At 50.1% G+C, this 121,896-nt stretch overlaps 5 protein-coding genes and 1 long non-coding RNA gene across 9 annotated transcripts; 2 read left to right on the top strand and 4 right to left on the bottom strand.

The window, feature by feature from the left end:
- Positions 1 to 18,026: 18,026 nt before the first annotated feature.
- On the bottom strand, positions 18,027 to 44,052 carry LOC147646834 (uncharacterized). 2 transcript variants are annotated; one of them, XR_015281794.1, is made up of 3 exons: positions 42,495 to 44,052; positions 30,949 to 31,017; positions 18,027 to 26,760 (listed from the first exon to the last, which is right to left on the bottom strand). It is a non-coding gene; the product is annotated as an uncharacterized LOC147646834 (long non-coding RNA). The 2 variants fall into 2 exon arrangements; XR_015281793.1 differs by having other exon boundaries at positions 18,027 to 31,017; positions 42,495 to 42,568.
- A 2,024-nt stretch (positions 44,053 to 46,076) lies between these two features.
- Positions 46,077 to 50,907, top strand: LOC147646833 (serine/threonine-protein kinase pim-1-like). Its single transcript, XM_086872956.1, has 6 exons — positions 46,077 to 46,080; positions 48,916 to 49,022; positions 49,127 to 49,177; positions 49,382 to 49,748; positions 50,362 to 50,538; positions 50,773 to 50,907. The coding sequence occupies exons 1-6, from the start codon at positions 46,077 to 46,079 to the stop codon at positions 50,877 to 50,879; spliced, it is 813 nt and encodes a 270-aa protein (XP_086729082.1). The 3' UTR covers positions 50,880 to 50,907.
- Positions 50,908 to 69,268: 18,361 nt separating this feature from the next.
- On the bottom strand, positions 69,269 to 74,182 carry LOC147646832 (maestro heat-like repeat-containing protein family member 7). The gene is made up of 13 exons (XM_086872955.1): positions 74,143 to 74,182; positions 73,835 to 73,899; positions 73,238 to 73,386; positions 72,744 to 72,891; positions 72,311 to 72,498; positions 72,084 to 72,221; positions 71,695 to 71,773; positions 71,385 to 71,522; positions 71,016 to 71,192; positions 70,730 to 70,882; positions 70,472 to 70,570; positions 69,877 to 70,313; positions 69,269 to 69,586 (listed from the first exon to the last, which is right to left on the bottom strand). The coding sequence occupies exons 1-13, from the start codon at positions 74,180 to 74,182 to the stop codon at positions 69,580 to 69,582; spliced, it is 1,818 nt and encodes a 605-aa protein (XP_086729081.1). The 3' UTR covers positions 69,269 to 69,579.
- Positions 74,183 to 82,321: 8,139 nt separating this feature from the next.
- On the bottom strand, positions 82,322 to 87,949 carry LOC147646831 (uncharacterized). 2 transcript variants are annotated; one of them, XR_015281777.1, is made up of 9 exons: positions 87,688 to 87,949; positions 87,260 to 87,331; positions 86,807 to 86,878; positions 86,533 to 86,604; positions 86,339 to 86,440; positions 85,779 to 85,886; positions 85,424 to 85,495; positions 83,382 to 84,826; positions 82,322 to 82,853 (listed from the first exon to the last, which is right to left on the bottom strand). XR_015281777.1 is itself a non-coding variant. In XM_086872909.1 (6 exons), the coding sequence occupies exons 1-6, from the start codon at positions 85,882 to 85,884 to the stop codon at positions 82,610 to 82,612; spliced, it is 804 nt and encodes a 267-aa protein (XP_086729035.1). In that variant the 5' UTR covers positions 85,885 to 85,958; the 3' UTR covers positions 82,322 to 82,609. The 2 variants fall into 2 exon arrangements, 1 of the variants encoding a protein (XP_086729035.1); XM_086872909.1 differs by lacking the exons at positions 86,339 to 86,440; positions 86,533 to 86,604; positions 86,807 to 86,878; positions 87,260 to 87,331; positions 87,688 to 87,949 and having other exon boundaries at positions 83,382 to 83,556; positions 84,178 to 84,285; positions 84,728 to 84,826; positions 85,779 to 85,958.
- Positions 87,950 to 96,706: 8,757 nt separating this feature from the next.
- On the top strand, positions 96,707 to 102,321 carry LOC147646830 (uncharacterized). The gene is made up of 11 exons (XM_086872886.1): positions 96,707 to 96,949; positions 97,306 to 97,377; positions 97,760 to 97,831; positions 98,034 to 98,105; positions 98,195 to 98,296; positions 98,749 to 98,856; positions 99,140 to 99,211; positions 99,810 to 99,908; positions 100,353 to 100,460; positions 101,081 to 101,255; positions 101,784 to 102,321. Exons 1-11 carry the CDS (start codon positions 96,853 to 96,855, stop codon positions 102,025 to 102,027), a joined length of 1,221 nt encoding a protein of 406 aa, XP_086729012.1. The 5' UTR covers positions 96,707 to 96,852; the 3' UTR covers positions 102,028 to 102,321.
- A 5,165-nt stretch (positions 102,322 to 107,486) lies between these two features.
- Positions 107,487 to 115,397, bottom strand: LOC111944640 (maestro heat-like repeat-containing protein family member 7). Of its 2 annotated transcripts, none has more exons than XM_086872853.1 (16): positions 113,872 to 115,397; positions 113,539 to 113,680; positions 113,226 to 113,290; positions 112,643 to 113,116; positions 112,310 to 112,458; positions 111,905 to 112,052; positions 111,508 to 111,698; positions 111,288 to 111,425; positions 110,902 to 111,016; positions 110,592 to 110,729; positions 110,199 to 110,375; positions 109,924 to 110,079; positions 109,663 to 109,764; positions 108,565 to 108,667; positions 108,226 to 108,282; positions 107,487 to 107,924 (listed from the first exon to the last, which is right to left on the bottom strand). In XM_086872853.1, the coding sequence occupies exons 2-15, from the start codon at positions 113,654 to 113,656 to the stop codon at positions 108,239 to 108,241; spliced, it is 2,118 nt and encodes a 705-aa protein (XP_086728979.1). In that variant the 5' UTR covers positions 113,657 to 113,680; positions 113,872 to 115,397; the 3' UTR covers positions 107,487 to 107,924; positions 108,226 to 108,238. The 2 variants fall into 2 exon arrangements, with proteins under 2 accessions (XP_086728979.1, XP_086728980.1); XM_086872854.1 differs by having other exon boundaries at positions 113,539 to 113,695; positions 113,872 to 114,140.
- Between the last annotated feature and the right edge of the window lie 6,499 nt (positions 115,398 to 121,896).

The raw sequence follows: 121,896 nt of genomic DNA, 5'->3' as shown, positions 1-121,896 counted from the left end.
AACTTCATATTAAGTGTTAGTGAGCTCTCTTCACAGAGTAGGTAGACAAAACAATTCCTTTTCTAGCTTGATAACAAGGGCAGTCATTACATGTTTCAGGCCCAAAAGCATAAATAAGGGTGGACTAAAGGAAGAAAACAAGAAGGATGGGACTTCACCATCTGAAGCTGTAATTGGACAATGAATCCAAATATGCAGATGGACCTAAGCTTACAAAAATGTGAGACCTTACAATCAGTTGTTCATCCATTTTTGTGGCCATTTTTGGTTGATCTTGGGTGTAGCCCTGGGCAGGCTCTTGTATACCCAAGGTATATCCTTTAAGGCCTTATAATAAACTTTATTCTTACCTCTGTGCAGCCTCTGTTCTAGGTCAGCCTTCTCAAGGCATCAGGTGGAATGGGGTTGGAAGGGGACTGGGCGAAGTGGGATGCAAATCAGGTGGGGTGAGATGGGCATTGGGTGGGGCAGGATGGGTGGGATAGGGATTGGGAGGTATGAAATGGGCAAAATAGGGCTTGGGAAGGAGGTCTTGATGTCCAGCAGAGATGAGATGGGTTGGCCTTGGGATTGGGGAGGTGGGGTGGGGTCTGGAATGAGACAGCCAAAGTTTGGGGATGATGAAGGGAGGGGGAGCCCATTACTGGGTGAGCTTTTGTGTGAGGTGCCCCTGCCCAGGGAGGCAAAGATTTGGTTTCAAATGAACATGATTAAAGTGAGAGGTGTGGGCAAGAGGGAATTCCATCCCTCTGCCTTGGAGTATGGGCCCTGCGAGCCCAGGAAGAAATTCCACCCTGGACCCCTCATGGGATGGCAACCCAGGGATTTCTGATTGTGTTTGGGCCCCTGGTGTTTCTCCCTTGCTGTGTTCCCGGTGGTCCCTGACCTTGAACTCCACCCTGATTCTCCAAACCCATCTCCCTGCCTCTGTTCGGGGCTGTCTCTGGATCTGAGTTTGTTCCTCTGCTGAATAAATGTTTTCCTGAGCAGAATCCCGTCTTGTTGGTGTCCCATACCAGTTCCTGGTAACTATAGCCTCCCTGGACATGAACCTGCGGCCCTGGAACGCAAAACCCCGCAAAATTAAGACCCTCCCCAGACCTCCAAAATCCCAAAATTCCCTAAAATTCACCCAAAACTCCCCAAATTCCCTTAATTTCCCTATAATGCTCTTTTTGTCCCCCTCTGCTGCCTCTGCAGATGGTGTCTTGGGGACAACTCCAGGAATTTGGAGGGGGTCTCTCCTCCTCTTCCATCCCCAAAAACCCACCATTTTTGTGTAAAAAATCCCAACAATCCCTTGGATTCAAGGGGATGTTCCCCCATTTTTTATGCATTTTGGGGGGGTTCCCCCCTAATTTCTCAGTGTTTTTTGCCATTTTTTGGTGGTTTTGGCATTTTTCAAAGTGAGCTTTTTTGGGGGGGGTTCCCCCAATTTTTTGGAGGTGGGTGCCTCAATTTTTTTCTGGGGGTTCACCCCCTCCCCCAATATTTCCTCCATTCCCCTCCCCACAAATTGGAGTAAAAGAGTCTTTTTTTTCCTTTTTTTTTTTTATTTTTACCTTTCCCCCCCACCTTTTTTTTTTTTCCCTCTTTTTATTTATTTGCACTTAATTTTGAGGGGCAGGAATTTTGGAGAGGGCTCACCTGGGGTGACACGAAAAGTTGGGGAGACCCTCTTCCCACAAAAAATAGGAAAAATCGCAGGAATTCTGGTGGTTTTGCCCAGACCCAAGGTGTGAAAAATGTGAAAAAAATTATGTTCTCAGATTTTTGGTGATTTTGGGGGAGAGGGTTGCAATTTTGGGGGGATTTTGGGGAAGGGTTGCTGTTTTTTGGGGGGTGTTCCCAGGTTTTGGAGTGGAATTGAGGAACTTGGTGGTTTGGGGGAAAACTTTGGAGCTCCTGGGAGGAATTTCGGGGTTTTAGGGCAGGAATTTAAGGATTTTTTTGTAACATTTGGGTGTTTGGGGGGAAATTTGGGGTTTTGGGGAGAACTTTGGGTTTTTTAGGGGGAGGATTTGGGGTTTGGGGTAAAAAAATTGGGGTTTTGGGGTGGAAAATTTGGTGGGATTGGGGGGAAAATTTTGGGGGGAGAATTTGAGTCTTGTGAGGATGTGGGACTTTTGGAAGATTATAGGGGTTTTGGGGGTATTTGGAAGGAATTTTTGGATTTTTGGGGAGGAATTTGGTGGTTTTGGGGGGAAAATTCAAGGGTGCTGGCAGAGTTCTGATTTTGGGAAGGGGATTTGGGGACGATTTTTTGGGTTTTGGGGGAATCTCCACTGATGGGGAGGAGTCCTGATCACAGTGAGGAGCTGCATTTTGGGGAGGCCTGAATTTGGGGAGGGGTCTCAGGGAGGATTCCTGATTTTGGGGTGGGATGTGGGGGGATTTTCCAGTGATGGGGAGGTTTCTTGGGGGTGGGATTTTGGGAGGAGTCTCATTGGGGGACCATCCTGAGCTGGAAGCAGGGGGGATATTGGGAGTGGAATTTGGGGAGTGTAAGAAATGGAAATAATTTGTGCTAACTAAATTGTAACTATTTGGAAAGTTATTACTAGAAGCAATCAGGGGAATTGGTGTTGCAAGGCAGATGGACCCCTTTACAGATATTACATGTTAAAATTAAGATACCGGATGTAGTTTTGAGATAAGTAATGTCCCAAGAGAAAATTGACCATGAGATGGACAAAATTGGAATGACTTCAGGCACAGGCCTGAAAATTATGAAGTGTAAGACTAATTAGTGGAACACAATGCTTACTTACATAACACAATGCTTAGTACGCACACAAAACCTGCAAGGTTATCTGGAGGACAACAAGGATGAATGTAAGCCTTTGTCCAAAGACCACCAAAAGAAGACTGAAGACCCCCTAACAAAAAGTGAAACATGCGCCGTGAAGAACAGTGATGTAAAATTAAAGAATCGGAAATAGGAAGAGACTTACAGGAAACATGAATGAATATGTATAAGCATACAGTATATAAGTTTAGTTTGAATTGCTTTGTTTTATATGTGAGGTAGGGTGAGAAGTCCTCCCCATAACCCGTTCAGTTTTGCTAGTGCTTTAATCATTCTTAATTATTGGCAAGCTATATTCATATCTATATATCTATATATCTATATATATATATCTGTATGATATATATATATCTGTATGTGTGGGTGTGTGTGCATATGCGTGTGTATATATATATATATATATGAATATATTCACTAAATTGTACTCTTTTGCTAAATTGTATTCCTTTACATCAAATTGCTATTCAAGCCACTAAATTGTACTCTTTTATTTAATTGTTTTCTTGTATTCAATTCACTAAATTGTATCATTTTTTTTTCTTATTATTAAACTGCTGTTAACCCAATAGACCTAGTCGTCCAAATTTCAATTTCATTTATGACACTGCCCTTGGGTGAGTTACATCCACAGCGAGAGGGAGGAGGAGATGATCCCACCCATGGCTGCTGCTGGGTCCAGACATTTGGTGATATAAAGCTGAGCCAGAGCTTCAGCATCTCTCCCAAAATCACAGAATCACAGAATGCCTTGTCTTGGAAGAGACCTTAAAGTTCATCTCATTCCACCACTTGCCATGGGCAGGGACACCTTCCACTATCCCAGGCTGCTCCAAGCCCTGTCCAACCTGGCCTTGGACACTTCCAGGGATCCAGGGGCAGCCATGGATTCTCTGGGCAAACTCTGATCTCTGCCCAGGTGAGCAGGGTCAGGACCCAAGGGAACAGCTGGAGCTGGGCCGGAGCAGGGCTGGGGATCAGCAAAAGCTTCTTCCCCCACAGGAGGCTGGGGCACTGCCCAGGCTCCCCAGGGAATGGGCACGGCCCCGAGGCTGCCACAGCTCCAGGAGCCTTTGGCCAGCGCTGCCAGGGATGCACAGGCTGCAATTGTTGGGGTGTCTGTGCAGGGCCGGGGGCTGGACTCCATGATCCCGATGGGTCCCAGATCCCAGCTCAGCCCCCTGTGCAACTCTCACCCTTTGGCTCAGCCTTTGTGTCCCCTCGAGGCACTGGCAGAGCTGATGGGGTGGGGCAGGAGCAGGGCAGCCCCGGTGTTCCCCTGGCAGTGACACCACAGCCAGGGCAGCCCCAGCGTTCCCTCCCTGGAGATGCTCCAAGGGAAGCGTCCAGAGCTGCATCCAGTCAGTGGAACTGAGAGGCCACTGAGCACCCCCAGCCTGGGCTGCTGTGGATTCCTCTGCAGACAGCTCAGGGAAGGTCCCCTTGGCCACCCACACAGTGCCCCAGACAAGTGTCACATACAGTTACAGAGCTCTGCCCAGAGCTGACAGCAGGAATCAATTAAAAAAAAAAATTAAAAAATTAAAACCACCAAAAAAAACAAGAAAAAGAGGACTCCTCCCAGCAGATCCTTTCCATCCTTCAGTTTTCACGTCTGCATGTGCACAAGACCTGGGGCTGCAAAAAATGAGGCTTCATTGGCACATTTGCAGGAAAAACAGGTTTAGGGCAGGTTATCAGCAGAACTGTTCTCAGCTGGGTGAAAAAGGCCCCTTTGGCAGCCGCAGGGCCATTGAAAATGCAGATCCTTAGGCCATGGGGGAGAAAAGGGCTCTGAATTCCCCTCCCTTGACACACAAACCCTGCTCCCAAGCTGCTCCCCACACAGGATTCTACTGGAAGACTGTGGAAAGCTGAGAGTTGACTTTGGCTTCTCCATGTTCCGTGTCCTAAAGCTGCCTGGGAGAAGAAATTTAGGGTCAACTCCACTGGCACAATCCCTCCTGGCCCAGGGCACAGCCCCAGGAAGGTCTTTGCTCCTCGCTCGGCCCTCCCTGAGGAGGCTGGCAGGGCTTGCAGTTTTATGGCATTTGTCCTTGCTGCCCCTCATGTCCCACTACCCCACAAAGAGCCCCGAGCCACCCGTGAGGGACAGGCCCTGCTGGGCCAGGCCTGGGCTCAGGGCTTGGCCTTTCTGCTTCCTCCAACCCAGCCAGGGCTGGCTCAGCATTGCAGTTCCCTGTGCTGTGCCCCAGGCTCGCTCGGCCCCTGCTGGAAAGGGACCTGAGGTACCTCGATCCTCTCGGGCAGTGCATGGGAGAAAACAACTAGCTTCCCAGGAGGGGGGAAACAAACATTTACTTGCAAAATTTAGAGAATTAAGTACTTGGGAAATCATAAAGTGACATGGAATTACAGTAAAGCACTTCACAGAGCACTGACCAAGCAAACTCTAATCCATCCAACTTCAAGTTATACAGATTTGGAGAAAAGGAATTCAAGAGAAGAGAGAAGGACAGAGATCCACAGTCAGCCTTGGATCCAGCGCCATCTCAGCTGCTGTGAGCTCCGGGGCTGTGGCACATGTCAGTGTCTGTAAGAGACGCTTTCGGGGTGTGGACGTTCCGGGACACGGCAGAGACCTCTATAATCGAGTTAGATGTCAGTAGTTTATTTCAGGGCGTGGGAGAGAGAGAGAACCTGCTAGGAGCCAGCAGATGAAGCTCAAAGCAGGCTCAGAGGGAACAATACAAAAGGGAGTAAAATATGAATACATGAGTTCAAGACTTAAGATAGCTAAGAAAGAGAGTAACAGAACAGAAGTGAGAGAGCTGGGAAAAGAGCATAAAGAAGAGAAGTAAAAAGAGCAGGAAAAAGAGCATAGAAAAAGTGAGGCAAGAGAGACAAGAGAGCGTAGCAAGAGAGCGAGCTCTCCTTTACAGTTGCTTATATAACCTTTACATTGAATATTTTATTCCTTCACTAACCAATCTTTCTAAGTATACTAATACAGTAACATTTGTGTGTGACCTATAGAAATCGCTGCTTTTGCATATTTTTAGTTATCTCAGGGTCCTTCAGACCTTTCCTTATAAGGCTGGGAAGAGGGGTCTTAGCTTAGTTTTACTGGGGGAAAGAATGTGTTCTGGCATACCAGACCGGCTTCTTTCAATTATTCAAACTGTTCTTTCATTTGTATTTCTTCCTTAGCCTTTCTGGCTAAGGAGTCATATTTATAATTTCTTTCTAATTCTACCTTCCCAACAAGTGTCACACCCATGTCACAGCCTCACCTGCTGTGGTTCCTCTCCCAGGTGGGGTTTTTGGGGTGCCAGGGGCTTGGCAGCCACTTTGGGGCTGGAGCAGAGGCTGCAGTGGCTGGGCTAGGGCAGAGACTGCACCACCCATTCAGAACTTGTTCTGCCCCCCAAACACACACTGGAGATGTCTGGGACCATTCATCATTTCTCTGCTCTCCAGCACCAAGGCAACGCACTCTGGCTGCAGCTCTGAGCTCATGCCCATGGCAACTACCCCTGACAATGGGGCTCCATGGAGCTGCTCTCAGGAACCCCCCAAGAGCTGGGGAGTGCCCCAGAACTGCCTCAGAAATGTGGGATACCCCAAAATCTCTTCAGGAATGTGGAATATCCAAAAACTCACTCAGTAACGGACACGCCTTCCCTTCATCATTCCCAAACTTTGGCTGTCTCATTGCAGGCCCCACCCCATATCCCCAATCCCAACCCCAACCCATCCCATCCCTGCTGGACATCAAGACCCCCTTCCCAAGCCTGATTTCCCCCATTTCACACCTCCCAAACTCCATCACACCTATCCTGCCCCACCCAATGCCCATGTCACACCCCCAATCTGCATCCCACTTTGCCCAATCCCCTTCCAACTCCATTCCACCTGATGCCTTCAGAAGGCTGACCTAGAACAGAGGCTAGACAGAGTTAAGGATAAAGTTTATTAAAAGGCCTTAAAGGATACACCTTAGGCAGTACAAGAGCCTTCCCAGGGCTACACCCCAAATGGACCAAAAATGGTCAAAAAAACCCAAAAACAAACAACTCATCACGAGGTCTCACATTTTTGTAAGTTGAGGTCCATCTGCATATTTGGGTTCATGGTCCAATTATAGCTTCAGATGATGAAGTCCTGTCCTTGTTTTCTCTCTTCAGTCCACCCTTGTTTATGCTTTTGAGCCTGCAACTTGTAATGATTGTCCTGGGTGTCAAGCTAGAAAAGGAATTGTTTTGTCTACCTACTCTGTGAAGAGAGCTCACTAACACTTAATATGAAGTTCAAAACTACAAACCTAGACAGTGCAAAATATGAAAAATTTAAAAGCTAAAACTTAAGGCATCACACCCGGAGGGGTTGTGGAATCCAATAGTTTTGAGTGGCACTATGCAGTTTTCAGTGGCATTGAGTGGTTCTGAGGTGACAGATAAAACTCTCGTTGCTTTGAGTGCCAAAAAATGGAGAAAACTCCACCAAATAGCTCCACAACCCCCAAGTATTTCCCTGAATACCAGATTACCTTGAAGCACTAGTAAAATGTGAGGCTCTAGATGCCTTTGATGAATTTATAGACTTTTACCCCAATTTTGTCTGTTTTAAAGGGATAAAGATGAATCAAAAGATAATCGGAACAAAACAAAAGGACCACCAGCCCAGTGTCTTCCTAACACAGATCACTGGGAACGTGGGTCATCAGGGCTTTGCCCAACGTGGGTCCTCCCATGGGGGATGGAGCTGGAGCAGCACATGAAGCTCTTCCTGCACTTGGGGCACTCGCAGGGCTTCCCTTAGTGGTGCCTCTGTTGGTGTCTGGTCAAGTTAGAGCTCTGGGTGAAGCTCTTCCCACACTGGGGACACTCATAGGGCCTCTCCCCGCTGTGGCTGTGCCGGTGGGAGATGAGGTGGGAGTTTCGCTTGAAGCCCTTCCCGCAGTCAGGGCAGCGGAAGGGCCTCTCCTCTGTGTGAATCCGCTGGTGCACGAGGAGAGTGGAGCTGCTGCGAAACCTCTTCCCACACTCAGGACACTCGTAGGGCCTCTCCCCAGTGTGGATGCGCTGGTGACGGATGAATTCGGAGTTGCAGCTGAAGCCCTTCCCACATTTCCCACACTCATAGGCCCATTCCCCAGTGTGGATCATCTGGTGGCGGATCAGTTTGCTGCTCGAGCTGAAGCTCTTCCCACACTCCAAGCACTTGTAGGGCTTCGCCCCATCCTGAAGCTGCTCATGGACCACCAGCTCAGAGCCCCGGCTGGATCTCCGACTGCCTTCCCGGCACAGGGTGGGTCTTTCCTCCTCAGAGCACCCTGGGATGGGTTTGGATCCCCTCCTCCTGCGGGATCTCCAGGGATTTTCCTCCCCATTGGATTCCTGGAATGTGGAGCCGCTCAAGTCAGCCTCTTCCATGAGGTTTTGCTGTGAGGATTTGTCCTCCCTGGTCTCCATCCTAAGTTCCTTGTCTGGGGGAGGAAGGACAAGGAGAGAATAAAATTTGCCTCCGTGCCAGAGGGAAGGGGAAGGAGATCCCCCCAGTGCGTCCCCGGCAGGACGGCGTCGGCAGCGGGGTTGTCCTGCAGCTGGGGGCCATGCTGGGCTGGGAGATGGAGCAGGAGAGAGGGGGAAAGGGGCACTGACTTCCTCCTCACCTGCCTGGGTGTCCTGGGGCATCTTCCTCTTCCTCACAGCCTCCTTCTCTATCCAGACAAGATTTGGGATTGGAAAATCCTGGTTTGGGAGAAAACAAGGAATGTGCTAAATGAGTTTGAATGCCCCTTGGCCCAAATCCCTCTCTAGAAGCCACTGGATATCTGAGGTGTCTTGGTTTGAAAGGAAAGGTGTTTGCTAGGGAAGGCAGAAACCTCCACGGAAATTGATAAAAATGTAAGCAACAACCCCCTCCGAATTATTATAATCTTGATATCAAAGTGCTCTCAAATATTAATATAGGAATATAAATAACAGTTATTTACTAAAGAAAGGAAAATGAAAATGCAGCAGTACAAAAAAAAAAAACAACAAACAAACCAAAAAAAAAACAACTCACTGAGAGAATCAGAATACAACCTGACACCCTGTTGGTCAGGGTGTTGGAAGCAGTCTTATCCAAATTTAAGATTAAATGGTGGCTGCAGTTCACATGGAGTGACATATGTGGTTCTGTTGAAGCAATGATCCCATAGAAGGGTGTAGCTTACCTCTGAAATTCTGGTGCTGTAGATGTGTCTTCTCTCTCCTCTGGGATACAAGTGGAGAAAGACTGCCTGTGGTGTTCTGATGCTCAGATTATATCTAGGCAGGAATGGCCCAGGATGCTCCTGGGTGGAGCATCTCACAATGGAATGTTGTCATTTTATCAGTATTGCAGTGAGACTCAATGGCCCATTACCAGAAGCTATCCCCCTGGGGGGAGGATGGGTGGTGGGAGAGATAAAGAAAACTGCCTCACCAGGTTTTAACAGCTGGCCCATTAACAGAAGATATCACCCAGTTATGAGGGTTGGGTCATGGAGGAGATAATGAAAACTGCCCCACCAGGTTTTAAAAGATGGTGATAGAATACATACTTTTGGTTACATCTTGCATTGCAACCCAAGACATGGGGTCCATAAAAACCTCCCAAACACCAAGATTCAGCCCTGAAAATGCCTTCCACGAGTTCCCCATCTTTGGTCTCCCTCTTTTGGTGTTCACGGTTTCCTCCTGTCCCAGCTGCTGGGGATCACCCTTGTACTGGGGGTCCTCTGTCTACTCAGTCCCTGACCTCTTCAGGCTGCTGGGAGTGCCAGGAATTTGAAATGTTCCCCCATTTCTATCTCCTCACTTAGGGATGCTGGTATCCCCCAGTATCCCCCCAAGGGGCATTTTCCACTCAGCTCTGGAGTTCTTCATTCTCCAAACATCCTCCCCAAAAAACCCAACCCCTGAGGGACCCTGGGCCGAGCTCCCCCTCCCCAGGCACCTGTCGGATTGAGGGGTGGGGGATGATGATCCCACAAGTAGGGGGCTATGAATTCAGGGAGTGCTCAACCTCGTGGTTCCTTCTATTTTTCCTGATCCACTTTTGTCCCTCCTTCAGGCTGAAGAAGCTGCTCAAGGAATCAGAAGCAAAACTCCAAGTCCCTTGGAGCTTCAATCGGCCCCACTGAGGGCAGGGACTGCCAAAGGCTCCCCAGGCACTGGTGAGAGCAGATTCTGGAGGCCAGGATTGCCGGGAGCCAAAGGCTCTGAGCAGGGAACTGCAATGCTGAGCCAGGCCTGGCTGGGTTGGAGGAAGCAGAAAGGCCAAGCCCTGAGCCCAGGCCTGGCCCAGCAGGGCCTGTCCCTCACGGGTGGCTCAGGGCTCTCTGTGGGGCAGTGGGATGTGAGGGGCAGCAAGGACAAATGCCATAAACCTGTGTGACATTCTAGATCCTTATGGTATCAAGGGGCCAGTGGGACACTGTGGGAAGTTGTGGAACCAAGGGGATCATTTTGGCACTCTTGGGCCCATAGAACCAAGGAACCAGTGGGACACTCTGGGGCCTTATGGAAACAAGATGCCACTGTGAGCCTGCAGGGCTGTAACAGCCCAGAACACTTCAATGCTGGTGGTAACCAAAGGTTCCTGTGCTTGAGTTTAGTGCACAGGAGGAACACCAACCAGATATTCTCAGAATGGACAGATGCAAAGAATATTCTTGGTAGGAAGGGACCCACAAGGACCATCAAGTCCAATTCCTAAGTGAATAGCCCCACAAGGATTGAACCCACAACCTCGGTGATGCTGGCACCATTCTCTGACCAACTGAGCAAAAAGGTCAAAATGATACAAAATTTAACTGGCAGAATATAGAAAATCATGGAACTATGCAAAGGGTTTAATACAACATTAAACTGAACATACAACTCTTACCATAGCATTAAGTTTACTAACTTAGCCCATTTAACCTAAAAAGTGTAAACCCTTAAGATTTTGGGTAACATTAAGATATCCAAAAACGTTCCAGGTACGTAGGATAAGAAGGAGAAGAAAAAGAGACCAGAAAGACAGAAGATCTACAGAAAAACATTTCCAGGATGATCCCGGCCACTCCCAGAACAATTGCAGTCACTCTCAGGTATGAGCTGTTGCACTCAGTCACTCCCAGTATGGTTCCAGTCAACCCCAGATCCTCCCAGCATGATTCCAGTCATGGCCAGAGTGACTCCCTGTCACTCTCAGGATGGGCCCAGTTGCTCCCAGTCACCTCCAGCATGCTTCCAGTCACAGCCAGCACCTTTCCATTCCATTTGCTCCCAGTAGGATCCCAGTTAGTTCCACTGGGATCCCAGTATGACCCCAGCATGGGCACAGCTGCTCCCATGATTATCCAGTGTGGTTCCAGTTGCTCCCATTTACCTGCACTGTGGTTTCAGTCTCTCCCAGTCTATCCCAGTCACTCTCAGTCACTCCTCAGGTGCTTCCAGCCTGATCCCAGTTGCTCCCAGCCACTCCCAGTCATCCTCAGTGCAGTTACAGTTGCTGCCAGTATGGTCCCAGTCTTGCCCATCATGGCCCAGCTGCTCCCACTGTGTTCCTGGCAGGATGCCAGTTGCCCTCAGCATGGTTCCAGTTGTTCCCTGTTCCTCCCAGTGTGATCCCAGTTGCACCCAGTTGCCCCCAGTATAGTCCCAGTCCCTCCCCAGATGATCCCAGCCGCTCCCAGCATGGTCCCAGTCACACTCAGTTGCACCCAGTGCAGACCCAGTCACTCCTACTTGTTCCCAGTTGTCTGCAGCACAGGGTCCCAGTTGTCCCCAGCACAGTTCCCATTGTTCCCAGTGTGTTCCCAGTCATCCCCAGTATGGTCACAGACACCCCCAGTATATCCCATTTGCCCTCAGCATGTCCATAGCCATTCCCAGACACTCCTAGTAATCCCAGTCAAGTGCTTCTTATCCCAGTATGATATCAGGCCCAGTATATCCCAGCTGAGCATTCCCTGAATTCACAGCCTCCCATCCGTGGGATCGTCACCCCGCCATCCCACAGGTGACTGGGGAGGGCAAGCTCGGCCCAGATATCCTGGGGGGTTCCTGGGTTGCGTTTTGGTGGGGGGGGATGTTTGGAAAATGAAGAACTCCAGAGCTGAGTGGAAAATGCCCCTTGGGGGGACATTGGGGGTTCCCAGTGGCTGCTGCTGGCAGAGGCAGTCTTGAGGAGCAGAGCTCTGTGACCCCCAGGACCCCAAAGTGGGGAGCCCAGAGAGGGGGACAGCCGCGATTCGCGGGACCCTCAACAGCCTGGAGAGGGGCGGGGGGGGGGTGTCTCCACGGACCCCCTGCAACCCCAAGAAGAGAATAAGGGGAGCAGGGACCCTGGGACCCCAAAAACTTCCAGCATCCCTAAGTGTTGAGATGGAAACAGGGGAAATTTTTAGATTCCTGGCACTCCCAGCAGCCTGAAGAGGTCAGGGACTGAGTAGACAGAGGACCCCCAGTACACACATGACCCCAAGGAGCTGGGACAAGGAGGAAACCCTGAACAGCAAAAGGGAGAAAACAGAGGTGGGGAATTCCTGGAAGGCATTTTCAGGGCTGAATTTTGGTGGTGTAAAATTTTTATGGACCCCATGTCTTGGGTTACAATGCAAGATGTAACCAAAAGTATGTATTCTATCACCATCTGTTAAAACCTGGTGGGGCAGTTTTCTTTATCTCTTTCATCACCCATCCCTCATAATGGGGGGGATGTCTTCTGTTAATGGGCCAGCTGTTAAAACCTGGTGAGGCAGTTTTCTTTATCTCTCCCACCACCCATCCTTCCCCCAGGGGGATAGCTTCTGGTAATGGGCCATTGAGTCTCACTGCAATACTGATAAAATGACATCAGCCCATTGTGAGATGCTCCACCAAGGGAGAGGAGCCAAATTTGTGGGAAGTTTGTGGAATTTCCTGGGATATTTGTGGAATTTTGAGGGATTTTTACGAGATTTGAAGAATTTTGAAAGATTTTTCTTCGATTGTGTGCAAATTGGAGGAGACTTTGTGGGATGTTTCTGGAATTTGGTAGGGTTTTGAGAGGATTTAGGAAATTTGGTAGGGTTTTGAGAAGACTTTTCTGGAATTTTGAGGGATGTTTCCAGAATTTTGTGGAAATTTGTGGAGATTTTGTGAGAAGTTTCTGGAATTTGGTAGGGTTTTGAGAAGAGCTAGGGAATTTGGTAGGGTTTTTCTGGAATTTTATGGAATTTTTTTGAATGTTGTGGAATTTTCGGGAATTTGGTGAGATTTTGAAAAGACATGAGGAATTTTGAGAAGATTTTCTTAGATTGTGTGGAAATTTGTGGAGATTTTGTAGGATGTTTGTGGAATTTGGTGGGATTTTTCTGGATCTTTGTGGGATACAGATGACACTTGGAAAATTTTGAGGGATTTTTCTTAGATTGTGTGGAAATTTAGAAAGATTTTGTGGGATATTTCTGGAATTTGGTAGGTTTTTGAGAAGATTAAGGGAATTTTGTGGGATGTTTGTGGAATTTTGTGGGGATTTTTGAGATGTAGAATTTTCTAGAATTTTGTGGGATTTTGAGGAGACTTGAAGAATTTTGAGGAGATTTTCTTAGATTGTGTGGAAATTTGTAAAGGTTTTGTGGGATTTTTCTTGAATTTTGAGGGATTTTGAGGAGACTTGAAGAATTTTGAGGGATTTTTTTAAGATTGTGTGCAAACCAGAGGAGATTTTGTGGGATGTTTCTGCAATTTGGTAGGGTTTTGAGAAGATTTTGAGAATTTGATGGGTTGTTTGTGGAATTTTGTGGGCTGTTTGTGGAATTTCATGGAATTTTTGTGGAATTTTGAGGGATTTTTACGAGACTTGAAGAATTTTGAAAGATTTTCTTCGATTGTGTGCAAATTGGAGGAGATTTTGTGGGATGTTTATGGAATTTTGAAGGGGTTGTTGCTTACATTTTTATCAATTTCAGTGGAGGTTTCTGCCTTCCCTAGCAAACACCTTTCCTTTCAAACCAAGACACCTCAGATATCCAGTGGCTTCTAGAGAGGGACTTGGGCCAAGAGACATTCAAACTCATTGTGCTCATTCCTTGTTTTCTTCCAAACCAGGATTTCTCATTCCCAGACCTTGTCCAGATGGAAGAGGAGGCTGTGAGGAAGAGGAAGATGCCCCGGGACACCCAGGCAGGTGAGGAGGAAGTCTGTGCCCCTTTCCCCCTCTCTCCTGCTCCATCTCCCAGCCCAGCCTGGCCCCCAGCTGCAGGAAAACCCTGCTGCTGACGCCGTCCTGCTGGGGACGCACTGGGGGGATCTCCTTCCCCTTCCCTCTGGCACAGAGGCAAATCCCATCCTCTCCTTGAACTTCCTCCCCCAGACAAGGAGCTGAGGGTGGAGACCAGGGAGGACAAATCCCCAGGGCAGAACCTCATGGAACAGGCTGACTTGAGCGGCTCCACATTCCAGGAATCCAATGGGGAGGAAAATCCCTGGAGATCCCGCAGGAGGAGGGAATCCAAACCCATCCCAGGGTGCTCTGAGGAGGAAAGACCCACCCTGTGCCGGGAAGGCGGCCGGAGATCCAGCCAGAGCTCTGAGCTGGTGGTCCATGAGCAGCTTCAGGATGGGGAGAAGCCCTACAAGTGCTTGGAATGTGGGAAGAGCTTCAGCTGGAGCACCAAACTGATCCAGCATCAGATGATCCACACTGGGGAATGGCCCTATGAGTGTGAGAAATGTGGGAAGGGCTTCAGCTTCAACTCCAAACTCATCATCCACCAGCGCATCCACACTGGGGAGAGGCCCTATGAGTGTCCTGAGTGTGGGAAGAGGTTTCAGACCAGCTCCAATCTCCTCGTGCACCAGCGTATTCACACAGATGAGAAGCCCTTCTGCTGCCCTGACTGTGGGGAGGGCTTCAAGCACAATTCCACCCTCGTCAGGCACCGGCGGATCCACACTGGGGAGAGGCCTTATGAATGTGGGGAATGTGGGAAGAGCTTCAGCCCAAGCTCCAGCCTCAGTACCCACAAACTCATGCAGACTGGGGAGAGGCCCTACGAATGTCCCCAGTGTGGGAAGAGCTTCTCCAGGCACTCTCACTTGATCAAACACCAACGGAGGCACCAGTAAGTGCCCCCACCAAGCCCTGCTAAAGCCCCAAATGCAGCAAGAGCTCTGTCCATGGCTCCAGCTCCAGAGGATCCATGTCGGGAAGTGACCTGGTGACTCTGTGATCCATGTTCCATGTGATCCATGCTGAGAACACCCCTGTACCTTTTCCTGCCTGTGGCAATGACATGATTTGGGATCAAAGAATGTGAGGGTATGGCCATGGCCCTGTCATTATATTCAATCCCATCTCAGGTCATTGCCAGGGGCAGGAAAAGGACTCACCAGAGGAGAAGGGTGTCATTTCCTGGCAGGAGGAAATACATGTCCAGGAAGAGCCAGTAGGTGGTGTTTACTTTTCCCTGTAAATAGTTTGTCTTATCCCTTCTGTAATCCAAATTGTTTCTCTTCCTGTTAGTTCCTTATCTTGTTTCTATTCTCAATAAATTGTTCTTATCCGAGCCTGGGATCTTTGCCTTTTGTGTTTTCCATGGGAGGCGGGAGGGAAGTGAGCGGCAGCACGAATTTAGTGGGAGCAGGAAATTGGGGAATCCCATTCATGAAGCCCAGCCCATGGAATCCGAGCATCCCAGCTGGTGCCAGGCCTGGTTGCCGTGGCAGCAGCCTTGAGAGCGGGTCCCTGGCTGGGGGCTGCAGGAACCTCTTCCCTCTGGTGCCCAGGGACAGGAGTGGAGGGAGCAGCTGGAGTTGAGCCAGGCAGGTTTAGGCTGGATGTGAGGAAAAGGTTTTTCCCCCGAGGCTGCTGGGGCACTGAACAGGCTCCTCAGGGAAGGCTCCCATCTCCAGGGCTGTCTGAGCTCCAGCAGCGTTTGGCCAGTTCTGCCAGAATCAGAGCCTGGGCCAGGGCTCCTTCACCCTGTCACAAACGAGGGCTTGACAGCGTTTAAAAAATCCCTGGCAAGGAAGGAACAAAAACAAGATTTAATATTAAGCACCAGCAGCACAAAGTTCCTTTGCAAGAGTCACTGTAGTCGTGACTGGACACTTCAGGCACAGCAAGGAAACAAAGCAACAACAAAACCAAACAAATTCCAGGCAACTAAACCAAAAATGAACCCAGAAGTGTCCGTGTGTGTATATGTGTGTGTGTGTGTGTGTGTGTGTGTGTGTGTGTGTGTGTGTGTGACAAAAGGACAGTGAGGGCAAGGATAAAAGGAATACAGCCTAAAAGATTAACAGAGCTCAAACTTAACAGGACTTAACTGATACCTTAACCTTAACTGATATCCCAAACATCACAATTTAGCAAAAGAACAGTATTTACTGTATTTAACCTAACTTATATGACTTAGCAGTTTAGCAGATGAATAATATTTAACAGTATTTAACTTAGCTTATAATATATATATAAAACATTACAAGTTAGGAAAAGAACAAAACTTAGCAGCATTTAACTTAGCTTAGACCTCGTGACTGAATCTCACTTACAGGCCTGACTGACTCAAATCTCCAAGGCACTCCAACCTCTCCGACAGCAGCATTTCTGCCACATTTGCCAGGGCACAGCACTGGTGTGTGCACACAGACACAAAGAGACAGTGCAAGGCAGCTGTGAGAAATTCCCCCGCAGGGCAGCGAAATGGTCCCTGGCATCTCCCCAGCAGGCCAAGGGCTGAGCCTGGAGGAGTGGGGGGATCGGCCCAGGCTCCATCCTTGTTTGGGGATGCCCCGAGTGCAGCAAATGGGAGAGTTCCTGGCTCAGAGAGGCCCCACTCCGAGGGAGGTGGCTGGCCCAGGAGAGCTGCAAGGGGCTCCTTTTGGAGCGCTGTTTGTAGGGCCTCAAGAGAGGGGCTTCAGGCACAGCAATGTTTCATCCTGGCCACACCTGGCATCAACAGCTTTCTTTGCAAGGCTGAGAACAGGGATGTTGTGCCATGGAGGGAACAGAAACAGTTCCCAGGGCTGCTCCTGAAGCAAGCAGGAGCTGCTTGCTCAGCAGCAGTGCCTGGGAGCAGACAGTGTTTCTGATGAGCTGCAGAGGAGCTGAGCCCAGGGGCTGTTGGCCAAGGCCCAGGCCCAAGGAGCATTTCTCAGCTGGCAGGGCGGCCTGAGAAGGGCAGGGGGGAATGCACCAGCACAGGGCCCCATGGAACCAAGGGACCATTGTGACACTACAGGGCCCAATGGAACCAAGCAGAACATTCTGACACTGTGGGGCTCCATGGAACCAAGGATCCATTGTGATACCACGGGGCCTCATGGAGCCAAGGGAACCAGAGTGACCCTGGGGGGCTCCATGGGACCAAGGGCCCATTGTGACATTTTGGGACCTGTGGAACCACAGAGACCATTGTGACACTGCAGGGCCCAATGGAACCAAGGGAACACAGAACAGGTCTGGCTTGGCCTGACTTGTGTGGCTGACCTGGGCCTCTTGAGGATCACTTCTCATCTGCTACTAGAACACTGGGGCTCCATGCTTTCCTTGCTATGAAAAAGAACTGTCCTTCTTCTCTAGGCACCAAAAACCAGAATGGGGATTGCATCTCCAAATTTCCTGATATTCAGCAGTTTTCCCATAGGAATATTGCCAGGAAAATTCTGCTCCCAGATGAAGTCTGCCATTATTGGCAAGTCTGGCTGGCCTTGGCCTCCTGATGTCCATGTCTCACTTGCCTTCCAAACCCTGGGGCTCTGTACTTCCCTCCAATGAAAAAGAACTGACCTTCTCAGCCAGGTATCCATGGCCAGAACTGGGATTCCACCTCCAACGTTGCCTGTTGTGAGAGACTGGAGGAGGCTTTTGGCTGGAAACATCTTGTCTGTGGGGAAGGAAGGGGCAAGTCCAGCCTTGTCCTGCCCTGTAACCCCAGCACTGCACTGCCCTGTAGCCCAAATCCCCTCAGAGCCTCTCTCCCAGCCCAGCAGTGTCTGCCAGTCCCTGGCACACCAAAGGCAATGCTCCACACCCACCTCTGGAGCACCCAGCCCAGCTCCTGAGTGACCAAATGATGGGAAATCCCACCTGGGGAAAGGGCCCAGGAAGACCAAGGGGAATTTAAGGCTGACCACAAGGCAAGAACAAGTCTTGACCCTACATCCTCTTGGAATTTCAATCTGAACGCTGCTGGAATCCAGGAGTTGGTATCTCTGTGTGTGTTTCTCTAAGGTTTTGTTGTCTTTCTGTCTTTCAGTGTCTTCTTCTTCTATTTCTATCCTCTTGCAAATTTTGAGAAACTTAAAAACTTAGAGTTTTTAAAGTTGAATGAGCCAAGTTATTGCTTTGAGAAATATTTTTTGTTGGTTGAATGTCATATTAAACCTTTTGACAAAGTTTCTCTGAGTTTCTAAAGTTGCCAGTAAAGTATATTTTGTTCTTTTGAGCTCTAAAAAATTTCTTGTAGGTATTTCTCCAGTGCATCCAACTCAGAGGACACAAACAATTGTAATTCCTTCTAAATGTGTCCTTGAGAGAGTTGTCTGGGGGATGGGGGTCAGGGTTTGTCTGTCCTGATTGGCACAGCCCAGACAGGGCTTTCACAGCCCCATTCCACGCTCCATTTCCCACCTGGAGCTGCTGGTGCCTCTGAGTTCTGCTTCCCCAGCCCCAGGGATGCTCTCCTTGTCTGCCCATTCCCCCACAGTCTCTGGGCAGGGATGGCCTCAGTGGGGGCTGCTGACTTCCTCAGAAACTTGGAGGCTGCTGGTGCTGAGTTTTACTTCTCCAGAGGCTTGTTCAGCCTTCAGCTCTTCAAGTCAGGAATTCAGTGCCCCAGGGCTCACGAGCATTCAGAAGACCTAAACAAGCCAAACCTCTGGGAATAATTTGATTCAAGTTTTCAAATCTGATGAGGCCAGCTGTGGCACCCAAACCCAACAGTGGGGTCAGTGCAGTGTCCATGGCAACAGCCCCTTGCAATGGCCCAGTGCAGGTTGGGATGATAATCCACTCTCACAGCTGGCCCAGGGCAGCTCTGCAGTGCCCTTTCCCACAGCCTGTCTGCACAGAAGCACTTCCAGGGCTCTCTGCATTTCCCTTCCCTCACTCTTGCCTCACTCACACACCTCCCAACAACCCACTTGGTGCTTTCAGCTGCAAGGAGTTCAAAGCTTGTCTGTCCCTCTGCAGCTGCTCTAATTCTGCCTTCAGCCAACTCTAGGTTTGTGTTTCTTGTAGAACTCCCTGCGTGTCTGAAACATTCCTTGTGTGGTTCTGCCTTGGAGAAGGGGAACCTCCTTGGTGGCACCTTGGCTTGGCACACACTTGTGGAGGGTATCTGATTTCCATGGGGAAACTCAGAAGTTTTAGATTGCTACAATAAAAGAAGAAAAACCCCTCTTTGCCTGAGTGCAGCCAGTTCTCTGAGCAAAGCAGGTCCCAGGTGAGGGAGGAGAGACAGGATGGGGCTGGGGAATGTGGAACAAGGTTGTCCACACTGGGTCAGACCTCAAGGCACAGCTTCTCTGACCTGGCCAGACCTCCTTAGGAGAGACCCTGGATCAATATCCATCACTGAATGCTGCAATCACATCTGCTCTAAAGAGAACAGGAATAAAAGACACCCTTTAAAATAGGAACACATACTTCCTAGAAGCTCTTTGAACTATTTCTCCATAACTATTGTAGGAAACTTTCCTCAGAACTGCACCAGACCAGAGGGAAATCAAGGCACAGCCATGGTTTGTTAGGATTTGCTTGATCCTAATGAGCCCCGTGGTGCATTTGGAGCTGAGCCCTTGAACCTCAGGGCCTGAGAGGAGATTGCACAAACCTTTCCAGGAGTCCAAGTCAGAGGAAAAACCCAAAGTATTTCCAAACATTAATGGGTGCCACTGAGGTTCATCCCCAACACAGGCTCCTGATGGACTCCTTAGAGGAGAGAACTGGAGGCCAGAATTGCACAGAAACCTCTCAGAGACTCAGTGTTGGAAGGAAAATCCAAAGTAGCTGAAAAACCCCAGAGTATCTCAAAGTATTGATGAGCCCCACCGAGTGTCAATGCAAAGCTCCCAAGGGACTCGTTAAAGCAGATAATTGGGGCCTTGATTGCACAAACTTCTCAGACACTCAGTGTGGGAAGGAAAAAAGAAAGTACCTTAAAAACTGAAGTACCTTGAAGCATTAATGAGCCCCACGGAGTGTTGTTACTGACAAAGCCTCTCAAGGGACTAATTACAGCAGATAATTGGAGACCAGGATTGCACAAAGCTCTCAGAGACTCCAAGGCAAAAGCCAAAGTCCTTTGAAAAAGCTGCAGTCCCTGGGAGCATGAAGGAGCCCCCAGGGCCATTCCTGAGCAAGGCTCCCCAGGGACTCCTTCCAGCAGATCCCTGAGGCCACTGGCATGTGGGCTAGGGGGGATGCTGAGGGCAGGCCAAGGGGGTGACAGTGGCCAGCCTTGCTGGGGCTGTGCCAGGAGGCCCCAGGGCCTCAGGACAAGGTGTCTCCTCACAGCCCTTGCTGGCACAGAGGCTGCTGTGGCCCAGGGCACCAGGACTTGGCTTCTCTTTGTCCCCATCTGTCATCAGAGCCTCCAGTTCTCTGCTCTGCCTGGGGCCTGGGGACACTTTCTCAGTCACGTCCCTCAGTGGGACCCATTAAAAGGAAAAGAAACTTTGGAGTTGGATTCTGACTTGGAAGTTCTTGAGAGGTTTCTTCCCCTCCCTCTCAGGGACTGATGTTCAGGGCCTCAGCACAAAGCCCCAAGAGGCTCATTCAAGTCCTGCTGCTGTGTCTGTGCTGCTGAGCTGGGCCAGGCTCCTGGCACAGAGGCAGCTCCTGGAAACCAACAAGAGCTTCAAAAGCACATTTCTCTTGCTGAGCAGCTCTTCTGCCAGCCCAGCAGGGCTGGGGCACTGCCTGCAGCCACCCTGGGCACAGCCCAGAGGCACAGAGAGCTTCAATCAGTCAGGGCTGGGAAGGTGCTGAGAAGTGCCTGGGGCACAATCACTGCCAGCCCTTGGCACAGGAAGCCTCTGGCTGCAGGACAATGCAGCTGCAGCTCCTGGAGGCATCTCCTAAAGCTGGAACATGCCAGTGCCTACAGACTCTGTGAGTACAACTCTGAGTATTTCTGGTGGAGGGGAGGTGAATGCTCATGAAGCTCTGACATGCTGAGGGTTTCTGATCAGTCATAAAATATTTCCAAGACAAGCATTTTGATAAAAATGAGGACATTTCTTAAGACTTTGTACTCAGTTTCCTATTATTGCAGAACTGCAGTGACGATGGGGATAAATATTAAAGGTATTATGAATTTTTGAGAAGTGCCTGAGACATCCAAACTGTTACTTTTAGTGATCAATAGGTTCACAGGAGATTCCTGATGTTCTTTCAGCTGCTCTTCCCATGGACAGCACCAGCATTACCTTTGCTGAACCCATCAGGCTTAGTCTGAGCTGTCCTTTCTCCAAGCTGCAAACAGAACCTGCCCCCAGACAGAGCCCTGCAAACAGGCAGCGTTCTGTCAGGCCAAGGGGAGTGCACAGAGATTTGGGGTGTGTGGGTGCTGGCAGAGAGAGATCAGGCACAGGGAAGCACCTGCAGGAGGAAAATCTCCAGGAAGCAGAGAGAAGCTCAGGGAATGAGAGAAAACAAAAGCCCAGAAATCCTGTGGCAGAGAGAGTTTAGAGATGTCCACAGGAGCCCCTGCAGTGCAGCCCCTCCCTCTGAACAAGCCCCTTCCCTCCTGTCCCCCCAGCCTCTGCCCTCAGGGCCAGGCTCACAGGTGTGAAGCCCCTCCTGTGCAGGCAGAGCTGCAGCAGAGCTGTGGGGCAGCTCTGCAGCCCCGGGCCCAGTTCCCTCTGCAGAGCACAGGGCTGGGAACAGCTGCCCAGCACTGGGGGCTCTGGCAGGGGGCACAGCTGGCTCAGGGTGACGCTGTCCCCAGTGCCCGGCTGTGGGCAAGGCTGGCGGTGCAGCCAGGGAAGGAGCTGGATCTCCCTTCATCCAATGCCATCATAAGGACACTTGGAAGTCTCCCTGAGATTTCAGTCACAGCTGGGAGCTCCAATCCAGGATGCAAACCTGTCCTAGAGCATCTTTGTGTTATCTGAAAGACTCGTGGGGAAAGGCAGAGGTGTTCTGACAGTGAAAATGCTGCTGGGTTGGTGAAATGAGCGACATGAGTCCTCAGATACAAATGTGGAGCTGGGCTATGCTGGGTCCATCTGCTTTCTGCAATATCTAGCTGTCTTAATAGGAAAACATGGGAAGGTGATCATACTCCACTGGAGGAAGGTTAAAGCCCCGAAAAACTCTGAACAGGTCAAACCATAGATCATCTCCCTTCACTCTGCACTCATTACTTTGCCTCACAGAACTTGCTCGGTTCTTCGTGGCAGATGCAGAAATGCAGAGGGTTTGGTATCCAAGAATACCAGGAGAGATATACAGGAGCTTATAAAGAAAACCTCAGGACTCCTAAACACAAAAGTATGTCCATGTATGTTACAGAAGAGGGAGAATGGGAAATGGCTTTGATTTTTATTACAGATCAACCCTAACTCTTCACTGTCCTTTTCTCTAGGCAGTACCCAATGTCCAGCCACAGCAAATGTCCAACAGCAGCTCCATCAGCCACTTCCTCCTGCTGGCATTGGCAGACACGCGGCAGCTGCAGCTCCTGCACTTCTGACTCTTCCTGGGCATCTCCCTGGCTGCCCTCCTGAGCAACGGCCTCATCATCAGCGCCGTAGCCTGCAGCCACCCCCTGCACAGCCCCATGTTCTTCTTCCTGCTCAACCTGTCCCTCAGCGACCTGGGCTGCATCTGCACCACTGTGCCCAAAGCCATGCACAATTCCCTCTGGGACACCAGAGACATCTCCTATGCAGGATGTGAGGCACAAGTATTTTTTTTTTGTTTTCTGCACTGCAACAGAGTATATCCTCCTGACCATCATGTCCTATGACCGCTACATGTCCATCTGCAAACCCCTGCACTACAAGACCCTCCTGGGCAGCAGAGCTTGTGCCCACATGGCAGCAGCTGCCTGGGCCAGTGGCTTTCTCTATTCACTGCTGCATACGGCCAATACATTTTCCCTGCCCCTGTGCCAGGGCAATGCCCTGGGCCAATTCTTCTGTGAGGTGCCCCAGATCCCCAAGCTCTCCTGCTCCAAATCCTATCTCAGAGAAATTTTCCTTCTTGCTGTTGGTGTGTGTTTAACTTTAGGTTGTTTTGTGTTCATTTTCTCCTACGTGCAGATCTTCAGGGCTGTGCTGAGGATCTCCTCTGAGCAGGGACGGCACAAAGCCTTTTCCACCTGCCTCCCTCACCTGGCCGTGCTCTCCCTGTTCCTCAGCACTGCAGCATTTGCCTACCTGAAGCCCCCCTCTATCTTCTCCCCATCCCTGGATCTGGCAGTGCCAGTTCTGTACTTGATGGTGCCTCCAGGCCTGAACCCCCTCATCTACAGTCTGAGGAACCAGGAGCTCAAGGCTGCAGTGCGGATGATAGTAAAAGGTTCTAAAATATTAGAAAATTCAGAGACTTAGAAAGAAAGTTAGGTTTGGAAAGCCCTGGGAAAAGTAGGCCCTGAGAAATGTTAGGCCTTGTGCTTGCTAAAGATCAGGTCAAACTGTACCTGTGTAGTCAGTAGATGATAAATGATACAATTGTTAGATGTGATTAGATATAGTTTAAAGAACATAAGGAACAATGTTAGGGGGCTGGGGGGATCACGAGAAGTTTATGCTTGGGTAAAAACAATGCTTACAATAGAACAATGTAAGTTTAATAGTTAATATGAAAGTTATATAACGATACAGTATAAAACGCATTCAACTCAAAACCAAATCTGGTCAGATTTGGGTATGTGTACCCCTGACACCCAGAGCTCTTCAATAAAGCAGCTTCATTTAATCATTCTGTGATGATGTGTGTTCCTGAACACTAACATTTTGGCGACCCAGATGGGACCTTGTGAGTGCTGCTGAGCGAACTCGTGACCAATCACGCTCCAGCCGGCACCGAGGGATTCTCAGGGAACCCATCAGCTGTGACCATCTCTGCTGCTCACAATTTCCCCAGGAGAGAAAGGTAAGGTGCTTTATTTTGGTTTGGGTGCCTACCAGTAAGACACAGTGAAATCTGCGCTCGGTTGGGCTAAAGGAATTCCCGTTGGTATTGCCTAGGCGCCATCCATAAGACGACTGCGAAAGCGTCGCAGGTTCAGCATTTGGTGCATTGTAGTTGCAACATGGAGAAGGGTTTTGGGCTGCTATGCTCCCATACCAGGTACTTCTCCTTTGGGGTGCTTATTAGCACATTGGAAACAAGGTGACTTTGGGGAAGAATTACTTAAGACTAAGATAATTTCGGCCAGATCTCCCACAGAAAAAGACCACAGCAACCCCATCTCATCTGTTGGTAGCTATAACCTCTTCTCTCTTTCTTTACTTTGTTTTCCTCATCTCTCTCTTCTATTGCATAACCCTTGTTGTTGTCACTAAAATAAAGGTGCATTATTGTTGTTGTGATTTAAACTGAAATCCCTTGTGTCCGTCTTGCACTCTGAGATCAAACGAACCTCTCACGAGTCCCACTCGCGTTAGCGAATCGTGGCATTTAAACTGGAGTCACGGACAGGATTTCTGACAGACAGAAGGGGTTGCAGGTTTGTTGTGCAGTCTGTATTAGGGGAAGGACGTTTTGCTCCAGTTGCACCCAGCCCGACACTCCCAAAGAGTCAGTGGTGTCTGGAAAGCAAGGGGGGCAACTTGAATTTCCCGCAAACTGCACATGCCGAGGTGAAAAGCACCCCACACTCACTTGAGGGCTCTGTCTGCAGAATTTCTCAAAAGATCTCTTAGTGCAAAAGGGCGGGACTGTTTTTGTTGTTGTTGTATGTATGAATTTTGACTCCTTGGTGTAGCAAAGAGACAACCAGAATTTTAAACTGAAGGAGTGCCTCCCAAGCAGATTTGTTCTTTTTACCCATACAGGGAAGCAAAAAGTTGTGTGTGTGTGTGTGTGTGTGTGTATAATTTAAGTTGATACCTCCCTGTAGTGGTTTTTCCTTTGCAAAAATGACTGAAAACAGCAGTGCAGAAGTTAAAGCTGCATTTTATGCATGTTATGCTCTGTTAGCAAAACACAATGCCAGACCTTCTCCAGGAGGGAAAAGTTGGTGCTCAATAATTGGTTTAATTTGGCAAATGTGATTGATAGAGTATGTTCTTTACAACATGAAACAAAATTTAAACTGGGCAAAAATAAAACTATACTCTGCTCAGTTTTGGGAACTTGTCTTACAGCAGCTATAGAAACTCACTGTAAGTAAAGAAGTAAGGAAAAAAACTACAATAGACTCCCTCCAAAACCTAGTTAAAATTTTGCAAAAACAATTGGATGAAGAAAGAAGTAAGATCAATCTGTTGTGAGTAGCCCTCCATGATAAAAATTCAAAAAATGCTGACTTGCTAAAGGAAACAAGAGAGGGAAACCCCTCTCATTAATCAAATTTACCCTCAAAAAGATCTAACTGGGATAAAATTGTGGGGAACACTGCTGTCCTAGTTTGAAACCTTTAATTAAAACAGAATATAACTATATCAATGATAAGGATCTTGATCTGCACATAACCACTAAAAATAGAAAAAAGGGAAAAAAATAAAAGGAAAAAAAAGAAAAAAGTGGAAAAAAAATAGAAAAAAAAAGAAAAAAGAGGGAGTATGGGCGTCTCCCTCACGAGTCAGAGACAGAATACGTATTCTGAGTGTCTCTAACTGGAGGTGATCAAATTCGATTGAGAGAACGGGAATCTAGTGGGCACTGGGACATGAGGTCTTCTTAACAACAGGAGACAGACGTAACCCATGGTCCCTAACTCAGCACACAGATTATTGGGCAGAGGGGCTTAACTCCTTGGAAAGGGGGAGACTTTATTGTTATAGTTTGTACCCCCAACCATCTACTGAAAAATATTCAGAAAGCTGCCTGCTTGCAAATGATACACAAAAGAAAATTAATTGTTGGTTATGAATCACCAATGTTGTTACCTGTGAAAACTGAAATTATGGACCTGTAAAAAATCCCAGAAGGAAAAAAATCAGAGAAAGCAAAGGGTGTTAGATACATTGGTTCTCTTAATGAAAGCCCAAAAAAAGAGAAAACAAATCTCTAATCGCCAGTATTGGTGGTCACTAGAGATAAAGAAAGGGGTCTCCAAAAACATAATGGGTGGCTTATCACTTAATCGTTGAGTAAAGTAGTCTCTAATTGGCACTGTCCCAAGTTCATTGTATCGAATGCCCCATTGTATAACCCAGCACACCTCCACAGGCTCTGGGCTGCGAGCCAAAGCAGTCTCCTTCTCAGCTTCTGGGAGTGGAGCCCAAACAGCCTCAGAATCAGGGAAACTGGTAACTCTGCCTCTCATGGGTGAGCAGAGAGGTGGAAGTTAGTTGTATTTAAAATGCTCACTAGAAATAACAAAACTGGAGACATACTGATTACAGCAATAGTGGGTCCTAAACATGCATCTATTACTTCTGTAGTTAACATTAGAGCCCAAATTTCTGTGTTGACTGATACAGACTAGTACAGGATTTGAGAGCAATAAATAGAATAACTAAAGATATTTACCCAGTGGAAGCTAATCCTTACACATTGTTCTCGATAAAAGAGAAATATAAATGGTTTACTGTAATTGATTTAAAAGATGCCTTTTTCTGCATACCCCTTGACAAAGAAAGTAGGAAACTGTTTCCCTTTGAATGGGAAAATCCAGCAAAAGGAAGGAAAACTCAGCTCACCTGAACACGACTCCCACAAGGATACAAGAACAGTCCAACCCTATTTGGAAGCCAGCTATTTAAGGAGCTGGAGATTTGGACCAAGAATGGGCAAGTACTGAGAGAACAATACCTGCTGCTACAGTATGTCAATACACTGACAGCTACAGAAGAGAAAACAACCTGCATAAAGGTAACAATTGAAATTTTAAATCAGCTGGGAATGGGAGGATATAAGGTGTCTAAGGAAAAGGCACAAATTGCCCGGCAAACTGTGATTTACCTGGGATGTGAAATCTCACAAAGGCAACGTAAGCTGGGTACTGATCATATTCAAGCTATTTGTGCTATTTCAGAACCCCAGAACCTGCATGAGCTGCGAGTTTTCCTTGGGATGACAGGGTGGTGCCACCTGTGGATCATGGACTATGGACTAATTGCAAAAGCCCTGTATGAAGCCCAGAAGACACAACCGCTTACCTGGGGCAAACCACAGAAGGAGACCTTCCTCAAACTGAAGGAGGCATTGACAACGGCTCTGGCATTAGGATTGCCTGATTTAGCCAAAGATATTCACCTGTTTGTGCATGAAAGATCACACCTAGCACTGGGAGTGCTGACCCAACCTTTGGGAGGCTGGAAAAGGCCGGTAGGCTACTTCTCCAAACAACTTGACAATGAGTGCCAGATGGCCTTCGTGCCTGTGGGCAGTCGCAGCCACTGTGATGCTGATACAAGAGGTTAGGAAACTCACAATGGGTAGAGACATAGATGTCTACGTGCCACACATGGTGACCACTGTTTCAGAACAAAAGGGGGGTCATTTGCTATATCCAAGCAGGATGATGAAATTCCAGGTAATCCTGAGTGAGCAGGATGATGTCACACGAAAGACAACTAACCTCTTGAATCCAGCTTTGTTCCCACGTACCACAACTGAAGAAGGCCCATTGGAACATGATTGTGTGGAAGTGATAGAACACACCTGTTCAGCTAGAGCAGATTTGAAAGATGTCCCACTGGAACAGGCAGACTGGGAGCTGTTTACAGATGGAAGCAGTTTTGTGGAGAATGGGACCAGATACGCTGGATATGCGGTAACAACAACAGGTGCAGTGGTGGAGGCAAAGGCCTTGCCAGCAAACACATCTGCCCAACGAGCAGAACTGGTTGCCTTGACCAGGGCATTAGAGCTGAGTGAAGGGAAGAAAGTAAATATATGGAGAGATTCAAAATACGCTTTTGGAGTGGCGCACGTACACGGGGCACTGTGGAAAGAAAGAGGACTGCTGTCTTCTAAAGACACACACATTAAACATCAAGATGCAGTCCTGCAATTAATAAAAGCAGTATAAAAACCTGAGCAAGTAGCAGTCATACACTGCAAAGCTCACCAATCAGGAAGCTCCAAAATTCATGAGGGAAATCAGAAAGCAGACTGGACAGCCCGACAAGTTGCTCGAGAAGTGCAAACTGCAATGGCATTGATACCTTTAAAAACTCCTGTATCTCAATTCAATTTACCTCCAGAACCAAAATATTCAATAGAAGATGAGAAATTGGGACGCTCACTGAATGCACAGAAGAATTCAGAAGAGTGGTATGTGACTACACAGGGATAAGTAGTGGTACCTCCCTTGATAATGAGAGAAGTTCTACAAATTAAACATAACGAACGTCATGGGGTGCAGAGGCATTGGTGAAATTGTTAAAACCAAATTTAATTTCAGTACGGATGTTAACAATGGCAAAATCAGTAATGTCAAAATGTGAAATTTGGTTAAAAAACAATCCAGTGGCTAAACAACAGGCACAAATAGGAAGAATTTGGGTAGGAGCAGAACCAGGAGATTATTGGCAAGTAGATTTTGTAGAATTACCAAGAACTCGAGGATACAAATATCTATTGGTAGGGGTTGAACACATTTTCAGGATGGCCAGAAGCTCTTCCCTGTCACACAAATCAAGCAAAGGAGACAGTCAAGTGGGTACTGCAAGAAATCATTCCAGGATTTGGGGTGCCTCTAGGAATATCATCAGATAGGGGCCTACATTTCATAGCCACAGTAGTGAGGGAGGTGAGTCAGTTGCTGGGAATAGCTTGGGATCTCCACACACCACGGAGACCCCAATCCAGTGGACAGGTAGAGAGGATGAATCAGACCTTGAAGAAGCAAATCAGCAAAATATGCCAAGAGGCTAAACTGCAGTGGCCACAAGCTCTACCAATAGCACTGCTGAGGATTCGGATAAAGCCTAGAAGCAGGATGTCAGTCAGTCCTTTTCAGATATTGTATGGGAAACCATAGGAATCCCCTGAACCTAATGCAAATGTACATGTTACAGGGAAGCAAGAGGTGTAGAATTATGTTGTCTCTTGGAAAAGCTCTAGCTCAACTTCAGAGCACCCTTGTGTGGAATAGGCCGCTGACTCTTGAGAATCCAGTTCATGACATCCCCCCGGGAGATGAAGTGTACGTTAAAAGCTGGAACGAAGAACCATTAAAAGAAAGGTGGAATGGACCCTATCAGGTACTGTTAACTACCTTTACAGCAGTCAAAGGAGCTGGACTGGATCCCTGGATAACTTACACCAGAGTGAAGAAGGTTTCCCCTGCACTGTGGACTGCACAAACTGTAGGGCCAACAAAGCTGCAGATAAAGCGGGTTTGATTGTTTCAAATGTCTAGGTTGCTAGTGACTGTAATGGTGATTATTTTATGGCCTTTAGTGCCATCAGTTGGAATCAATGTTACCTTGAGATGTGAAATGCAAAAGGATCAGCTGACAACTCTTCATTTTAGAATGAAGAGGGATGTGGGGGTGCAGCCTGATACACAAGTGATAAAAGTCTCTAATACCATTTAGGCAGAAAATGTGATGATTGGATTAATTAAAGATTTTGCCAACATGCAAAACACCAGCAAAATAACTGTCTGTCTGCCAATACCAAAGGCAGCAGGAGACCCAATAAGTTGGGGAATTATACCATCAAAATTACCTGAAATACAAAAGAATAAAAATGAAAACATGAGCTGTGTATTGCAAATAGATTACCAGTACCCAAATAAGACAGTGTTTGAAAATGCTGTGAAGCCAAAGTATTCATCTATATGGGATTGTCATGAAAATGGAGGAAAGGATGAACCAAAACTAGGCTGGTATGGGGGATTAGGAAATTATGGATGGTGTTATGAAAAGATAGTAAAGGTTATTAAAGAAAAGATTCCAGTGTCACAATGGAAGTATGAAAGGAAAGAAAAGATCGGGCTGAAGCTTGGGACAGTGCATGGTGAGTGAGTGTGCTTCAGAAATTCCAATACATGTCAGATAGCCCTTGGTGCATTAAGTGGGAAGGCTCTGAAAATGAAACAGGTCCATAAGTACGGAACACTGCAAGCAGTAGTAGAATGGAAGCAGACAAAGTGAATTGGTGGGTATGTAACAAAACTTAGGACTGTACTTCTGATGATGAGGAAATAAAACAAATGCCACTGCCAGTGGTAGCTCTGCGAATTGGATGTGCCTGCAGAGGAATCAAACATAAACAAGGTGAAATAAATGACAAGATAGGACAAGTGATCCAAAAGGTAGTATGGAGCAGAAGTACAGTTCAGAGTCCAGGCCAATTTGTGTGGGCAGCAAGCGATGGCACCTGGACAACACATTTGCCTGTAAGTGGAAAAGTAAAAGAGATTACTTTAGGCCTCCCCACCTTATGCCCAATTTGGAAAAGGTCCCCATTTAAAGGAGAACATGAACTTCTGCAAGTAAGGACGAGACAAGAAGTTCAGGAAAACAAAATTGAAGATGAAGAAAGATGGCAAGAACCCTCCAGTAGTATAAAATTTGAGTGAGCTCTGGAATCCTTGTTTAGTCCAATAACAAATTACAATAACAGAAAGATGTACAAACTTACAGGTCAGGTAGAAAGATTGGCAGGAGTTACCAGAGGGATTTAGAGAGGTAAATGTACAATTACAAGCCACGACTAAAATGACCCTGCAAAACAGATTGGCTTTAGATATGTTATTGTTGAAAGAACACGGAGTATGGGGGTACATAAAAGGACAAATTGATCACTGCTGCATCCACATCCCAAATGGAACTGCAGATGTAGAACACGACATTAATCAATTAAAACCAATAGAACATGAAGCACAGAAAGAGCAGCAAGATCTGACCACAAGTTAGTTAGATAAAATTTTTTGAAGGATTGGGATGGAATGTGAGCTCATGGATCAAATCTATTCTTAAGAGTCTGATAATCCTAGTGATTGTGTTCTTAGCAATCTGATTAATCTACGCAGTTCTGAAAGGAGAGATAAAGAAAAGAGTATCTTGGAACCAGAAAATAATAAAGGCACTGACCCGGGACAGAGATCCACATCCGCATTTGTCATCTCCAAGTCCTCCTGAGTGTAACAACGCTTACAACAACTGTAGATTCGAAAATGAACATCAAGTATAAACTCAGAGGAAAAAGACTATATAGTGAAAGCATTACATTAATTTTAGTAAAGTGAAATACTTTCAAAGAGGAGAAATATGTTACTATGGGGTTTAATGTTTCTGAAAAGGTTTCTTAAAACCATGAAGAAGTAGGCCGCAAGAAGGTCTGGTATTGGGGATGGTCTAGCAAGCTGAAATGTTTATGGTAAAGGGAACTGGTACTTGGGGATTCCAAGATACCCACCCAGAGATCAGATTTGTACATGTTTGTACAAGGATGAGCTAACTGTCATGAAGCAATATTGATAAAGCTAATCAAGCAATATTAATGAAGCAATATTGATAAGGTTGTTACAGTGATTACTGCTCCAGCTGAAATTGTGGAAATATGTGCACTTTGGACAAAGATGATGGAGCTAGATTTGGGTTGCTGATACCCCTAGATCCCGCACGCTTCAATAAAGCACCTGCATACAATCAATCTATGATTATGTGTGTTCCTGAACGCTAACATCAGCGTCTCCCTGCACCCAGGGCAGCTCCCACCAGAGACCCTTCCCTGATTTAATTCCCAATCCAGGAGCTACAACAAGCATGGGTGAAGTTCTGGGGGCTGGCAGGGAAATGTCACTGTAAGATCTTGCTGCACTTGGCTCTCGGCCCCTTCTCAAGAGCTTTGCCTTCAAGGGCAGGAACATCTTTTCCTTGCTGGCAACTGCAATTCCAGACTCTTGGAGTGTATGCCATGCAGGACCACACAGACTGGGATCCATGGGCTGGGATCGCACAGACTGGGATTGCACAGACTGGGATCGCACAGACTGGGATTACACAGACCGGGACCATATGGATCAGCACCAGAGATTGGGATCACATGGATCGGGACCACATGGACCGGGATGGCTGCACCGGAACGATGCAAACCGAGGTGGTCCCGCCCCACTGAAAGCTCTCTCCCAGTTCCCTCCCAGTTCCCTCCCAGTTCTCTCCCAGTTCTCTCCCAGTCCCTCCCAGCCCTTCCCAGTCTTGCCCGGGGGCACGGCCAAAACTGCCCAGAGTGAACGCGGTGGTCCCGGAGCGATCCCAGAGCTGATTCCGGTCCCGGTGTCGATCTCTGTCCCGGAGCTGTGGTGGTCCCAGTGTCGGTCCCAGCGCGCTCCCAGTCCCAGTCTTTGTCTCAATCTCACTCTCAGTCCCGGTCTCGGTCTCGGTCCCAGAGCGGTGCCAGTCTCAGTGCTGGTGCCAGTGCTGGCTTCAGTCCTGGTCTCAGTCTTGGCCTCGGAGCAGTTCCTGTCCCAGTGTCAGTGATGGTCCTGGAGCAATCCCGATGCTGATCCCAGTGCTGCTCCAAGAGCTGTCCTGGTGCTGATCCCAGTGCTGGTCCTGGAGTGATCCCAGTGCTGATCCCAGTGCTGGTTCTGGAGTGATCCCGGTGCTGATCCCGGTGCTGATCCCAGTGCTGCTCCAGGAGTGATCCCAGTGCTGATCCCGGTCCTGGTCTCAGTCTCGGTCCCGGAGCGGTGCCAGTCTCGGTGCTGGTGCTGGATTCAGTCCCAGTCTCAGGCCCGCTCTAGGTCTCAGTCTCGGTCTCAGTCTCAATCTCAGTCTCACTCCCAGTCCCGATGCTGGTCAAACCGAGCCCTTTTCAGGTGATTTTAGATCACTTTTGGGCATTTCAGGCCAGTTTGGGTGATGTTGGGGCCCTTTGGGTGATTTGAGGCAAAACCAGCTACTCTCAGGATGGATCTTGCACCCATTTGGGAGATTCAAGGGTGATTTTAGGCCATTTGGAGTGGGTTTAACAACAGTTTGGGCAATTTTATGCCCTTTTGGTTGCACTTTGGACACCTTGGGATGACTTTACCCCATTTGGCTGATGCTAGGCCAAACCATGCAGATTTAGCACGGAGTTAAGGTCCCTTTGGATGGTTTTGCGTTTCACCTTTGTTTAGTGAAATATAATCACTTCTAACCTTTTTTTTCCCTGTTTTATTCATGAAAATCTTCATAAAAATTCCCCCAAATGTTCTCAAAATCCTGCAAAACTCCAGAAAAAAAACCCAAATACACCAAAACTCCTCAAAATCCGGAAAATTCCAGAAACATACGACAAAATTCAAGAAAAATTCCACAAAATTCCACAAAATTCTTCACAAAACCCTACCAAATTCCAGAAACATCCCACAAAATCTCCTCCAATTTCCACAAAATCTAAGAAAAATTCCCCAAAATTATCAAGTCTCCTAAAAATCCCCAAAAATTTCTCAAAAATCCCACAAAATACCAGAAAAATCCCTCAAAAACGTCTAAAATTCCCATAAAAATACAGAAAAATAAAAAAAAAATTCAAGAAAAATCACATAAAATTCCAGAAACTACCCACAAAATCTCCACAAAATTCCTCAAAATCTAAGAAATATACCTCAAAATTCTTCATGCCTCCTCAAAAATGTAAAAATTCCACAAAAATCGCACAAAATTCCAGAAATATCCCACAAAATCTCCTCAATATTACAAAAAAATCAAGAAAAATGCCAGGAAATTTCAGAAAAATGCCACAAAAGTACCTGAATCTTCTCAAAACCCTACCAAATTCCAGAAACACCTCAAAAAAACCTTTACAAATTTCCACGAAATCTAAGAAAATCTTCTCAAAATTCTTCAAGTCTCTTCAAAATCTCACCAAATTCCACAAAATTCCACAACATTCCAAAAAAATCTATAAAATTCCAGAGAAACACCACCAAATTCACTAACTCTTCTCAAAACCCTACCAAATTCCAGAAACATCCCACAAAACCTTTACAAATTTCCACGCAATCTAAGAAAAATCTCTGCAAATATTTCAAGTCACTTCAAAATCCCTCAAAATACAAGAAACATCCCACAAAACCTTTACATTATTTCACACAATCTAGGAAAATCTCCTGAAAATTATTCAAGTCTCCTCCAAATCCCACAAAATTCTAGAAAATTCTACAACATTCCAAAAAAATCGCACAAAATTCCAGAAACCTCCCACAAAATTCTTTATATTTTGGCAAAACCCCAACAAATTCCAGAAACATCCCACAAAATCTCCAGAAATTTCCACACAATTTAAGAAAAATCCCTCAAAATTCTTCAAGTTTCATCCATATCCCACAAAGATCCAGAAAAATCCCCTAAAATTCAAAAAAACCCCCCACAAAATTCCCTAAATCTTCTCAAAACCCTACCAAATTCCAGAAACATCCCACAAAGTCTCCACAAATTTCCACACAATCTAAGAAAATCTTCTCAAAATTCTTCAAGTCTCTTCAAAATCTCACCAAATTCCACCAAATTCCACAACATTCCCAAAAAATCCATAAAATTCCAGAGAAACCTTACCAAATACCCTAAATCTTCTCAAAACCCTACGAAATTCCAGAAACATCCCACAAAATCTCTTCCAATTTACAAAAAATTCCACAAACATCCTACAAAATTCCATAAAAGTCTTCTTAAAATCCTACCGAAATATAGAAACGTCCCACAAAACCTTTACAAATTTCCACACAATCTAAGAAAAATCCCTCAAAAATCTTCAAGTCACTTCAAAATCCCTCAAAATACAAGAAACATCCCACAAATCTTTACATTATTTCACACAATCTAGGAAAATCTCCCGAAAATTATTCAAGTCCCCTCCAAATCCCACAGAATTCTAGAAAATTCTACAACATTCCAAAAAACTTTCACAAAATTCCAGAAACAGTTCACAAAATTCCCAAAATCTTCTCAAAACTTTACCAAATTCCAGAAACATCCCAAAAAACCTTTGCAAATTTCCACACAATCTAAGAAAATCTCCTCAAAATTCTTCAAGACTCCTCAAAATCTCACCAAATTCCAGAAATTTCCAAAACATTCCACAAAAATCCCACCAAATTCCCAAAATCTTCTCAAAACCCTACCAAATTCCAGAAACATCCCACCAAACCTTTAAAAATTTCCACGTAATCTAAGAAAAATCCCTCAGAATTCTTCAAGTCTCCTCAAAAATCTCAGCAAATTACAGAAAATTCCAAAACATTCCCAAAATATCCATAAAATTCCAGAGAAACCTTACCAAATTCCCTAACTCATCTCAAAACCCTACCAAATTCCAGAAACATCCCACAAAACCTTTACAAATTTCCACATAATCTAAGAAAAATCCCTCAAAATTCTTCAAGTCACTTCAAAATCCCTCAAAATACAAGAAACATCCCACAAAACCTTTACATTATTTCACACAATCTAGGAAAATCTCCTGAAAATTATTCAAATCTCCTCCAAATCCCAGAAAATTCCAGAAAATTTGACAACATTCCAAAAAACTTTGACAAAATTCCAGAAAGAGATCACAAAATTCCCAGAATTTTCTCAAAACCATACCAAATTCCAGAAACATCCCACAAAACCTTTACAAATTTCCATACAATCTGAGAAAATCTTCTCAAAAGTCTTCAAGTCACTTCAAAATCTCACCAAATTCCAGAAAATTTCACAAACATTCGCAAAAAATCCATAAAATTGCAGAGAAACCCAAACAAATTCCCAAAATCTTCTCAAAACCCTACCAAATTCCAGAAACATCCCAAAAAACCTTTGCAAATTTCCACACAATCTAAGAAAATCTTCTCAAAATTCTTCAAGTCTCTTCAAAATCTCACCAAATTACAGAAAATTTAACAAACATTCCCAAAAAATCCATAAAATTGCAGAGAAACCCAAACAAATTCCCAAAATCTTCTCAAAACCCTACCAACTTCCAGAAACATCCCAAAAAACCTTTGCAAATTTCCACACAATCTAAGAAAATCTCCTCAAAATTCTTCAAGTCTCCTCCAAATCTCACCAAATTCCAGAAATTTCCAAAACATTCCACAAAAATCCCACCAAATTCCCTAACTCTTCTCAAAACCCTACCAAATTCCAGAAACATCCCCCAAAACCTTTACAAATTTCCACGTAATCTAAGAAAAATCCCTCAAAATTCTTAAAGTCACTTCAAAATCCCTCAAAATACAAGAAACATCCCACAAAACCTTTACATTATTTCACACAATCTAGGAAAATCTCCTGAAAATTATTCAAGTCTCCTCCAAATCCCACAAAATTCTAGAAAATTCTACAACATTCCAAAAAAATCGCACAAAATTCCAGAAACCTCCCACAAAATTCTTTACATTTTGGCAAAACCCCAACAAATTCCAGAAACATCCCACAAAATCTCCACAAATTTCCACACAATTTAAGAAAAATCCCACAAAATCCCGCAATAATCCCACAAAATTCCACAAACATCCCACCAAATTCCCTAAATCTTCTCAAAACCCTACCAAATTCCAGAAACATCCCACAAAACCTTTAAAAATTTCCACACAATCTAAGAAAAATCCCTCAAAATTCTTCAAGTCTCCTCAAAATCTCAGCAAATTCCAAAAAATTCCAAAACATTCCCAAACTATGCATAAAATTCCAGAGAAACCTTACCAAGTTCCCTAACTCATCTCAAAACCCTACCAAATTCCAGAAACATCCCACAAGACCTTTACAAATTTCCATGTAATTTAAGAAAAATCCCTCAAAATTCTTCAAGTCACTTCAAAATCCCTCAAAATACAAGAATCATCCCACAAAACCTTTACATTATTTCACACAATCTAGGAAAATCTCCTGAAAATTATTCAAGTCTCCTCCAAATCCCACAAAATTCTAGAAAATTCTACAACATTCCCAAAACCTTTCACAAAATTCCACAAAAATCCCACAAAATTCCCGAAACCTTCTCAAAACCCTACGAAATTCCAGAAACATCCCACAAAACCTTTACAAATATCAACGTAATCTTAGAAAAATCACCTCAAAATTCTTCAAGTATCTCCAAAATCTCACAAAATTCCACAAAATTTCAGAGCATTCAAAAAAAAAAAAAAAATTCCAGAGAAACCCTACCAAATTCCCTAAATCTTCTCAAAACCTAACCAAATTCCAGAAACATTCTACAAAACCTTTAGAAATTTCCACTCAATCTATGAAAAAGCCCTTAAAATTCTTCAAGTCTCCTCAAAATCCCACAAAATACAAGAAAAATCCAACAAAATCTCCACAAATTTCCCCATAATTTAAGAAAATCTCCTCAAAGTTCTTTGTCTCCTCAAAATCCCACAAAATTCTAGAAAATTACACAATGTCTGAAAAAAACCCCACAAAATTCCAAAAACACCCCACAAAATTCTACAAACATCCCACAAAATTCCCTAACTCTTCTCAAAACCCTACCAAATTCCAGAAATATCCCACAAAATCCCCACAAACTTCCACACAATCTAAGAAAATCTTCTCATAATTCTTCAAGTCTCCTCAAAATCTCATCAAATATCAGAAAATTCCACAACATTCAAAAAAAATCCATAAAATTCAACAGAAACCCTACCAAATTCCCTAAATCTTCTCAAAACCCTACCAAATTACAGAAACATACCACAAAATCTCCACAAATTACCACACAATCGAAGAAAATTTTCTCGAAATTCTTCAAGTCTCTCCAAAAGCTCAACAAATTCCAGAAAATTACAGACATTCAAAAAAAATCCATAAAATTCCAGAAAAACCCTAGCAAATCCCCTAAATCTTCCCAAAACTCTACCAAATTCCAGAAACATCCCAAAAAACCTTTACAAATTTCCACACAATCTAAGAAAATCTCCTCAAAATTCTTCAGGTCTACTCAAAAATCCTACAAAATTCTAGAAAATTCCACAATGTCTCAAAAAAACCCCATAAAATTCCACAAACATCCCACAAAATTCCACAAACATCCAAAAAAATTCCCTAACTCTTCTCAAAACCCTACCAAATTCCAGAAACGTCCCACAAAATCCCCACAAACTTCCACACAATCTAAGAAAATCTTCTCATAATTCTTCAAGTCTCCTCAAAATCTCACCAAATACCAGAAAATTCCACAACATTCAAAAAAATCCATAAAATTCCAGAAAAATCCTACCAAATTCCCTAACTCTTCTCAAAACCGTACCAAATTCCTGAAACTTCCCACAAAAAAATCTCCTCCAATTTGCACATAATAGAAGAAAAATTTTTCAAAATTCTTCAAGTCTCGTAAAAATCCCTCGAAATTCTACAAAAATCCCACGAAATTCCACAAACAGCCCACAAAATAACACAAACAACCAACCAAATTCCCTAAATCTTCTCAAAACACTACCAATTTCCAAAAACATCCCACAAAACCTTTAAAAATTTCCACGCAATCTAGGAAAAATCCCTCAAAATTCCAAAAAAGTCTCTTCCAAATCCCGCAAAATCCCACAAAAATCCCACAAAATTCCACAAACATCACAAAAAACTCCACAAATATCCCACTGAATTCCCTAACTCTTCTCAAAACCCTACCAAATTCCAGAAACATCCCACAAAACCTTTACAAATTTCCACTCAGTCTAAGAAAAATCCCTCAAAATTCTTCAGGTTTCATCCATATCCCACAAAGATCCAGATAAATCCCATAAAAATCCATAAAGTTCCACAAAATTCCCTAAATCTTCACAAAACCCTACCAAATTCCAGAAACATACCACAAAGTCTCCACAAATTTCCACACAATCTAAGAAAATTTTCTCAAAATTCTTCAAGTCTCCTCCAAATCCCACAAAATTCTAGGAAATTCCACAAAATTCCAGAAAAAAACCTCACAAAATTCTAGAAACAGCCCACAAAATTCCACAAATATCCCACCAAATTCACTAAATATTCTCAAAACCCTACCAAATTTCAGAAACACCCCAAAGAACCTTTGCAAATTTCCACACAATCTAAGAAAATCTCCTCAAATTTTCTTCAAGTCTCCTCCAAATCCCACGAAATTCTAGAAAATTCTACAACATTCCCAAAAACTTTCACAAAATTCCAGAAACATCTCACAAAATTCCCGAAATCTTCTCAAAACCCTACCAAATTCCAGTACCACCCACAAAATCTACATGAACTTCCACACAATCTAAAAAAATTCCTCAAAATTCTTCGTCTTTTCAAAATCTCACCAAATTCCAGAAAATTCCACATTCCAAAAAAAATCCATAAAATTCCAGAAAAACCCAACCAAATTCCCAAAATCTTCTCAAAACCATACCAAATTCCAGAAATATCCCAAAAACCCTTTACAAATTTCAACACAATCGAAGAAAATCTTCTCAAAATTCTTCAAGTCTCTTCAAAATCTCACCAAATTCCCACAAAAATCCCACAAAATTCCAGAAACAACTCACAAAATTCTACGAATGTCCCACCAAACTCCCTAAATTTTCCCAAAACCCTAACAAATTCCAGAAACATCCCTCAAAACCTTTACAAATTACCATGCAATCAAGGAAAAATCCCTCCCAATTCTACAAGTCTCCTCCATATCCCACAAAAACTCCACAAAATTCTTTACAAAAATCAAGAAAAAATCTGGCAAAACTCCCAAAATCTTTTCAAAACCCTACCAAATTCCAGAAATATCCCACAAGTCTTTACAAATTACCACACAGTCTAAGAAAAAATATCTCAAAGTGCTTCGTGTCTCCTCAAGGTCCTGCCAAATTCAGGAAACATCCCACAAAACTCCACAGAAAATCCACAAAATTCCACACACCACCCAAAAAATTATGCACAAACCACCCACAAAATTCCACAAACATCCCAACCAACTCCCTAAATCTTCTCAAAACCCTACCAAATTGCAGAAACATCCCACAAAATCTTTACAAATTTCCACACAATCTAAGAAAAATACCTCAAAGTGCTTTGTGTCTCCTCAAAGTCCTTCAAAATTCCAAAAACATTCCACAAAATCCCACAAAAAATCCACAAAATTCCAGAAAAAAACCCACAAAATTCCAGAAACTTCCCACAAAATTCGAGATAAATTCCACAAATATCCACAAACCACCCACAAAATTCCACAAACATCCCAACAAACACCCTAAATCTACTCAAAACCCTTCTAAATTCCAGAAACATCCATCAAAATCTTTACAAATTTCCACACAATCTAAGAAAAATACCTCAAGTGCTTTGTGTCTCCTCAAAGTCCTTCAAAATTCAGGAAACGTCCCACAAAATTCCACAAACATCTCACAAAATTCCAAAAACCACCCACAAAATTCCACAATCCACCCACAAAATTCTTGAAAACTTCTCAAAACCCCACCAAATTCCAGAAACATCCCACAAAATCTTTACAAATTACCACACAATCTAAGAAAAATACCTCAAAGTTCTTCATGTCTCCTCAATAACCTTCAAAATTCCACAAAAATTCCACAAAATTCCACAAACATCCCACAAAGTTCTACAAACATCCGAACAAACTCAAGAAATCTTCTCAAAACCCCTACCAAATTCCAGAAACGTCCCTCAAAATCTTTACAAATTTCCACACAATCTAGAAAAAATCTCTCAAATTCTTCAAGTCTTCTCAATATCCCACAAAATGTCCACAGAAATCTTTACAAAAATCGAGAAAAAATCCGGAAAAATTCCCTACATCTTCTCAAAACCCTAGCAAATTCTAGAAACATCCCACAAAATCTTCTTCAATTTCCACACAATCTAAGAAAAATCTTTCAAAATTACTCAAGTCTTCTCATTATCCCACGAAATCCCAGAAAATTCCAAAACATTCAAAAGAAATCCTATAAAATTCCACCAAAATCCCACAAAATTATTTAAATTTTCACAAAATTTTCAAATTTACAGAAACATCCCACAAAACCTCCACAAACTTCAACACAATCTAGGTAAAATCCCTTAAAATTCTTCAAGTCTCCTCAATACCTTACCAAATCTCACAAAACAATCCCTCAAAACCCCTGAAAAAATCTCTCAAAATTCCCAAAATTATCTCAAAACCCGACAAAATTCCAGAAACATCCCACAAAATCTTTTCCAATTTCCATACAATCTAGGAAAAAATCCCTCCAGATTCTTCAAGTTGCCTCAATATCCCAATAAAATCAACATGCCACAAAATTCTTTAAATTTTCTGAAAATCCCAGAAAATTCTTGAAAAGCATCACAAAAGTGTGAAAGAATCCGGAAAAATTTCCTAAACTTTCTCAAAACCCTACAAACTTCCGGAAACATCCCAGAAAATACCACAAAAATCCATAAAATTCCAGAAAAAATACTCAAAATTCCCTAAATCTTCTCAAAACCTCAACCAAGTTCCAGAAACATCCCAAAAAATCTCCAGAAATTTCCACAAAATCTAATTAAAATCCCTCAAAATTTTTCAAGTCTCCTCAATATCCCACAAAATTCCACAAAATCCACAAAATTCCACAAACATCTAACAAAATCTTCAAAACTTTCCACACAGTTTAGAAAAATACCTCTGAATTCTTCATGTCTCCTCAGAATCTAAAATTTACATCCCACAAAATCTCAATATCTCACTAAATTCCTGAAAAATCCCACAAAATTCCAAAAACATCTCACCAAATCCCCAGAAATTTCTGAAAAATCCCAGATAAATCCCTCAAAATTTTTAAAGTCTATTCAAAATACCACAAAATACCACAATTTTTCCAAAAAATTCAGAAAATTCCAGAAACATCCCACAAAATAACTTAAATTTCCTCAATATCCCACAAAATTCAATAAAAATCCCTCAAAATTCAAGATAATCCTGCAAAATTCAAGAAAAATCCCACAAAATTATTTAAATTTTCTCAAAATCCCATTAAATTCCAGAAAAATCTCACGAAATTGCTGAAAAATTAAAAAAAGCTCTATATCTTCTCAAAACCCTAAAAAATTCCAGAAGCATCCCATAAAATGTCCACAGATTCCCACTAAATATAAGAAAAATCCCTCAAAATTCTTCAAGTTACCTCAAAATCACACAAAATTCCAGAAACATCCCGCAATATTCCACAAATATTCCACAAAATTCCACAAATATCTCAGAAAATTCCAGTAAAATCTGATGAAATTGTTAACATTCAGGAACACACATAATCACAAATGATTCTATGCAGATACTTTATTAAGAGATCTGGGTGTCAGGGTTACACATACCCAAATCTGACCCATCTTGGTTTTGAACTGAACATGTTTTATACTCTAGCATTATTTAACTTATATATTAATTATTAAACTTACATTGTTCTATCGTATGCATTGTTTTTACCCAAGCATGGATTTCTCCTGATCCCCCCAGCCCCCTAACATTGTTCTTCATGTTCTTTAAACAATAATTATAGCTAATCATATCTAACAATTGTATCATGACAATCGACTGATTACACAGGTGCAGTTTTGACCTGATTTTTAGCAAGTACAAGGCCTAACATTTCCCAGGGCCAACTTTTCCAAGGCCTTTCCAAACCTAACTTCCTTTCTAAGTCCCCGTATTTTCTAACATTTTGAGACCTTTTACTATCACTTACAGGACTTGTGTTCCAGACTCCTCACCAGCCTTGTTGCCCTTCTCTGGACACGCTCCAGCCCATCCATGGCATTCCTAAATAAATTGGGGGCCCAGAACTGGACACAGCACTCGAGGTGCTGCCCAACCAGTGCAGAGTAGAGGGGAGGAATCCCTGCCCTGCTCCTGCTGGCCACACTGTTCCTGATCCAGGCCAGGAGCCATTGGCCTTCTTGGCCACCTGGGCACACTGCTGGCTCATGCCCAGCCTGCTGTCCATCAGTGCCTCAGGTCCCTTTCTGCCTGGCTGCTGTCCAGCTACTCTGTCCCCAGTCTGTAGCACTGCAGGGGTTGTTGGGGCCAAAGTGCACGACCCAACACTTGGACTTGTTAAACCTCACCTTGCTGGGTTTGGGCCCTGGATCCAGCCTGTCCAGCTGCCTGTGCAGAGCCCTCCTACCCTGCAGCACATCAACACTCCCAGCCAAGCTGGTGTCACCACGGTTCCATGGGGCCCTAGAGTGTCACAATGGTCTCCAGGATTCCATGAAGCCTCCCAGCAATCCAGTTTTGGATCATACTGGGAGTGACTGGACTCATACTGGGAGTATCTGAGAATGACTGGGAACATACCATGCACATCATCCCCCATACTGGGGGTGACTGGGAGCAACTGGGAGCATGCTGGGAGCCAATGGCATCATCCTGGGACTGACTGGGTTGATCTAGTCAGAGGCAAATGGGATCATCCTGGGAGTGCTGCCATGTGACAAGGATCATACTGGAGCTTACTGGACTCATACTGGTGTTGAAAGGGAACAGCTGGGATCTCTGAACACCAAAGGTTCCTTTCCTGCTCACTGAAGAAGGAGCTTCCCAGTGTCCATGTGTGAAGGGACCTTCACCTGAACCAGATGCTGTTAGGAGAAAAAGCTGCCTCTGCTGGCAAATCCCACACAACAAGTCAATGCCAAGAGAGAGCATTTTACTTTCACAACTTCCCTCCTGGAGCCACAGTCCTTTTGGATCACACAGCAAGCAAGAGAACAGCACAAAATATAAGGCTGTGTCCAGTTTTTGGCTGGGTGAGCAAACAGAGGGAGTGCCAGGGTCGGCTGCCACAGACTCTCCTCTTGGGGAACAGAACCCCCCAAGGCTCCATTCCAAATGCTCTGCACACCCTGCTGGCTACAAACAACCCCTTGTTTAAGAAGTTGTTGGCAGGAGCTTTCCCAAATAAATGGCATCTTAATGGCAATTTTCATTCAAAATCACCTCCGTTCCAAAGGAAGAACAGAAAGCCCACAGCAGTCCCAAAGGCACACATGGTGCACCTGGGGAAATCCTCAATTTAGGGGCCCAGTGGGTTAAAAAATACCCATAAGAAGCCACAGAGTCCAGTGTGCAAACTGCAACAACCACTTGCTGGATTATTTTGGCTGTGCTGCACATGTCTGCAGACTGTCTGTCCCCCTGCAAGGACAGAAGGACACCCATCAGGGGCTGGGCTGGCTGCTGAGAATGCCTCGGGCAGGACGATCCTCAGGCAATGAGCAGGTGCCCAGAGCCGCTCTGACACTGAGGCCTCTGTGCCCCACAGCAACGGGAACACCACAAGGACACAACAACGTTCCTGTGACATCACAGCAGCAGCTCCCCCAAAAATTGCCTGCAAGGTTCTCCTGGGTCACCAAGGAGCACAAAGGATCCTCAGAGGGCACAACCTATTGCTCAAAGGATCCAAGAGGAGCTCAGAAAATGCAGCAAATGAGGACACCCCACAGCCCAGTCTGAACACTGAGAAGGAACAAAGATGTGACCAAACCAAAGGAAATACAACTTTTGGTCACTGATGCTTCTGACTAAAACCAGCAAGGCTTGTTCCATCTGGGATCTTTGTTCTAGAAACAAGCAACATTCTCTGCTGTAACTGTACATAAAGCTGGAACTTGGGGAAAAGAAGTCTTGTGTGACTTCTTGGACATCTTGTGGTTGATGGTGTCCAAGGCAATGGACTCTCAAGCGGGGTCCTTGCCCTCCCGACTGACAGCTGCCATCTCTCCTTCAGCCCCATGCGTGTCTCCAACAACCTCCATCCACACACTCCATCCACACATTCCATCACCAGCCAAAGATCCTCATTGACGAGGTCACCCAGCATCCCTGAGGCCACAGCAGGGAGTGCTCCTGACATCTGGTACAGCACTGTGGCTTTCCTGGGATCCTTCTGGTGCCTGTGGCTGAGAGGAGTGGGGTGGATGGAACCAGGATGGGTCACAGATCAGCAGCCCCACTGCAAGCAGTGCTTTCTCCTGCTGTGTTGGGACCGTGTGGTGACTGATATTGGGACTCCTCTGGCTTTGGCTCCTGCAGACCACACAGTGGCTCAGACACTGGCCTGATGGAAGGAGTCTCATGGAAACCCGGCACAGGCATTTCTCTTTGGAGAGGGGGTTCTGCGGGGAGAAGGGAGAACAAGAGACTTTCCTGCCTGCTGAGATTCCCCCTCCTCCTTCAGCAGCCATACCACAATCCATCAATACCAGAGTTCATAGGATCGCTTCCATGCCAGGGAGCACAAGGCACTCAAAACTGAACCCTGCCAGAGTCCAGCCCTGCCTGCCCATTTGGAGGGTGTGGGGGAATGCAATTTCAGCAGGAGCTGACCCACAATGATACTTTGCCACTTGTGGGTTTCTCACAGCCTTAGAAGGAGTTTGAGATCTCTGTCCCCAACACCCGCTCACCCTTCAAGTGCACACACGTGCCTGGGGGCAATTCAGGGTCCCTGGAGTGGTGGCTGCTAATCTTGGAAACAGGAGCTGTTGTCTTTTCCAATGGCCTTAACTCCCTTCTAGCTATTAGAAAGTGGGTGAGTAAAGGAAATGACCCTGGAGGAAGGGGACCAGAACCTTGGAAAAAGATGAAACATCTTTTGTCTGAATTACAAATTAAATTGCTTTCATTTATTTCTTTAGTACTACTCTATTACTACAAAAAAAACATGTTTCTGAGCTGATTGTTGGGATTTGGGGCTTTATTTCTTGTTCTTGTTGTTGTTATTATTATTTATTAGTATTACTTTTCATTGTCAAGACTTTTAAATCTTAGACATAAATAACAATGGCTGGATGTCACACACTGGGAAAATTCCCTTGTTTTTCCCACCAGAATTAAACTGGACACTCAACTCCAAGTTGCCAGTGGATTCTAAAGACGGAAAATCCTGTTAATGCCGGGTTTGGTGTGGTTTGGAGCTGGGGAAGGGTCTCATCCCCTCCCAGAGGCGCCCCAAGCCCGCTCTGCTGCCACGTCTGCGCTCGCGGCCCCTCACGGCGGCCCTGCCCTGGGGACATGGTGGGACCCCCTCCTGCCAGGGCTGAGGCTCCTCATGGCCCCTCACAGCCCCTCATGGCCCCATAGAACTTCTCATGGGCCCATAAAACCTCTCATGGCCTCTCATGGTCCCTCATGGCCTCTCAAAGCCCTTCATGGCCCCTCATTTTTCCTCACGGCCCCTCTCAGCTCCAGGCGCGGGGCTCCTCCCAAAGAAGAAGGGGTCGGGCCCTGCTCTTTCTCCTTTTATTTCGGTCCCTTCATAGCGATGAGTAAACAAAGGCTGAATGGAGCCTTTCCCCAGCGTTTCCCTCGGGGTTCATTGCGGGCTGAAGCTCTGTGCTGGCGCTGGCCCGAGCACCAACATCCCTGCAGCCCCCAAGGCCTTTGCTGTCCCCCCGTGTCCATTCCCTGTCCCCGAGTCCCGCCCGGCTCTGGCAGCAGCAGCAGCCGCAGCGCAGCGGGCGCCGGCCCGGCCCGGCCGGGGCTCCCGGCCACGAGCAGCAGCAGCGCCGGCCCTTCCCACCTGCTCCTGCCTCGGCTTGCCAGGCCTTTTGCCAGGGCAATTCTGGACTACAGCAACAATCCCCCACAAACAGCCCTGATTCCTCAGGCCCGCCTCTGCTGCCCTCAGCCAGCCCTCAGAGGAAGAAAGGATCGGGTTCCAGCGCTGTTTTCAGCACTGTTTTACTCACCCTGAGGTGACAGCAGGAGGCTGTTGGTGCCTTGGCCTTGGCAATTGTGGATCCCAGCTGATCTTGCCCCTCTTCTGCTTGCCACTTGAATTTTAGCAGTACAGCTGCAATTGCCTCTTTCAATCAGTGCGACCCACTGTGCTTTTCTGACAGGGAACTCGGACTGCTTGTTAAAAAGGCCTCATGAGTAGTAGATCTCCAAATGCTCCCAAGGCCCTGAGCACAAAATCAAAGAGAATTAAAGCCACACAGGTCACATTTGCAGTGCTCAAACACAGCCCTGTTGCTGCTGCTGCTGAAATAGAATCAACTGACAGAGGCCATCACAGAAATTGCCTTTACAGTGGCAAATAAAATGAAAAAATCGACTAGGAGAAAAAAAACCCAGAACTCCCCAACTCACTTCACTGTTTCTACCGAGCAGCAGAAGAAAAAGGAACAGGGCACCTTTCAGGCAGTTCCACAAGCTCAGGGTTCTCATTTCATGGGGAATCTGAGATGCAATTGGCCTTTTTAAAAGGCTAAAACAAAGGGAATGAATTGGAAATTATTAGGAAAAAATGTACCTTCTTATATACAAAGTTCACCAAGTCATTCCCTGCATTTCTCCTTTTCACATTCTTTCTGTCATCCAGAGAGGTCCAGCTTATCATGTTCTGATGCTTATCATCAACTGATTGTGCTCTTGATTTCTCCCAGTGCAAGAGATGTAGAATCATCTAAACTGAACACAGAAACAAAGTCTCTCTGTCAGCCCATCTTCATGTTCCAGATCACTTTCAAGGTGTCCATGGGGGATTTGGAATGATCAGCTCTCCACTTCTGGCTGCACACCCTGGAGATTCTTTCTCCACATTCAGCCAGGCTTGTATTCCCTAACAATTCCTGGTACCTCATCATGTTTTCTTTGGCTAGAAGAGTAACAGTGGAAACCTTACCAATGGCACAACTCCCCAGTGCACAAGGAAAAGAAAGAACAAGTTTCAAGTGCTTCAAATATTTGTTCTGCTTTGCTGCAAGAGTTGTGCTGCAGTCACTTACAGTGTGGGAAGCCAAGAGAAGCTGCAGCTGGGGGCACATCTTGTGATAGGAGCTGCGCCTTGTTCTCCAGGACAGGTTTTTGGAAAGAACAGACGGGACTGTGGAGAAGATTCTGGGAAAATTGAAACAACTTTCTTATGAAATGAAAATCAAATCAAAAGAAACAACCAATATGTTTTTCTCTATTTTTCTCTATTTATTTTTATGTTCCCCTTTTCCATCTTGCACTTTCTCCATCCCATTCATTCCAAATGGATCTCACCTCTAAGATCTGAGACTTGGCAAGTTTTAGACACTGTAAAATACCATGAGCTATACCCAGTTTGCCTTGCCCTGTTTTCCTTGGAAAGCAATGCTGGAGACACAAGTGCAGCGCTTGGGTCGGGTACAAATTCTGCATTCAGGGAATGTGCTCAGATGGTGTCTGACCCTCAGCAGGGACAAGGCACAGCAGCAGCCAAGGGCATTCCTGTGCCCCTGTGCAGGATTCAAGACTCTGGCTCTTGGCTCAACACGGCAAAGTTCCCGTGTTTGGCAAGGCTCAGGGGCTGCCCGGGGAGTGCGGGGCTCGGGCCGGGGCCGAGCGGGCAACGGACAAACGGACACGGGGACAAACGGTCCCGGTGCTTCAGTTGCAGCGGCGGCAGCGGCAGCAGCAGCAGCAGCGGCGGCAGCAGCAGCAGTGGAAGCAGCGAAAGCAGCCAATTTATCACTTTTCTGTCTCTCCTCTCCCTTTCCCACGGACCCACATTCCCTCCGGGTCTCCCTTTTCCTGCGTCCCCCCCTCTTCCAGGTTCCCTCTCCCCGTACCCGCCCGGGCCATGCCCCCGGCCCGCCCCCGGGCCCAGGCGGGGTTGCCCCGGCCCCGGTCCCGGTCCCGTCCCCGGCCGTCCCGCCGTGGTCTCGCCTCCGCCGGGCTCTGGCTGTGCTGGCGCTGGCGCTGCTGGGCGGGCATCATTGCCTGGGGCTGGGGCGGAATCGCTGCCCTTTGGCTCCGCCTTGCCCGATCCCGGCCCCGGCCCCGACGCAGGCTCCGGTCCCGACCCCAGCTCCGGTCCCGACCCCAGCCCTGCCCCCGGCCCCGGCCCCGGCCCCGGCCCCGGCCCCGGCCCCGGCCCCGGCCCCGGCCCCGGCCCCGGCTCCTCCCGGGGCCCGCGGAGGACACAGGCGGCGCGGCCGCTGCCGCCGCCTCCGCTGCGGCTCCCCCGGCCCGAGCTCCGCCGCTCAGCAGCGCGGCCGCTGGCCCCGAGCCGCCGCTGCCGCGTTCCAATGAGGGAACGCCTGCGGATGCCCGGCCCGGGGAGCTCGGGGAGCGCTCGGGGGCCGTTCCTGTCCCCGGGCCCAGCGCTGATGGCCGCGACTCGCCCCCAGGGAAGGCGCAGGAGGCCCTGCAGCAGCGCTACGAGCTGGGCCCGCTGCTGGGGCGCGGCGGCTTCGGCAGCGTCTTCGCGGCCACGCGACTCTCGGACGGCGCCCCGGTGAGCGGTGGGCAGAGGAGGAGGAGGAGGAGGGGGCGGAGGAGATGGCGGGGGCGCGGCGGGGCGGGCAGCGAGCTCAAGCCTCTGCTGCTCCTTGCTCGCAGGTGGCCATCAAATGTGTGCCGCGGGATCGCGTCCGGCTCTGGGGCGAGCTGGTGAGTGTGCGGGGCCAGCAGCAGAAGCCGGGGCGTGCCGGGCAGGGATGAGCCGGGGCCCGGCGGGGTGGGAGCCGCCGAGAGCCCTGCGGGGAGAGCGGGCGTGGGGTGAGCGAGGTGTGCAGAGCATCCCGGGCTGGCTGAGGGGTCCCAGAGCCCTGGCCCGGCCTCAGCCCCACTGACAGCACCGTGCTCCTCCCGCAGCCCGACGGCACCCGTGCTCCCATGGAGATTGTGCTGCTGGACAGGGTGTCCTCTGGCTGTGCTGCAGTCATTCAGCTGCTGGAGTGGCTTGAGCTCCCCGACAGCTTCGTGTTAGTGTTGGAGCGTCCACAGCGGTGCCAGGACCTCTCGCATTTGCTGGCGGAGCGGAGGTTCCTGCCAGAGGAGGAGGCGCGGGGGCTCTTTCGCCAGGTGCTGGAGGCCGTGCAGCACTGCAGCAGCTGCGGGGTCCTGCACAGGGACATAAAACCGGAGAACATCCTGCTCGACCTGGCCACTGGGCAGCTGAAATTGATCGACTTTGGCTGTGGCGCCTTCCTGCAAGACACAGCCTACACCCAGTTTGCAGGTGAGCCCTCGCAGGGGATGCTCCTGGCCATCTCATGGCCCAGCCTGGCTGTGGCACCGGGGATTCCCCGTGGTGCTGCCAGGATGGGATCAATGCTTGAGGCAAATTGATTTGGATGGGGGTGTGAGGGGGACCAGCTCCCAGCCCTGCCAAGAGCCTTCAGCACCCACTGTGCCCTGGGCTGGGGCTGGGACAGCCAGCCTGACAAAAACCCCCATGGGGGTAGCAGAGGGCGGGGGTCTGACCCCATGCCCCAGAGAGTTTAGTGAGTCAGCGAGGAAGGGCTTGAACTCCTCTGCTCCCCACGTTTGCCTTGGCCTATTAACAATGTTTTGGAGGCCATGCAGGCAGGGAGGAGAGTGTGTTTTCTCTACCATGGGGTGTGTTTTTATTTGGTTGCCATGGTTGGGCCTCCCCAGTGCTTCTGCTGCCCTCTTGCAGCAGCAGTGGCTTCTTTTCCAACCCTGGGTTTGTAGCCAAGTGCCAGGTGCTGGCAAGAGGGCAGTGGGTCACCCCGTGTGTCTCTGGGGCAGCCCCCACATGCCCAGGGATGCTGGGGCCAGGCTCTGGGAGCAGCAGCATCCCCCTGATGAGCTCCATCTGTGTTCCACAGGAACCCTGTCCTACAGCCCACCAGAGTGGATCCGCCAGCAACGCTACCATGGCCAGGCAGCAACAATCTGGTCCCTGGGCCTCCTGCTCTACCAGCTGGTCATAGGGAAGCACCCATTCATGAGGGGCCAGCAGATCATCTGGGGGCGGATCTTGTTCCCACGACGGCTCTCCCAAGGTGAATCCTCATCTCTGGGCACAGGGGGAACACCAGGCTTGGGAGACAGCTGTGGGCTTATGAGCATCCTGCTCTGGCAGCTGCTGAGGAGGTGGCACATGTCCTGCTCTCCTGCAAACAGGGAATCCATGGGGAAGTTTAGGCCCAGCTCTGGGCACACCCAGCATGGCCTGGGCACTGGAAGGGGGCGGCAACTTCTCCAACTGACTGGTGATTCCTGGTTTCTCTCTTCAGAATGCCAAGATATTATTAAGAGGTGTTTGTCCATGCAACCCTCGGACAGGCCATCCTTAGAAGACCTTTTCCGCGATCCTTGGATGCAGGCTGTTCATCTGCCCTAGGAGATGGGAGAGATCCACATGCACAGTTGGATCCAGGGGCCTGGCAGGTAACAGCTCCACACATTTCTTGGCAATCGGTGGCAAAGCAAACCAGGCTGTTTTTGTCGTGCCTGTAGCTCTGAGCAGGGGTCATCAGAAGGGAACACACAGCTCTTGGGCTGGAGCTGAGCTGGACACCTGGTGTGGCAAGCACTGGTGGCCACCATTCCCCCTGCTTTTGCTTGTCTGCTTCACTGATGGCTGGGACCCTGGGCAGAGCACTGACAGCCTGGTCTGGCCCCTAGGCAAGGAGAAGGAGCCCCTGGAGAAGCTGTTACCAGCTGGGGCTGCTGCTGGAGACACCAAGGGCAACCTCGAGGATGGCAATCTCTTCCTCCAGCTGGCCAGCTGAAGATGATGGATTTCAATTCTGGCATGTCTTCTTCAAAGACTCGCTCCACGCCCAATCTGCAGGTGAGTCCACAGCCAGGGGATGCTCCCAGATCTGGGCATGGCACAGCCTGGCCAGGCACCAAAGGTTCCCCCCTTGGCTGGGGTGGATGCAAGCAATTCTTCAGTTGGCTGCCAAGCTGCTTTTTGTCTCTGGACAGCTGCTGAGGGGCTGGGTCTGCCGTGGCTGGCTGCAGGCTGGGCACATGGCCTGCCCTCCTGCTCTGCTCCCAAAGGCAGCAGTGATGGGCAGCTTTGGGCCCAGCTCTGAGCACGGCCAGCATGGCCTGGGCACCGCAGGTGGCTGGGACAAGGGGACAGGAGCCTTCAGCTGACGGGCGGTTTCTGGTTTCTCTCCTTGCAGCCGGGCTCTGCGGATGCTGAGGCTGCTCTGGGCTCTGCCAGGGCTCTGCTGGGCTCAGCCCCAGGCACAGCTGGGCTCACCCTGCCCTCCCATTGCTCTGACAGCTTTGCATCACACGAGCCCGTTCCCAGCACAGCGCCTGAGCTTTCTGCTTTTGCAGGTGAGTGAGACTCTCCTGCAGGCCAAGAGATTGCAGTTAGGGACACACATCCAATTGGCAAGGACCCAAACTCTCCACAGTCCCAGCTGAATGCCTGCATCTGCACAGGATGTTTTCTGTGTCCCACTTTTCCTTTCTTTTTGGCTGGAATTGTGCAATTGCACTTTCTTCCTCCTCTAGAAGTGCCACTGCTGTGTTCCTGAGGCAGTGCAGTCTGGAGCTGATGGATGAAGAATCGCCCTTCTGCACTTCCAAACCAGAGCAAAAAGCTGTAAGTGGGACTTTGCATCTTTAAGAAACCCCTGAATGTTTGAAAAGGAATGTGTAGCTCATTCACAGGGTGAGAAGGAAGGGCATCTTCTAAAGGATTTGGGGTTTGAAAGAGTTTAGATTCCCAGTGCTGCTTGGAGCTGGCAAGGCGCAAAGCACTTTCTTCTTGCTTCACTCCAATTTCACCACAATTTAAAATAACAATATTGGAATCCAACCCCACAAACTTTTTCAAAAAGGTTCCTGAGGCCGGTAAGATGCATCATGCCATCAGCACATTTACAAAGTAAATAACTGAGTTTTATGTTTCAAAAGACCAATTACACCTTAATTCAAAGTTATAGAAGATTTTTCACTGCACACTTGGGTTCTGTTTTTATCTTTCACATTTTATAGAAGTTTTTTTCTTTTATTTTTCCGCATTTTTCCCCTTAAAACAGAAATCATGCTATGAAAAAGAAGTGTCCTTTGCTCCTGGTTCCTGTGTGGAGCAGCTCCCTTCCTGCTGGCTGAGCTGCTCAGGCAGAGCCCAGCAGCTCCTGGCCCTGCAGGGCTGAGGCTTTTCCCCGTTGCTGGGCACAGACTGATGGAGCAGCACTGCTGAACACGGGCACACGCAGAGGGAGCAGAGCAGCTGCCTTTGCCCACCTGAAGCTCCAAGGCCAAACTCTGAGCAGACACGGCTGGAAGAGACTCGCAGGCTCCCTGTTGGCTCTGCTGCCCCACTTGTGCCTGGCCCAGCTCTGCGTGAGGCAGAGGGAGAACAAGGGGCAGCTCCCTCCCAGCCCCAGCCCAGGGACCCCTCCAGCCCCGGGCCTTGGGGCACTGTCAGCACCCGCTGCTCCAGTCATGGCTTATGCTGGCACTGACAGCAAAAACCAAAGTGGGGCTGGTCCCGAGGGAGCAGCAGCAGTGCCTGGATCTGATCCCTCAGTGTGGGGCAGTGCTGGAAATATGATCGCAGCAGCAGCACCACCACCAGCAGCACCAGCAGCACGAGCAGCAGCACCAGCAGCAGCACCAGCAGCACCAGCAGCACCACCAGTAGCATCAGCAGCAGCACCAGCTTCACCAGCAGCGCCAGCAGCAGCACCACCAGCAGCACGATCAGCAGCAGCACGAGCAGCAGCACCAGGGGCAGGATCAGCACCAGCAGCAGCACCAGCAGCACCAGCAGTACCAGCAGAACCAGCTCCAGCAGAACCAGCTCCAGCAGAACCAGCTCCAGCAGCACCAGCAGCAGCAGCACCAGGGGCAGGATCAGCACCAGCAGCAGCAGCAGCAGCACCAGCAGTACCAGCAGAACCAGCTCCAGCAGCACCAGCAGCAGCAGCACCAGCACCAGCACCAAAAGCAGCACCAGCAGCAGCACGACCAGCAGCCGAAGCAGCAGAAGCAGGACCAGCAGCACCAGCACCAACAGCACCAGCAGTGCCAGCAGTACCAGCACCAGCAGCACCAGCATCACCAGCAGCAGCAGCACCAGCAGCAGTAGCATCAGCAGCAGCAGCACTACCAGCAGCAGCAGCAACAGCCGCAGCAGCAGCAGCAGCAGCAGCACCAGCAGAACCAGCAGCGGCAGCAGCACCAGGGACAGGACCAGCACTAGCTTCACCAGCAGTGCCAGCAGCAGCACCACCACCAGCACGAGCAGCAGCAGCAGCAGCACCAGCAGCACCAGCACCAGTACCAGCAGCAGCACCACGACCACCAGCAGCAGCATCAGCAGCAGTGCCAGCAGCACCAGCACCAGCACCACCACCAGTGCCAGCAGCACCAGAACCAGCACCACCAGCAGCACCACCAGCAGCAGCAGTAGCACCAGGGGCAAGATCAGCACCAGCAGCACCAGCATCACCAGCAGCAGCGCCAGCAGCACCAGCAGCACCAGCACCAGCACCAGCACCAGCACCACCACCAGCACCACCAGCAGCAGCAACAGCAGCAGCACCAGCAGCAGTACCAGTAGTGCCAGCAGCACCAGCAGCAGTGCCAGCAGCAGCACCAGCAGCACCTGCACCAGTACCAGCAGCAGCAGCAGCACCACCAGCACCAGCAGCAACACCAGCAGAAGCACCAGCAGCACCAGCATCACCAGCAGCAGCAGCAGCAGCAGCAGCATCACCTGCAGCACCAGGACCAGCAGCACCAGCAGTACCAGCAGAACCAGCAGCAGCACTATAACCAGTGCCAGCAGCAGCACCAGCAGCACCAGGGGCAGGATCAGCACCAGCAGCAGCACCAGCCATAGCATCAGCAGCAGCACCAGGGGCTGGACCAGCACCAGCAGCAGCAGCACCAGAAGAAGCAGCATCAGCAGCACCAGCAGCAGCATCAGTGGCTGCAGCAACAACAGCAGCACCAGCAGCAGCACCACCAACAGCACCACCACCACCAAGAGCAGCACCAGCAGCAGCACCAGAAGCAGGACCAGCAGCACCAGCAGCACCAGTACCAGCAGCACCAGCAGCAGCACCACCAGCACCAGCAGTGCTAGCAGCAGCACCAGCAGCAGCAACAGCAGCAGCAGCACCAGTACCACCAGCGCCAGCAGTAGCACCAGGGGCAGGATCAGCACCAGCAGCACCAGCAGCAGCACCAGCCATAGCATCAGCAGCAGCACCAGCCATAGCATCAGCAGCAGCACCAGGGGCTGGACAAGCACCAGCAGCAGCAGCACCAGAAGAAGCAGCACCAGCAGCACCACCAGCAGCATCAGTGGCAGCACCAGCAGTACTAGCACCAGCAGAAGCAGCAGCAGCACCACCACCACCAACAGCAGCACCAGCAGAAGCACCAGCAGCACCAGTGGCAGCACCAGCAGTACCAGCAGCAGCAGAGGCAGCAGCACCAGTAGCACCATCGTCACCAGCACCAACACCAACACAAGCAGCACCAGTAGTGCCAGCAGCAGCATCAGCAGCACCAGCAGCAGGACCAGCAGTGCCAGCAGCACCACCACCAGCACCAGCATCACCACCAGCACCACCACCAGCACAAGCAGCAGCAGCACCAGCACCAGAAGCAGGACCAGCACCAGCAGCAGCACCAGCACCAGCACCAGCAGCAGCAGCACCAGCAGTGCCAGCAGCACCAGCAGCAGGACCAGCAGCACCACCAGCAGCAGCAGCTGCAGCAGCAGTGCCAGCAGCAGCATCACCAGCACCTGCACCAGTACCAGCAGCAGCAACAGCAGTAGCACCAGGGGCAGGATCAGCACCAGCAGCACCAGCCATAGCATCAGCAGCACCACCACCAGCACCACCTGCAGCACAAGTGGCAGCACCAGCAGGACCAGCAGCACCACCACCAGCACCTGCACCACCAGCAGCAGCAGCACCACCACCACCAGCACCAGCACCAACAGCACCAGCAGTGCCAGCACCCGCAGCAGTACCAACACCAGCACATGGAGCTGACTTTCAGTGCAGCCTCTGCCATGCTTCCCTCCCTGTGCAGCGGTGTCACAGCAGCCTGAGGCACCTGGGAGCCCTCAGTGCCAGCAGGTACTTGAGATGGCAGCCCTGGGCTCCTGCATGTTACGCCAGGAACAGAGCTGGGGACTTCCTCTCCATGTGGAGCTTCCAGATGGAAAAGGCTGCTGTGACCAGGCAGCTCCAAGGGCACGGAAAGGAGGGGCTCGACCCCTTGATCTGTGCCAGTCCCACAGTCCTGGGCAGCAGCCACCGAGCCCTGGGGGAGCAGAGGGCACAGCAAGAGGGACAAAAGCAGTCAAGGTCAGAGACTGGGAAGAGCCAGACCTGGGAGCAGGAACAGCTGCTTCATTGAACTCCTGGAGAAAGCTCTTGGCTGGTTCAAAGCCCTGAAAGGTGTGAAGGGCAGAGAAGAGGCCACACCAAACAACGCTCCTGTTTTCACACCTCCCCTCTCTGTGTCCCAGAAGGAATTGGATGAACTGTATTCTTCTCTCTGAGTCGTCTCGTTCAGCGTGAGCAGCTCAGCACCAGGAGCTGAAGGAGCTGAAGCCTCAGGCCACAAGAGCTGAGCAAGAGGGGGCTTTTGGGCCAAAGTAATGCTGCTAAGTAATGGACCTAGCTGAATGCAGCAGATAGAATCCTGCAATTATAGAATCCATTTTGCTGGAAAAGGCCTCTGAGCTCATCCAGTCCAGCCAGTCACCCAGCAGTGTCAAGCCCAGCACTAAACCTCGTCCCTGAAGTGTCAGGGTCTGAACAACAGGCCCTGAGTGAGGCCTGAACAACAGGCCCTGAGCCAAAGGTGACCTCTGGATGAACCTTCCAACCAGAGGTTATCTGTCTGTCTGCTCATTACTGAAATATGCATGGTCATTAGCACTGTGATAGATGGATCCACTCATCAATGAAACATGGATTGACCTTTCTGTGTTTAGAAGCCAGACAAGGCCATTCAATCCGACATCTGGCCTTGTTTGGGGTGTATGGACAGGCTTTGGTAGGGACCCAAGAGGAGGATGAAACCAGATGTTCCCACAGCAGAAGTGCTGTCAGTTTGTTTATTCAGCACTATCAAAGCTGGGCCCTCTCTCACAGCGGAGGTTGAGCCTCACCTGTGGCTGGAGGCACCTGCAGGATTTCCCAGTGTCCAGGAGTGGCTCTCGAGTCCTTGGCTGTGACAGCTTCCCCAGCTGATGGGTGGATCTGGGGATGGCAAAGTCTGAGGGGAACTGGATCTTTGTTAATGCCTGCAGGCAATCTTTGGCAGTGATGATTGGGTGCATTGCTGAGCTGCTCCTTTTGTGATCCTTTGCTGCTTGGAGCTGCAGTAAGTGACACTGATTCCTTCAGGTGGTGTTTGTGCCTTTGGTGCTGACCCTGCCCACTGGTGAAACAAAACTGGCAAAGTCTGGCCAGATCACAACAAAATATCACTTTTTAAATGTAAATGTAAGGAATCTGTCCCATCTGAAATTCCCAGAAGGGAAGCCCTCCCCAGAGTTCACTGGCTCTGGAGTGGGGCTGAGGTGGGAGCACCGTGCGAGCAGTGGGGCAGTCGGTTAAAAGAGGCTGAACCGCAGGATGTCTTAAGATGCATCCAAACATTGCATATGGAAAAAGGAAAAGAACTTGTGGGTTTGGGAAGACAAGGATGGATTTTCTTAACAGCACCAACGGAAGGAACAGTTGTTTTTTGGAATGCTCCCACATGAAGGTACAGAAAAATGTTTTAGTCTTGAGTTCAGGTTTGTTTGTGCAAGTAACATAATAACAATAACAATAACAACACAATAATATATATTTATATATATAACCAAAACTCAATAATGTGAAATAATGCTGAAAATACCAATTTGTGAGTTTTAGCTGCTCATTGTAACACTAAACACCCTACAAAAAAGAACTGGCAAAGACCCAAATGTCACTGGTAAACTTTTGTCAATTGTATACATGGAATAAAGGAAGAAGGGGTGAAATTGGCTGTTTTTATAGGGTTTGGTGATACTATGATGCTTTGTCTGTTCCTGTGAAAAACACAGTGATTAAGACTGCTGGATTTTTCATGTACCAGACTCTCTACAAGCTGCAGGACTGGTTGAACACGTGAAGGAGTTGTTAAAAGAGCAGTTGATAAAATGAGGAGATGGGAACCTGTCCTGGTGGAGAACCCATCTCCCAGATGTGTTCCATGCCCTTAACAATGGGCCCACTGGGGAAATGGAAACCCCTGGGTGTGCAGGGCTGCACCCAATTTGCAAAAACAGCCATGGACAGTGAGACTTGGACTGCCTGGGAAATTGTTCTGGGTGTGATGGCCCCTGACAGGGCCACCCCAGAGGCTGCAGGGCTGGACCTTCATGCACTGGAATTAATTAGGAAAAAGCCAAAGCAAATGAAAGTTAACAATGCAAGAATAGGAATTCAGATTCCTCCAGGACGCTTTGGTTTGGTAACTGCTCACTTGAGCTTGGCCTTGCAAAGTGTTGATGTCATGGGAGGAGGTATTGATGCAGATTAGCAAGGAGAAATTAAAGAAATTCTGTTAAAAATGAATGAAGAAGATTGGATGATTCAACCCCATGACAGGTTATCATAAAATATTGATATTGCAGTTTAAAAACGATTGTGAAAGGAGATCCACCTCCAATCAGCACTGTTTGTGGAGATAAAAGGTTTGGATGCAGCAGTCCTAATAATTGGTCCAGAGTGTGGGACCAGAGGCCAAATGGGCCTCCAGAGGCAGCTGAAGGAACAGCTCTGGGGAAAGACAACACTGCTTGAATCCTGAAACCTGGGCAGGAACAATGGAAATATGTCCCTGCAGCCAAGTGTTCTCTGCCACAACAAGCTGATGTTATGGGATATTGTTTTACAGAGGCTGCCAGACCAGATCTCCCTGTTTGCCCCAACGACCCCTTTGGAAAATGCTCTGATCCACGGGGCTCCATGTGAAGGCTGATGTGACACTGAGGGACTTCCACACCAATTCCAGCCAGGAGCCTGGGTGCCCATCAGAGACTGGGACCTGGCACTTCTCCAGCCGAAGGGGAGAGGATCCCAATTTCCAGCTCCTGGCTGGAATTGGTGTGCAAGTCCCTCAGTGTCACATCAACCTTTACATGGACCCCTGTGGATCAGAGCATTTTCCAAAGGGGTCGTTGGGCCAAACAGGGAGATCTGGTCTGGCAACATCTGTAAAACAATACTGACTTTTTCTGGCAGAGAACACTTGGCTGCAGGGATATATTCCCATTCTTCATGCTCAGGTTTCAGGATTCAAACAGTGCTGTCTTTCCCCAGAGCTGTTCCTTCAGCTGCCTCTGGAGGGCCATTTGGCCTCTGGACCCACACTCTGGCTCCATTATTAGGACTGCTGGATCCAAACTCTTTATCTCCATGAACAGAGGTGATTTGAGGTAGATGTCCTTCTTCCACAATGGTTTTTAAAGCTGCAATATTAATAACTGTACTGCCCTGCCATGGGGTTGAAAAACAAAATCTTGTTCATTATTGTTTAACAGACTTAATTTAATTTCTCCTTGCTAATCTGCATCAATTCCTCCTCCCATGACATCAACACTTTGCAAGGCCAAGCTCAAGTGAGCAGTTACCAAACCAAAGCGTCCTGGAGGAATCTGAATTCCTGTTCTTGTATTGTTAACTTTCATTTGCTTTGGCTTTTTCCTAATTAATTCCAGTGCATGAAGGTCCAGCCCTGCAGCCTCTGGGGTGGCCCTGTCAGGGGCCATCACACCCAGAACAATTTCCCAGGCAGTCCAAGTCTCACTGTCCATGGCTGTTTTTGCAAATTGGGTGCAGCCCTGCACACCCAGGGGTTTCCATTTCCCCAGTGGGCCCATTGTTAAGGGCATGGAACACATCTGGGAGATGGGTTCTCCACCAGGACAGGTTCCCATCTCCTCATTTTATCAACTGCTCTTTTAACAACTCCTTCACGTGTTCAACCAATCCTGCAGCTTATAGATAGTCTGGTACATGAAAAACCCAGCAGTCTTAATCAGTGTGTTTTTCACAGGAACAGACAAAGCATTCTGTATCACAGCATCACCAAACCCTATAAAAACAGCCAATTTCACCCCTTCCTCCTTTATTCTTTGTATAAAATTTGCAGTTTACCACTGACATTTGGGTCTTAGCCAGTCCTTTTTTGTAGGGTGTTTAGTGTTACAGTGAGCAGCCAAAACTCACAAATCAGTACTGTCAACATTATTTCACATTATCAATTTTTAATGATGTATATAAATATATATTATTGTGTTATATTATTATCATCATTATCATCATTATCATTATCATCATTATTATCATTATTATAATAATTATCATTATTGTTCTTGTTGTTGTTGTTTCACTTGCACAAACAAATCTGAGCTCAAGACTATAACCTTCTTCTGTCACTCCACATGGGCGTGTTCCAGAAACAATTGTTCCTTCTGTTGGTGCTTTTTCCTATCTGCTGTTAAGAAAATCCATCCTACTCTTCCCAAACCCACAAGTTCTTTTCCTTTTTCCACATGCAATTTTTGGATTCATTTTAAGGCTGATTTACTAAAATATGGATATGATCTGGTATCAATATCCAACTGAGACAGACAAAGACTCTTTAACTGTTTTATGGTTAAAAAGTGTATGTTTATTCACAGTGCTGGGCCGATGTGTCAGGTCACCCCTTAATACATACAGCCCGGAGCACAGGTGAATACAGGCTTTTTATTTACAGAAGTATTGAATACAAATACATATTCATGACCCAGTTCCCACCAACTTTTCACTTCCTATGCTACTTAGGAAAAAAGCAATTAAGCATGATCCTTGAAATGGGTCGGTGGTCTTTTTCTGAGGAGGGGTCACAGAAGGGAGGAAGGGATATGGCTCTTCCTCATTCTGACCTTTCTACCTTTTCAATGCAAAGTGACAAATGGACCCTTGGCTGGGCTCCTTGTTTCATATCTTCAATGAGTTTCTGATTTGCAACTGTCTTATGTTCTTGAAGTTCTTTACCAGATACTTTATTTCTCACTCTAAGCCCAACTGAACAAGCATAAAGTTGACAATTAGTTATTAGCCAATCCTTTACCTCTATTTTAGCAAGGCCTCTCTATCTACCTTTAATTTTAGCAAGGCCCATCTATTTATTTGAATTCGAGTTTGTCACTCTGAAAACTCAGCTTCTGAGTTTGCTAACATAGTTTTCTAAGTGCTTTCCCAGGACAGTAACTGTAAACATAGATATGTGTACATTCTTTCTGTTACACGTCTTGTGATGGGCATCTCTCATGGCCAGTGCAGTGAGAAAGTGTTATCCTGACCATCCAATCCCTGGCCATGGTCAGAAGCCTATAAATCCTGGGAGGAAAAATAAACTCTCTCTTCTTTTCACCACACCTCAACCTGTGTCCGTGTGATCTATTCATCTTCAGCAGCAACAGACAGATGGTATTCCATTTTTAATCCTGTGGGACAAATTGCATTACGGTTCAATTCCACCTGTCCAATCTGTACACATAAACCTTTTGAGAAAGTCTGGGGCTGCAATTGGATCCAGCCGCTTCCAGTCTCTTTGCTTAGAAGGACTTTGATAGTCTAGGCATTCTGGAGGGGTTTGAGGATCCACGGTGGCTGTTGAGTGTCATTTCTCCACTTCATGACTCAGCAGGAGTTTCTCCAATAAAGAAATAAAGCTTTTGCCAGAAGCTCCCACTCTGCCCATGACAGGAAGCCCTGGGACTGTCTGTGACATCCCGGCTCTTTGGCAGCCTGGGGACTCCTGGGATGTCACCGTGGAGCCTGCATGAGTGCCTGTGACAGAGCGGTGCCTTTGCAGCCCATGGTCCCCTGGGATGTCACCATGGAATTACTGTGACTGTGTCTGACCACACGGCTCTTCAGCATCCCCAGAAACCCCTGGGAGGTCTCTCTGTAGCCCCTGTCTGTGCCTGTGACATTGCAGCTCTTGAACAGCCTGGAGACTCTGGGAATGGCCCCATGGATCCCCTCTGAGGGTCTGTAACAAATCTGATCCTTGGTAGGCAGCCATCACCAGGACCTGTTGCTCTGGTCTCTTTCCATGGCTACCATTACAGCCCCCTGTTACTATGATTTATTTCTATGGCAACCATCACTGTCGCCTGTAACTATGGTCTGTTTCCATGGAAATGACCACTGCCTCCTGTTGCTATGGTCTGTTTCCATGGCAACCATTGCAGCCCCCTGTAGCTATGGTCTGTTTCCATGGCAACCATCACAGTCCCCTGTTGCTATGGTCTCTCCCATGGCAGCTCCATGAAGACCCCATGCCTCAGTTGTTGCCGTGGACAACAGCTCAGGCCTGGAGCCAGAGCCCATTGCCATGGCAACCATTTGCAGTCCCATCCCCAGGCTCATGGGATCACAGAGCCACAGAATTGGCTGAGTTGGGAGGGACCCATGGGGATCCTCCAGTCCAACTGCTGGCCCTGCACAGGACACCCCGACAATCCCAGCCTGGGCCTGGCAGCACTGGCCAAGTGCTGCTGGAGCTCAGACAGCCCTGGAGCTGGGAGCCCTCCCTGAGGAGCCTGTTCAGTGCCCCAGCAGCCTCGGGGGAAAAACCTTTTCCTCACATCCAGCCTAAATCTGCCCAGCTCAGCTCCAGCTGCTCCCTCCACTCCTGTCCTTGGCCACCAGAGGGAAGAGGTTCCTGCAGCCCCCAGCCAGGGACCCACTCCCAAGGCTGCTGCCACGGCAACCAGGCCTGGCACCAGCTGGGATGCTCGGTTTCCACTGGCTGGGCTTCAGGAATGGGATTCCCCAATTTCCTGCTCCAGCTAAAACTGCACTGCCACTCGCTTCCATCCCAACTCCTTTGGAAAACACAAAAGGCAAAGATCCCGGGTTGGGATAAGAACAATTTGCTGGGAACAGCAACGAGATAAGGAACAAACAGGAACAGAAACAATTTTGGTAACAGGAGGGATAAGACAAACTATTTATGAAGAAAACTACAACACCAGCAACTGGCTCTTCCTGGCCACGTATTTTCTCATGCCTGGAAGAGAGAGAGCGAGTCCTTTTCCTGCCCCTGGCAATGATCTGAGATGGGATTGAATCTAATGACAGGGCCATGGCCAGACCCTCACATTCCACAATGCAAAATCATGATATTGCCATGGGCAGGAAGAGGTACAGGTGTGGATCACAGGGAACATGGATCACCAGGTGTCTTCCCAGTGTGGTTCCTCCAAGGGGGGATGAAGCTGGAGCAGTGCACAAAGCTGTTCCTGCACTTGGGGCATTTGCAGGGCTTCCCTTAGTGGTGCCTCCATTGGGGTTTGGTCAAGTGAGAGCTGTCTGAGAAGCTCTTCCCACACTCAGGACACACGCAGGGCCTCTCCCCTGTGTGGATCATCTGGTGGATGCTCATTTGGGACCTTCAGCTGAAGCTCTTCCCACATTCCCCACACTTGTAGGGCCTCTCCCCAGTGTGGATGTGCCGGTGGGTGATGAGGGTGGATTTGTCCTTGAAGCCCTTCCCTCAGTCGGGGCAGCGGAAGGGCCCCTCCTCTGTGTGAATCCATTGGTGCTGGAGGAGATCTGAGCCACTTTGGAACCTCTTCCCACACTGGGGACACTCGTAGGGCCTCTCCCCAGTGTGGATGCGCTGGTGGATGATGAGATTGGATTTGCAGCTGAAGCCCTTCCCATATTCCCTACACTCATAGGGCCATTCCCCAGTGTGGATCATCTGGTGGCAAATCAGGCTCTTGCGCTGGCTGAAGCTCTTCCCACATTCCAAGCACTCATAGGGCTTCTCCCCATCCTGAAGCTGCTCATGGACCACCAGCTCAGAGCCCCGGCTGGATCTCTGGCTGCCATCCTGTCAGAGGGTGGATCTTTCCTCCTCAGAGGAAAAGGGGTTTGGAGCCCCTCTTCTTGCAGGATCTCCAGGGCTTTTTCTTGCACTCTGGAGTCACTCAAAACAGCCTCATCTATGAGGTTCTGCTGTGGGGATTTGTCCTCTCTGGTCTCCATCCTCAGCTCCTTGACTGGGGGAGGAAGGACAAGGAGAGGATGGGATTTGCTTCCATGCCAGAGGGAAGGGGAAGGAGATCCCCCCAGCGCATCCCCGGCAGGACGGCGTCAGCAGCGGGGTTTTCCTGCAGCCGGGGGCCATGCTGGGCTGGGAGATGGAGCAGGAGAGAGGGGGAAAGGGCACTGACTTCCTCCTCACCTGCCCGGGTGTCCTGGGGCATCTTCCTCGCAGCCTCCTCCTCCATCTGGACAAGGTTTGGGAATGAGAAATTCTGGTTTGTGAGAAAACAAGGAATGAACACATTGAATGAGCCCAACAGGATATTTAGGAATGCCTCAAACCATCAGCAAATGCTGCCCTGCTCTGCGGGCTCAGGGCAGCAGAAGGAGCCCCAGGGCTGCCGACACAGCCGCAGCAGGAAGGGCACGGGGCCTTGCACAGAAGCTGGCACGGCCTCCTTGGGACACGTCCTGTCTGGTGACCATCCTAAACCCACACAGGCTGTGACACAGACATGGAACGTGTGGGCCAGGGCACAAATGCTGCTCTGAGCCCTGGGGCCCAGCCAGCACTGAAATCAGCAGGTGTGGCAGAGTCCCCACTGAAGCAGACCTGCCACCCCCCGAGCCCTGGCACTGCTGGTGCCCTTCTTCTGCCCCAGAGACCTGTGCCCCTGGGGGGCTTCTGTGCCAGAGGGCAGCCAAAGCCCAAGTGCATTGGGGGCTGGGCTCCTTCCTGCAGGGGCTGATGGCAGGAGCTCCTGGAGCAACTGCTGGCAACTCTGGGCATCTGTCAGATGATGTTGCTCCTTCCTGGAATGAATTTTTTCCATGGAAGGGATTGGCAGTAGCACCAGAACACCATCAATTTCTGAGTTTCCCAGGACAATTCAGTTGTACAGAGATACTGTTATGTTTCCTTCTGCTTTTCTGACTGTCTTTCTTGCATTCTGGGAAAAAAAAAAAGCAGCTTCATCCTATTAATCCCATCCCATCCCATCCCATCCCATCCCATCCCATCCCATCCCAACCCATCCCATCCCATCCCATCCCATCCCATCCCATCCCATCCCATCCCATCCCATCCCATCCCATCCCAGGTGTTTTAAGGTTAAATTTGATAGTCGAGGTTGGACTTGAATTTCAAGATGGTTTATGTGGTCAAATGTTTGATTTGAAAGTCAAAAGTTGGATTTGAAGCTCGGGGGTTGGATTTGCTGGGCAGCACATGGAAACCATGGAATAACGGCATTCCAGGCATTGAGAATTTGGAATCCTCCAGCTCCCCTCACAGATTCCTGTGGAATAATGGCATTCTGGGTATCAAGAATTTAAAAAATTTCCAGCTCTCCTTCCCAATTTCCACCAAAAAGATAGAATTACAGAATTCTGGAAATTGAGAATTTGGAATCCTTTATATGCACTGTTAGATTCCCACCAAATTCCCATGGAATAACAGCATTCCAGGCATCATGAATTAGAAATCTTCCTGTTCCCTTCCCATATTCCTATGAAATAATGGCATTCCAGGCATCAGGATTTTTGACTCCTCCACCTCCCCTCTCAAATTCCCATGGAATAATGGCATTCTGGGTGTCAGGAATTAAGAATTCTCCTGCTTCCCTCCTGAAATTCCCATGGAATAACAGCATTACACACATTGGGAATTTGGAATCCTCCATTTCCACTCCCAAATTCCTATGGATTAACAGCATGCCAAGCTTCAGGAATTTCAAATCTTTTATCCCCGCTCCCAAATTCCCATAGAATAACAGCAATCCGAGCATCAGGAAATTTGAATCTTCCCGTTCCATTTCCAAATTCCCACCCAATTCCTATGGAATAACAGCATTCCAAGTACTGGCCATTTGCAATCCTCCAGTTCTGCACCTACATTCTCTTGGAATGATGGCATTCTAGACATCAGGAATTTCAAATCCTTTATTTCCCCTCCCAAATTCCCACAAAATTCTCATGGAATAGCACCATTCCAAGAATTGGCAATTTGGGGTCCTCCAGCTCTCCTCCCAAATTCCTGTGTGTAACTTTTCTATAAAAACCCCTTTTTCTGTTTCTGTTTCTGCTGCATCTCTTCTGTATTTTTCTTTTTATTCTTGGATTTCTCAGCCTCCTTTGGACTGAATTCTTTTGGGATCCTCCCTCGTGGGGAGCCCTGCTTATCTCAGTTCTTATGATTTGAAGAAAACTCCCAAGCTCGTTAGAATCTTGTTTCTTGTGTTTATTAAAAGGTCATCAGAAAACTTAACAGGTCTCTCCAGGCTGGCTACACAAGGTTAATCTTTGCAATCTGGTACATTTCTTTCTTCTGATGGTACAAACAAGGCCTTGTGGCACACTTCATGTCTGATGCACAAAATGACCCCGAAATACGCAGTTCTTTTATCTTTATACCTATTTTTACCCAATTAACAGTAGACACATATATTTTTTTTCTTAATGACCCAATGACCCATCACCTCTGTGATGCACTGCGGCATTCTCTGTCCAATCACTTACTACTACCCAAAAACCTCTAGGAGAAGAAGATGAAGAAGAAAGAAGAAGGGACAAGAGACAACACCCTAAATCCTCCAACTTGTCTCTTGTTCTCTAAACTTACTTTTTCACCCAGTGATTTAAAAGAACGTTCTAATCTACACACTTACACTTTCAGCTTTTTCCATCTAAATTTAACATTTGTTTTCATGTATCACTATGAAAACATGCTCATGAATTTAATGTTATATGAAATTCAGTGTTTTTCTGGATCTTATAACTAAGTATCAGAAACAAGGGCACACACTCTGTATTCCAGACTTCAACACTGTGGAATAACAGCATTCCAGGCGTTGGGAATTTCAGATCCTCCAGCTCCCCTTCCTAATTTCTATGGAATAACACATTCTGGGCGTTGGGAATTTCAAATCTTCCAGCTGCTGAAACAAATTTCAATGGAATAAAAGCATTCCGGGCATCAGGAATATGAAAAATGGCACAACTACTGTGAAAAAATGGTCATGTACATGACGGTATCGAAAACTACAGGTGGGAAGAAAAAGGGAATGGCTCCAGCAGCTGTGGAATCTCTGCCAAGCTCAACATCGTGTCCAGACAACTCTACAAGTCTGGAAAGCACCAAGCACCATGGAAAAATCAAGGCACTCTGTCACACACTAGAAACAGTTTACATTCAGTGTAAGTGAATTTTTTGTTTAGTTTTTATATTTTCAAGAGATTTTTCCTTTATTTTCATATTTTTTATTTCTTTTTTCCCCTTATCTCTTTATCCCTCTATTTTTTTCATTTTCAATGAGGAAAACTGCTGACAACTCAAAGGAATAAAAATTAAAAATCAAAAAAAGCAAAGCAGTTTTCTTCTCCAGAATAATACATGAGAAAATAAGGTCTTTTAAATAGCAAAATAAAGTTGCAAACTTTTAGTCCCCAAAAAACTACAAAGAAGAAATATTCAGAATACTGACAATGTTTTACTAACACTATTATGATTATGATTATTTCTTCTATAAGTCTTTTTGTGGAAATTTTTTTTCATGGTCTAAAAGGATTGTTCCTGTAAAAAAGAAGCCAAATTTAAAATTTTCATTTACTTTTTTTCTCTCCTTTTTTAAACTACTCAGGGCTTCATATAATTCTATTTTATAGCAAAAATACCACTAGCCAAACAAAGCTTTAAAAGAAATAGCCAGACATTGATACATGGTAAAATTCTGATCTTTTTATCTTTTTTTTACCATTTCTTATCAGTGTTTTTTCTTCTTCTTTTCACTGCAATTGCATCACAAGTAAGGAGAAAGAAAAAAGGCATCATTTTCATCATTTTACAGAAGTTTCGAAAAACTTTTGGGAATGAGGATGGGCAAAATCAGAACTACAAGAACAGGAGGCGACTGCAAGTCCCATCAGAAAGGAAAAGTGGGGTTTTCTTGGGGAAAAAAATGCAATAACATTGATAAAGACCAAAAAATTTCCCAACTAAAATGAAAAATTTGGGCTCTCCCAGGCCTTGGTAACCTGTTGTGTTGGAATTTCTCCTATTCCACCTCCAAGTTATTCTTTTCTCTCGCACTGTATTAGGAACAGCAAGGAATACGACACTGACTCCCTTGGCTGCGTTGTCCAAGAGAGCAAAGTTTATTATTCTTAATCTTCTTTTATACACATGGTCGAGAAGGTCTGAGAGGTAAAACTCCCATTGCTCATTAAAGGTACACATCACCTTCATTGCTGAAGTGGAACACCAGCCCTCGACTAAACAACACCTGCCAATTGGTGTCCTTTAACAAGAACTGTTGGGATTCCTTCTTATGCTTTCCCAGGCCAGAGAGAGAAGCCTGTGTGACTTAGTTTCACACAGGCTCTGTGCTCCCTGCCTGCTTTCAGCATCCATACGCATCCAGTGCATTTGGTTGGAATGTTATCCTTTTTATCCCTTCTTAAAAATTCTTCTTTTCCCAGTTCCTTTGTGCTTGTTTCCACGACAATTTCCCCATTCCCAGCATTATCAGGTATTTTTCCAGATCCAGATTGTGTACTGCCCCCCCCGCCCCTTCCAGACCCCTGAAATCACAAAAAAAAAATCCCCAAAAATCTCAGAAGACTGAATCAGCACAACTTGTATCAGCACTGTCATGGGAGTGTTCCTAGACAAATGGGCAGAATATTTGGGATGAGCATCCACTATCCAGCAGATCCATGAATTCCTGCAATGTGGAGCTGGAAAAAGCTGCTAAAATCAGGATTTTGCCATTCTGGGACTGTTTTGGAGCCCAGGTTTATTCCCATGGAGAATAAATTTCTTCCTGGATTGAACCAATCCATTTGGAAGGCTGCACATGGCTCACCTGGACTGGGAACAACTGGGGAAAAAAATGGGAAAATCATGGATTACAAACATGATAGCTCCATCCCTCTGGAATGCTGCACATGGCTCACCTGGGCTGGGAAAAAGCAGAAAAATCCTGGATCACACACCTGAGGGAGGGGTCTGTTAATCCTGGCTCATCCCACAAACTTCCATTCCTCAATCAGGGAAGGATGGATTAGGGAAATCCCCTGTCCAGGAGCACCTATGGCACCTCCCAAAAAAAACATTTCCTTCTTTTTCCAATTCCAGGAACTGAATTCCTGAATTATTTCCCATCAGGAAATGGAGTTCATTAAAGACCAGATTTTATTCCCAGCATTCCAGTCTTAAGTACTCCAACCATTCCGCTGATCTCTATCCCAGGTGTGATTTAGAGGGTTGGAATCTCCTGGAAAAGGGGATTGATGGTTTCTTCCTTGGAAACCAGAGGCCTCTGGTCCTGGCACATCCTGGCATTCTCACCCCCCTCAGATAAACCTGCTCCAATTTGGAGCTCCAGGGAAGCACCAAAGCAGCTGGCTGTCAGGAACAAGGCAAATCAAGCCTGGGGGCTGCTCATGGAGCTGGATCAAGACGTACCTGGGAGCCCTCAGCAATCCAGCCAGCACCACACGGGCAGGAGGACACAGACGGCGCTGCCAGGCTGGGACAGGACTTGTGCCTTCAGCAGAACCACCAAAGGCCAAGGGGCTTCTGGCCATTTTCCCTGCACCACTGCACACCTGGGCAGCTTGCTGAGCACAAGCACCCTCTTCCCCCTCTTCCCCTATGCCCTGCAGACCCTGGGCAGCAAAAGAACAGTCTTGCAGTCTGTTTCTTAGAACACATCCTATATTTAAACACTACAGAAAACTGAAAACACGAAAAGGACTGGAAATAAATGGAAAATGCCTGCTGGATCAGGCGGCCACAGTAGACAGAGGCTCCCAGATCACGTCTCAGTGGAGCTCCAGCAGCACAGCCAGGCACAGCCCCATGGACGAGGCCGTGACCTCCACGCCCTGTGGAGCTGATCTCTCAGCCTCAGGAACACAGACATTGGAGCACGGTCTCCTGCCCTGAGAAGGTCCAGGGTTTCACTGGCCAGGCTTCCCTCCTCAAGGCTGATGTCACCTGCCATGGCTTCAAGGACTGGAAGAGAGAGCAACAGAGCCACGGTTAGATCCCAGACCTGCGGTGACCCAACGAGAGCCCCCTGCCAGGGCCATCCCAGCCGGCTCTTGCCATGGCCAGCAGGGAGCAGGGACCAAGGGGATCAGCCCGAATCTGCTGGCCACGAATGCCCCACGTACCCCTGAAATCTCGGTGAGCTCTGCCCACGCTGCCCCTCATCCGCACAGGGAGCAGAGCCCCCCGCAGCCGGGCCAGGGCTTGCAGCTTCCCCCGCCAGCCGCCACTGTCAGCCCGCTGCCCTCACTCACCTTCGGAGATGAGCTGCAGCTCTGCCTGCTGCCCCCTCAGGTGCCGCCCGGCCATCCCTGGGAACACAGAGCCTGTCAGGGCCCCAGCGGCACAGCTCCCGGCCAGCGGCACTGCCAGCCCTGGGGCCACACGCCCTCCTGGCCCGGCAGGGCTCAGCCCGGGCCCGTGCCGCATCCTGACTCAGCCCAAGGGCACGGCTGCCAGAGGCCGGCAGCAGCCCCGAGGGCAGCCGGGGCTCCAGGGCGCCGGGCCCGGATGCCGCTGCCGGGGCAGCAGCCGCGGCTGGGCCCGAGCTGCGGCGGGGCGGGGAGGGAGCCCGGGTTCCTGGCTCACCCATGAACCTGATGGCCGCCGCTCGCAGGGACACCTGTGGGCTCTGCAGGTACGGCAGGGCCCGGCGCAGGTGCTCGGCCGCTCGGCTCCTGTCCTGTGCCAGCTGCAGAGAGCGGCAGGAGGGAAGGGTTGGCGCCGGCTGTGCCCCAGCCCCGGCCTCCCGTGCCCGCCCAGCCCTGAGGCCCGACCAGCCCCACACACTGGGCACCGGGGGCAGGGGGCTTCTCCAGCCTGAGGCTGGGGCTTGCAGGCCACCCTTACCAGGATGTTGCCCAACATCCACAGGTTCTCCTGTTCCAGCTTCTGGAGATCCCTCCTCTTCAGGAACTTGGCTGCACAATGCAGCGTTTCCAGGGAGGCCTGGAGAGCAGCAGAGACCCAAAGTTGGCCCCACAGCCCAGGGCACAGGAGCCACGTCCCTGTGCCAAGGCCTGGAGGAGGCTGCGGCCGGCAAGGCACCAGGGCAGGAGGCAGCCCAGTTCCCTCCCAGAGCAACACCAGCAGCCCACGAATCCTCACCTCTGCCACACGCTGGTTCTCATCATGGCAATGGAAGAACAGGGGCAGGAGGCTCTGGCGCACAGGCATCTCCAAAGGATTTCTTCCCCTTCCCAAAAAATCCACTGTAACTTGGAAGAGCCCTATAGAGAGCAGCTGCACGTGGCTATTCTCCTGTAAGAAAGGAAAGAAAAATGATGTTAGCATTGTGTGCTCCAGGCTCAGGTTGGCACAGTCCTGAAAATCTACAGAGTACAAAGTGTCTGGGCAGCACTCAGTGCCCGTGGCTGAGGGCACAGAGCCTTACGTGGTCAAAGAGCGGCAGGAGCGCCTCAGCCAGCTGCAGGGCAATAGGGCTGGGTACCACAATGTATTTGTAGGTGAATATGAAGCTGAGTATGATGAGTGACATCCCAATTATGTCTGCATCCTTGTCCTGAAGTAGCTCCATGAGTGTTTCAGTCAGGCTCCACATTTTTTTCGCCTGTGTGGAACACAAGTGTGTGAAATCGCAGCTTGCTGCTGTGGCAGAACCCAGAGTGCAAAGGCCAATCCCGAAGCACTGGGGCAGCTGAAGCAGGAGTCAGGAGAGCTGGGAGCAGCTGCCTCAGAGCTCCAAGCCCAGCCAAGCCCAAGTGACTGCATTCCCCAGCTTCAGCCACTGTCCCCTTCTCACCATGGAGGGATGGTCAATGAACTGGAGAAGGGCCCTGAGCGCCAGGTGACGCCTCTCCCTGCACTCGCTCTGCAGGCACCTTGAGGAGACCTGCACAACACTGTCACTGCATTCACTGGAGTCCAGGTACTCTGGGATCTGAAAGGCACAGGGCAGTGACAGGGAAGCCAGCCAGCAGAAGCCTGGAACCGCACAGGGCCGGGCCCAGGCAGCAGCACAGGGCACGGGCAGCGTCCCAGGCAGCTGGGGCTATGAGAGGGCAGAGAGCTGGCAGGCAGCTCAGGGAGGTAGTGCTGGCCATCAGGCTCACCTCCACAAGGAAAGCCAGGGCGGGCAGATCCCAGCGTGGCTCTTGTGTGCTGAGCAGCCAGAGGAAGTGCAATACAGTTCTGGAATACAACCCTAGAGAAGCGTGGCGCATCTCCATGGCAGGGTAAAAATGGGACCAGGACCCTGAGCAAATCTCTGCCAGGGGACTCACTCCCATGGGCCTGGTCTTTCCCCCCAAAGCTGTGAATGGACATGGGCTCCTTGGGAGGCAGCTCCTTGTGGGCTCTTTCCTCTCCCAGCCTTTTCCCAGTCTGCTTGGCCATCCCTTGCTAACAAGGCCCTCTGGCCCACAAGCACGGGGACGGTATTGGGCCAGGCCCTGGGCCCAGGGCAGAAATGCCAGATGCAGTGGGGAGAAGGGGGTCTCACCTGGCCAGCAGACCCACAGCATAGTGGTGGGTGTCAGCACACAGCAGCGTGTCCCAGCCACACTTGCGTTCCATTGACAGCACGGCTTCCTCATGGTGCATTTGGCAGAGGAGAAACTTGAGGGTCTGCACTGCAAACCTGTGTGCACAGCAAAGTCCAGGTCATGCTGGGAGCACTGGCTTCTGCCCTTGGGACGTGGCAGGGGCAGGAGGACTGGGATGGAGCACCTGTTGGGGCTGGTGGCAAAGCCGTGTTCTTCCTGGCATCTCTTCCAGAAGTTCCAGCCCTCCTCTGGCATCTGTTCTGTGCTGAAGAACACTTGGAGGAGCAGATGCACAAAGAGCTGGGGGAAATACACTGTTAAAGCTTCTGGCCAGCAGGGCACCTGGAGGATCTTCCACATCACCACAGTTGCCTGCAGGGGACAAAGCAGCCTGAGACAGGGCTCAGTGTCCAGGTGTCCGTGTAGCAGGGCCTGAATGTGGCAGGGAGAGGCCGGGGAAGACGCAGGGAGAGAACCTGGCCTGGTGGCCCTGAAGCTGCCCCTAGGCCTGGTTTCAGCCCAGTGCCTGCGGCAGGGAGATGCAGTGGGGGAAGGAGGGTGCAGAGCTGCTGGAGAGGCAGCCTTGGGGTGAGTGCAGGCCAGTTCCAGAAACTCACAGCCAGGGCAAAGACACCCGTGGTCTCCCAATCTGAGGTGCAGCTGCTGTGCTCTGGCCAGTCCCCCAGCACACCCAGGAGTATCAGGAGTGCCCTCTGTGCAGTCCTGGGCGAGCACAAGATCCTCTTCCATATGGTCATTGCAGCTCTGCGGGGTCAGAGCTCCATGTCAGGCACAGGGTCTCAGACACATCCCCATGGCCTGGGTAGCAGCAGGGAGCTGAGCTGGCTGCCAGCTCTGCCTCTGCCCACTGCCCCTCAGCAGCAGCAGCAGCAGCAGCAGCAGCAGCAGCCAGGCAGCCCAGGCTTGTGGGGACAGGCTGCTGAGGGGCAGGGTGGCAGCATGGCAGCAGGCTCAGGGGCTGACATGCCAGGGCTGGGAAAGGGAGCAGCCAGAGGGCCCTGGAAGTCTCTGTTGGTGACACACCTGGGCCAGGCTGTACAGGGCAATGGGCTGGGGAGCCGTGAGCCCTCTGGACAGGTGGGCCCCATACCTGTCACACGTTGGGGCCACACGCAGGAGAGTAATGACCACATCGTCGGGCTGTGCCTCGGTGAGATCCAGCAGCGTCCTCTCCAGCCTGTGCTCAGCAGATTCATTGGTCATGAGCACCTGGTGGATGCACCTCACAATGGTGGGCGCCTGGAGAAGGCGTGGGGAGAGTTGGAAAGCTGTCAGAAGGAGTCAGGAATGTCCCCAGCTTCCCCAGAGAAGTGCTTTCCTTCTCATCACACTGCAATGGCCTCCAAGGCTTAGAGTGAGCAGCAGGCATGGCTTGGGAGGCCAAGCAATTCCTGGAGGATCAAACCCTGGCCACAGGCTGCTTACTTGCTTTGGACTGGAAAGAGCCTTCTCCAAAATCCATTTCAGCATGGTAGCACTGGTGTCAGTGGTGTAGGCATCACAGTTTTCCATGGACACAGTGCCCATGATGCTGGTCTCTTCTTACCAAATGCACTTGATGAATTTGCAAGTCAGGCAGGAGAAAGAAGGAGCAGGAAGAGAGGGATATTGCATGGAGTGCTCCAAGCGCGGTGCTGGGCTGGGCAGTGCCAGCAGGCCCAGCCCAGGTGGGCATGGCTGCAGGTACCTGCACTGTTCTGGAGATGAGGCCACAGGCGGGGTCCTGCTCTTGAGTCTGGTCCATGGCTGCATCTGGCAAAGAGCAGCCAGAGCTGAGGGGCTACAGGTGAGGCCAGAGAACACAGCCCAGCCGTGCACTCCCCAGGCAGGGACAGCCCCGGGATGCCCCAGGGAATGCAGCACAGCCTCTGCCAAGGCACAGCCTTGGCCCTTCTCTGGTCCTGTCCATGGGTGTGTCCCCAGAGGATGGGATGGGATGGGACAGGACCCAGGTGGATGCAGGCCCCAGCCTTGTGGCCCACCTCTGCCACTCACCCTCCTGCAGTGGCTGGAACTGCTGCACCTCTTTAGTCATCTGTTCTGGGGAAGCTCCAGGGCCTCCTTCTTCCTCCTCCTCCACCCAGGCCAGTTTGGGTGCTCTCAGGGCTCTCTGCTCCATGCCAGTGATTGGATTTATGGCTACTTGCAGGAGCGATGCCTTGCAACAGCTTCACGTCGGCAGGTGCTGCAGTTGTGGCTGGAAGGCACCTGCAAGACTGAAGTCCTGGCAAGACCACAGGACAAGTCCTGCTCTTGGGTCTCGAGGCCTCCTGCCACAAGGACGGGAGGCTCCTCGTCAAGGACAGAGGTCTGGCCTCGAGGTCACGTGTAGGAATAACACTTCAGAAAAGCTCCGGGTCAGACAGAAGCGAGTGTGCTGTGCAGGGGCTCCTCACAGCACCGCTCTGGTGTGTCCTGTCCCATCGCATGCACCAAGCACTGTGGTGTGGCTGTGTCACCACCAGCTCCTATGTCACCACATGTCACATGGGCCCTTTGACACCCTGTCCTGTGCCATCCCATGGTGACCATGCTGCACCATGTCACAAAGGGCCCTTGCACACACGGCCACCTGCCCTCAGGCCACCCCCAGCCCCCCCAAATTGGCCCAGTTGGAAGGAATCCCTCACTCCAAATGTCTAAGGCCACCTGACAGGATCTTTAAGAACAGCTCAAACCATCAGCAAACGCTGCCCTGCTCACAGGGCTCAGGGCAGCAGAAGGAGCCCCAGGGCTGCCGACACAGCCGCAGCAGGAAGGGCACGGGGCCTTGCACAGAAGCTGGCACAGCCTCCTTTGGACACGTCCTGGCTGGTGACCATCCTAAACCCGCACAGGCTGTGACACAGGCAGATGTGGGGAATGCAGGCATAGAAAGCTTTCAAGGCCTTGAGCATACAGGCTCCGAGATAGAGATGGATGCAAAGTTTGACCTGAGAACTTGGAGAAGGCTTGAAGCTTTAGAACTATAAAGTTGCATAGACTTGAAGTAAGAATAGAAGTTTGTAGTTTCAGCAGAAATACGCCTCATGTAAGTGAATAAATATGTTAAGCAAGCATGTGAAAAATGTTCAAGTTTAGCTTTTGAACCTGCCAGGGAGGTCCCCAGTGAACATCAAGGCAGACATGTGGGGAAGTGCAGATGATAGGGCTAACTCTGGCAGGAGAAGCTGTTCTGTGTCTCTGCTGATGGTGCCAGCAGCCTGAAGGAGCAGCCAGGAGAAGCACTGAAAGCAGAGAGGTGCAGTTTTGGGCAGCACAATATCAAAAGCTATCAAGCCATTAGACAGAATGCAAAGGAGGGCAGCAAGGATGGGACAGGGTATGGAGGGGAAGGCCTTGGTGCAGCTGAGGTCACTTAGTTGAGCCCAGAGAAGAGGAGACTAAAGAGAGTCTTTGGGGTCTTCAGCATCCTCCTGAGAGGAATCACAGGGGCAGGTGCAGATCTCTTCACGCTTGTGACCAGTGACAGGAGTCAAGAAAAGGGCAGGCAGCTGGCTCAGGGCAGGTTGTATTTGAATATTAGGAAAAGGTTTTTCACCCAGAGCATGGTCAGCCACTGGGACAGCTTCTCCCAGGAAATGGTGACAGCATCAAGCACCTCTGAGTTTGACAAGTGTTTGAACAACACTGAGCAGTCACATGAGGTTTTAGAAACCATGTAAACAGACAAGGCTTGTGAACTCCAGGCTTACATCAGCATATACTTCTGATGATTACTTTAGGCAGTGTTTTCAGAAACTCGTTTTACGTCGTATCATACTGCAATTCCTTGGAGATTGTGCAGAACATGTCATCCTTTTGTATACATTGCTTGTTAGTAATATAAAAAAGAATAGTGGTGTTGGGTGACTCAGAGATACCCAGTGTGTGTAAGGTGTAGTATACAGGGAATAAAGATAAGGAAAAGAGAAGAACTACTAATAGATACTGCTAAGTTTGGAAATGTAGATAGCATTAAGAATGAATAACACAAGAAGCAAAGTTGTTATTGAAATGAGTCCACTAGAATGCATTTCAGCACATTAGAAAGAATCCTAGAGGATCATTTTTTGAAGCAAGGTCATGTGATTCAAAAGTGTAGCCAGTGGTAGCTTTTGTATAAATTAGAGAGTGATGAAAAGTGAGCACCTAAAGGATCTGTGTTGGAGTCTGAGGCACAGAGTGTGCCCTTGTCTCTGGTTCCTAGCTCTGACATCCAAGAAAACATTGAATTTCATTGAACAGCATGAAAACAACTTTTAAAATTAAGTAGAAAAACTAAAAGTGTAAGTGTGTAGATTAGAGAGTTTTCTTAAGTCACTGGGTGAAAAAAGTTAAAGTTTAGTGTATAAGCTAGTTTAGAAAACAGAAAACAAGAAGACAAAATGACTACTTTAGGGTGTTGTCTCTTTTCCTTCTTCTTTCTTCTTCATCTTCTTCTTTTAGGGGTTTTTGGGTAGTAGCAGGTGTTTGGATAGAGAATGCCGCAGTGCAGCACACAACGTCTTGGGTCATAGGGTCACTAAGAAAAATAATTTACGTGTCTATACTTAATTGGGAAAGATTAAGAATAAAGATAAAAAGGCTATGCAGTTCAAGGCTATTTTGTGCTATTCAAGCAAACTAGAGCCAAAGCTGTGGTGGACTGAACTTGTGCAGAAAGTCTGGGGAAGACCTGCCAAGTCTTTTGATAATAAATATTAATAAACGCAAGAAACAAGAAGCAAACAAGCCTTTGGAGAATCTTTCCTGAAACAGAACTGAGATAAGGGAAACTCCCCTTTGAGGAGGTATCCCAGAAGGGCTTAGCCCTGAGGAGACCAAGATTCCACAGCAGCAAGTGGTGTCCCATGTCTGTCGGTCAGTAAGAGCTCAAAGGATTCGATCAAAGCCTGCCTGGATCAGAGCAGCCAGTTCCTGAAAGAAATCCATCTGGATGAAAATATCTGCTATCAAATTCCAGAGTTTCAAGGGCCCAGGACTCAGAAACATCAGATTCTGCTGGTCAGTAATCTGAAGAGATAGCCAGCAGGTCTGGTAAGCTCTGTCCAACCTAAGAGATGAGATGGAATATTTCTAAGGAGGAACAGGCAATTTTACAAAAATTAGAAAAAATAATAGAGCAGTCCTTATATGAAATTCCAACGAAAGAGTTGGAATTTTTACTGGTCTGGGTGAGAGAGAATTACCCCACCATTAGCAAGGAGCAATTGCTTGAACCCTATATATGGGCAAATGCAAATATGAGGTTAAAAGAGTTAGAAACCCCGGGAATGTGTGTCCATGGAAATATGACAGAAACAAGTCATACTCTCTTTAATGTAATGTATCACAGTCATTTTCCAAAACTGCCTTGCCAAGGGGGTGGAACAGGGGGAGAGAAAACCCAGCCACCCAGATCCGAACTGCCCTTTCCAAAAGCAAGGGAAACCCCCAAATCCCTCAACAGCGTGGGAGCCCCTGATCCCAACCCCTCAGAGGATTTGGGAAAAGAGGGAGAGGTGTGGGGGAAAGCTGAAAAAGCAGAGGGTGTTGCGATTACTATGGAAAGCAAAGTGAGCAGTTTGGAAAAGTACTAAAAAGTACTAAAATCCATAAATTTCTAAAAGGGATTTATCTCCTAAAAAGGAATTCCTCCCTAAATACGGGATTTTAGAATTTTTTAGAATTTTAGAATTTTTTTCGAATGGTACAAAACCCGTTGGAGGCTCAGCCGTTTATAAAACTGAAGCCAGAGCGAATTCATGGAGCAGCAGCGCTACCTTGTGGGCAAAAAGCATCACAGCAGCTTCTAATTTTTTCTACAAATACAATCGAGAATATTTTAGACAAAAACGACGCAATATCAACAACAGCAGGCGAAGGAATTCCTCTGTCATCGATTCAAATGCCACATTCTCTGCTTCAAGCCGATATTTCAGCTTTTCAAAAGACTGCTCCAAAGGACTGGTTCTCAGGACAGGACATCTCTTCTTCGACAAGATTACAATTTTCTCCTGTTTTTCAAGATTTAAAGGAAGCTGTGTGCATTCACAATCCACAACCACTGTATTTTTCTACTATACCTACAGCTCCTCAACAACCAAAGCTACAATCTATATCAAATCTCCCTCAAAGAGGAGGGGGAGGACCTGATATGCAGGTACTTCTCAAGGAAGGTGCTGATGCTTTCAGAGAAACTGAGGACATTACAGTATTACCAGTGAGGCTTGGAAGAAGAGATGATGTTCCTAGATGGGAGCCTGTGGATCGCTCTCTTTTAAAAGATTTATTAGATGCTGTGGAAGGAAAAGGACTTGGTTTTCCATATTTTCAGCAATTATTAAGAGGTCTTTTCCTCAGCCATGAAATGACACCATATGACTGCAAGTATATAGCCTCAACAATTTTCACAGATTCACAATATATACTGTGGAATTCAAGATGGAGAAAAGCTCTCCTTGAACTGAGGAACAAATATGCAAGAGGACCGTATGCAGACATCACAGCAACTCAGATGGCAGGAGTAAATGTGCCGTATCACAAGCCAGAAATTCAAATAGCAGATCTGCCTCCAGAAGTGCTTTGAGATGTTGTAAAAGCATCTGAAAAGACACTGCTGCAAATTCAACCTACTGGAACCTCAGAAGGCATCTACACAGAAGTGAAGCAAGACCCTTCAGAGCCTTTCACTACCTTCATTGATCACCTCACACAGGTGATTGACCAGCAGGTGATGGATGAAAAGGTGAAGCCACACATGCTTCAAGGCCGTGCCTTCGCAAATGCTAATGCAGAGTGCAGACGTACTGAGAGTGCGTTGCCTGGATATCCAACCATGGAAGAAATGATAGAGGCATGTAGCAAGATAGGCACTCCGCATGTTGCGAGTGTTTTGACAGAAGAATTCGAGAGAATGCTCGAAGAACAACTCGAAGGATTTATGAAAATAGTAAAGAGTATGAAGTCAGGTTTTCAGTGACTCAGCTGTGCAGATATGATGGAAACATCGCTTCATGAGGGAGCACGCTTTCCATGTGGGAAACTGGGAAACATGAAAAAGAGCTGCCCATTGCAGAAAAAAGTACAAAGCCTTTGTCCCAGGTGCCGAAGAGGAAAACATCATCCCAGCCAATGCTATTCAAAAAACAGATGTAGAGGGAAAACCTCTAGCTCTGCTGGGAAACTCCAAAAACAGTGCAAAGAGTCACCACATGATGACACAAATGGAGATGGAGCGACAGCCTCAAAGTCAATTCCATTAAAGGCCTCTGGTCAGAGAGTGATCATCAGGGAACGCCAATCAGATTCCCTCAGCAAGACCATTTGTCAATTTCCCAGTGATCCAGGCTTATTGCCACCAGGTGCACAATGTGAATTGGCAACGTCCGACTTGGTTTGTTTTTTGAATGAAGATCATGCGGTACTCCATACAGGAGTCTCTGGAACATTGAAAAAAGAGGCAAGACTTCCTGATTATAGGCAAGGACAGATGCAGTATTCTGGGGCTTGTTATTTATCCATGAGTTGTTTCTGCAGACTAGAATGAAGAATTGACAGTTTTAGCTCAAGCTTTACGTCCTCCATGGATCTTTTCGGCAAAACCTTTAGTAGCTAAAGCCATTGCTTTGCCTCTGCATGCAAATTATCCAATCAGACCATTGATCAGCAGGCAAGTTTTATCTATTAATGAGTCTACTGAAGTTCATGCCACCTGGGTAAAGCAGATAAGTCGCGATAGACCTGTAATCACCTGCAACTTGACATAAAATGGCAAGACAGTGTCAATTCAAGGGACAATGGACACAGGTGCCGATGTCACAGTCACCTCACATCTCTTCTGGCCCCAGGAATGGAGCTTAAAAACTCCTTTGAGTACCCTTTCAGGCAAAAAAGGAAAAGGATATGCTTGTGTCTCCACAGGTGCAGGACCAAAGTGGGTTCCTGCAAAGTGCGTGAAACCGTATCAAGCTGAGAAACAAGCAGACGAAGACTCCAGAAATCAAGAAGCCAGTACGCAAACGTGATTTAGCATGAAAACAGCATTCAACATCTTAGACATTGAACAAACAGCGTGCAAAATTTATGGACTGAGGACTTTGTGAGGGAGGGGTGTTTAATACAGAAATTTAAGAACTTTTGCGAGAGATAAGGTTGTTGAATAAGATCAATTAGCCATTGTATTTGTGCCTTATCTTTTGTTGGTTGCCTTATGCAACACAGTTTTGCCATGAATCAGTCGAGAGAAAATGTCTGGAGAGCTTTGACCAATGTGTCAAATCTAGACATCATCTGCTTGACTCATTCAGGGTCAGGGAAGCCATTCTAAAACAAGTAATCAAAGAAAAAAGTTGGTTTTTTTGGCAAAGAGAAGAGGGAGATACAGGAATCCAGAAATGGAGAGACATTTCTCTGTCCTATTCTCCAAAACAGTATCAATCCTATTTGCCATTGACAGAAAGGCTTCCAAATATCCCTGGGTAAACCAGGATTTATAAAAAATTAAGTAGAAAGTAGTAGAATGTTTAGTATGCCACTGAGGTGAAAAATACAGATTTTATAGGGGTTTAATACACGGAGTAAAGATGGAGGAAGAAAGGTGTGGTCTTTTTTAGCTCTTCTTCTTCCTTCTTCTCCATGATTCTGCAGTTTTTGGGAGCACAAAGAATGTTTGGTTGAAAGTTAGTTGCAGTTTTAGTTATGTAAGTAGATACTGAAAACTTAGTTGTTAAAATAGAAAAACAATACATGTGTCTGTAGTTAACAAGGTTAGAAATAGATATAAAGATGAGGCAGCCGCGTGGTTCTGGGCCATTTTGTACCATCAGAGCAAAATGAGCCAGGTTGTGGTGAATGGAACTTGTGCAGATAGTCTGGAGAGACCTGCCAAGTTTTGTAATAACCTTCTAATAGACATGAGAAAAAAAGATTCAAATGAACTTGGGAGTTTTTCTTCAAACCCAGAGAACTGAGATAAGCGGGACTGCCCATGAGGGAGGATCCCAAAGGAGCTCAGCCCAAAGGGGACTGAGAAATCTGTGAGGAAAGAAAAACACAGAAGAAGTATAGAAGAAGCAAGAGAAAAAAAAGAACAAGAGAAGTTACAGGTTTTAGGAGATCTGTGATAGAGATGAGGAAGTGTTAAACTCGTTCCAACCAGCTGCCCAAAGCAGTGCCTTTAGTCTCTTTTCAGCTGGGGAGTAGCACCGGCCTTGTTGAACGCAGGCAGCAGCACGAGCAGGGCTCCTCCAGCAGCAGGGACACACCACGAGCCAGGAGGGGACCGTGGCACCAGAGGGGACTGTGGCACCAGTGGGGACTGTGGCACCAGAGGGGACTGTGGCACCAGTGGGGACTGTGGCACCAGAGGGGACTGTGGCACCAGAGGGGATTGTGGCACCAGAGGGGATTGTGGCACCAGAGGGGACTGTGGCACCAGAGGGGACTGTGGCACCAGAGGGGACCGTGGTACCAGAGGGGACTGTGGCACCAGAGGGGACCGTGGCACCAGCCGTGCCCAAGGCCTGAAAAGGGTGGCAAAGTCAGGTGGTGCTGCCTGGCTGCATGAACAGCTCAGGCAGGGCGTGGTGAGGAGCCAGGTCTGGGGGCCATCCAAGGAGTCCTGTCAAGAGTAAATGGTTCTAATATACTCTCTGGGAAAAAAAAAGGGGCAATCATTTGAGTGAACTGAAGTGCTAATAAATATTTGCTCACGTATGGTGGGGTTTCTCTGCAAATGGGCTTTGATGGAAAACTTGTGACCACATTTGGTTTTGCAGCTTTATTGAGGAATGGAGAATTGTTTGTAGCTCAGTATTTTCTCAGGAGGAGTCTTACATTTTAGCACAGGAGGAAGGTAAGGCAAAGGTTTAAAAGCTTTCCCCTCCTGAAGTGACACACTTTCTGAGGAGTCTGAGGAGAATTCCCCTCAGCCTCTGCCAGGGCTGTTTGCCTCCTCTGCAGGCTCAGGATTCTGGGAGTTCCAGGAGCCTCAGGTGACACGGTATTTTCCTCTGAATATTTCTTGTTGTGCAGTATACAGGGAGAATATTTTGTGTGAGATTCTCCTCTGGGCTTTGAGGTGAATCTCAGTAATTCTGATGATTTTCATGTCCAGATGAACTTTTTGTAGATAGGAAGGAAAAGGGAAGAGGCACCATGGAAAATTAATTGCTCAAAATTTGAGTGGCCCAACCACACTAAAAATGAAGTCTAAACTGAAAAAAAACTTTTATTTTTTTTTTCCTTGATAGGTGGGTTAAAATATGAAGTGTAAATAAATAAAGTTCTTTGAAAAGGTTCAGCCAGCACCCAGCTGTATGAAAATCAAAAGGGATAAGACAGGGCATGGGAAGAATCTTCAGCCCTTCCCGTTGAAGGTAAAAGAGTAGGACAAGTGCCTCTGGCTGTTACCCACAGGTAATGTGTTATTTGTAGCCAAGAGCAGATGCCCCAAGCTGCTGATGGCCCAAGCCCTGCCATGGCTGTCCCACTTTCAGTCCTAGCTGGACCAGGGTGGCCGGCTCGGGAGGGGAGGAGGTGGGGGGATCTCAGGGGGCTTCCTCTTCACAGCCGGGCTGGGGGGCCGTGGGGGAGGCACGGAGTGCTGGTGCTCTGCTTTCCAGGTCGACTCCTGCTTCTGAGGCCACATCTGAGAGCTGATGAACGAGGCAGTCTCTGGGCTCCCTGGGGGCAAGGGAGAATCACACCTTCTTGGCTGGTATGCTGGAGCTGCAGCAGGGTGACTGTGGAGAGAGGAGGTGGCTGAGGCCCCCAGCTGCCGTGGGCACTCAGGGACCCTCCTGCACAGCAGGGCCCAGAGCGGCCAAGGCTCCCCAGCACGGCTGGAGCTGCTGGCACAGCTTGGCCCAGCTGGACAGCTGCCCCTCAAGGCCCCAAGCAAGCAGGGGATGGCTCTGGGCAGGGTCCCTGGCCAGGAGCGGGCGCCAGAGCACCTCTGCCTTTCAAGGGCAATCTCGTCCCCGCTCTTTCTCCTGCCCACCTTGCTTTGCCTCTGCCTGCTGCTCCGGGGGCTGCTCTTGGCCAGGCAGCCTCAGTGGGAGCCAGCACTGGCTGCAGCCCCAGCGGGCTCCCCAGGACAAGGCCCAGCAATTAAGAGGCCAATGAAAGGCCTGGCCAGCAGCAGAACTCTCAGCAGAGTTATTTGGGCAATCAAGGCCTACCCACAAGTGCACAGCAGCCTCACTGGGAATGTTTCCTGACTATGAGCAGCCTTTCAAGAAGCTGGAGGGTGGAGATGAACAACAACTTACCGTTTCTTGTCCTTCCACCACCAGAATCCAACATAGCACAGGACCATGGAAAGTGGCACTGTGAACAGTGTCACTGCTGTGCCTATCATGCAGGACTTGCGCACATCCTGCGGGCAGAACACTCTTGGGGTGCTCGGTGGATTCTCAGCATTTATACTGGACTTGCCAAGCGCATCTGTGGGAGCAATGGGCAGCGTGAGCCTGTGCTGTGCTCCATTGCTGAGCTGGCAGCACGCTGGATACGGCCAGGACATTCTCTGTTTCCCCCAGAGCTGGGGCCTGCAGGCACCTTGCCACCCCTTGGCACAGGCTGTGCCACCCAACAAAGCCCAGAAGGCCGAGAGCAGAGCCCGGGACAGCACAGCTGCTTGGGCAGTGGCTCCTTCCAGGGACACGGGCCAAACCCATCCCTGAGCAGCCACTGCCACCCCTGACTCTCCCTGCTCTGTGACAGCTCCCCCAGCCCAAGGGGACAGAGCCAGGCCCTGTAAGGGGCCAGTGCATCCCCTGCCCAGTTGGGAGCCAGGGCTGGCTGTTGCCCTGGGCTCACGGCAGGGCTCCCACTCTGGGCTGCTCCTGTGTCTTGGGCCTCTGGATGCTTAGGGCCAGCTCCAGGAGCAGCTGCTGGGGGAGAGATGTTGGTGCACAAGTCCCGATTCCCAGGGGCTGGGAATGAGCTCCAGAGGCCTGGAAGCCGCGGCACCTCCAGCTTTTGCTGCTGCCGGGCCATGCAGGCCCTGAGGGAAGAGCTGCTGGCACACAGCCCTGCCGAGGGAGAACCCAGCACAGCAATTACCTCCTGTGCCTGGGCCTGGCATCTCCTCCTTTCCTGCATCAGGAGATGGCACAGGGCCATTCCTTCCTCTAGCATATGCCATCATCTGCACAAACATCTGCTCCAGCACTTGAGAAAGGAAAAAGGACAGCTGGATAAAATAGAACTGTTCACCATTAGGGGAGGTGGTATCTTCAGGAGGCAATACTTGTCAAAGTCATGGATAAAGGTCAGGAAAATATCCAGGTTATTGGGGCTGGGCCTGGGCCCTCACTCCTCCAAGCAGTCCCTACACCTGATCTAGCCCAAGACAGAAATTTCAGGGGATCTCAGGATGTGCGTGGCCCATGCTGCAGTTTGGGCTCCCTGTCAGCTGATGCCAAATGCCTTCCTGCAGAGGCTGGGGAGAAGCTGCAGCCAGGCCAGGCTGGGAAACAGCCCTGCAGGCCATGAAAGCAGCAGTGGGGCAGCAAGGCTGCCATGGATCCCTTCCTGCTGTGCCAGGCATGGCGTGTCCTGATGTGCCCCTGGCCACTGAGTGTCAGGAGGAGGCTGAGGGACATGAACCCACCACGGCGTCTCTCCAGATCACTCAGCATCTTGTCCAGAAGTTGGGATGCCTCCAGGGATTTCTTGTCTTCTATCTCTTTGTTCTTCCATCTTGGAGGACCTTAATGGAAAGTAGTTCCATTTCTCCATCAGTCCAGAGTGGCAATGAGTGCACCTGGGTGACTGGTGCCCTCCAAGGCACTCCCTCCTCTCTGCCTTCCACTCAGGAGCAGGAGCAGGGGGACCACGTGCCTGCAGTGTCCCCACAGTGGGATGGAAGGAGCCCCTTGCATGGCAGTCAGGGGAGAAAGGACTCCCTGGAGCTGCCAGCAGCTCTGAACTGAGCCCCAGGCAGGGCCAGGGCTTGGCAGCAGCAACGGGAACAGCTCAGGCTCCCTGGGGCTGGCAAAGGAGCCACGCAAGGCACAGCCCTGGGGCACAGCCCTGGGCCCAGCCCCTTCCTCTCTGCTCTTCCTTGTAGCTGCACAGAGCACATGGAAGGTGACACTTGCATTGCACATGGCAAGAGATTGACAGCTAAATGCTCCTTCCTACCACTGACAGCAATGCTGTGGGATCACTCAGGGCTCCAGAAGGGAGCAGAGCGATGTTTCCAGAATCCATCAACCTTCAGACTCTTAAGGGAAATGGCATGAGAGTGAGCTCTTCCCACACTCACACTGATAATTCTGTGCAGAAATGGACATAGAGAACTTGCCTCCAGTATTCTCCATGGGTCTCAAACCATTATGTGCCAGGGCTTTCAGATGCTCCATGTCACGATCCCAGTCTAGAAGGGAGCACAGATCAGAACCATTCCATGGTGAGCTGGGACCCCCTTCTGCCTTAGGGAACTGGGCACTGCAAGGGGGTCAGGTAAGGCCATGGGAGCCAGATGTCAATGGACATGGCCAAAGCTGCAGAGGGGCCTGGGGAGCTCCAGGCTGGCCCTGGACACTCTCAACACCTTTTCCATGCTCTGTGCAAAATCCCTGAAAGGCAGGCACTGCCAAGGTGCAGAGATTTACAGCTCAAGCCTCAGCAGGGCTCAGGCCCAGAGGCACAGCAATTACCTCCTGGGGCTGTGCCTGGCATGGCCTCCCTTCCTGCAGCAGAGGCTGCCCATGAGCCACTGCTTCCTCCGGGAAATGGCACTTTCAGCACAGCCTTTGGGTTCATCTCTGGAGGAAGGAAAAGCCACAGCTGGATCAGATGGAACCATTCCCTTTTCAGGGAAGTGGTGTCATCATGATGCGATACTAGTCGAGGTCATGGATAAGGATTAGGAAATCATATAAACTTATGGGATTGGCCAGAGCCCTCCCTCCTCCAAACAGCCCCTGAACCTGATCTACCCCAAGACCAGGAACTTGCAGGGGATCTCAGGGTGTGCATGGCCCATGCTGCAGTTTGGGCTCCCTGTCACCTGATGCCAAATGCCTTCCTGCAGAGGCTGGGGAGAAGCTGCAGCCAGGCCAGGCTGGGAAACAGCCCTGCAGGCCATGAAAGCAGCAGCGAGGCAGCAAGGCTGCCATGGATCCCTTCCTGCTGTGCCGGGCACAGCGTGTCCTGATGTGCAGAGAAAGCCCCCAGCTGCTGAGTGTCAGGAGGAGGCTGAGGGACATGGACCCACCTTGTCCTCCCTGCAGCATTTCCTTCAGCATTTGCTGCATGGTATTGGATGGCTCATGGAGTTTCCAGTGTCCTGTAGCTTTGTTCTTTCCTCTTGGAGGACCTAATTAAAAAAATATATATATCCATTTCCCAGGAATGGATCCTACAAAATCAGGGTTGAGCTTGTGGGATCAGCAAGGACACAATACTCACCCCTGCTACGGGAGCTGGGCTTGCGTGCAGCATCCAGCCCCGGAGCCTGGAAAGTCCTCCCTGCAGACACACCTGTAACTCAACAGCCACAGAAGCTTCTGTCATGTCTGCTGATCTGCACAGGCAGCACTGAGCCGCAGATGCAGTGAGGGGATCACGCAGAGCGAGGGCACACACGTGCACGGCTCTGTCCTGGCACCTGCAGCGATGCTGCCCTGGCTGCGATTTGGGCTCTGAGCTGGCAGCTCTCCCAGGGGGAAAGGCCTTGACCTACCCTCACCATCTCCCGGAACCTCAGTCTTGGATGTGGGTTGGGAAGCCAGATCACCTTCACCAAGAGGCTTGGCTGCAAAGAAAGGCAGGACAGAAGAGTTCCCCTGGGACCGTAGGAGATCCTCAGGCTCCCTGGGGCTGGTAAAGGAGCCACACGAGGCACAGCCCCGGGGCACAGCCCTGGGCCCGGCCCCTTCCTCTCTGCTCTTCTCTGTGGCTGCACAGAGCACACGGAAGGAGACACTGGACTTGCACATGGCAAGAGATTAACAGCTAAATGCTCCTTCCTCCCACTGACAGCAATGCTGTGGGATCACTCAGGGCTCCAGAAGGGAGCAGAGCGATGTTTCCAGAATCCATCAACCTTCAGATCCTTAAGTGAAGTGGCACGTGAGTGAGCTCTTGCCACATTGACACTGATTTTACTGTGCGGAAAGGGACATTGAGAACTTGCCTCCAGCATTCTCCATGGGTCTCAAACCATTATGTACCAGGGCTTCCAGATGCTCCATGTCACGATCCCAGTCTAGAAGGGAGCACAGATCAGAACCATTCCATGGTGTGCTGGGACCCCCTTCTGCCTTAGGGAACTGGGCACTGCAAGGGGGTCAGGTAAGGCCATGGGAGCCAGATGTCAATGGACATGGCCAAAGCTGCAGAGGGGCCTGGGGAGCTCTAGGCTGGCTCTGGTCACTCTCCACCTTCTTTACAGGCCCTGTGCAAAATCCCTGGTGGGGTAGCAGGACCAGCCCAGGGGCTCTGGGGACTCTCTCCCTCCCACAGAAGAAACCCTCCCTCAAGCCCTGCGGAAAACCATCCCCAATGCTTCCCAGGGAGAAGGAAGTGCTGTCCCAGGAAAGGGAAGCCAGGCCGTGGGCTCACCTGCTCGCCGTGCTTGCCACGGAGCAGCCTGGGCAGCCCTGTCAGGCAGGGCCACTGCCAGGAGGAGCAGGAGGCAGAGGCGCAGAGCAAAGGCCATGGTGCCTTGCCCACTGCCAGTCCTGCAGCTCTTGCTGCCACCACTGTCCTGACACCGCTGTCCCAATGTCAGCACCGCTGCTGCCGCCGCCGCTGCTGCCACAACAGTCGTGGTCAAGGACTGACTGCTCGGTCCTTGTGGTGCTGTGCAACCACGGGGCTCTGGGACCTCTGTGACCTCAGAGCCTGCTGTCACCTCAGCCTGCTGTCATCCCAGAGACTGCTGTGACCTCATGGCCTTGGCTGTACCCCCCGAGTGTTCTCCTATCTGTACTCCAAACTGTACTGGACTGATTGTAAATCTTTGACTTCATCAAAGGGTCATTGCTAAAGAAAACCTTGGTTTTCCCTGCTGACATTGCTGGTCATGTTCTGTCCCATGAGATGCTCTTGATGGTTGCCTCTTTTCCTGGGCATGGCACTGGAGGAGGTCCAGGCCCAGGTGATGCCACTGAAGGAAATGTGCCCTCAGCCCAGGGACACTCAGCACAGACTCCCCCAGCCCCTCGGGGCCCTGCTGCTGGTCACAGCAGCCCCTGCCTGGCTCCTGCCTGCCCACACTGTGGTCAGCCCTGCCTGCTCCTGGACATGGAGCTCAGCCAGGGCTGGTGCTGTGTGGGCTTTGCTGGTGGTACCAGCCAGACACTGGGGTGACAGCTCCATCTCTTTATTGGAACAGAAGAGCTGTGTCAGGCCCTGCCCTGGCAGGAGGGACCCACCTTCAGTCCAGGCCACAGAGCAGGGCGGGTCCCTTCAGGGACACAGGGTCTTGCTTTGGGCGGTGGCAGCATCTGCACAGCAGCAAGCTGGTAATGCAGCTGTGACAGGGACATCACGTATGGGCATGGAGATGTGAAATGTGTGGTGCAGGTGTCCCTGAGGGAGGTGTTGGCCTTTCCTGTGAAGCTGCAGAGGGGAACCTGTTGAGAGAGGAGATGGCTGAGGCCCCAGCTGCAGCTGGCACACAGGGACCCTCTTGCACACTGGGAGATTCTCACTGTGCTCACAGTTTCCCTCTGAAGACTAAGAGGTGAATGTGGATGGCCTTAGCAACTGGTCTGCAGGCCAAACAATTGAGGTAGTGTCCTGGGTTGCAGTATATTCTATCACCATCCTCATGTACTGTTGAAACCAGGTGAGGCAGTGCTCCCTGCCTCCCCCCCCACCCCCCGGGCTACCTTCTGTTAATGGGCCCATCAATGCCCTGCCCCATGACTCATAGATAACTTCCCCCTGTATTGTCCCCTGTTAATGGGCCCACCACTGCCTTGCTGCATGACTCAGAGATAACTTCCTCCTGGACTGTTTTCTGTTAATGGCTCATCAAGGCCTTATCTCATGACTCACCATCCCATTGTGAGATGCTCCTCCCCGAGGGAGGAGCCAAGCATTCCATACTGGATATAAGCTGAGAATTCGAACACCACAGCAGCCCTTACCTACGGGACTTCCAGAGGACAGGAGCTACTGCTGGACTTTCAGCTGAAGACCAGACCCCCTTTCTTCCAGAGGATCACGCTTCAACAAGACCACCTCATCTGGACGACTACCATCACCCTAACAGGGTTCCAGGCTGTATTCTGACTCTGTCAGTGTTTTTGATATTATTGCATTTATTCTTTTTATCATTTTCCTATTAAATTATAATTCTGACTTGCGATCTCTCACTGGTTTGATTTCAAACTAGTACATATTTTGGCGCCCAACGTGGGGCATTAACCTGAGAGAAAGTCAGAATTGCAATTTCATATTAACAGAAACCTATCCACCATGGTGGTTGGCTTGTCTATATGGGTACTGTATCTTGCTCTCTATATTTTCCCTCACATGGGGAACTACTTGCCTGTTGTATTGCTCCTGTTGAGACCAGGGAATGGTATGAGAATTGCTTTATTGGTTTATTATGCTTATGGCATGATAACCTGTGAGGCAATGAATACCATTCGGAATATATACTCAATTTTGTTTGCTTGTCCTAGTCTGGGCTGCTACATCTGGGACCTTCTCAACAATCGCACCCTGCCCTTGGTGGGAAGAGTGGAGAGTGGTTTCTTCCAGCCTTTCAGGTCAGGCACAGCAGTTTTTAAAAATATTGAGTTCTCTCTGGATGCCAAGGACAGCCTAGTCTTGCTGTTTTGTTTTCTCTGCATGGCCTGCACCATGTACACCATGCTTAGAAACAAAGCACTGTTTGGTGTGGTACAGCGTCTTCTTGAGGAGGAAGAGAAAAGAACCAAGAGCAGAGCAACAGCATCCATGACCACACAGACTGCCACAGAGGAGAAAGGAACCAAGAGCAAAGCCACAGCGTCCGTGTCTACGCAGACTGCCACAGAGGAGAAAGAAACCAAGAGCAAAGCAACAGCATCCGTGTCCACTCAGACTGCCACAGAGGAGAAAGGAACCAAGAGCAAAACAACAGCGTCCATGTCTACGCAGACTACCACAGAGGAGAAAGGAACCAAAAGGGCCATGAGCACCTCCACACAAACAGTCACCGAACCAGAGCAGCCTAAACCGGTAGAAGTTGCCCCCATTCAGAAAAAGAAATCAAAAAGCAAATCAGTCCGCATAGTGACTGATGAGGGTGAGGCAGGACCTTCACACGCAGCGGAGGAGACAGAACCAGAGATTATCACTCGCTCTCTATCCCTAGGTGAGCTGCGTGACCTGCGGAGGGAATTCACCCGCCAGACGAACGAGTCCATCCTAACCTGGCTGCTCCGCATCTGGGACGCTGCAGCAAACGACACCATCCTGGATGGAAGTGAGGCCAGGCAACTGGGATCGCTGTCCCGGGATGTGGTCATTGACCAGGGGATTGGGAGAACCCAAGAAACTCTCAGCCTCTGGAGGCGACTGCTGACAAGTGTAAGGGACAGATACCTCTGCAAAGAAGACCTCCAGGTGCACCAGGGAAAATGGAGCACAATGGAACAGGGTATCCGATGCCTGAGGGAGTTGGCTGTGCTGGAGATCATTTTTGCAGAAGATGAGAGATTTCCTAAGAGCCCAGATGGTGTCCAGTGCACGTCACAGATGTGGCTGAGATTTGCACGGCTTGGACCAGAGATGTACTCCCGTTACCTGGCAACACTGCAATGGAGGGAAGGTGAGGACAGGGTGGGTGTCCTGGCCAATAAACTAAGAATCTACGAGGACACTGTCACTGCCCCGTTTCGCACCCATGTCTCATCTGTGGAAACAAGGCTGGCTGAGCAAGTCCGGAGCTTGATTGAAGAGGGCCATCAGAAACTAAAAAAGGAACTTAAGGAAGAAATTTACCACGTCTCCCCAGAACCAACAAGAGTCTCTGCTATTAGGAGTAGGCATTCCCCAGCCAGGGAGAAAGGATACACTCCACGAGGTAACCTCTGGTTTTTTCTCCAGGAGCATGGAGAAGACATGAGGAAGTGGGATGGAAAACCCACCTCCTCCTTAGCAGCCCGGGTACGTGAACTAAAAAGAGGGACAACTACCACAAGGAGCTCATCTAGAGCCAGCGCCGCTCCGGTCTCTCGTGGCCAGAACATCAGAAGGTATAGAAATGATGATATGAGTGATCCTCTTGAAGGGACATCAAGAGCATATTCACCGGAAGAGAGCAACGTGCACCATGACCAGGATTAGAGGGTCCCTGCCTCTAGCCAGGTAGAGGAGAGGGACAACCGGATCTATTGGACAGTGTGGATCCGATGGCCTGGCACATCTGACCCACAAAGATATACGGCTTTGGTTGATACCGGCGCTCAATGCACTCTAATGCCATCAAGGTATGTGGGAGCGGAACCCATTTCTATTTCTGGGGTGACAGGGGGATCCCAGGAGCTCACGGTACTGGAAGCTGAAGTGAGTTTAACTGGGAATGAGTGGCAGAAACACCCCATCGTGACTGGTCCAGAGGCCCCATGCATCCTCGGCATAGATTACCTCAGGAACGGGTACTTCAAAGACCCAAAAGGTTATCGCTGGGCTTTTGGGATAGCTGCTCTAGAGACAGAAGGCATCAGACAACTGAGTACCTTGCCTGGTCTCTCAGACAACCCTTCTGCTGTGGGACTACTGAGAGTTGAAGAACAACAGGTACCAATTGCCAGAGCAACAGTGCACCGTCGGCAATACCGCACCGACAGAGACTCTGTGGTCCCCATCCATACGATGATTCGTGAGCTGGAGAGCCAAGGGGTGGTCAGCAAGGCTCGTTCACCCTTTAACAGCCCCATATGGCCAGTGCGTAAGTCCAGTGGAGAATGGAGACTGACGGTGGATTACCGTGGACTGAATGAAGTCACGCCACCACTGAGTGCAGCTGTACCAGACATGCTGGAGCTTCAGTATGAGCTGGAATCCAAGGCAGCAAAGTGGTACGCGACCATTGATATTGCAAATGCGTTTTTCTCCATTCCTCTGGCAGCAGAGTGCAGGCCTCAGTTTGCCTTCACCTGGAGGGGTGTGCAGTATACCTGGAACCGATTGCCCCAGGGGTGGAAGCACAGTCCTACTATCTGCCATGGACTGATCCAGACTGTGCTAGAAAAGGGTGAGGCTCCAGAACAACTGCAGTACATTGATGACATCATTGTGTGGGGGAACACGGCAGCAGAAGTATTTGAGAAGGGACAGAAGATCATCCAGATTCTCCTGAAGGCTGGTTTTGCCATCAAAAAGAGCAAAGTCAAGGGACCTGCCCAGGAGATCCAGTTCCTGGGGGTAAAGTGGCAAGATGGACGGCGTCAGATTCCCACTGAAGTCATCAATAAGATCACTGCGATGTCTCCACCGACCAACAAGAAGAAAACACAAGCTTTCCTAGGTGCCATAGGCTTTTGGAGAATGCACATTCCTGAATATAGCCAGATTGTGAGCCCTCTCTACCTGGTTACCCGCAAGAAGAACAATTTCCATTGGGGCCCTGAACAGCAACAAGCTTTCGCCCAGATCAAGCAGGAAATCGCTCATGCGGTAGCCCTTGGTCCAGTCAGAACGGGGCCAGAAGTGAAAAACGTGCTCTACTCTGCAGCCAGGAACAATGGTCTGTCCTGGAACCTTTAGCAGAAGGTGCCTGGTGAGACTCGGGGTCGACCACTGGGATTCTGGAGCCGAAGCTACAGAGGATCCGAGGCCAACTACACCCCAACAGAGAGGGAAATTTTGGCCGCCTATGAAAGAGTCCAAGCTGCCTCAGAGGTCATTGGTACTGAAGCGCAGCTGCTTCTGGCACCCCGACTGCCGGTGCTGGGGTGGATGTTCAAGGGAAAGATTCCTTCCACGCATCATGCCACCGATGCTACTTGGAGCAAATGGATTGCCCTCATTACACAGCGTGCCCGTATTGGAAACCTGAACCGCCCTGGGATTCTGGAAATTATAACAAACTGGCCTGAAGGTGAGACTTTTGGATTATCTTCTGAAGAAGAGGAGCAAGTGACACGTGCTGAGGAAGCCCCACCATATAATGAGCTACCGGAGAGTGAAAGACGATATGCCCTCTTCACCGATGGTTCCTGCCGAATTGTAAGCACTAACCGGAAATGGAAAGCTGCTGTATAGAGCCCCACACGACGAGTTGCACAAGCTACCGAAGAAGAGGGTGGATCGAGTCAGGTCGCAGAACTTAAAGCTGTCCAGCTGGCTTTAGATATTGCTGAAAGAGAGAAGTGGCCGAGGCTCTATCTCTACACTGACTCCTGGATGGTAGCTAATGCTCTGTGGGGATGGCTGGATCGCTGGAGAAAAGCCAACTGGCAGCGCAGAGGGAAACCCATCTGGGCCGCTGAGATTTGACAGGACATCGCCGCTCGGGTGGAGAAGCTGATCGTGAAGGTTCGACACGTAGATGCTCATGTACCCAAAAGTCAGGCTAATGAAGAGCACCGTAACAATGAGCAGGTGGATCGAGCTGCCAAGGTGAAAATATCACAGGTGAATCTGGACTGGCAGCACAAGGGAGAATTATTTTTAGCTCGTTGGGCCCATGATGCCTCTGGTCATCAGGGACGAGATGCAACGTACCGATAAGCTCGTGAGCGAGGGGTGGACCTTACTATGGACAGCATCTCACAGGTTATCCACAACTGCGAGACCTGCGCTGCAATCAAACAGGCCAAGCGGGTGAAGCCTCTGTGGTACGGTGGAAAATGGTCCAAGTACAGGTATGGGGAAGCCTGGCAAATTGACTACATCACCCTTCCCCAAACCCGCCAAGGCAAGCGCTACGTGTTGACCATGGTGGAAGCAACCACTGGATGGCTGGAGACATACCCTGTGCCTCATGCTACTGCCCGGAACACCATCTTGGGCCTGGAAAAGCAAGTCCTTTAGAGACATGGCACCCCTGAGAGAATCGAGTCAGACAACGGGACGCATTTCAAGAACAGCCTCGTAAGTACTTGGGCCAGAGAACATGGAATTGAATGGATCTATCATATCCCTTATCATGCACCAGCTGCTGGGAAAGTTGAACGGTGCAATGGACTACTCAAGACTACCCTAAAAGCACTTGGTGGAGGAACCTTCAAAAATTGGGAAGTGAACTTAGCAAAGGCCACCTGGATGGTTAACACCAGAGGATCCATCAATCGAGCTGGTCCTGCCCAGTCTGAACCCTTGCACACGGTGGATGGAGATAAAGTCCCTGTGGTACACATGAGAGGTATGTTAGGAAAGACTGTTTGGATTAATCCCACCTCAGGCAAGAGCAAACCTATCCGTGGGATTGTCTTCGCTCAAGGACCTGGTTGCACTTGGTGGGTAATGCGGAAAGATGGGGAAACCCGATGTGTGCCACAAGGAGACCTCATTTTAAGTGAGAACTGTGTGTAAGGTTCCATTGTATATATATATATATATGTGTGTGTGTGTGTGTGGAGTTTAAGGAAGGTACTGATTTGGAATTATGTAGATGGTAATAGAATAAGGGGTGGATTATGTCCTGGGTTGCAGTATATTCTATCACCATCCTCATGTACTGTTGAAACCAGGTGAGGCAGTGCTCCCTGCCTCCCCCCCCCTCCCCGGGCTACCTTCTGTTAATGGGCCCATCAATGCCCTGCCCCATGACTCATAGATAACTTCCCCCTGTATTGTCCCCTGTTAATGGGCCCACCACTGCCTTGCTGCATGACTCAGAGATAACTTCCTCCTGGACTGTTTTCTGTTAATGGCTCATCAAGGCCTTATCTCATGACTCACCATCCCATTGTGAGATGCTCCTCCCCGAGGGAGGAGCCAAGCATTCCATACTGGATATAAGCTGAGAATTCGAACACCACAGCAGCCCTTACCTACGGGACTTCCAGAGGACAGGAGCTACTGCTGGACTTTCAGCTGAAGACCAGACCCCCTTTTCTTCCAGAGGATCACGCTTCAACAAGACCACCTCATCTGGACGACTACCATCACCCTAACAGGGTTCCAGGCTGTATTCTGACTCTGTCAGTGTTTTTGATATTATTGCATTTATTCTTTTTATCATTTTCCTATTAAATTATAATTCTGACTTGCGATCTCTCACTGGTTTGATTTCAAACTAGTACAGTGGTCTTTTGGTGAAGGCTTCTCTTCTTCCTCATTGTCCTTTGGATAACCTTACAGGTTTGCGCGTGCCTACTAAGCCTTGTGTTATGTTAGTCTACTAATTAGCCTTATGTTTACTAATCCTTACGCCCAATGCCTAAATTTCTTCTAATTTTGGTCCATCTCAAGGCCATTTTGGTCTTGAGACACCATTTATCTTCTAAACTACATCCTGTACCTCAATTTTGACATGTAACATCTGCAAAGGGGTACATCTGCTTTGTAACACTGATTCTTGATTGTTTCTAATAATAACTTTAATAACAGTTACAATTTAGTTAGCACGAACCAATTCCATTTATTACAACATTTATTACAAATACCCCTTATGCACCTTTTTATTGGTTTCCATGCTAACGGCCTTGCTTTCTTCCTTGCTATGGATAAACTTGTATTTTCTCTATTTCTTTTTTTACTACCTCAATTCTTTGGCCTGCAGACCAGTTGCTAAGCCCATCCACATTCACCTCTTAGTCTTCAGAGGGAAACTGTGAGCACAGTGAGAATCTCCCAGTGTGCAAGAGGGTCCCTGTGTGCCAGCTGCAGCTGGGGCCTCAGCCATCTCCTCTCTCAACAGGTTCCCCTCTGCAGCTTCACAGGAAAGGCCAAACACCTCAGTCAGGGACACCTGCACCACACATTTCACATCTCCATGCCCATACGTGATGTCCCTGTCACAGCTGCGTTACCAGCTTGCTGCTGTGCAGATGCTGCCACCACCCAAAGCAAGGCCCTGTGTCCCTGAAGGGACCCACCCTGCTCTGTGGCCTGGACTGAAGGTGGGTCCCTCCTGCCAGGGCAGGGCCTGACACAGCTCTTCTGTTCCAATAAAGAGATGGAGCTGTCACCCCAGTGTCTGGCTGGTACCACCAGCAAAGCCCACACAGCACCAGCCCTGGCTGAGCTCCATGTCCAGGAGCAGGCGGGGCTGACCACGGTGTGGGCAGGCAGGAGCCAGGCAGGGGCTGCTGTGACCAGCAGCGGGGCCCCGAGGGGCTGGGGGAGTCTGTGTTGAGCGTCCCTGGTCTGAGGGCACATTTCCTTCAGTGGCATCACCTGGGCCTGGACCTCCTCCAGTGCCATGCCCAGGAAAAGAGGGAACCATCAAGAGCATCTCATGGGACAGAACATGACCAGCAATGTCAGCAGGCAAAACCAAGGTTTTGTTTGGCAATGACCCTTTGATGAAGTCAAAGATTTACAATCAGTCCAGTACAGATTGGAGTACAGATGGGAGTACACTCGGGGGGTACAGCCAAGGCCATGAGGTCACAGCAGTCTCTGGGGTGATAGCAGGCTGAGGTGACAGCAGGCTCTGAGGTCACAGAGGTCCCAGAGCCCCGTGGTTGCACAGCACCACAAGGACCGAGCAGTCAGTCCTTGACCACGACTGTTGTGGCAGCAGCGGCGGCGGCAGCGGTGCTGACATTGGGACAGCGGTGTCAGGACAGTGGTGGCAGCAAGAGCTGCAGGACTGGCAGTGGGCAAGGCACCATGGCCTTTGCTCTGCACCTCATCCTCCTGCTCCTCCTGGCAGTGGCCCTGCCTGACAGGGCTGCCCAGGCTGCTCCGTGGCGAGCACAGGGAGCAGGTGAGCCCAGGGCCTGGCTTCCCTTTCCTGGGACAGCACTTCCTTCTCCCTGGGAAGCGTTGGGGATGGTTTTCCGCAGGGCTTCAGGGAGGGTTTCCTCTGTGGGAGGGAGAGAGTCCCCAGAGCCCCTGGGCTGGTCCTGCTGCCTCTCCAGGAATTTTGCACAGGGCCTGCAAAGAGGGTGGAGAGTGACCAGAGCCAGCCTAGAGCTCCCCAGGCCCCTCTGCAGCTTTGGCCATGTCCATTGACATCTGGCGCCCACGGCCTTACCTGACCCCCTTGCAGTGCCCAGTTCCTTAAGGCAGAAGGGGGTCCCAGCTCACCATGGAATGATTCTGATCTGTGCTCCCTTCTAGATTGGGATCGTGACATGGGGCATCTGGAAGGCCCGGGACATGACGGTTTGAGACCCATGGAGAATGCTGGAGGCAAGTTCTCAATGTCCCTTTCTGCTCAGTATAATCAGTGTCAATGTGGCAAGAACTTACTCACGTGCCACTTCACTTAAGAATCTGAAGGCTGATGGATTCTGGAACCCTCGCTCTGCTCCGTTCTGGAGCCCTGAGTGATCCCACAGCATTGCTGTCAGTGGGAGGAAGGAGCATTTAACTATCAATCTTCTTCCACTGTGCAATGCCAGTGTCACTTTCCGTGTGCTCTGTGCAGCTACAAGGAAGATCAGAGAGGAAGGGGCCGGGCCCAGGGCTGTGCCCCAGCGCTGGGCCTCGTGTGGCTCCTTTGCCAGCCCCAGGGAGCCTGAGGATCTTCTACAGTGCCATGGGAACTCTTCTGTCCTGCCTTTCTTTGCAGCCAAGCCTCTTGGTGAAGGTGATCTGGCTTCCCAACCCACATCCAGGACTGAGGCTCTGGGAGATGGTGAGGGTAGGTCAAGGCCTTTCCCCCTGGGAGAGCTGCCAGCTCAGAGCCCAAATCACAGCCAGGGCAGCATCGCTGAAGGTGCCAGGACAGAGCTGTGCACGTGTGTGCCCTCGCCCTGCGTGATCCCCTCACCGCTCCTGCAGCTCAGTGCTGCCTTTGCAGATCAGCAGACATGACAGAAGCTTCTGTGGCTGTTGAGTTACAGGTGTGTCTGCAGGGAGGACTTTCCAGGCTCCTGGGCTGGATGCTGCACGCAAGCCCAGCTCCCGTCGCAGGGGTGAGTATTGTGTCCTTGCTGATCCCACAAGCTGAACCCTGATTTTTTAGGATCTATTCCTGGGAAATGGATATATATTTTTTTATAAGGTCCTCCAAGAGGAAAGAACAAAGCTGCAGGACACCGGAAACCCCATGAGCCATCCAATACCATGCAGCAAATGCTGAAGGAAATGCTGCAGGGAGGACAAGGTGGGTCCATGTCCCTCAGCCTCCTCCTGACACTCAGCAGCTGGGGGCTTTCTCTGCACATCAGGACACGCTGTGCCCGGCACAGCAGGAAGGGATCCATGGCAGCCTTGCTGCCTCGCTGCTGCTTTCATGCCCTGCAGGGCTGTTTCCCAGCCTGGCCTGGCTGCAGCTTCTCCCCAGCCTCTGCAGGAAGGCATTTGGCATCAGCTGACAGGGAGCCCAAACTGCAGCATGGGCCATGCACATCCTGAGATCCCCTGAAATTTCCTGGTCTTGGGCTAGATCAGGTGTAGGGGCTGTTTGGAGGAGGGAGGGCTCTGGCCAATCCCATAAGTTTATATGATTTCCTAATCCTTATGCATGACCTCGACTAGTATTGCATCATGATGACACCACTTCCCTGAAAAGAGAATGGTTCCATCTGATCCAGCTGTGGCTTTTCCTTTCTCCAGAGATGAACCCAAAGGCTGTGCTGAAGGCAGCGTTTCCTGGAGGAAGCAGTGGCTCATGGGCAGCCTCTGCTGCAGGAAGGGAGGCCATGCCAGGCACAGCCCCAGGAGGTAATTGCTGTGCCTCTGGGCCTGAACCCTGCTGAGGCTTGAGCTGTAAATATCTGCTGCTTGGCAGTGCCTGCCTTTCAGGGATGTTGCACAGAGCATGGAAAAGGTGTTGAGAGCGTCCACGGCCAGCCCAGAGCTCCCCAGGCCCCTCTGCAGCTTTGGCCATGTCCATTGACATCTGGCTCCCATGGCCTTACCTGACCCCCTTGCAGTGCCCAGTTCCCTAAGGCAGAAGGGGATCCCAGCTCACCATGGAATGGTTCTGATCTGTGCTCCCTTCTAGATTGGGATCGTGACATGGAGCATCTGAAAGCCCTGGCACATAATGGTTTGAGATCCATGGAGAATGCTGGAGGCAAGTTCTCTATGTCCATTTCTGCACAGAATTATCAGTGTGAGTGTGGCAAGAGTTCACTCTCATGCCATTTCCCTTAAGAATCTGAAGGTTGATGTATTCTGGGAACTTCGCTCTGCTCCCATCTGGAGCCCTGAGTGATCCCACAGCATTGCTGTCAGTGGGAGGAAGGAGGATTTAGCTGTCAATCTTCTTCCACTGTGCAATGCCCGTGTCACTTTCCGTGTGCTCTGTGCAGCTACAAGGAAGATCAGAGAGGAAGGGGCCGGGCCCAGGGCTGTGCCCCAGGGCTGTGCCTCGTGTGGCTCCTTTGCCAGCCCCAGGGAGACTGAGATGCTCCTGTTGCTGCTGCCAAGCCCTGGCCCTGCCTGGGGCTCAGTTCAGAGCTGCTGGCAGCTCCAGGGAGTCCTTTCTCCCCTGACTGCAATGCAAGGGGCTTCTTCTATCCCAGTGTGGGCCCACTGCAGGCACCTTGTCCCCCTGCTCCTGCTCCTGAGTGGAAGGCAGAGAGGAGGGAGTGCCTTGGAGGGCACCAGTCACCCAGGTGCACTCACTGCTACTCTGGACTGATGGAGAAATGGAACTACTTTCCATTAAGGTCCTCCAAGATGGAAGAACAAAGAGATAGAAGACAAGAATTCCCTGGAGGCATCCCAACTTCTGGACAGGATGCTGAGTGATCTGGAGAGACGCCGTGGTGGGTTCATGTCCCTCAGCCTCCTCCTGACACTCAGCGGCCAGGGGCACATCAGGACACGCTGTGCCTGGCACAGCAGGAAGGGATCCATGGCAGCCTTGCTGCCCCGCTGCTGCTTTCATGCCCTGCAGGGCTGTTTCCCAGCCTGGCCTGGCTGCAGCTTCTCCCCAGTCCCTGTAGGAAGGCATTTGGCATCAGCTGACAGGGAGCCCAAACTGCAGCATGGGCCATGCACACCCTGAGATCCTCTGAAATTTCCTGGTCTTGGGCTAGATCAGGTGTAGCGGCTGTTTGGAGGAGGGAGAGCCCTGGCCCAGCCCCAATAACCTGGATATTTTCCTGACCTTTATCCATGACTTTAACAAGTATTGCCTCCTGAAGATACCACCTCCCCTAATGGTGAACAGTTCTATCTTATCCAGCTGTCCTTTTTCCTTTCTCAAGTGCTGGAGCAGATGTTTGTGCAGATGATGGCATATGCTAGAGGAAGGAATGGCCCTGTGCCAGCTCCTGATGCAGGAAAGGAGGAGATGCCAGGCCCAGGCACAGGAGGTAATTGCTGTGCTGGGCTCTCCCTCGGCAGGGCTGTGTGCCAGCAGCTCTTCCCTCAGGGCCTGCATGGCCTGGCAGCAGCCAAAGCTGGAGGTGCCGCGGCTTCCAGGCCTCTGGAGCTCATTCCCAGCCCCTGGGAATTGGGACTTGTGCACCAACATCTCTCCCCCTGCAGCTGCTCCTGGAGCTGCCCCTAAGCATCCAGAGGCCCAAGACACAGGAGCAGCCCCGAGTGGGAGCCCTGCCGTGAGCCCAGGGCCACAGCCAGCCCTGGCTCCCAACTGGGCAGGGGATGCACTGGCCCCTTACAGGGCCTGGCTCTGTCCCCTTGGGCTGGGGGAGCTGTCACAGAGCAGGGAGGGTCAGGGGTGGCAGTGGCTGCTCAGGGATGGGTTGACCCGTGTCCCTGTTAGGAGCCACTGCCCAAGCAGCTGTGCTGTCCCAGGCTCTGCTCTCGGCCTTCTGGGCTTTTTTGGGTGGCACAGCCTGTGCCAAGGGGTGGCAAGGTGCCTGCAGGCCCCAGCTCTGGGGGAAACAGAGAATGTCCTGGCCGTATCCAGCGTGCTGCCAGCTCAGCAATGGAGCACAGCACAGGCTCACGCTGCCCATTGCTCCCACAGATGCGCTTGGCAAGTCCAATATAAATGCTGAGAAGCCACCGAGCACCCCAAGAGTGTTCTGCCCGCAGGATGTGCGCAAGTCCTGCATGATAGGCACAGCAGTGACACTGTTCACAGTGCCACTTTCCATGGTCCTGTGCTATGTTGGATTCCAGTGGTGGAAGGACAAGAAACGGTAAGTTGTTGTTCATCTCCACCCTCCAGCTTCTTGAAAGGCTGCTCATAGTCAGGAAACATTCCCAGTGAGGCTGCTGTGCACTTGTGGGTAATCAGTGGTTGCCCAAATAACTGTGCTGAGAGTTCTGCTGCTGCCCAGGCCTTTCATTGGCCTCTTAATTGCTGGGCCTTGTCCTGGGGAGCCCGCTGGGGCTGCAGCCAGTGCTGGCTCCCACTGAGGCTGCCTGGCTAAGAGCAGCCCCCGGAGCAGTGGGCAGAGGCAAAGCAAGGTGGGCAGGAGAAAGAGCGGGGACGAGATTGCCCTTGAAAGGCAGAGGTGCTCTGGGGCCCGCTTCTGGCCAGGGACCCTGCCCAGAGCCATCCCCTGCTTGCTTGGGGCCTTGAGGGGCAGCTGTCCAGCTGGGCCAAGCTGTGCCATCAGCTCCAGCCGTGCTGGGGAGCCTTGGCCGCTCTGGGCCCTGCTGTGCAGGAGGGTCCTTGTGAGCCCATGGCAGCTGGGGGCCTCAGCCACCTCCTCTCTCCACAGTCACCCTGCTGCAGCTCCAGCATACCAGCCAAGAAGGTGTGATTCTCCCTTGCCCCCAGGGAGCCCAGAGACTGCCTCCTTCGACAGCTCTCAAATGTGGCCTCAGAAGCAGGAGTCGACCTGGAAAGCAGAGCACCAGCACTCCGTGCCTCCCCCACGGCCCCCCAGCCCAGCTGTGAAGAGGAAGCCCCCTGAGATTCCCCCACCTCCTCCCCTCCCAAGCCGGCCACCCTGGTCCAGCTAGGACTGAAAGTGGGACAGCCATGGCAGGGCTTGGGCCACCAGCAGCTTGGGGCATCTGCTCTTGGCTTCAAATAACACATTACCTGTGGGTAACAGCCAGAGGCACTTTTCCTACTCTTTTACCTTCAGTGGGAAGGGCTGAAGATTCTTCCCATGCCCTGTCTTATCCCTTTTGATTTTCATACAGCTGGGTGCTGGCTGAACCTTTTCAAAGAACTTTATTTATTTACACTTCATGTTTTACCCCACCTAGCAAGGAAAAAAAAATAAAAATAAAAGATTTCTTCAGTTTAGACTTCATTTTTAATGTGGTTGGGCCACTCAAATTTTGAGCAATTAATTTTCCATGGTGCCTCTTCCCTTTTCCTTCCTATCTAGAAAAAGTTCATCTGGACATGAAAATCAACAGAATTACTGAGATTCACCTCAAAGCCCAGAGGAGAATCTCACACAAAATATTCTCCCTGTATACTGCACAACAAGAAATATTCAGAGGAAAATACCGTGGCAGCTGAGGCTCCTGGAACTCCCAGAATCCTGAGCCTGCAGAAGAGGCAAACAGCCCTGGCAGAGGCTGAGGGGAATTCTCCTCAGACTCCTCAGAAAGTGTGTCACTTCAGGAGGGGAAAGCTTTTAAACCTTTGCATTACCTTCCTCCTGTGCTAAAATGTAAGGCTCCTCCTGAGAAAATACTGAGCTACAAACAATTCTCCATTCCTCAACAAAGCTACTCAGGTGCTCAACTTAAAGAGCAAAACTAAATGTGGTCAGAAATTTCCCATCAAAGCCCATTTGCAGAGAAACCCCACCATACATGAGCAAATATTTATTAGCACTTCAGTTCACTCTAAAGATTGCTCCTTTTTTTTCCCAGAGAGAATATTAGAACCATTTGCTCTTGATAGGACTCCTTGGATGGCCCCCAGATCTGGCTCCTCACCACGCCCTGCCCGAGCTGTTCATGCAGCCAGGCAGCACCACCTGACTTTGCCACCCTTTTCAGGCCTTGGGCACGGCTGGTGCCACGGTCCCCTCTGGTGCCATAGTCCCCTCTGGTGCCACAGTCCCCTCTGGTACCACGGTCCCCTCCTGGTTCATGGTGTGTCCCTGCTGCTGGAGGAGCCCTGCTCGTGCGTCTGCATTCAACAAGGCCGGTGCTACTTCCCAGCCAAAGAGACACTAAAGTCACTGCTTTGGCTAGCTCATTGGAATGAGTTCAACACTTCCTCACCTCTATCACAGATAAAAACCCACATACTCCTAAAACCCACATACCAGCAGCATAAAGTCACCTCATCTACAGAGGTGAGGAGGCCTGAGCAAACAGAAGGTCGGCTTTCAAGCACATTGGGTTCTTAATTTAGTGGAAGCACTCAGTTGTGCACAAGCCTTATTTGTCAAACTGGACTGTGCAATGCTATTCTCTTGCTTGTATTAAAGAGGAGCCAGGGAGAAATTAGCTAAGAAACCAGAAACACTTGAGGCTCAGGCCTGGCACACAAATAGAGCAGGGTGGCACCTGCCCACTTTTCCCGCATCCCTTTTCCTGACAGACAAAGGCGGACGCGGCTCCACTGGGGGCACCATGGAAAGGCTTCTGATCTGTGCTCCCGTCTAGATTGATATCAGAACATGGATTATTTGGAAGCCCTGGCACGTGACAGTTTGAGATCCATGGAGAATGCTGGAGGCAAGTTCTCCATGTCCCTTTCCATGTAGAACAATGAGTGTCAATGTGGCAAGAGCTCACTCACATGCCATCGCCTCTTGAAGATGCCACCTCCTGTAATGGTTAACAGTTCTATTGTTGTGATGTCTGCTTTGTTTGAATGGTTTCTCCAATTATTCCCCTAAGTCATTGGTTTGCTCCTAGTTTGTATCCTCCTACCCACCTATCAATCCAACCTGCCTCAAGCCCAGCCCTTGTTTTCTCATGTTCCCCATCTGTCATTACACCCATTTGTCAGTCTTCCCTTAGGCCAGCCTCCTACCTGAACCGCCCCTCTGGAAATCCCCTAATCTCCAATTCCCCATTGGCCCATGTGACCCACTCTGCTCCCCTTGTTTCCCCTATTGTATTGTTGAATGGAACCTTCCACTCCTCCCATAGTTTCTTCCTATTGGTTAAAATTTTGTGCCCTCCCTCTGGCCTCCCCCATATAAAAACCCACACTCAGTTGTGTTCTTGGTCTTCAGTCCCTGGATGCTCCAGTGGAGTAAAAGCCTTTGGAACCCATACTGGAGATCTCCTCCTCATCCTGGTCCCCACCGTGCGCCTACCAATATCCTCGTGCCGTGGAGCATTTGCTCTAAGCCGCACCTTGGGTCACCCCGCTCCCGAGTGTCACGATCCGCTAACACAAGTGGGAGTCATGAGAGGTTCATTTGATCTCAGATTGCAAAAAGGACACCAAAGGATTTCAGTTTAAATCACAACAGCAGTAATGCGTCTTTATTTTAGTGCCAGCAACAAGGGTGATGCGATAGAGGACAGGGAGAGAGAGAGGGAGAGAGGGATAAAGAGGCAAAATGCAAGGAGAAAAAAGGGGGGGGGGTGGGGTTATAGCTACCAACGGACAAGACAGGGTCGCCGGTGTCTTCTTCCATGGAGACATCTCTCTCAAAGAAAGTAACTTGGAAAAGTCATTTTTACAGTCTGTTTCAAAGCAAGGGGCAGCTGGCCAAGAGGTGGGGAAATTCCTCGGCTATTTTGATGAGACCCCTTGCTCTGGGAAGCAGGTGTAAGGTACAGAACAGGCCGCTCCTTACAAGTCCCTGCTCACCAGCAGGAATGAAGGCAGTGTACCTTGACAGCACAGAAAGCACGCCTGCAAACAATCGCCTGGTAAGCTTCCACCTCAACCAGGCCAGAACCCCTGCACAAATTCTATTGGTGTCTTCAGGGTCTCAGTCTCTGTTCTTGCAATGATTATGAGGCAGATGAGGGAAACTTTGGACCGTTTCTTACAGGCCTCAGCCCATGTTTAGAGTTTGAACACTCCAGCTCTCCATATTTTCTAATGAATTAAAGGGGATATTTTAGTGTATCATAGTCCATGTCCATGGCCTTACCAAAAGAACTTTCAGCCCCAATACTAAGGCATCTCCTCATTCTCCTTTCATCTGGGACTTGACTCCTTCTTTACTGACTTTGGCGTCTTCATGTTGTCTTCTACATGTCCTCACTCTGTTCTTTTTTCTCACCCAAGGGGAGGATCGGGGTCTGCAGGTCTCATCTGTGCACTGAAATAGTTAATATCTCACCCAGGCCTGCAGATGATCATGATGGTTTTTGCCTGGTCCAAAAGCAGTCACAGTGATGAATTTCAGGCTGCCCTGGAGCTGTGCAAAGATCTCAGGGGGCCCAGCCAGAACAGTCATGGCTGTTCTGCCCACATGGCTGGTCCCAGGCCCCTGCTTCCTTCAATTTCAGCTGCGGGCCGATGGCTTCCCCTCCCTGTGCCCGGCAGCCGCTGGGGCCGCGCGGGCCGTGGTGAAGGGGGCCTGGCGGAGCCCGGCTCGGTGCAGGCCAGGGTGGAGCAGGGCCGGCCTGACCAGCACCCAGTTAACTCTTCACAGCTGGAAACAACAGAGAGCTTTCCTCGGCTTGACTGTCTTTAAAATGTCAATTTCACAGAGGAGAATCCAGCTTCTAAATGGTTTCATAGGTTGTCAATTCTCAGAGCCAGCCAGCTATTGGTTTTGCTAAGCACAGAGGAAGCTCTTAGCAGCCCCCTCCTAGAAAAAGCATTTGCATGGGTGGCTTCTTCCCTCCTCACCAACTATCAACTAATACAAACCAGCACAGACACTCACGGTGGAACAGGAAGCAATTTTGAAGCAATTGTTTTAAAGCAAAATCAGTTATTGCACAGAGATTGATGTTACTCCCCCACACCACTGGAGAGACACAGTGACTCCACCACCTCCCCTCTGGCCAGCCCATTCCAATTCCCAATCAGCCTTTCTGTGAAGAACTCCTTCCTATTGTGAAAAACGAGGTTCACTCACTTAATAAATTATAAAAGGTTTAATATAAACAAAAAGACAATTAGGAGACAAAGACAATAAAGCAAAGGGTTAAAACAGCCAGGGTATCCTGGTGCATTGCCAGGAACACACCTGATATCTTTGGAACACTCCCATTCTGCTGTGGGGTTTTAATGCATATTCATATTTTTCCAAAAAGTATTTTGCATGTCTACGCCCTGAATCTGCCTTTTTAGAGCATGTGTCTTACAGATTTTATTTCCCTTTAGCACATTTTTATTTGGGCTGGGCTTCCTTCTTCTGCAGGTGGTCAGTGTTGATAGCAGCCTGGGCCCCATCATTTGTTTCCTGGAGGTTATCTTGCTTTGCACAGACAGGACATTGCCCTAACGTCCAAAATTCTTCTTGACCTATGCCTAAAACTTGCTAGCAGGAGAAAAAGACATTGCAAAAGCATAGAACATACAGCATTCATCTTAATACTTGCAAAAGCCAGTATCACAACATGGATTTATAACAAGGTACCCTTTATTGTCCACTGTATTTTTGATCTAGTAGTGGCTCTTTTTGTTTTGTCCTATGTACTAAGTGGTCTGTTTAAAGTCTGATGTCTGTTAATCCTTTGTCAATTCAATAAAGAATTCATTTTATAATAAACCCAATCAGCCATTCTTAAGAACTTGTGAATGAGTGACATTTGGGGTGCAGGCTGCCTCAAAATGAGCTGCTGCCACAAAGCTGAGACAAAGGCAGAACTTGTCTAAACTTGTCTCCATTTGCAACAGCAGAGCCCAAACAGAGGCGGAGGAAGAAGGAGCAGGAGCTGTTTTGTGGCCATGCCCAAGAGAGACTGGAAGGATGCCCTCCCTCTGGTCTCACTTGCTTGGCTTTCTGACAGGCTCTGAGGCAGGGGCTGCAGTTCCTCAGTTGTGGGGCCCAGAACCAAAGCCGGGATCCCGGCACTGCCTGACAGCGCTCCGGACGCCGGCACGGTTGTGCGTCCTAGTCTCAGCCACTGTGCTGCTGCTTCATTTGCTCTTAGACACACCCACAGCTCCCTGTTAAGCCCAGATGCTCTCTGGTTCTGCCCTCTTCCTGATCCTGAGCAGGGATGGAGCATTACTGTGCTTTCAGGAAGCTATTCTTGAAAGCCTCAGGCATTCTAAGCTCCTTTGCTGTCTGTGGATGCTTGACACAGAACCCCACACAGCAGGGTTCAGGGCATACTCAGCTTGGCTCTTCCAAAATCCAAGGCTCAGGGTGCTCAGCAAGACCTTTAACTCCACAATGTTGTGGAACTGGACCTTCAGCACACGGACCTATCCAGCCTGATCTGCGCTCGTTCCTCTGCATCTCTGAACAAAACACAGTGCAGAAGAGAACAGCAGGAGGGGCCCGTGTGTCTCAGGGCTCAGGATTTGTGTCACAGAACTCCAGAATTGTGACCCTTCAGCTCCACATAGATGCAGGTTAAGTGAAAAAGCCAAACTGTTTATTGCTGGAAGGCAAAGCAAAGGGATGAGCTGAGAGGCAAAAAAGGGGGTGGCACAGTCTGAGGGCTGGGGGGATGGAGCTGTCAAAAGGGAGGAAGAGTGGAAGGGAAAAAGAAGGAGTGGGCAGTGTCTGAGGGCTGCAGGGAGGGAACTATCTACAGGCAGGGAGAGGCCTGAAGCCACATGAGCTTCCCACAGGCTCAGCTGTGCCAATCATTAGCTGTGCCTGGAGCTCCAGCTGGTCTCTTCTGGTGTCAAGGTGTTCTCATCTTCCATGGCATCTGGAGGTCTTCAATGAACACTGTTTCTTCTGAGCCAGCAGATGAGTGTACTTCTGCAGCTCTTTCACTGAATATCAGTTGAACTACTATGTTTGTCTGGGAAGGGCTGTCATTCCTCCTCAGGGCTTAAAAGGCTGGAAGAGAGAGGAACAGAGCCACAATCAGAGCCCGCATCTGCGGGAATCCTAGGAGAATGTCCTGCCAAGGCCATCCCAGCCTGCTCTTGCCAGAGTTACAAGAGGGGAGTGGACAACGGGATCAGCTGCAAGGTCCTGGTCACGAATCCACACCCGCCAAATCCCCCGCCCCACGTCCCTGAAATCTCTCTGTGCTTTGCCCTCACCACCCCTTGTCCACACAGGGAGCAAAGCCCTCAGTGGCCAGGGCAGAGACTGCAGCTCCCCCCGCCAGCCCCCACGGACAGCACTCACTCACCCTTACTGAAGGCCTAGAGCTCTTCCTGCTGACCCCTCATTGGCACCTCGACCATCTCTGGGAACACAGAGCCTGTCAGGGCCCCAGCGGCACAGCTCCCTGCCAGCGGCGCTGCCAGCCCTGGGGCCACACGCCCTCCCGCCCCCGGCAGGGCTCAGCCCGGGCCCTTGCCGCATCCTGACTCAGCCCAAGGGCACGGCTGCCAGAGGCCGGCAGCAGCCCCGAGGGCAGCCGGGGCTCCAGGGCGCCGGGCCCGGGTGCCGCTGCCGGGGCAGCAGCCGGGGCTGGGCCCGAGCTGCGGCGGGGCGGGGAGGGAGCCCAGCCAGGTTCGTGGCTCACCGATGAACCTGATGGCCGCCGCTCGCAGGGACTCCTGTGGGCTCTGCAGGTACGGCAGGGCCCGGCGCAGGTGCTCAGCTGCTCGCCTCTCGTCCTGTGCCAGCTGCAGAGAGCGGCAGGAGGGAAGGGTTGGCGCGGGCTGTGCCCCTCGGTCGGGCACTGCGGCCTCCCGTGCCCGCCCAGCCCTGAGGCCCGGCCAGCAGCCGCTGGCGCCGGGCTCTGGAGGGGGCAGAGGGCCGGGTGCTGCCTGGGGAGCCGCGGTGCCGACCCGGCCCACAGCCCCAGTGGGCCAGGGTGAAACAGAGAAATTAGGAATTAGGAATCATTTATAAAAATTGCCTTGAGTAAAAGAAGGGGCTACAAAACCCGTGTGAAATGCTGACTGCTCCCCTAAGAGCAGGAAGAGAATTAAGACTGCAGGATGAGATAAAGAGCTAGAATACGTAAACAGGATGCAAGCATAAATGCACCATAGGATGAGGGGGGTTCCTTGGATTCTTTTGGACCCCTAAGCCACAAGAAATGGAAAGAGAGGGTTCAAAAGAACTGAAAGGAGCATGCACAAAAAGACAAGGTGAAAAGTTCAGCTGCAGGAAAATTGCAGCCCTAAAGACCCCCAGACGACCACCAGAGTGACCAACAAGGAGCAGTGTGCAGCTGCAAATAGGCGTGGAACTAATTTTAGTATGAAGCAGGGATAGGCAGGGTTAGCAAATGAATATGTATTAGGCATACTGTGTAACCCTGGTTTGTAGAGAATAAAAAGGGAGAAACAAGTCTCCAAGGTGTGCATGCTTTTGGAGGAGATATCCCCCATGCACCTCAGCACTGAATAAATTCATACCTACTCTCATAACTACTCTGTGAGTTATAGAGTTTTTCTATCCGCATACCAAGGTCTCCATTGGCACCCGGCTCGGGGCCACGGGAGCCTGGAGAAGAACGTGTGCGGCCCAGGGAAGGGAGCGGTGTGTGCGGCGCAGGCTGGCGCCCCTGGGTGCGGCACCAGGCAGGGGCACAGATGCCAGCACCACACACTGAGTGCTGGGGCCAAGGGTCTTCTCCAGGCTGAGGCTGGGGCTTCCAGGCTGTCCTTACCAGACACTCTGCAAAGTTCGACAGCTGCTCCTTCTTCATCAGCTGCTTGAGATTCCTCCTCTTTAGGAACTCGGCCACACGAATCAGCGTTTCCCGAGAGGCCTGGAGAGCAGCAGAGATGCAGAGATGGCACTGCAGCCGAGGGCACAGGACTCTTGTCTGGGTGACAGGGCCCAGAGGAGGCTGCAGCCTGGGAGGTTCTAGGGCATGAGGAAGCCAATGCCCCTCCCAGGGATGCACCAGCATCACACAAAACCTGACCTTCGCCACATGCTCGTTCTCATCATAGCAGTGGATGAAGAGGGGAATCAGGCTCTGGCTTAAAATCTTCTCCATGGGCTTTTTTCCCTCATCCATTACCAAGTCCATCATGTTGAAGAAGAGGTCAAGGGAGAGCAGCTGCACATGGCTGTGGTCCTGAAGGAAGAGAAAAAGAACTTAATACCAATTACTCCAGGCTCACCTGGGTGAAGGCCCAAATATCTGTCAAGCACAAAGTTTTGTACGGCAGCCAGTGCTCGTGTACAGAGCCTTACATGGTCAAAGAGCAGCAGGAGTGCCTCAGCCAGCTTTGGGGCAGTGGTACTGGATATCAGAATGTCTTTGTTCTTGAGCATATTAGTGAACACATGGAGGGTCATGCCAACCACATCTCTGTCTGCATCACCCAGCAGCTCCAGAAGGCTTTGAGACAGGCTGCACATTCTTATGGCCTGTGTGGAAAACAAGGCTGTGCTGGGAAACCATGAACGGCCCTGGCACTGCAACCCCAACTCTGCTGCCGCTGGGCCCAGAGGCCAAAGGGCTGTCCCAAAGCACTCAGGCAGGTGAGGCAGGAGAGCTGGGAGCAGTTGCCTCAGCTCCTGCAGCCCAGCCAGCACAAGGAGCTGCTTTCCCCAGCACAGCTTCAGCCGCTGCCCTGTCCTCACCATCGAGGGATCCTTGCTGAGCACCATGAGGCCTCTGAGTGCCAGGCGACGCCTCTGCCTGCACTCATTCTGCAGGTGCATTGACATGATCTCCAGGATGCTGTCACCACGTTCACGCAAGTCCAGGCAATCCAGGACCTGAAAGGCACAGGGCAGTGACAGGGGACCCAGCTGGCAGGAGCCTGGAACCACACAGGGCTGGGTCCAGGCAGCGGCACAGGGAGCAGGCACCGTCCCAGGCAGCTGTGGCTATGCAAGGGCAGAGAGCTGAGAGGCAGGTCAGTGAGGTAGTGCTGGCCATCAAGCTCACCTCCACAAGGAATGGCAGGAAGGGCAGATCCCAGCATGGCTCCTCCCTGCTGAGCAGCCGGAGCAGGCGGAGTGCAATCCCAGAACATAAGGATAGGGAGGCACCGTGCATCTCCCTGGAAGCGGGGAAAAAGGCACAAAGACCCTGAGGTGGGGAGGGCAAACCTCTCCTAGGAATGACTCACTGAGGTCTGGTCTTTCCTCAGCATCCCTGGAGGGACTGTGGGTACTTTGGGAGGTGGCTCCTTCTGGGCATCCTCTCCTGGCCTTTTCCAGTCTGCTCAGCCGTCTCTCAGTGACCCTCTGGCCCAGGACCACAGGGACTGTGGGGGACACCTCAGGCACCGGGCACAAAAGCTGGAGGTAGTGGGGAGAAGGGGGTCTCACCTGGCCAACAGACCCACGGCATAGTGCTGGGTGTCAGCACAGAGCAGCGTGTCCCAGCCACGCTTGCGCTCCATAGCCATCAACTCACTATCATAGTGCAAACAGCAGAGCAGAGCCTTCATGGCCTGCACTGCAAACCTGTGTGCAGAGCAAAGCCCAGGTCACACTGGGAAAACTGGCAGTGTCTACAAAGGCATGGGAAGGACAGGAGGACTGGCACCTGTTGGGGTTGCTGGGAAGGCGGTGTTCCTCCTGGCATGCTCTCCAGAAGATGTCAACTTCCACTGGTGGCATCTGCTGGGTGGTGATGACAACATGGAACAGCAGAGCCACAAACAGGCGGGCGGAATAAAGGATCATGGCCTCGTGGCACTCAGGCACTTGGATAATCACCCAGAGCACCAGAGTTGCCTGCAAAAGAAGCACCCAAAGACAGTGCTCAGTGCTGAGGTGTCCATGGGGCAGGGCCCAAGGGGAGACGCAGGGGGAGCAGCGGGCCCGGTGTCCCCTGAGCCTGCCCCTAGCCCAGGTTTCAGCCCAGCACTCGCAGAGGCAGGGAGAGGGTGGAGAGCTGCTGGAGAGGTGATCTGGGACTGAGCAAGGGCCCATAAACTCACAGCCAGGGAAAAAACAGTCTTGTTGTCCCCATCGGAGGTGCACATGCTGTGCAGAGGCCAATCCTCCATCACACAGAGCAGTATTGCCAGCACCTTCTCCATTGTTGGTCCCGACGAGGCGATAGTTCTCCACATCATTGCAGCAGCTCTGTGGGATCAGAGCTCTGTATCAGGGGTGTCTCAGTCATAGCACCATGACCTATGCAGCTGTGGGAGCCCAAGTGACAAAGCCCCAGTGCCCTGAGGGGCAGGGAGGGAACATTGGCAGCAGCCTGGAGAAACAGAGGGGCCCAAGGCTCCTGGACCTCTCTGCCTGTTGGGCAGAGCCCATTGGACAGGCTGTGCAGGGCAATGGGCCCTAAAGGCTGGTGAGCCCTGAGCTCTCAAGGCACGTGGGCCCCATACCTGTCACATGATGGGGCACAGCGCAGGAGGGTCAGCACCACATCAACAGGGTGTTTTTCAGCCAGCTTCAGAATGTTCGTGGCCAGCCTGGCACCCACAGTGACATGGGACGTGAGACTCTGGTGAATGTTTTTCACCATGACTGGCACCTGGAGGAGGCATGGGAAAGACTTGGAGCACTGTAAAAGGGATCAGCTTCCCCAGCTTCCCCCAAGAAGTGCTTCCCTTCCCACCACACTGTGCTGGCCTGAAAGGCTGAGGGGGCCCAGTGGCCATGGCTTGAGGGGGCACACAACCCTGGGAGGCCTCCAACCCTAGCCCCAGGCTGGGTACCTGCTGAGAAGAAAATCCTCTCTCCTCAAAGAAATCTGTAGAGGGAGCACGAATAATTGTGGGAGTGGGCATGGTGTCAGTATTTGCGATGTCCTGAGCCACTCCAGTGTCGGCGTTTGTGGTGGCCACGTCCTCAGTCACTTCTATGTCAGCCTTTGCCCTGTGATCGTTCATTGCACTGTCAAAGTCTTCTGAGCACTCAGCCAAATCTGGGCTGGTTTCAGTCTTTGTCATGCCCTGAGTCTCTTCATTGACAGTGTCTGTGATGGCCACATCCTCAGTCATTGACATGAGAAAAGCCTCTTCCCAGTTTTCAGTCACTGCGGTGTCAAACTTTTCTGAGAGCTCAGATGAATCTGGGCTGACATCAGGCTCTGCCTGGAGCTCGGTCAGCCCAGAGTCAGGCTTGGCTGTGCTCTCAGTTGCTGTGGTACTGCTCTTTCTGCGCTGAATGGGCACAAACTTCCGGAACATCTGCAGGAGAACAAAGAGAAGCTAGGCATGTTCCATGGAGTGCTAAAAGTGCAGTTCTCAGCTGAGCAGTGACAGCAGGCCCAGCCCAGGTGGGGATGGCTGCAGGTACCTTCAGCGTTCTGCGGAAGCGGCCAAGGGAGGGGTCCTGCTCTTGGGTCCGGTCCATGGCTGCATCTGGCAAAGAGCGAGCGCAGCCAGAGCTGAGGGGCTGTGGGAGAGGCTGGAGAACACAGCCCAGCCGTGCACTCCCCAGGCAGGGACAGCCCTGGGATGCGCCAGGGGATGGAGCAGAGCTGCTGTGGGGGGTGGGGCAGCCCTGGCCCCTCTTTCATTCTGTCTGTGGGCATGTCCAAAGCAGGTGGGATGGGATGGGGCCAAGCTGGCTGCAGCCATCAGCCCTGTGGCCCAGCTCTGCCACTCACCATCCTGCAGTGGCTGGAACTGCTCCGGCTCTTCAGGCTGTTGTGCTGGAGCAGCTCCAGTGTCCTTCTTCCTTTTCCCCCTGACCACTTTGAAGAGGCTGAGGAATCTGCCTGCCATGCTAGAGTCTGGCCTTGAGGGCACCTTAAAGAGAGATGCCTTGGGAAAACTCTGAGTCAACAAAGCCCGCAGTTGTGCCTTGAAGACACCTGCGGTAGAGATGCTGCAGGAAGACTACAGGACAGCAAGTCCTGCAGTCTGGTCTTGAGGGCTCCTGCCACAATGACAGGAGACTCCTCTTAAATGATTCTGGTCACCGAGTCCCACAGTCTCACCTTGAGGGCACAGGCCAGAAGGATGGCAGATGCCTCAGGAAAGCTCTGGGTTACCAAGTCCAACAGTCCGGCCTTGCAGACACCTGCAAAAGAAAAGCCTCGGGAAGGCCACGGCCACCGAGTCTCGCAGTCTTTCCACAAGGTCACCTGTAGGAGTAAAGCCTCGGAAAAGCTCCAGGTCAGACACAAATGAGTGCGCTGTGTGGGGGCTCCTCACAACACCACTCTGGCGCGTCCTGTCCTGTCGCATGCACCGAGCACTGTGGTGTGGCCCTGTCACCGCCAGCTCCTATGTCACCATGTGTCACAAAGGGCCCTTTGACACCCTGTCCATTTCCATCCCATGGTGACCGTGCTGCGCCGTGTCACAAAGGGCCCTTGCACACACTGCCCTCTGCCCTACGGCAGCCCCCATCCCCCCCTAAGTGGCCCAGGTTGGAAGGAATCCCTTGCCCAAAGTGTCTAAGACAGCCCAACAGGATCTTTGGAACACCTCAAACCATCAGCAAACGCTGCCCTGCTCTGCAGGCTCAGGGCAGCAGAAGGAGCCCCCAGGGCTGCCGATGCAGCCACAGATGGAAGGGTAGAAGCTGGTACGGCCTTCTTGGGACACGTCCTGTCTGGTGACCATCCTAAACCCACACAGGCTGTGACACAGACATGGAACGTGTGGGCTAGGGCACAAATGCTGCTCTGAGCCCTGGGGCCCGGCCAGCACTGAAATCAGCAGGTGTGGCAGAGTCCCCACCGAGGCAGACCTGCCACCTCCCAAGCCCTGGCAGTGCTGGTGCCTTTCTCCTGCCCCAGAGACCTGTGCCCCTGGGGGGCTTCTGTGCCAGAGGGCAGCCAAAGCCCATGTGCATTGGGGGCTGGGCTCCTTCCTGCAGGAAGCTCCTGGAGCTACTGCTGGCCACTTGCTATCTGTCAGATGATGTTGCTCCTTCCTGGAATGAGTTTTTCCATGGAAGGGGTTTGCAGTAGCACAAAAACACCATCAGCTGCTGAGTTTCCTAGGATGGTTTGATTGTACGGAGGCACTGTCACATTTCAGTCTGATCTTCGGTCTGTTTTTCTGGGAGAAACATTAGCCCACTCTCTGATGTTCAAGGCTTCAGTTGCTGCCTGTCTGTCTGTGTGCAGCTGGTACAAGGCAGACATTTTCCCCAGACACAAAAAGTCCTGCCTGGACAATCACAGAGCTACATCTTTTTTTAATTTTAACTTTTTAAAATTTTTCCAGAGCCTGCTGGCTGTGTTCAAGGTTTTCTCCCAGTTTTCTCCCAGGTGCACATTCTCCAGAAATTGTGCTTTTACATCCTTTTGCATTTATTAAATTTACCTGCAATGACCAATCAATCAAAACCCTGGGAAAACATGAACTTCAGGTTGAACCCAGGCAAAATATTTATCTCCCACATCTGAAGCCATGAACTGCCAAGTACTGTCCCTGCTGTCACACCCTGTCTCCTGTAAGTGTGCTGATGCCATTTCAAAGGGGTTGCAAATGAGAAGTTTTAATATTTTTGTAGTTTCGCAGTGGCATTAAAATCCTTGACTAGAAAAATCACATGTCAAAATTTCTAGGATTCTTCCATACCAAAGCTGTCATTTTCACCCTGGATTTTAGAGTGTCTGAACAGTCACACAAGGTTTTAGTATTAGACATTAAAGAAAAAATCTTTGCTGTTTGGCTATATCTTTACATCAGCATGTAGTCCTGATGATTCCTTTAGGCAGGAGCAGCGAACACAAGAATGAGCCAAACAAGCTATTCCTGTGTTCTCATGTCCTGTGCAGCAGTAACTGGGAATTCAAGAATGGATTCAGGAGGCAATGGGTGCACAGGGAACCACAAAGACTTGGGGATGCTGAAATGGACCAGCCTGGTGTGTGTGCCCAGGCTGCACCGGGCTGAGTCCAACTGGACGATCTAACAATGGTTGAATGGACACACCATGGGCCACTGGAGACTCCTGCTCCTAATTCTGTGAGCTACAATATTCATTTGTGATTCACCAGATGATTTTTTCATCTTTGCTTGAAATCCAGGAGAAGAAAAGGTCAACATGGAGAAGTGTTCTTCCAGTTCTAGTGACAGTTGTGTCTGCACACCACCTGTGCCCATGGCAGGGTGGTTGGAACTGGATGATGTTTATGATACTTTGCAACACAAAGTGCTCTGGAATTCTGTGGTTCCCCAAGTGGAGAGCAAAACTGAGCCGTGTAAGTCCCTGCTTTTTTTCAGTGCCTGCTGCTTCTTCCTTAGTTCTAAGCAAGTCCAGGGTTTAGTTTCAGAGCTGACGCCTCTGTCATTAAGATGCCTTCACAGAAGAGAGGGAGGACAGGTGTGGCACAAGGCTTGAACCTCATCAGTGTCTCTCTCTCACGATGGCACCAATGCCGCTGCCTTGGGACACCTGAGTGTGGAAGGCGAGCCCACCCTCAAGCACGGCCATCCAAGTCAGTCACGGGCACAGGCTGCAGCTGAAGCTGCCAAGTGTTGCTGTGAGGCTGCAAGTGAAGAGAAAGCCATTGTGGCCAATTCTGCTGAAGGCTTTTGCCAAGCCAAAGGCAGCTGTGCCCACAGCCTCCCCCCGTTTGGCACCCGGCTGCTGCGGACACCTCACTGTGCAGGTGCCGACGTTCGGGGTGCTGCTGTTCCTGTGCCCACTCTGCTGCTGTTTCTGTGGCTCCAGAGCCTCTTCAGCAGCAGCGACTCTGCAGCCCTGCTCAAGGAGACATCGCCACCCTCCCCATGGTGGCAGCAACTCTGTGGGCCCCGAGCTCTGTGTCAGGGGGGCCTCGGTCACAGCACCGTGGCCTGGGCAGCCGTGAGGGCCTGGGCTGGTGGCCAGCCCTGCCTCTGCCCACTGCCCCTTCCTGGAGGCACCCAGTGGCCGTGGCCTGGCAGCACCCCCCTGCCTTCCATGTCCCCAGCCAGCCCAGCCTGGGCACCTTAGGCTGTCCCCACCCTCCTGGAGGGGTGGTGTCCCAGCCCTGAGGGCTTCTGCTGCAGGCCTGGGAGACATTTTGTGGAAGCACTGGAGCAGCTGGGTGTCAGGAACAAGGCGGCTGCCCGGGGGCTGCTTATGGCCTCTGACACCCAATTCCTCAGGTCTTCCCACCACCCCAGCCCCTCAGGGGCCTCCTGTCCCCTTGGAGCCTCCAGCCTCCACATATCCCCCTCACGCCTTCCCATGGTTTTGTCCCGTCTGGGCCTCCACAGCCCCTCATCCATTTACAGCCTCCCAGTGCCCTGTTCCCTCAGCGTCTCCCCCAGCCTGGCCCAGCAGCAGCGCTGCAGCCCCACAGGAGCTCCAGAGGAGCTGGATCAAGAGGCACCTGGGAGCCCTCAGCAACCCAGCCAGCACCACACAGGCAGCAGGACACAGATGGCGCTTCCTGGATGGGACAGGGCTTGTGCCTTCCGCAGAACCACCAAAGGCCAAGGGGCTTCTGGCCATTTTCCCTGCACCACGGCATGCCCTGACAGGTTGCTGAGCACAAGCACCCATTTCCGTCTCTTCCCGTATGCCCTGCACACCCTGGGCAACAAAAGAAAGATCTTAGGACTCTGTGTATTATAACATATCCTGTATTTACTGTATGTATATTCCCTATGTAGGGAAATACTTTAATCAAAATACTTTAAAAGCATGATATTTTAGTAAAAGCCTGTCTGCACAACCCAGCTTTTAATTCAGGTGACAATATTAAAGGCAGTGTCCTTGAAACTCTCCTGGAACAGCGAGAATAAAGAAAAACAATGGCATGGTGTACATGCAAAAGAATGTAAACAATATGTGTTAACCAATAGTAGCTTGTTAAGCCCCGCGAACCCTGTCAGACCCTACAAAAGTGTGCTAAAGATAGAAATAAACAATGTTCACTATACCTCTATGAGGACTCAGTGAATAGTCTGAACAGTTTTCCATTGGCCTATTGGACCAAAATGTTATATATTTCTGTGCAGAGAAGAAACTCTGACTTCCACAAGCTATGGCTGACTTGTTGCTCCTCTACTAATCTCATGCCTTGAGACTGATATCTTATCGAACTATTTGAGCAATAAATCATCTCAAAGGATAGTGGTCTCATCCCTCATTTTTCATCTTGACACCAAACGCACACTGGAGATGTCTGGGGCCATTCATCATTTCTCTGCTCTCCAGCACTGAGGCAATGCACTCTGGCTACAGCTCTGAGCTCATGCCCATGGCAACCACTCCTGGCAGTGGGGCTTCATGGAGCTGCTCTCAGGAACCCCCTAAGACTTGGGGAGTGCCCCAAAACCACCTCAGAATCATAAGATACCCCCAAATCTCTGCAGGAACGTGGAATATCCAAAAACTCACTCAGTAATGGGCTCCCCCTTTGTTCATTATCCCCAAACTTTGACTGTCTCATTGCAGACCCCACCCCACCTCCCCAGTCCCAATCCCAACCCATCCCATCCCTGCTTGACATCAAGACCCCCTTCCCAAGCCCTATTTCCCCCATTTCACACCTCCCAAACTCCATCACATCCATCCTGCCCCACCCAATGCCCATCTCACCCCTCCTGATTTGCATCCCACTTGGCCCAATCCCCTTCCAATCCCATTCCACCTGATGCCTTCAGAAGGCTGACCTAGAACAGAGGCTAGACAGAGTTAAGAATAAAGTTTATTAAAGGCCTTAAAGGAGACACCTTGGGCAGTACAAGAGCCTGGCCAAAAGTACACCCAAGATGGAGCAAAAATGGTCATAAAAATGGACAACTGATCACAAGGTCTCACATTTTTAGAAGTTGAGGTCCATCACCATACTTGGGTTCATGGTCCAATTACAGCTTCAGATGACGAAGCCCTGTCCTTCTTGTTTTCTCTCTTCAGTCCACCCTGGTTTATGCTTTTGGGCCTGAAACTTGTAACAACTGCCCTTAGTATCAAGCTAGAAAAGGAATTGTTTTGTCTACCTCCTCTGTGAAGAGAGCTCACCAACACTTAATATGAAGTTCAAAACTACAAACCTAGGCAGCGCAGAATATGAAAAATATGAAAGCTAAAACTTAAGGCATTACACCCTGAGGACCTGTGGAATCCAGTAATTGTGGGTGGGAATGAATATTTTTTGGGGGGCATTGAGTGGTTTTGAGGTGACAGATCAAACTCTCTCATCTCCTTGAGTGGCAAAAGATGGAGACAAATACACCAAATAACCCCCAAAACCCTCCCATGTACCTCCCTGAATCCCAGATTCCCTTGAAGCACTAGTAAAAAGTGAGGTTTTAGATGCCTTTGATGAATCTGTTGATTGTTACTCCAATTTTGTAAATTTTAAAGGGATGAAGATGAATCAAAGGAATATTAGAGCCAAAACAAAATCACCACCAACACACTGTCTTCCCAATGCAGATCACAGGAAACGTGGGTCATCAGGGCTCTGCCCAGCGTGGGGCCTCCCATAGGGGATGGAGCTGGAGCAGCACATGAAGCTCTTCCTTCACTCGGGGCACTCACAGGGCTTCCCTTAGTGGTGCCTCAGTTGGTGTCTGGCCAAGCTACAGCTCTTGGAGAAGCTCTTCCCACACTGGGGACACTCATAGGGCCTCTCCCCATTGTGGATGCGCCAGTGCCTGAAGAGGTGGGAGCTTTGCTTGAAGCCCTTCCCGCACTCTGGGCAGCGGAAGGGCCTCTCCTCTGTGTGAATCCGCTGGTGCTAGAGGAGACTGGAGCTGGTCTGAAACCTCTTCCCACACTTGGGACACTCGTAGGGCCTCTCCCCAGTGTGGATCATCTGGTGGATGATCAGTTGGGACCTACACCTGAAGGTTATCCCACATTCCCCACACTCATAGGGCCGTTCCTCTGTGTAGATGCGTTTGTGGGTAATGAGGCTGGAGCTCTGGCGGAAGCTCTTCCCACATTCCCCACACTCGTAGGGCCTCTCCCCAGTGTGGATGTGCTGATGGATGACGAGCTGGGAGTTGCAGCTGAAGCCCTTCCCACATTTCCCACACTTGTAGGGCCATTCCCTGGTGTGGATCATTTGGTGGCAGATCAGGCTGTTGCTGTGGCTGAAGCTCTTCCCACACTCCAAGCACGCATAGGGCTTCTCCCCATCCTGAAGCTGCTCATGGACCACCAGCTCAGAGCCCCGGCTGGATCTCTGGTCACCTTCCCTGCACAGGGTGGGTCTTTCCTCCTCAGAGGAAAAGGGGTTTGGAGCCCCTCCTCCTGCAGGATCTCCAGGGCTTTTCCTCCCCATTGGATTCCTGCACTGTGGAGCTGCTCAAAATGGCCTCTTCCACGAGGTTCTGCCCCAGGGATTTGTCCTCTCTGGTCTCCATCCTCAGCTCCTTGTCTGAGGGAGGAAGGACAAGGAGAGGATGGGATTTGCCTCTGTGCCAGAGGGAAGGGGAAGGAGATCCCCCCAGTGCGTCCCCAGCAGGACGGTGTCGGCAGCGGGGTTGTCCTGCAGCCGGGGCCATGCTGGGCTGGGAGATGGAGCAGAAGAGAGGGGGAAAGGGGCACTGACTTCCTCCTCACCTACTTGGGTTTCCTGGGGCATCTTCCTCTTTCTCACAGCCTCCTTCTCCATCCGGACAAGGTTTAGGACTGGGAAATCCTGGTATGGGTAAAATAGGGGAAGAGTACATTGACTTTGAATGTCTCTCGGTCCAAGTCCATCTCTAGAAGTCACCGGTCATCTGGGGCCCATAAAAACCTCCCAAACACCAAAATTCAGCCCTGAAATTGCCTCCCAGAAGCTCTCCATCTCTGGTCTCTCGCCTTTGGTGTTCAGGGGTTCCTCCCTGTCTCAGCTGCTGGGGGTTACACTTGCACTCAGGTTCCCCTGTCTGCTCAGTCCCTGCCCTTTTCAGGCTACTGGGAGTGCCAGGAATCCAAAAAGTTTCCCCTGTTTCCATCTCCTCATTTAGGGATGATGGGGCTTTTTGGATTCCCATGGCCCCTTCTCCCCTGATGCTCTGCTTTGGAGTGCAGGGGGTCCAAGGATTCCCCCCCGCTCCTCTCCAGGCTGTTGAGGGTCCCGTGAATTTGTGGTTCCTTCTCCTTTCTATGATCTTCCTTTGTCCCTCCCCCTCCTCCCCCAGGAGCAGTGACAACCTCAGTGACCCATTCCCAAACCCCTCACAGCCCACGGCAGGAGCGGGGATGGAGCTGGGATAGGTCGGGATGGGCAGCGTGGGGCTCTCCGCTGCTCCCACCCGCTGGGAGATTGGGAAAATTTGGGGCTGCAGATCCAACCTGGGGCTGGCTGGGGACCCTGGCTGGGGACTGCCAACCCTTGAGGCTCCTCTGGGAAGATGCAGGAGGGGGGAACACAGAGAGGGCTGGGGGATCCCAGGAGCGGCAGCACTGGCAGGGACTGATTTGTACTGGGATCATCCTGGGATCGTCCTGGCAGTGGCTGAGATTGCACTGGCTGTGTACTGACATCATACTGGGATGATACTGGGAGCAGCTGGGACCATGCCAGGAGAGACTGTGATCACACTGAGGGAGACAGATCTTACTGGCATCATACTGGGATGATACTGGCAGTGAGTAGGAGGCTGCAGGGGGCTATTGAGACCAGGTTGGGGGCAAATGTGATATACTGGGAGTGAATGGGATCGTGCTGAGGCTGACTGGGAGAGTTGAGATCAAATGGGATCATGCTGGAAGGAACTGGGAGAAACTGGGATTATGCCCTGCACTCCCCAGAACCCCAGTATCGCCCCCCATATGTCCCATAAGTGTGCCCCAAACCCTCCAAGATCCCCGAGTGTTCACTCAGCACCCGTTCAGGACCCTCCAAAGCATCCCTGGATCCCTGAATGCTCCCGACCCAACAGATGCCCCTTCCAGACACGGCTGGGAATTCATCTCCCATCATCCCAGAACACAGTTCCGCGCCCAAACCTCCTGCCGTGTCCCCTGCCCAAAAGAGCCCGGTTAGAGCTCCCCAGGTTCCCCCCAAGTGCTCACGAGCCGTATACATTCGCCCCGAGGACCTGCAGCCACGGCTCGGACGCAGAAG

This window comes from Cyanistes caeruleus, unplaced genomic scaffold (genome assembly GCF_971803275.1).
Source record: "Cyanistes caeruleus unplaced genomic scaffold, bCyaCae1.hap1.1 HAP1_SCAFFOLD_78, whole genome shotgun sequence".
Taxonomy (NCBI): Eukaryota; Metazoa; Chordata; class Aves; order Passeriformes; family Paridae; genus Cyanistes; species Cyanistes caeruleus.
The sequence above is the reverse complement of the archived record's forward strand: the minus strand, read 5'-3'. Positions and strand labels throughout refer to the sequence as shown.

Bases quoted from the DNA above. Each gene is read 5' to 3' on its own strand.
- LOC111944640 (XM_086872853.1), bottom strand. From the start codon at position 113,656: ATGGCAGGCAGATTCCTCAGCCTCTTCAAAGTGGTCAGGGGGAAAAGG. The intron at 111,426-111,507 runs GTGCCAGTCCTC...CTCTGCACACAG, and splicing joins CTTCCCAGCAACCCCAACAG to GTTTGCAGTGCAGGCCATGA. The intron at 108,283-108,564 runs GTGAGCCACGAA...CTGTGTTCCCAG, and splicing joins GGCGGCCATCAGGTTCATCG to AGATGGTCGAGGTGCCAATG.
- LOC147646830 (XM_086872886.1), top strand. From the start codon at position 96,853: ATGGCCTTTGCTCTGCACCTCATCCTCCTGCTCCTCCTGGCAGTGGCC. The intron at 98,297-98,748 runs GTGGGTCCATGT...TCCTTTCTCCAG, and splicing joins AATGCTGCAGGGAGGACAAG to AGATGAACCCAAAGGCTGTG. The intron at 101,256-101,783 runs GTAAGTTGTTGT...CTCTCTCCACAG, and splicing joins TGGTGGAAGGACAAGAAACG to TCACCCTGCTGCAGCTCCAG.
- LOC147646831 (XM_086872909.1), bottom strand. From the start codon at position 85,884: ATGAACCCAAAGGCTGTGCTGAAAGTGCCATTTCCCGGAGGAAGCAGT. The intron at 85,496-85,778 runs GTAATTGCTGTG...GCTCCCTTCTAG, and splicing joins GCCAGGCACAGCCCCAGGAG to ACTGGGATCGTGACATGGAG. The intron at 84,827-85,423 runs GCAAGTTCTCTA...CTTTCCATTAAG, and splicing joins ACCCATGGAGAATACTGGAG to GTCCTCCAAGATGGAAGAAC.
- LOC147646832 (XM_086872955.1), bottom strand. From the start codon at position 74,182: ATGACTAAAGAGGTGCAGCAGTTCCAGCCACTGCAGGAGG. The intron at 71,774-72,083 runs GTGAGACCCCCT...GTTGTATTCCAG, and splicing joins GCTGTGGGTCTGCTGGCCAG to AACTGTATTGCACTTCCTCT. The intron at 71,523-71,694 runs GTGAGCCTGATG...TGTGCCTTTCAG, and splicing joins CCCTGGCTTTCCTTGTGGAG to ATCCCAGAGTACCTGGACTC.
- LOC147646833 (XM_086872956.1), top strand. The intron at 49,023-49,126 runs GTGAGCGGTGGG...CCTTGCTCGCAG, and splicing joins GACTCTCGGACGGCGCCCCG to GTGGCCATCAAATGTGTGCC. The intron at 49,749-50,361 runs GTGAGCCCTCGC...TGTGTTCCACAG, and splicing joins AGCCTACACCCAGTTTGCAG to GAACCCTGTCCTACAGCCCA.